Genomic DNA, 144179 nt, shown 5'->3' with positions numbered 1-144179 from the left:
CTCTGATTTATTTTTATGGTGAAAGAAAGAGGAATTATTAAGAAATTCTTGGAAGTAGGTTATGAGTAGGATTTTTTTCTCCAACATTTATAGCCTTTCATTTGAAGCTCCCTTAATGCAACACTGGTCAAAACATGGTCCATGGTATCTTGTGCTGATTTTCCTGAAGAACAGCACATTTTAAAAATTCTGAGGTTTGTCACATGCTGGTCAACAACCAGATGATCAGCAAACCCTACAAAGGAGGAATATGGCAAGAAATAGTCTAAGAAATAAAATGGATATTCTCAAAACCAATTGTATTCAATACTCATTTAACATCTTAGTGTATGAAAAGGACTGGGTTTAGGGGTTGGAATTGGAGATAAAACCAGGAAGGTTGAACCTTAAATGCCGTAATAAAGAACCCTAAGTATATTTTTAAAGAGCACAGGGAGCTTTTGAAATGGTTTAAATACAGCAATGACATAATTAGATCTGAGTTTTAGGAATATCAATCTGGTATATGTGTAGAATGTGTAGGCTGAATAGCATTGGGGAGATAATGGAGGGAAGTAAACCAGTTGGGAAACCATCATGGTACTCCAGGTTGTGAGTTCATATTGCTGTTCTACCACTTAACAAATATGTAACCTTAGAAGTCACCTAACAGTTGCACCTCAGTCTCTCCATCAGTGAAGTTGGGTGAGATTGATCTATATGATCCCTAAGACCCTTTATAGAACCTAGAAAAGCAACACAAAACTCTTTAATTCTGTGGGGTTCTAGGAAGCAAAATTAAAGCAATGTAAGAATTTAGGTCATTGAAAGAGCAAAAACTGCCTTGATAAGTGTTGGTCAAGGATAAACTTCCTTTATTACTTTAACCCTCTCCCAATGCAGAAATATCGCCTACGTACTGGTTGGCAGATGGCCCCCGGGCTCTGCTTCAGTACCTCCAGTGACAGAGAACTCTGAAGGGTACCATTTCACCCATTGCTGGGCAGCCCTAACTGTGTTTTCATTTGCTTTTATGTTGAGGTGAAATTTGCTCATTATTATTAGGTCTGGAATTATACTGAATAAGTCTTTTTTTTTTCTTCTGTGTGACCATTAAACTTGAGCCTAGTCCATCTCAGCTAAACATTCTGAAGTATTTTTAACTGTTTTCTGAGGGTGTGGGGACACTTTACCATCTTGAATATCCAGGGTGACATGGGTGTAGTTTCCATGATCATCAGAATGCTGCAGTGACAGCCCCTGGCTCCTCCTCAATCCCCCATTGCTGTTGGAGCGAGAGTAGAGCTCAGACTCTCCCTCCCCAATCAAAACTTGTGGTTCTCCTGTGTGCAGGCTCCAGGGATGAGGCTTGTGCAATGATCCGGGACCTCTCTGTGGATTGTTAACAAGTGGGCTGGGACTGAAGACCCCTCTTTTCCAGTGGGAGGGGCTGCACCTGAACCCAACTTGCCAAGGACAAGGTGGCCTCTGGACTGGTAACTTCTTTCCCACAGCAGGAGCAGCTGTGAATTCCCATGGGCCCTGGGCGGGTACCATTTCTCAGTTCTCCTGTAGTGAGCAAGCACTTAAGTTCAGTCAGCTCAGCACCTGAGTCCAAAACAGTTTGTCCCCCCACCGACTTATAAGTCCACTTTCAAGACTGTACAATAAGGACAGGGCTCTCCAAATGTCCTTGGGTTTCACGTTTCCCCAGTAAATCTTGTACCTTTATGCCTAGTCTGAAGGTATGGAATTCACCCTCATCCACTTCACCATAGAGTTATAGTACACACACACGATTCCCCTCCTAATTTCTTTTTGCTGAGAGATTAGGTCCCGGTTTTAGCACTGGATATAATTTCTCTTCTCCACACCACGTGTGGATTGAATTTTTCACTTCATGGGTTTTCTGAAAGCAAACGATTTAATCCCAACCACCTGTCTCTTACTCAGAGGCGATCCATGCCCTTAACCCAAAGGACACAGAGTTATCCCACAAATATATGAACCAGCTAGAGATAAGGTCTGGGGGAAGTAGGCTCGGGGCCCCCAGAACATTCCTCTATGGGCGGCTCCTCCATACGTCCAGCCTCTGGAGAGCAGCCACGCAGGCAACAGGAACTGGAGCTTGCCTGGGCAGGTCTCTAATCTCTGAATAGTAGTTTCAGAGGGCTCCGGTAGTTTCTTTGTGAAAGTGAGGATTTTAGTTCCTGAAGATCTGAACTATTATATTATTATTCAAGCTGGTCTCTGGCCACTTAGTCATCATTCTGTCTAGCACGATACCGAGGCGGGAAAAAAGTGGGCTTCAGGCTGGACACTTACAACTAGCCTCCTGTTTGTATTTCCTGAGACAGGAGATAGGTGGGCTCCAGGTTAGGCACTTACAGTCAGCCTCATGTTTGCTCTCTGAAATGGAAGTAACAACAGAAGCGTGGTAAATAGCCAGCCTTTGTCTCCTGTGGACACCTTAAGATAACAGTCATGGCAGGAGCAGAGGGGAGCTAACCCTTGTTTGAGTAAAGGATCAAGAGGTCATATATTTCCCAACCCTCGGGAAAGGGAGACATGGCACATGTGCAGAAAGTCTCCTTGGGGGTCAAAAAGGAGGGGCACCACCCCAAAATATATGATGCTAAGGCTGTCCCATAGGCCTCTGGGCTGGAATCCATCTTGGAAAAAAGTTGCACACGCATGTTGGGGAGGGTCCTAGGGCAGGTCAGGTGTGGAAAAAGAAAGCAGATAATTGGCCAGAGGTAAACAAAGACCCAGAAGAACTGCCCTATATAAGTGACTTAACGGCCTCTTTACTGCACTCCTCCTCATTGGGGAGGACGCCCACACCCTTTCACTCTGGGTGTGCATCTCTGCCTTGTTTCTGTCTTAACTGAAAAAACTGTTTCTCTGTGTGCTCTCCCACTTGTTGTTGTGCTATGTCTCTAATAATAAACTTTGTGCCTGTTTTTATAGTTTTTGCTTCCGTGAGAAATGCATTTTTCTCGCTGGGGGCAAGAGCCAGGGGGTGTGGTGGCTAGGATTCCTGGTTTTCATCCAGGCTACCCACGTTCATTTCCTGGCCAGGGAATTAAGATCTCGCTTCACGCCAATGCTCACTGCTACCTCTCCGAGATCAATACCCTTGGTCCTCTAACCACTAGCAAGAAGGAAGAGGTGACGTCTGCTATTGGCAGGAGGTTCCAGTTGGCAGCTGACAGTCCTCCTTTGGGGGTGGAACTAGGGAGCCTCATGGAGGTGGGGGGGGCCTACAGGTATCATCCAAAGAATAGAAAGTCTGAGGAACAGTTCACACCTGTTCTTTTAAGAAACCTCCATGTTATCTCGACCAGGTAAATGGCAGAGCCGTTTCTCATATCGGAAAGGCCCATTTACTTGGTAAAGGCAGATCAAGTGTCCTCTGAGTAGCATGCATTTGTAGTATGCCTTCTGGCTATGTCACTTCAGGATGAATATTTCAGCCTGCTAATAAGAGCTGGCCAGCTTTTATTGGGCATTTACTATGTGCCAGGCACAGTTCCAATTGCTTTACAAATTTTAACCCTTTTAATCCACAGAAAAGGAATATGGCAAAGGCATTCATAGTAACTCCATTTTATAGGTGAAGGAACTGAGACACAGAGTTAGAAGTCTGCTCTGGGTCACACAGTGAATAGGCAGGGCAGAGCCAGGAGTGGGACCTAAGCAATCTGGCTCCAAAGCCCAGGCCTGACCACTGCACCACCCTGCCTACCCAGATATTGCTGCCCCTTCAGTTTGGCCCCTACTTACCTTTCCAAGTCCATCTCTTTACTTCCAAGTAGCAAAACTGGAGCGTTCGTTCTTTCCTTGACAAAATCCATTCCCCACCTCTGTGTCCTCTCATGATCTTCTTTCTGCCCCAAATGCCTGTCTCCAGGCCCCTTCTCTGCCTGAAAACTTCACACCCATTTTGGGGAGAATCCATCTCAAAGATACCATCAAAGCGAAAGAAACTAACATTTGCTAAGTTCCCACTATCTTTGGGATACTCTACTAAGGAGATTCACATAAAACATTTTGTTTAATTCTCAGTCCAACTCTTTGTGGTAGGAGAGACAAGAAAAGGCTCTGAGATGAGTTTTCTGCTCAGCTAGGAAAGGACAGAGCTGCACGGACCCTTGTGTAGAGTGTGGCCAAGGGCACAAGGGGTGTCCTTTCTTTTCCTTGTTCCTCCCACAGAGCACTCTGTCCATCTCAGGATGCGTTACTATACCTTATAGTACAGGGGGTTGTGTAATGCCCCTATCATAAGACTTCTGATAGCAGAAGTTGTGTCTATGCTCCCTTTGCTCCTTGAGGCACCCCACCTAGTTCTTTGGACCTAAGTCAATTAATAAATATTTGTGTAATTGAGTAAAACTGAATTGAGGATCAGGGAGACAGCCTTGGTGGGGAAGACAGGCTCACACTTGCCAATTCCAATGCTTTTTCCAAGTTCTGAAATAATGAGCTGTCAGTTTCCTTGAGATGATAAGCCTTTGGGGAAGGAAGCAGTGAACTGAAACAAGCAAGTATATGCCTCAGTCCACCAAAAGAGGAAGCTTCTGTTCTCAGACATGACAAGTTCCCAAAATATGTGGTGTTAATTCTAATAGCATGCATTTAGCACAACTTGTGACTGCACGAACATGTGGGAACGAGCTCGGGAACAAAGAGACATCCTCACCCAAAGGTGCCAGAATGCATGAAAGCACCACAAAAGCAATTTCACTTGAATATTACATGGCTCCTGCAAAGGAAAAAATTTGTTTGGTAACTTTCTTTTATCATATGCCATGCTTTTCCTTAAATGTGTCTAATGAGCCTGTGTTTGTTGTGTGCCAGCTGTGTAAGTAATTATATAAAGAGCCCAAGTCACTTGCCTATTCCACCATTGCTGGATCCTAAGTTCCAGAAAATAGAAAACAACAATAAAAATATATGTTCCTCTTCAATTCCTGCTGCCTTTTCCTCTCTCATTCTGAAGCAGAGGGCTGAGAGGCATAAAGATAATCTAGCCATTCAGGGCTGGCAAAAAAATTTCAAGATGCCAAGACTCTTTATCTTGTCCTGATGCTATAGAGCTGAAAAACACAAGTGGCTTTAAAATACATGAACCTGATGAAACCATCACTCATAAAATACTGAAGGACAACCAAAAAGGGAACTTAGCTTACATTTTATCCTACACATCAGAACACAGGGAACTCAAGGGAGCATGGTGTGGTGCAAATTGGATTTGAACTTGATCAAAAAGGCTGTACATGTGAGTGATACATTTCAAGGGGGAAATAAACAGATGCAGGGAAACCAAAAGAAAACAATGGCAATGACTTTCTAAAAGATGATAAAGACATCCTAGGTCAGTGTTAGAAGGAATGATGAGACAATAACAAATCTGGAAAGGATTTGGTAGGTATTGGGAAAGGGCTGGTAATTGATTGAGGATTGGTGAGGGGTGAAGGATGACTCCCTTTCTGCAGGCTTGAGTGACAGGGTAGGAAGTGCTGTTACCACATGAAACATATCAACAGAATATAGGAGCAGTGGAAGGGGTGAGGAGAAGACCATGTGGAAGTTGTAGCAGCTTAAAGCTGCTTGCTCCAGTGAGAAGCAACGCCATCAGATAATAATGAGAAGATTGGCGTGTGTTAGGGACTTGAGGATGGTCAAGGTTTACAGTGGTAACTGAATATAGAGAAGATGGTAAACAAAGGGAGCACAAAGATTGAAGGGCAGAACTGAGGACTCAGCAGAGCATGGAGAACACAGATTGGCAGAGTAGTATGGTTTTCTCCACCTGTGTCAACTGTCCAGCTGTTGGAGGAAGGAGAGCAGAGAGTGGCACCAACTGACCAGAAATTAGCTTCAAAAAGGAGCCATTCTGGAAGGCATGATGATGAATTGGTTGAGCATACTCTGATTACCGAAGTCTTTTTTTTTTTTTTTTTTTTTTTGCGGTACGCGGGCCTCTCACTGTTGTGGCCTCTCCCGTTGTGGAGCACAGGCTCCGGACGCGCAGGCCCAGTGGCCATGGCTCACGGGTCCAGCCGCTCCATGGCATGTGGGATCTCCCGGGACCGGGGCACGAACCCGTGTCCCCTGCATCAGGCAGGCGGACTCTCAACCACTGCGCCACCAGGGAAGCCCCTGATTACCGAAGTCTTGACTGAGATAGTCAGGTAGTTTCTACCCAGGCCAGACACGTAACCCACATGATTTGTGTCTTAAATTAATCGCTGTATAAACTAATGCACTTAGAGAAAGAGTTGAGGGAGCTAGGCCTGGAGGAAGGAAGACTAGCCTGGAAGGCGGTCTGTGTGAAAGAGAAATGGTTCTGGTCTGAGGCAATATTAGCTGAGCTATAACTTTGAGCCTTTGAAGTCAATAGAAAGGTGGATTTTTGTTTGTTTGTTTGTTTCAGTTTTTTTTAATCTGATTGTCTGTGTTAATGCATGACTGAATCCTTAAAAGAGAAACAAATGCAGATGTATTTTTAATTTTTATTTTTAAGAGACGGTATGATTTGGCAGGTGAGAACAGATGCTCTGGTACACCAGCTCCCTGGGTTCAAATCCCAGCTCTACCATGTAAGAGTCGTGTGATCTTTGACAAGTTATCTCAACTTCATATGTAAAGTAGAAATAATGAGTTTACTTAATTATATGGTTGTTGTAAAACTTAAAGATGTTAATACGTTGAAGGAGCTTGGAAAAACTGTACACATGAAGAACTCAATAAATATTGTTATTATTCTTGTATATATTTAATTCAAGAGTCATCATCTCAAAGAGTCATTTTGTTCTTGATATTAAAATTAAAATGGCTAAAGGGCCTATCTATGGTGCCCTCCCCCGGCTCTGTGTGCTCTCCTGCATATTACAGCAGCTCTTGCTCATGAAACCGCCACTTACTTCTCACGTCCTGTGGCTGTTCTTTGTTCTACCAAGAGACACAGTTTCTTGTCCTAGATTTCCCTGAAGTATCTCCATCACAAAGCCAGTTAGAATAATTTCATCCAAGGTTTAGAGGGTAACAGCAGCAGTATACCACAGTGGCTTCAATTTACCATGTACTCTCAGACACCCCTGTTTTGGAAAGTCCATGGGACATTCCCATTTCCAGGAAGGTGTGCCTGGCCACTGCTTTGTCTCACAGGACAAGTTCCTAAGCCTCTTCCTCTCTCATTCAATTTCAATTTCTCATCTCTCTTCCTTTTTTAGCCCAGTCTCCTCAGATCCTCTTTCCTGGGCAACCAGAGGAACTCCATCTTTTTTCCTTTATTATTCACAGCAGTTAACGTTCTCTTTGTTTCACACCCCCATCTTCCAGAAACAAGGCCTATCTGAGTGTTTTGTCAGATAAAAAATGAAGTCACGTTTTAAAAATAATATATTAGCAGAATATGACTCCATTCATCAAAGTGATCCTGGTTAATCATTTCTAAATGATGATTGACAGCCAAATGCAATTAATATTAACTGAAATGGTTAAAAATTAGAATTATTTAAATGTTTTTCACCAGTGAGGACACCACCATTAGCCTTTGTTAATGCCACTGCAAAACTGAGTTAAAATTTGTAGCTGTAAGGGCAAATATAACCACATTGATAGAATATAAACAATATAAGAATTATTAGCCTTGATTTCAAGGCTTTACACAAATACTGTCTTACTTTGCAATTTAATCTAACTATGACACTTTCTCCACATATATAATGGGAATAAATACCATATTATTCCTACTGCTTTCTCTTTGGGATATTGTGATGTCCAAATAATTTTAGTAAAAGGTCTTTATTTTGACATTATATAAGAAAAAGAAGAAATGCATATCCACTTAAGAAAAATATTTTTAAAAACCCATATATTAATACTAATAAAATATGTTAATATTGCATATCCTATACTAACTAAAGAACCTTTTTTTTTTCTTAAACAAGGTGGGAAAAACAATTAAAGGACTAATAAACCAAAAAAAAAAAAAAGATTGTCTCACTAGGAAAATGCTGCTATTGACTTTTCAAATAAATGTTTCCATTAAATGTACTTATATAAACAACAAGTAGGTGCTACATAGTGTTGTTCTAATATAAATGTCTAACTTCTCTGTATATCAGTGAGTCACAAACTCTAGTGAAAAGTCTACTTTTATTCAATTTGTGGAGCATTTTTGCATCTTTGTTCATGAGATTGATTTGCAATTTTCTTTTATTGCAATACTCTTCACAGTTGTTGGGGTCAAGGTTACAATGGCCTCAGAAAATGAGCTGGGAACACTTATACATTTTTCTTCTCTGGAAGAATTTGTATAAAAGTATTGTTATTTCTTCTTGAATGTTTGGAAGAGTTCACAGTTAGAAACACTGGACCTGGATTGTGTGTGCATGAGTGTGTGTGTGTGTGTGTGTGTGTGTGTGTGTGTGTGAAGGTTTATTGATGAGAACTCAAACTGTTTTTAATTTTTCTTATCTATGTAAAAAAAGAAAAATTAGTTATAAACTCAATATGGCTGATCATTCCTATACAGATGCAAGAACAAAACCAAATTATATGCTAAAAATCAACAAAGCTGTAAAACAAAGCTGTAAAACCTGCAGTATTCAAAATTAACAATAGTATTTCAGTGTGATGGGTAATTGTTTTCCTTGGCTAAGTTGCAATTTGAAACCTAAATGCGTGTTGTTTGGAGCTTCCAAGTTTGCCCTCCCTGAGCTTTCTTGAGCCAAGAGATGACTCAAGTATCCCACCCCTTTCTTCATTCAAATATAAGAAATTTCTCTCATAAGGTACACAATGACATCATCTGGTCTTCATTTAGCAGAAATTAAAACCCGGATTAAAACCCTCAGCTGCTCTTTTTTTTACAGTAGCCTGGAATCGTGAGACTAGTTCATTATATTATGTGGTGGCAGGAGATTGTTTCATATTGTCAACTCAATCTCATTTATTAACTAATATTAAAAAATTGAAATAGCACACTATGGAACATTTTTTAATTGAAAACTATCATTCAAAAGAGAACCTGCGTGTTCATAACTGGCAAAATAATTCAATTTGAGTGTAACTGAGAATAAGGGACAGGCATTTCTGTTTTGATATTAGGACACCTAAGGTCTGGCTGCTGATCTATTATCAGGCAAACATGCTTTCAATGCGTTGAAACTTAAGTGAGGTCACTTAAAATGACTCCTTGTGGCTGCTGTAAACACAAATGGAGTGGGAACTAAAACTGCACGATGGTATTTGACGATAAAGTGGTTGTCTAGATGATTCCTAATATGTTTGTAGTAATTTTTAAGGTTACCATCAAACAGAAAATATAGACTTAAAGAATTTCTGTAGGGAACATGTGGATCACTGAAAATGCATTTAAAGTATAAACAGTAGATCACAGTAACAAATGCTAATATGTATAACCCAGTTCTAGTCTGTAATAGCCAATATCAGGAGTTTGTTTCTGTAACCAGAAATTGTGGGAGAAAGCATATATACTATACAGTGACTATATTTTTGACAATAAATGATTAAATGAAAAAAAGAAGAAAGTGCACTTAAAGAACGCCATGAGTCTAAGACCCCCAGTTGAGAAACACTATTCCATATAAAGGAATCAAGTTTTACAAATTCTGGTATTGTCTGGTGACCTGTTCATTCATCATCCAGTTCTGTCGTCCTTTCCCCAGTGTGCTCTGCTGTCTTGTCCCAGAGCCAATGTTTACTTTTAACAGGGCCCTTGCTATTGGGCATAGAGATTTTAGGCTTTGCATCTGCACATGCAAAGTCTACTCCAAGTGTTGAGCTAAGACAAAGTGAGAGAGTGGCATGGACATATATACACTACCAAACGTAAAATAGATAGCTAGTGGGAAGCAGCCACATAGCACAGGGAAATCAGCTCAGTGCTTTGTGACCACCTAGAGGGGTAGGATAGGGAGGGTGGGAGGGAGGGAGATGCAAGAGGGAAGAGATATGGGAACATATGTATATGTATAACTGATTCACTTTGTTATAAAGCAGAAATTAACACCATTGTAAGGCAATTATATTCCAATAAAGATGTTAAAAAAAAAAAAAGACACCTTGGCTGTCCTGTAACAAGTGCTGTAAAGGAATAGCTACCAGCTATAGGGCAAGATCACATTCCTCCATGTGGTTTTTGTTGTTTATGTTATTTGTTTACCCTGTAACCTTCTCCTCTTGGGGATAGAAGATTTTATTGTCCCCCAATGAAATCAGCACAAGAGAACAGAGAATAAATGCATTAAATCCTTGTTTTTTAAGTGTTAAAAAGCCTCTCCTATTGAAACTACTGAGTGGTTCACCAGCCCTTCTGCTCCCGGCAGGGGAAGGGTCTTAGAAAGAGAGTAAATTTAGAGGACAAGCAGAGAGCAAGCTGATGATGATACTCCCTGAACAGGTGTGCTGTGCCCTGCTTCCCTACCTTGTGGTTAACATGGTGGGTGGCTGGCTAATAGAATAATTCTGCCAACAGTGGGAAACCCTGAGCAAAGGGGTCAGGTGCTCTTTTTTCTCTCCAGAAACCTGGGAAGTGCTCACTCAGCAGCAGCATCCTATGAAAATCTGAGATGGCTGACAGACTTGAGGTTGCCAAGAGGGAAGGAGGTGGGGAGGGATGGAGTGGGAGTTTGGGAATAGTTTGTATCTGCAAACTATTATATACAGCATGGATACACAACAAGGTCCTGCTGGGTAACCCAGGGAACTATATTCAATGTCCTGTGATAAACCATAATGGAAAAGGATATGAAAAAGAATGTATATATGCATAACTGAATCAGTTTGCTCTACAGCAGAAAGTAACACAACATTGTAAATCAACTCTACTTCAATAAAATAAATTAAAAATAAAAAGAGATAGCTGTATGGGGAGTAGGGCTGGAGGGTCTGAGGTAGCCCCAGAAGCTTTGCCACAACCCATTTAAAAATAGAAAGGAGTCAGAAGGAGTTGCAAGGAAAGCAGGATTTTTCCATACCCCAAGAAAAGCACAAAAACTAGATACGAGCAAACTGACAGACCTGAAGTTGTTATATCAGTTGTAAGTGGATGTCTTCAAAGGAACTTGAAGGACAGTATGTCTCAAAATCAGGGAGAATGTGACCCCTTAGAAGATGCTGGCATAAAGGGGTGATGCCATAACCGGGTGGGACAATGGCCATGGCAATGAATGTCAATGTGGACAGGTGACTAACATCTAGATGCCTCCCCTGATGCCATGATGGTACCTGAGCCTCAACATAGATGCCACCTCAGTGAGAAGGAAGGTGGGGACAATCCCCAATGACTGACACTAGGACTAAATTTATCTGGAGTTGACTAATCACATTTTTTTTTTTTTACTATTTTTCAGTCTCTAAATATGGCAAAAATTCAAAAGAATCATAAATAGAATTGGTAAGTTTTCTTCTGTAAAAATATTTATCAAAGAAATATATCCTGAATGCAGGCAAAAAGACACTATCTGAGAAAATATCTGGGCTTCAAAAATTTTCACACTTCAATATAAAAATATTGAATCAAGAATAGCTTCAATTCAGCAGCATTTGCTTGGAGCTTACCAGGTACCTCAATGCCTGTAGAGAGAGATTTTCTCAGGTAGACAAATTTACAGAACCAAATCATTTAAATGTATTAATCATTTCAAACCTATAAACCATAAAATGCAAATTTGAGGAAAATTTTAGGCATAAAATTTTGTAAGCACCTTATTCAAAAAGATAAATTCTTCAAATGATAGCAAGACATGATACTAAAGATACTAATGCTAAGAAAGGGATTAAAGTTCGTGAATAAATAGAAAATGAATACTTTTTACATATTTTGGCAAGGAAGAGATTTAATTTAAAATTTTCCTTGTGAATAACATAAATATAGACATGAGCAAAATCATAAGTGTAGAGTTTATTGAATTTTCATAAACTGAAACCAGCAGCCAGCTGGTAAAAACAGGACACACCCAGGACCGTTCCCCTCCACGGAACCCCAGAAGCCCTCCTGCAGTTCCTGCCTACCCCTCTCAAAGTAACCACTCTCCTGGCTTCTATCACCATAGATTAGTTTTGCCTGTTCTTGAATTCTATTTATGCTTTCTTTTGTGTCTGTCTTCTTATGATCAGCATTACATTAATGAGATTCATCCGTGATTTTGTGTGTAGTTGTATTTTGTGTATTCCCATTGCTTCGCTCCTCTATTGTATAAATACACTTCGATTTCTTTTTATTCTACTGTTGATGGACACTGTGATGTTTTCAGTGGGAGGTTTTTATGAGGAGTGCTGTAAATGAGTGTATTCTTGTATATCTTTTGATATACCTTTTCTGTTGGGTCTATTCCTCTGGGTGGAATTACTGGATCATATAGTATACGTATATTCAGCTTTAGAAGATGCTGCTGAACACCTTGCCAAAGCAGTAGTATGAATTTACATGCCCATGTGCTGTATCGGTAAAGCCTCAGGTGCTGAGTGTATCCTTATTAACATTGGCCTTTCTTCTCCCATTTCTTCCTTTTCTCAGTCTTCTCTGTCTTCTCCCCCTCCTCCTCCTTCTATTCCCTCTTCCTTCTTGTTTCTCTTCCTTCTCCCTTTCCCCTTCTCTTCTCTTTCTCTTCCTCCTTCTCCTCTTTCTCCTCTCCCTCTCCTCCTCTCCCTCCTCCTATCACTCCCCATCCTCTTCTTCCTTCTTCTTTAGACCTTATTTCTGGTGGATGTCTACTGGTAACATAGTGTGGATTTAATTTGGATTTTCTTGATGTCTAATGAGCTTGAGCATCTTTTCACTGTATTGGCCATTTGGAGATTCCCTTTTGTGAAATACCATTTAGAAAAATTGGGTTACCAACCTTTTTCTTATAGTTGTGAAGTCCTTTATAGAGTCTGGATGTGAGTTCGTTGTCAGATACATGTATTACAAATATATTCTCCCACTTGAAAATTATTAAACAATTAAAAGTCTGACATATATTGTAAGTTTTAATAAATACTCTATGAGAACACAAATTTCCTTTTTTAGTTCTAATTTGCTTTTCAGTTCTAATTTGCTAACAGTTTATCATAAAAGAGTGTTGCATTTTATTAAGTGCCTTCTTGCATCTTTCAAGTTGACCATATGCTTTTTTCTCCTTTATTCTATTAATGTAGGTGAGATACATTGATTGCATTTGAAATGATAAACCAATTTCAAGCTCTTGAAACAAACTCAACTTAGTCTACATACATTTTCCTTTTCTTTACACTTCAGAATCTTATTTTCTAATATTTTGTTTAAGGTTTTTGCATCTACTGAGAAAGACTGGTCCATAATTTTCTTTTCTTTTTATGTCCATGCCCACGATTAACGTCCTCATACAACAAAACCAGTAAAAAGGGCTTCCCTGGTGGCGCAGTGGTTGAGAATCTGCCTGCTAATGCAGGGGACACGGGTTCGAGCCCTGGTCTGGGAAGATCCCACATGCCGCAGAGCAACTGGGCCCGTGAGCCATGGCCGTTGAGCCTGCGCGTCTGGAGCCTGTGCTCCACAACAAGAGAGGCCGTAATAGTGAGAGGCCCGTGCACCACAATGAAGAGTGGCCCCCGCTTGCTGCAACTGGAGAAATCCCTCGCACAGAAATGAAGACCCAAAACAGCCGAAAATTTAAAAAAAAAAAAAAACAGTAAAAATTCTCTCTTTTTCTCTTCTCCAGAAAAAAATTATGTAAGGTTGATTATTGTTGCTTCCTAAAAAGTCTGGAAGAACTCATGGGTGAATCCAGCTGGATCTGGAATTCTCTTTCTGGGATGTTTTTAAATTACAGATTCAACATCTTCAATAAATATAAAACTTTTTTTCAATGTTATTTTGGGGAAACTATTTTTCAAGGAATCAGTCTAGTTCATCTTGATTTTCAAATGTATTGACATAAAGTTATATATAACTTCTCATTGTGATTTTAATGTCAGTAGGATCCATAATAGTAGTCTCTTTTTCATTCCTGCTGTAATTTGTAATATTTTCTCTTTTTTCTTGATCAGTCTTCTGAGGAGTTTATTCTTTTCATTAGTCTTCAAAGAGCCATCTTTGGATTTATTGACTATTTCTCTAGTATACCAGTTTTCTATTTCAATAATTTTGGTTATTTATTATTTCTTTTTATCTACTTCCTTTAGGCATAATTTGCTGTATTTTTAAACTTCTCTTTACGGGTACTTATGCCTTTTTAAATATGTGCATTTAACACAATAAATTTTCTTATAAGCACAGCATTATTCTCATCCCACGTTTGTTTTTTCCTTTTCTTTTTTTTTTTTTTTTGTGGTACGCGGGCCTCTCACTGCTGTGGCCTCTCCCGTTGCGGAGCACAGGCTCCGGACGCGCAGACTCAGTGGCCATGGCTCACGGGCCCAGCCACTCCGCGGCATGTGGGATCTTCCTGGACTGGGGCACGAACCCGTGTCCCCTGCATCAGCAGGCGGACTCTCAACCACTGCGCCACCAGGGAAGCCCCATCCCACATGTTTTGATCTGTAATATCTTTCCTAACCTTTAGTTAAAAATATTTTCCAATTTCTACTGTGATACCTTCTTGATCCTTATTTAATTTCTAAGCATTGGGAGATTTTAACTTATGTTTTATGATTAATTTTGAGCTTAATTTCATTGTGTTAAGAACATACTTTGTATGATTTTGATATTTGAAAAGTCTTTGAGGCCTATGAGTAATTGGGGTAACTATTCCATAAACAATTTTAAAGAAAGTATATTCTGTAATTGTTGGTTCAGAGCTCTGCGTATGTATTTTAGGAAAAGTTTGTTAACTGTGTTGTTCAAATTGTCTATGTCCTTTCTGATTGTTAATCTGATTATATCAGTTACTAAGAAATAGCAGCTAAAATCTTCCATTATGTTTGTGGATTTATCTATTTCTACTTTCAATTCTGTAAGTTTTTTTTCCACTACCACATGAACAAACCCAGGCTATGCTACTGGAGGATGAGAGATCATATGAATATTCCACCGCCACCCCAGCCATTCCGGCTAAGATCTCAGGCATGTGAGTGAACCCAGGCATAAATAGTTGATCCTAATCCAGACTAGAATGATCACCCAGCTGTTCTTAGCCCAAACTGATAAAGACAGACTCATGAGCTAGGTAAAGCTTTTGTTGCTTTAAGCCTCTAAAGTTTTGGTTGATATGTTATGTAGCAATAGGTAAATTAATTAGCAAAGTTTTGTAATTTGGAGACCATGTAAGCATTTCCTTCCTGTATTTGATTTTCTAATTGATCTCCTGGGTCATGTTGGGATGCAGTTAAACATCTGAAAGAAATGAGAGGTGGTATAGATGGAACGTGAGGAGACTTTAAGCAAGAACTATTTCAGATAGAGAATGAGAGGGTGATTTTCCTGTCAAAGAATGATCAGTAGAGTTGGGGGGATTCAGAACCATCTTATTCTCCCAAATGTCACCATTCTAATTTTCATGGTTCCACTCTTTCTCAGTCAATGCTCTGCTTTCACATAAAATTGTAAGACTCAATTTCCCAAACCACATGATGACACTCTGCATCAGATTTTTCATATATTTTTCTTGAGATAAGAGATTATATTAGGGTAATCTGAGAAATTCCCTGGTTCTCTGATCATGCCTTGATCTAAAAACTTACAACACTGAGCCTTGAATTTCCTTTCTTTAAGCTCCAAAGTGCACTAGAAGCATCTAGCCCTCAGTGCTGTCTTGTATTTCTTGTGCCTCTTATACTGTGCTATGGAAATAGTCCCCATCTGCCAAAAGTGCCAACAGGCACTTGTTCCATATGGCTTTAAAGATGGTTTAGGCAGCTATTTTGTCATTGCATGTTCTATTCTATTCTTTAATGGCAACTGGGTCATCACTACCTTCCAATCTACCAAGTCAGATATCCAGTCCCAGTCAATCGAGTTACCCCAGTGAGAGGTCAGCATAGTTAACTGAATCCATTCAAGCCAGCTTAAACAGAAAGCGATTTAGTGTAGAGAATTAGATGCTTTGAAAACTGGAGGCTGGAGTAACAGGCTGTAGGCTCAGCTTCTAAGAATGACTCCTAAAATGGTCCTGAAGAACTGGCCCACTAAGTGAGCTTGTGCCTCAACCACAACCAGGAATCTGGGAAGATAGGAAACCGCCACCACAGCTACTGGTTCTAGAATGTCTCCTACCCCTGACCTCTGCCATGATGTGGGCAAGTAAATGTATCCCCTTGCTCCCAATACTCATAAAGCTAGGAGTGGGCCTAAAAGACCAGCCTCTTCTATATCTGACACAGAAATACTCCCATGGCACCATTTTCCAGAAGAACTAATAAAGCACAACTTCTCCTTTTCTAGATACCCTAGAATTTTTTTTTAATGGAAATGCATTTCTTTTATTTATTTATTTATTTTATTTTACTTTTGGCTCTGTTGGGTCTTCGTTTCTGTGCGAGGGCTTTCTCTAGTTGTGGTAAGTGGGGGCCACTCTTCATTGCGGTACGCGGGCCCCTCACTGTCACGGCATCTCTTGTTGCGGAGCACAGGCTCCAGGTGTGCAGGCTCAGTAGTTGTGGCTCACGGGCCTAGTTGCTCCGCGGCATGTGGGATCCTCCCAGACGAGGGCTCGAACCTGTGTCCCCTGCATTGGCAGGCAGATTCTCAACCACTGCGCCACCAGGGAAGCCCATACCCTAGAATTTGACTCTTCCAAATCTCATACAGGTATATCTGTTGGCCTAAGCTGTATGACTAACTGAACTCTTAAGGAATCACAGAAATGTGGTCTTTCACTTTTCATCTCCTATTTTCTGACTGCACAAAGTATACCGGTAGCCCAATGGCATCAGCCACATTAGTAAGGGAAGAGAGGTGAGCAAGCCCATTGCAGAACCTGACCCAAGGGCTAGAATAGTTAATACCAGTATCAGTGATATGGGTGATGCTCAATTCATATTATCTGTTTTTATTGTTATTGGTCTGGCATTGCTCATCAATGGGAAAAGGCAGACTCCAGGGTAGGGGAGTCTGAAGCTTCTTCAGGCCAGAGTAGAAACAAACCTTTATGTTTTTTTCTCTTTACTATGAGTGTCATGCTCTTACAAAAGGCTTTCCCAAAACACTAATGCTGGAAGGGGGCTAGTTTTTGATGAGTAACTTTTCATACTGTTTCTCTCTCATTATTAACTTTCTTCATCAATTAACTCCCCTCTTGAAAAAAATTCCACTTTCTATCTCTCCTTACCTGGTCTTTCTGTTTCTGTTTCTTGGTTCCCTGCTCTCCCTCCCCTCTTTCCTGCCCTTCTGCTCCCTCTTTCTCTCCTTTTCCTGACTTAAAAGTAGGGTTTTTACATTATTAGAAACATTTTATATTATTGTTTTTCTAAAGTAAAGCCCTTTTCTAGAGTAAAGCCCTTTTCACTTCACTATAATGAATTAATATTTGTAAAGCATTTAAAATAGTTTCAGGCACATAGTAAGCATTGTTTGTGCCATTGGTTCACTTTTATTTATTTACTGGTTTAAAAAAAAAGACATAATTTAGGAATATTCTGGGGCCTCCCTTGCATCATAGGGATTTTTCTTTTAAATCTTTAAGAACTAAACCACTTTGGATAGGATCCTATTTTTTTACAGTTATAAATAATAACTGTAGATATAATTGAAACATAACATTATATTAGTTTAAGGTATACAACATAATGATTTGATACATGTATATTTTACAAAATGATTACCGTAATAAAGTTAGTTATCCATCACCTCACTTAGTTACAATTTTTTTCTTGTGATGAGAAACTTTTAAGATTCACTCTCTTAGCAACTTTCAAATATACAACACTGTATTGTTAACTGTAATCACCATGCTGTACACTACATCCTCAGGACTTATTTATCTTATAAATGGAAGTTTGTACCCTTTGACCACCTTTACCCATTTTGCCCCCTGCCCCGGCATTCACTGGTCTATTCTCCATAACTTTGACTTCAGCTTTTTTAGATTCCACATATAAGTGAGACTATACAGTATTTGTCTTTCTCTAACTTACTTCACTTAGCATAATGCCCTCAAGCTACATCCATGTTGCTCTAATTATTTTATACTAAGTCCTGCCCTTGAGTGAAAAATATGAGGGTGATTTCAGAAAAGGACCCTGATGAAAGCAAGAAAGTAGAAGTACATTGATAGAGAATAAACACTTTCAAGTCTGAGAGGATGTAGCAGAACCTGCATTCAGGGCCCATGTTCTGGGAAGCTCATGTCAGGGTAAGCCTTGCCTGTAAAGATGTCCTTTAGATTTGCAGGAAGCAGAGACGGGTTGTGAGTGGGAAACCCTGAGTCTGGCTCGCCTGGGGCCCTTACAGCTATTAGCTGCTTTGTTTTCCTGCACTTCAAGCACAGTTGAGTTGAATAAGGCTGTTGGATGGTCTTTTCGTCTATACATCCTTCCTTATGTTTTCCTCAGCTGTGACCAAGCCAAGTGGATACTGGGTGCCGAGCTTTCAGCCTCTGAGATAGCAATTTTATCTTTTAAGTCCCTTCAAAGGAGCATTTTACAACCCCCGTCTCAGCTTTTTAAGGTGAGAAAATGATCATTTTAAACAAGGGCTGCAATAGACCTCACATTTGGCACCTTCTTTGTTAGATTTAACCACTTCAGGAGTAAACAAGATGGCAGAGGAGGAGGTTCTTGACAAGAATAGTCATTAGCAGAGTCTGATTCAAGAACTAACAGATCCTACACCTGAAACTAAAACAACATTGTAAATCAACTATACTCCAATTAAAAAAACAAAAAAAAAACCCAACAAAAAAACAACTAACAGAACCTGATGTTTGCAAACCGTTCTTTACATGGAATTACATACGTTCATCAGAACGTAAGTTCTTCAGTAATGCTGAGGAAAACCCATCAATGATTTGTGGCCAAGCAAAGATCCAGCTGTTTTCTCCAACATGACAGGGTTCTATCCAGTGTAGTCAATGTGACTGACAGGTGGCTACCTTATAGACAAGATGACCATTTACCCTCATTTTCCAGGAAAGTCCTGGTTTATGCGTGTAGTCCTTGCATCCATTCAGTTAGTAGCCCCATTCACTCTCATGCATATACAGATTTGGATGATAACCTTATGGACAACTTCTTTAATAAACAAACAAGTGGTCAGGAACAAGTTGCACCAGGATATGCAACATCTGCTCTTGCCCTACAGGGTTCCTTCATAAATTGTGATTTCTGCTAATTGAATTGAGAGCTTAATGGAATCTTCAGTGACAGATTGGGGGAGGGGTGCTTCCCACTAACCTGTACCCTCCCTCCAGCCTACCCTTAAAACTATACAAGACAGGACCATTGACATCATTTTTCTCATTTCCCACCTCCCCACTCCTCTCCTTCATCCTTTGCTGCTGCTGCTTCCCCCCACTTTCTCCTTCTCCCTCCTCCCTTATCCCCTTCCCCCTCCTCCTCTTCCTCCTTCTTCTTCTTCTACTACTACTACTACTACTACTACTACTACTACTACTACTACTACTACTACTACTACTATCATTACAAATTATTTTAAAATTACATTTTCTATTTTAGGAATCTTTGCTCAACAGTTGGAAAACATATTACAGCTGCACTATAAGAAATTATTTGTCTTAATTATATGCTTTCCAGGTTACTTGTTCTATTTCCCCTATTCTTGTATTTCTTGTATCCCTTGTCATTCCCCTTCTTGGATTACATTTTTATTTTGAGTAATATTTTTCAGAGGGGTCTGTGGGTGGCAAAATTTCTAAATTGCTTGCGTGTTCAAAATTATCTTCATTTTGCCTTCATACTTGAATGGTAATTCAGCTGGGAAAAGTTTCCAAATCCTTTTTCCTCAGAATATTTTGGCTATTTCTCCATGGTTTTCTAACTTCTTCACTTGCCAATCAGAAGTCTGGTGCCAGATTCATTCTAACTCCTTTGCAATGTTCCTTTCCTTCCATCCTCTCTCTCTCTTTTTAAAAGTTTGTAGAATTTTCTTTTTATCCTTGGAGTTCATGAAAATCACCAAAATGTGTTGTTTGTTAATATTTGCATAAAGCCCACAGTGAGCCCTTTTGATTTGAACACACTTGTCTTTCTTTAGCATAGGGAAATTTCTTCTACTATTTCTTTGATTTTATTTTTCCCTCCATGCTTTCTGTTCTCATTTTCTTGGGTAAAATATCTGGATGTATATTTATCTGGATATAGCTCCAAGTTTATTAACTTTTCACGGTTTTCATTTTTCTTTCTTTTTGAGCTGTGTTCTTGGAAAAGTCCTTAGCCTAAGCTTCCAGGATGCTAAGTGTGTCTCTAGTCCTCCCTGTTCCTATATTCAGTCCTTCTACTGAGTTTTCATTTTAGCAACCAGATTTTTAACTTCCAAGAATTATTTAGTGTTCTCATGCTTGAGTTTCATACTAAACACGTCTCATTTAGTGGATATAATTTTCTTGAATTCTCAGAAAACTTTTCTGTAAATATTTTTTTAGGATTCATTTACTACCTTGCATTAATTTTGCTTTAGCTGCTTTGATGATAATTTTTCTGCCTCTTCCATTTATTGGCTTTGTTTCTGTTTGATCACATGCTGGGGTCTGGCTCTATAGTGAGTTGTCCGATGTGATAGGTGGGCTTCTTTTGAAGTCCAGAGAAGCTTATCTTTTGAGTGTGAGGCTGTATGTCCACAGAGAAGCCAGAGTGACCTGGGACATTACACTACCTCCCTCTCCAGCCCTTGGGCTTATGTTGGGCATTCTCTACGAGTAAACCTGTTGTCCAGAGAGGTGTTCTTAGGACTTTAACTGGGGCGAATGTTATAGGCAATGGCCTGGAAAGCAGATTCCCAAACTCTGTTAGGTTTTGCCAACATCAAAGTCCAGTCCATCTGCTTTACATCATACAGAAAATACTTAATATTCTGGTCTGCTAAGGTCAGCTTTTTGGTTTACTAGTGCTTCTAAAGATTTGGTTTTTATCCCTTCTATGATATTTAGGAGCAAACAATAAGTAGTTCATCCATTTTGAACTTTAAGTCACACTAATTCTCCAACTATTCTTATCTCAAGGAAGGTTAACCCAATCTGAACAGTATGGATTTTATGGTTGATAAAGTTGCCCACAAAACACCTCTTACTATGTACTTCTATTTACTGCTTTCTAATTATGTCTCTAATTTTATGGTTTTTTAAATTTCCAACTCATTAATGTTGAAGGAAATCCTATCATATGCTACAATAATATTATGATGACATTATGCTAAGTTAAATAAGCCAGTCACAAAAGGACAAATACTGCATGATTCCACTTATATGAGGTATCTAAAGTAGACAAACTCTTAAAAACAGAGACTAGAATGGTGGTTGCCAGGGGCTGGGTGTGCTCAGGGTGGGGGGGATTGTTCAGTGGGTACTGAGTTTTAATTTTGCAAGATGAAAAATGGTTAAGGTGTGTTTTTAACCACAACAAAAAATATCAGAGCTTTATATCTCAGTTTGAGAGAAGCTTTTTATGTAAATACTCCAGGAAGAGGGAAACAACTGGCTTAAATTTAGCCATAGCTGTAAGTGACCAGTATCAGACCCTATTCTAACAGCAGGTTTGCAGAACAGGAAGAGTGGCTGAGAGTTTGACTCTGTGAGGCTTCTGAAGGGGCAGGGTGAGCACAGCATGATGCCAAAGGGTTAAACAAATGCTGACGGTTACACAGGAAAGTCAATGGTATTCTGATGCTGACTTTTAGGAATTGAGCAATGCAGATTTGATTGGTAGTTCAGTTTCCTACAAAATTCCTTCAAGGAGTCAAAGGATGTTTGGAAAACGAATCCTATGGAATCCTCTATGTAGTTCATGAGGTTATGAGCTTCTTTTGAAGATTATCTTGTGTATGTGAGTGTGCTCTGAAAGCTAAAAATATACAGGGTGGGTATTCATGGTGACAAAATCAGCAACAAGAAATTGTTTTGACCTGCTTTTCCATTTTAAGTCCTTAGTCACCTAACTTGCTAAAAGCTAAATTTAAAAAGCCTCTGTGTTACAGGATAACTCTTCACCCTGCTCTTCTAAGTGCATGCTTCCAATTTCATGGCAGTGACATCACACTGAGCAGTAAGGAGAAGTTACCAAATATCAAAATTCCAAATGAACTAATATATGAAAATTAAGAAATACTAATGTTATCTTTTGATGAAAGATCATGAAAACAAAAACGGAACACTCAAATTTCTAAGCTGTAACCTTATTTGGAGCAGGAGAATTTTCGTTGCATAAAGTTAATGGTTTTAAACACATCAGGACAAACTAATCCAAAAGCAACTTTTTATTTCAGAAGGGTCTTGCTTAAGTGGTTTTCTATTCTCTTATCTTCTCATTATTGTGAATATTTACTTTAAAAATATATTCTCCCATGCAATCAAGATCAAGGTATCTGCAGATTTGGTATCTGGTGAGAGCCCTCTTCCTGGTTTGCAGATGGCGCTGCCTCTTCATGGCAGAGAGAGAGAGAGAGAGAGAGAGAGAGAGGGAGAACATTCTGGTCTCTTTTTCTTCTTATAAAAACACCAGTCCCATCATGGGGGCCCAACCCTCAGGACCTCATCTAAACCTAATTACCTCCCAACAGTTTTACCTACAAATACCATCAAATTGGGAGTTAGAGCTTCAACATATGACACTGGCAGGTGTACAAACATTCAGTCCACTGCAGTGTGTGTGTGTTACTGATGAGTGATACATGGTGCTGGGATGTGAAGAGTTGCATAAACCAGGAAGCTATGTCCTGGCCCTCTACTTTAATGCGAGATTCTGCCCAAACTGTTGGGCAATCTGTCATTCAGGGAGATTTTGAAAGTATCACGGGAATACAGCAATTCTGCAACTTTCACTTGGTAAGTTTTCCTCTAAATTTTCCTCTAGCTGAAGGCGCCTTTGTAGACTTAGCGGGTCCCCAGGGAGGATCTGCTTCAGGTCATTTGTGTTTCTGACAGTAGGGCTTTGATGCAGGGGGGCTTTCTCAGGATCCCCTGGCAGGGAGTGGTAACTACCACTCAAGCCTCCAAAGCCTCACTTCTCAATTTTTCTACTTTCCCATCAGCAGAATTGGAGTTGGAAGTAAAATAATTTAATTTAGTTAACTCTTATTCTAAACAAGTAGTGAAAATAATTACATAAAATTCTACTAAATAGTACTTCATTTCATAACATTATCAAATAGAAAATTATCTACGTGATGAGCATCCTTCATAGGTAAATAATTATTTTATGAAATAGTCCATCTTCTTCTTTTCCTTTTCATGCACAGCAAGATGAAGACTACTGCCATTTCAGCAGCAGCAATACTCATCCAGCAACCCATCAGCAGCTGGCTAAGATTTGTACCTTTAGGAAGAGATAAATGCAAAATGGCAACTGTTTTTGGTTCTTTTTAAGTTGCTGAGTTAGCATAGGCTAAAAGAAATGCTGATTACCCATCTAGGAACAGAAATTTGGGCTTCAGACCAGGTTTAGACAATGTTTTACTCACCAAGTAAAACTTGTTGACTCCAAAATTTTAAGTTAAAAACCTGTCAATGACAGAAAAAATAAGCCCATCACTTTATGGAGAACAGTCAAGTTTTCCTTTGAGATAACAATACCAGGAACCTGACCATAAAATAATCAATATCATGTAGCTTATTCACAAATGACCCTGATAAAATGCTCCATGACCCTGTGCCAGGGAGGCTGAGCTATGAACAGGGGAGAACTGGGGTTCTTGTTTTCTCCCTGCACCCGCAGGGCTGCTGGAAATACTCCAGCTTAGTGACAGTTACACTTAATGTCAAACTAAGAGTAAAGATTCTTGTCGAAGAGGCTTATTGCTGAAGCTACACACTTCATGAGCCAGGCTTGGGACTTACGGAGACCAGGAAGGCCAAGTGCAGTGTGGAGACCATTTCACTATTATTCCTTCATTCCTGGAACTTCAATTTCCCTTTAATAAAATGAATATAATATTTTCTTCCTAGGAGTCTACTAAGTTAACCAGTTAGACCAAAATTAGGCTGATTGGGAAAAAATTCAGATTGCAGTGAGTTCATGTTATATTTGGTCACCTTCTGTAAGCCTCCTTTGGTTGGCCTGGCCCCCTCCATCCCGCCTCCAAAGCACAGGCACACACACACACACACACACACAAACACACACATACAATACCATTCTAGAATTAAAGTAGCCCATGGTGATAGTAACCATACCGTTGTGTACTACCATGCACAGGAACTCTAGAAAAAATAGACCCCATATACTTTTGACCAAAGAATGTTAATAAGGTGAGGTGTTTTTTTTTTTTTTACAAAAGTATATTTTATTAAACTTAAGATGTTTTAAAATTTTAAGATGCACCATTATCTTATGAACCACTAGAAAAGGAAAACTGCTGTCAATTAAACTAAAACACAGTGCTTTCTTTTCTCTTTTTATTTTGTCAGTCTTGTTAGAAGTTTATCAATTTTGAATTTTCCAAAGAATCAGCTTTTGTTTTGTTGATTTTCTCTATTCTTATTTTCAGTTTCATTGATATATGATCTTACCTTTGTTACTTTTCTTCCTTCTGCTTTCTTTTGGTTTATTTTGTTCTTTTTTTCCTAGTTTCTTAACATAGGAACTTAAATTATTGATTTGAGACCTTTCCTCATTTCTAATGTAAGCATTTTAGTGCTATAAATTTTCCTCTCAACACTGCATTAGATGCATCCCACATATTTTGATTTTTTTTAAATTTTTAGTCAGTTCTTTGTATTTAAAATTTCCTTTGATACTTTTTATTTGACCCATGGATTATATAGAAGTGTGTTGTTTAATTTCCATGACTTTGTGTTATTGATTTTTAGTTGATTCCATACTGGTCAGAAAACACACTTTGTATGATTTTAATTCTCTTAAATTCATTGAGGTTTGTTTTATGGTCCATAATATGGTCTATCTTGGTCAATGTTCCATGGGTGCTTGAAAAAATTCTGTATATTCTGCTGCTGGAGATGTAGTGTTCCATGTGTATCATTTAGAACATTTTGGTTGATTGTGTTGTTCAGATCTCTATCTTTGCAGATTTTCTGTCTAGTAGTTCTATCAGTTTCTGAGAGATTAATGTGGAGATCTGAAACTATAATTGTGGATTCATCTTTCTAGTTCAGCTCTGTCAGTTTTTGCTTCACATATTTTGAGGCTCTGCTGTTTGGTGTGTGCACACTTCTACTGGATTGATCCTTATATCTTTATTTACATGATAGGGACAAAGGCTCACCTTTTTGTCCCTAATACTTTTCTTTCCTCTGAAGTCTACTTTATCAGATATTAATATAACCACTCCTGCTTTTCTATTATTATTAATTTTTTGCCTGTATATATTTTCTCACCCTTTTACTTTCAACCTATCTATGTCATTGAATGTGAAGCAAGTTTCTTGTTATCAGCATAGAGTTGGGTCATAATTCTTATTCATTCTTCTAATCTTTTTTTGTGATTGGTATACTTAACCATTTACATTTAAAGTAATTACTGGTATGTAATTGTTTAAGTCTGCCACTTTACTATTTCTTTTCTTTTTGTTTCTTCTTGTTCTCATTATTCTGTTTCTCTTTTCTTGGCTTCCAGTGGGTTAACCATTTTGAGGAATTCATCTTGGTTTATTTATAGTGTTTTTGAATGTATTTCTCTGGATAGTCTTGTAGTGGTTTCTCTGGGTATTGCAGTATACATATGTTACTTATCACAGTCAACTGGTATCAACATTTAATCACCTTGAGCAAATTGTGGAAACCTCACTTCTATTTAGGTCTCTGTTACCTTCACCATTTAAAAAATTATTTCCTTGAGTGTGAGATGGTATTATGATTTTTGTTTCAATCACAAAATGTATTTATAAAACTCATGAAGAGAAGAATAGTCTATTGTATATATCCATATTTCTGGTCTTTCCTTTGTTTCTTCTTTGTTGTTGCTCTAACATCTGTTCTTTTATCATTTATGTTCTTTTTGAAGGATGTTCTTTAGTCAATCATTAAGAGTAGGTCTGCAACAATCCTTTCCATTTTCCTTTTTCTGGGAGTGTAGTTATTTCCCTTCATTCCTGAAGGATAGATTTGCTGGATATAGAATTTGCAGTTGACAGTTCTTTTCCTCTCAGCACTTGAAAAATGCTGTGCTGCTTCTTTCTGATCTCCACGATTTTTTTTTTTTTTTTTTGCGGTACGTGGGCCTTTCACTTCTGTGGCCTCTCCCATTGCGGAGCACAGGCTCCGGACGCACAGGCTCAGCGGCCATGGCTCACAGGCCTAGCCACTCTGCAGCATGTGGGGTCTTCCCGGACCGGGACACGAACCTGTGTCCCCTGCATCGGCAGGCGGACTCTCAACCACTGCGCCACCAGGGAAGCCCTGATCTCCACATGTTTTGATAAGAAATCCTCAAACGTTTGAATTAGTGTTCCTCTATAGATAACATTTTATTTCTCTTGAGATGCTTTCAAGACTTTTTCCTTATCTTAAGTTTTTAGAAGTTTGACTATTATTTGGTGTGGACTTTTTTTGATTTATCCTTTGGGTATCACTGAGATTTTTAAAATATGTAGCTCTGTATCTTTCACCAAATTTGGGAAGTATTTAGTCATTATTTCTTCAAATAGTCTTTTAGCACCAATTTCTTTCTCATTTCCTTCTAGGATTCTGATAATACAAATGTTAACTTTTTTGTTTATTTTTGCCACATATGTTCACAACTCAGTTCTCTTATTTCCTTCTCTCTTTCTCTCTCCCTCCCTCCCTTCTTTCCTTCCTTCCTCCCGCTCCTCCCTCCCTCCTTCTCTCTCTCCTCATTCCTTCCTTCCTTCCTCCCTCCCCCTCCCTCCCTCCCTCCCTCCCTCTCTCTCTCTCTCCCTTTCTTTCTTTCTTTCTTTCTTTCTTTCTTTCTTTCTTTCTTTCTTTCCTTCTTTCTTTCTTTCTTTCTTTCTTTCTTTCTTTCTTTCTTTCTTTCTTTCTTCCTTTCTTCCTTCCTTCCTTCCTCCCTTTCTTTCTTTCTTTCTTTCTTTCCCCAGTCTCTTTCCTTCTTTTCTGTTGTTCAGATTAGGTGAATTCTATTGATATTTACTCAAGTTCACTGATTCTATCCTCCATCATCTCCATTCTATTACTGAGAACAACCAATGTATTTTTCTTTAAATTTCTGTTATTGCATTTTTCAGTTTATAATTTCCATTTGGTTCTTTTTTGAACTTCAGTTTCTTTGTTGAGATGTTCTATTTTTTTCACTCATTTCATGAAAATTTATAATTGAGCATTGAAGCATTTTTATGATTGCTGCTTTAAAAGCTTTGTCAGATAATTCCAATATCTGATTCATCGCAGTGTTAGCATCAGTTGATTTTCTTTTTCAGTCAAATTTTAATTTTCTTCATTCTTGGTATGACAGATGATTTTCAATTGTGTATCAGACATTCTGTCTATTTAAATCTTTTACTGTAGCAGGCAGTCACTCTGTTTAGATTTGACACAAAGGTCCTGGCCTACTTTATAGCTGTAGTACTAAGTACAGTTTAATGTTAAGAATCTTTGTTGTTTTATTTGCTCTGCTTGGTTTATGTGATTTTGCTGGGGCTTCTACTGATCCCTGCTATTTCTGTGGTAAGAAAATAAAATATATTCTTTTAAGTCACTAAATGTGTGGTAATTTTTTTTTTTTTTTTTTTGCAGTACACGGGCCTCTCACTGTTGTGGCCTCTCCCATTGAGGAGCACAGGCTCCGGACACGCAGGCTCAGTGGCCATGTCCCACGGGCCCAGCCACTCTGCGGCATGTGGGATCTTCCCAGACCAGGGCACGAACCCGTGTCCCCTGCATCGGCAGGTGGACTCTCAACCACTGCGTCACCAGGGAAACCTGTGGTAATTTTATATAGCAGCAAAAGAAATCTACTACAGGGTACGTGGAAAGCGTGTGCATATATGTGTGTGTTGGGGGAGTGAGTGGTCAAAGAGAGGAATCATGTTCTTGTGCATAATGCTTGCTCTTGTACTCCAACTCTTTACCTGATAACTCCAATGTGTACTTTAGGATTTAGCTTATGGAGTACCTGTTGCCAGCAACCCCTGACTACTTCTCTTTCCCAAGGCTGATGTGGGCATTCCCCTTAGTAGTTCCAGGGAATCCTGGGTATATACTAAAGAATTTTCCATTTTATATTGTAACTATCTGTATACATGTGCTCCCTCCTCTAGACTATAAGCTCCTTAAAGATGACGACTACTCTGTATTCTTGTACCTAGTGTGGAATCTGGCACATGTTCCTCACTGAGTAGATGTTTACCTGTTAAACTATTTAGCCTGAATGGCAAGGCAGAGTGTTCTTCAGAAGCATTTGACTTATCTACTCATTTCCAGAACCAAGCTGCAGAAATCATTGCTGCATAGTATGCTTTGGAATTCTTCCACTGGAGAGAGTTCTTCCAGCCCTTATTCGTGACTATTGCCAAACATTTAAACTAGAGTTGTGACTATGTTCAAGAAAGAATCTTCTGACATTTCCAACAATTCCAAGCTAAATGATTTTGGGAATTGCATTACACAGAAATTATTCCAGCAAAAATGAAGAAACTAAAGCTCAATAAAATTAAATGACGACCAAAACATGTATATGGGACTCAAATCCTGGTCTACTGACTATGTTATACCGTTTTCTTCATGTCATCCCTATCTCGTCCCAGCCTCACCTCTGGCCATGGTCTGCCCCATCCTTTTAGGTTCTGCTTCAGTCATCAATGACTATTCCCTAATTGTGAATTGCAATTTCATTTAATTCTGCCTTTAGACTCAGTTGAAAATATAGAAATTGGCAGTATGCTTTCATTCTTTTTCCAGAAAATATAAATAGGCAGAAAATTTTTTCTTCTGAAAAGATTTTCCTAATGATAAAAGGAATATATAGTCTTTGTAGAAAATTTAGAAAATAACAGAAACATATGAAGATGAAAACTAACATTGCTAATTATTTTACTACTTACAAATATCTACTTTTAACATTTTAGGTCTCTTTCATTTTTTTCTATGCCTATTTTTTCTATTCCATGTATTTTTAATATGTAAACTTGGGATAAGAAAGCATTTATTCTTGTTTTTTTTCACTTAATATTATACCATAGTTTTTCATTTCATTGGTGATTATTCAAGAACATTTTTAATGACTGTGTCATAGTCTAGCCTATGAAGGTCCTAGAATTTATTAAATCATTCCACAATTTTGGATATTTGGAGTATTTCAAAATTGTAACCCATTATATGTTGAAAGAATACATGAGTACATATTAGTCAATTCACTTCTCTGATTATTTCCTGAGAATAGATTCTTATAAAAGAAATTGGTGGATCAAAAGACAAGAACATTGACTTTCATAGTTTCATATTGTTGCCATAACAAATTATCACAAATTTAGCAGATTAAAATGACACATTTACTATCTCACAGATTTGTAGGGTCACAAGTCTGGCTGGTTCAACAGAGTACTCTGCTTAGGGTCTCTCAAGCCTCAAATCAAGGTGTTGGTGCCCTAGGCTCCTATTTGGAGGCTCAGAGTAGGATCATTTTATTGGCTCATTTAAGTTGTTGGAAGAATTCATTTCTTTTTCACAGTTTCCATGTTGTCTCCTCCATCTTCAAGCCATCAATGGCAAGTTGAGTCCCTCTTACACTTTGAATATTTTTGACTTTAGCTGAAGAAAGTTCTTTGGTTTTAAGGGCTTATGTTACTAGATTATTCAGGATAATCTCCCTGTTTTAAGATCTGTATTTCAGTTATATCTGCCAAGTCCCATTTCCCTACATATTTTCAGGTGCCAGGGATTAGAGTGTGAATACCTTTGGGGGACGATTCTGACTACTACAAACATTTGTGAGGATCTTTATAAGTATGGTCAGAATGCTTTCCAGATAAGATTAGCAAAACAAAGATTTCTGTCACCAGAATGAAAGTGATCCACTCCCCACACTCACCAGGACAGAATATTACTTTTTTCTTTATCTTAGTACTCTGACGGGCAAAACAATTTTATTTAATTATGTTTTTACTCACCTGTCTTTGATTCATAGCGAGGTCATACTATTTGTAAATATTCATTCACCATCCATTTCTTGTCAGTGATTTCATGACCATTGCCCATTCTTCTATTAGATTCTTGGTATTTCCCTTATTAATTTGTATTATCTTCATATATTAAGGATATATTGGTCTGTACTTTGTAGTAGCTATTATTTTTAATTGTTTATTCTTTAATGTAAAGAATTATTTTTTACTGTTGTGTAGTTATGTGTATTCATCATTGCCTTTGTGATTTCTTCCACTGTGTTTTACTTTCACATGCAGCTCTCAAATAGTTTTTCCTAAAATGTCTCCTAGTTATGTTTTGGATTTCACATTGAATTTTTTCATTTTGGTGTGTGGTGTAAAGTTTTTTTAAAACTTTTTTTAAAAAATCAGTTTCTTCAACAGTAATAATTAGTACAAAATTTTTTATTGGGAAAAGACAGTCATGAAGATGCATGCTACAGAAGCAAAGGTTATGCAAACTGCTTCTGCATATGAAGGAAAATGCAGAGAAAATGAAAGAACTTCCAAGCTGGTAAATAAGAACCAAATGAAATAATTTCTCATTTCCTCTATATGTGCCTGTAACAAGGGATGAGAGAACTAATAAAGTTGATTACAAGTAGCCAGAAAGGATTTTTAATGTTCTGGGCTTATCTAGGTAGTTCTGGGCCCCCTAATGAAGATTTAAAGTGACTTAGGAAAAGTTATTTTTAATCAAAGAGTTGTAAAAAACAAGAACTAAATTAGCATACATTAAATAAAGCTAACTACAAGGCAAAAATACACCAACATAAAAAAAAGAGAGAGGGCTTCCCTGGTGGTGCAGTGGTTGAGCGTCCGCCTGCCGATGCAGGGGACACGGGTTTGTGCCCCGGTCCGGGAAGATCCCACATGCCGCAGAGTGGCTGGGCCCGTGAGCCATGGCCGCTGAGCCTGCGCGTCCGGAGCCCGTGCTCCTCAACGGGAGAGGCCACAACAGTGAGAGGCCCGCGTACCGCCAAAAAAAAAAAAAAAAGAGAGAGAAAGAAAAGAAGACTCTTACCCTCCAAATTTGAAAATCTAAAGATTAATTATGACAATAACATTCCAATTTATCTTATCCCAGTAAGAGAGGAATTGCAGAACACCTTTAGGAAAATGAGTAAACATGCCATAGACCGGGAAAATATATTTGCAATCTGACAGAGGACATGTATTCAGGATACATAAAGAACTCTGACAAATACACAATAAAAAGACAAACAACTTAATTTTAAAAATAAGCAAGAGATTTGAATAGACCCTTTACAAAAGGATAGATGAATGGCTATTAAATACATGAAAATTGTCCAACACTAATCATCAGGGAAATGGAAATGAAAATCTCGATGAGATAACATTTCACACCTACTTGAAAGGCTCTGAAGTACAAAAGACAATGTCAAATGTCGGTAGGGATGTGGAGCAACTGAAACTTGTATGTATTACTGGTGAAAATGAAAATGGTGGAATCACCTTGGAGACCTACTGGGAAGTTTCTTAGAAAGTTAAGCATAAACTTAGCACATGACCTGTCAATCCCACTACTAGTCCATTTCTACCCAATCCTCATCACTCCCATGTTGCTTTCCCTTCTCCCAAATCTTCCATGTCTTTATTTTACTATTTTCATCTTCCTTCTAGTGCCTTTTTTTCCATCCCAAATGAATTCTCCCTAATTCACCATAAAGAGTCATTTCTTCCACACTCATTCTAGGATGATATAAAATAAGAATGATTTAGAATTAGCTGTGTATTTTGCCAAAATAAGATGGCAACTATATTTTTGAAATCTATAAATGTTAGATATATGTCAAGAGTAACAATAAGAATGGAACATATACCAAAATAAAAGAGACAATATTTAGATTAAAAATTTTTTTCATGTATAAATAATTCACAGCCTTCAACAATAGAAAGAAAATTACATCATAGTCATTTGAAAAGTTCATTTATTATATACCAATATACACTTTCTGTAATAAAAAAGCCTCCCAATACATTGAACCATCTTATAAATGAAATAAGAAAATAAAGTTTTCATCTGTTTATAAATGGGGCTAAATTAACCAGTACAAGATGCCATATGTCTGTCTGTCCTGCAGTCTATGAGATCTATGATCCTGAAAAAGGCCATGAGAAAAAAATGGTGCTTTATTATTTGGCACTGTAGTATTGCTCTTGAATATTTATATAATTAAACATGTTGATATTTTCAAGTCAGTCATTTCAAATGTAAAGCATTCAAAATATATACAGATTTTACAGTTTTTCAATTTTTTGGATCAATCTTTGTTATTTACATTTAAATACATTCAGACCAAACATTTTTTTTAACACTCAGAAGGTACCTTTTTTCACTTTCTATTTTGATACACTCTTTAGATGAATGAAAATAGAAATATATCTTAAAAATGCTATTTGGCAAATTTTTTCCAATAATAGTAAGTCAGAAGTTATGATAGTTTCTAGTAATGCTCAATTTCCTTAACAAAGTGCACCATTTTACAGTATTATGACTCTAGAAAATAATACAGAAGACAAATATATATTTACTTAAGGCACATTCCAGCAAAAACTATTGAAATATGATTTAATTTTATCATACTTATGTATACCTATATTTCATACTTGGCTGTACTAAAATATACAATAAATGTGCTTGATACTGATTGAGAAACAAAAAAGGAGCAAACTCCAGAAATTCTAGGCAATGAATACTTAATTTTAAATCCATTTCATGAAACTATGTTGTAGAAGTGAGCGAGAATTTGCATCTCTTTGTAATGTTAGCATTTTTATTTTTATAGAAAATGGCTCAACATTGTATTAAATAGCAAATGAATGTCAGCAAATACCTGTGCAAGCTAAAATAAATGAAATCCTATTTTAGACCTGCTAAATTAAAAGAACAACCTTAGTATTGATAATTATTTGCAAATAGGGAACTTATTTTCTTCTAGATGATTACGATAATATTGTAAACATTGAAGAAGAGCATTACTGAACTATATAACTCAGATTTCAAATTTAAAATATCCCCAATAAACAGATACATACACATGGATTTTTGAGCCCATCAAATTAATTCCCTACTCCCACCCCCAATAATATAAATGTTTGACTGTGAAGAGAGAAAACTACACATGTAAAAAATAAAAATCAAGTGTACCATACATTAAAATTCTGATGACTACAGAATAAGATTATATACATAAACATATAGCAATCACAGTTTCCTGCACTGAATGTTTATCAAATAAAAATGTATCAAACAATACTGGGTAGTGTAGCTCCACGTGAATCGTGGTCTTCTAAAAATTCTGAATGAGAATGGAAGACGAGAGGGAGGGCATTGTTCAGTGACAAAACTATGACAAGAGGATTGGGAATAACATTGGTAAATGCTTCCAGAACACGCAGTTTAGCTATAAGCATTGTTTTGCTGTTGTTCTATAATTTAAATAAAGCCCCTCTCTATGTTTTGTAAGATGTTTTAACATTTACAAAAGATCTACTGAATGAAGAAGTCACTAATTCAATGTCACAAACAGGATGGGCAAAATATTCCTTTAGTGTTGACCATAAGATGTTCTAGCCTGGTGTCTCATGTACCATACAGAGACAGTTCATAAAACATGCCTTTTGCCTCTGTTATTAAATATACCCAGAGTATTTGGTGCAGGATTGAGGGAAGGCATTAAATGGTAATAGCTTTGCCACCAGGGCATTTTTGTTTGATGTTCTGAGAATACAGGAATTTGGTACTTTTGTTGGGGGAGAAGGTGGGAGGAGAGGGAAGAGGGTATTATCATGCAGCTACCCTTATTCTGCTTGTGAAGAAGCAAAAATACATCATCTCACACTGCTCTAGTAAAACCTGGGTAGAAATGTGCACCACAGATTTTAAACACATAAACAGCCATTTGTGACGAAAATGATGATTTCCTCTTCTGCAGGTGCCTGGTGATATGGCTGGTAAACATCTTTGGAATCTTCCTGTTATTTCCTGTGAATAACATTCCAATCGAGATAACTCAAAAGTCTTTGGGAGCATAATTTGCAACTATCTCCAACAGGAAAATATAGTATTTTTCCTTGGGTTAGTGATGCTTGGAATTTGGGGGATTGTAAATCCAGTCAATTATAATGAGTGCCATGCTTCCAATCATAAAGATGATTCCAACCACAAGGAAAATCGAAGCCTGTAAGTCAGAGAGAACTTGTCAGGGAACACAGAAACTACACTTCCTTAGTACAGTTTGCTTTTATAAGTTGCTTACTTAAGGCATCCATCTGATTTGCATATTGAATTGTATTATCCTTATAGCTTAGATGTCCATGCCTAGCAGTTCAATCAATTTAGAACCCTAGTTGGGGAAAGAGGGTGAATACAGTAGTAGTGAGATTTAACCCAAATGTTTAAAATAGAAAAATGGTTAATTGATTTGGTACATCAAAATGATGGAATACCCTGTAATCATTACAAATCAAGCAATAGAAAAAGATTTAATGACCTAGGGAGCGCTCACAATCTTTTAGGTGAAAAGGGTCAGGTTATAAAAGAGTAGTATGTATGATATGATTAAATATTTTAAAGCAAACAAAAACAAAAGCCTAATATAATGTATGTTTCCTATTCCTTGAAAAAACTTCAAAGTGTATGTGTGTGTATGTAATTACATATATACACATATATATACATGTGCATATAATTACATACAAATATTTCATAATTTTAACACTAGAAGGAGCTTTATATATTACCACACAGATCAATCTCCTAATTCTACATATGAGGAAAGATCAGCTAAAGTTTTTATTTCACTAGAAAGGATCTAGTAGATAATTTCACTCGCTTTTATATCTGGTCAAACTGAAAATAAAAAGACAAGTAATTTGCCAAGGTCGCACTGCTGTAAAAGTCCAAGCAGAATGGACTACATAGAGTGGAAATTATGGGGCAAGATGATGGGGGGAGCTTTTGATACCAAATTCCCTGAACCATCCAGAGAGGAAAATGATTCCCAGGCAAAATTCAGGGTCAGTCAGTCAGACTCAAGTCTTACTATAAGACTTTATCAAGCAGTCACTGATAATATTTAATATTGGAAAAACAATTATTTCTAGTATATATTTTTGCAGTACTATCATAGGAAAGAAATATATACTCCCCAGCTTAATAAGACTGTAAATTATACTGTAAGAGATTAACTGGAAAATGAATGGTTCTGTTTCTTAGTCCACACCAGGGAACAACAAGATACTGAGGAGTGGAAAACAGAAGCAACATTTTTTTTTTGGGGGGGGGCCTTACAAACCTAACGAATATGACCAAAACGTTTAAATTTTTTCATCACACTGCTAGGGAGCCTAATTCCTTTCTGTGTAATTTCCTGTGGATAGTGCAGCAATAGCTTGGTGGTGGAAACTGGAACATATGGAAACCTGTGGGCAAACTCCATTAGCATTTGACAGGTAGGACGGACTCAGCCCAAGACATTTAATATTTGAAGAGAAGAAATCCTGGAATCATCTGAGTGACAGAAATCCATGTCCCCTTTCTCTCCACCAGAGAGTTCCAGCCCATCTTTGATTTTTGGTTCTTGTGCATCAATTCATTTTTTGGAACCGTGTGCATGCATTTCCTGGTTTACCCTATGTAGTCAAAGAGCAAGTTATAATGGGAGAGATTGCAAACCTTACTTACCCCGACCTTTTGGGGTGACCTAAGAGGTTCTTTCTTGACAAGTTTAAGATAAAAAACTGCTGGAAGAATGAAAATCAGCATAGTGGCAGAAGAAGCCCCTGAGGAGAGACACCAGACAGGTCAAAGTCTTACTCAGCAGGGCAGAGACCCAAGGGCATATACTTGAAAGAAACCAAATCTAAAGCGACCCTAATCAAAGCACGAAGAGTTCTATAAGCTCATGGATGCTTATTCAAAGAAGGTATGTTTATAAATAAAATTTAAATGCACCTAACATCATAGCTGGCTAGTAAGTATACATCACATATAATAAACAACAAAAAGGCTGAATGTTACAAATTTATAGGAAATTAGTAATATAAACACATACTAAGAAGGCTGAACTCATCACACACCCTTCTGATCCACTTCTAACTTTTCAAGTGGCCTACACCTGAGTTTTTAAAGTTTTATATTGTATTTAAAATGTGAGTAAACCCTCAAATCAGCAGAATGGAAAATCAGATATATTACAAGGCCACCCAGTTAAGGGAAATAATATGCTTTACAAAGTCAACCTCCTCTTCCTCCAAAGACATCCTTTAAGGCTCAGCTGATACTCACAGACCTAAGAGGGCATCCTGTAGGTAAAATCTATCTTCCTTCCTCTTTTCGATGCAGAGTTAAGACCTAGGTCCAAATCCTGGGTTCACTCCAAGGTATATGACTTGACTTCTATGGGGCTCAGTTGCCTTGTCTGTCAGAAAAGGCAGCTAGACTAGATGACCTATAAAGTAGGTTTTAGCACTAACATTTTCTGATCCCATGAATAACGTCCAGTGTCGCCTGGGAGGGAGGGATGGTGACCAGCTGGACTACTAGGAATTCTGTGAGCCTGAGATGGACTAGGATGCTTGACCTTCCATCACTGGCTCCCTGTCCTCCATTTATGGACAGCTTGAGTTGATTAGATAAAAACCTCTCTGAAACTTACCTATGAATCCAAAGATGTATTTTATAGTTGGCACCAGGATGACCAAAACATTATTAAGTGCAATAAGTATGGCTGCAATCAGGAAATGTCTTATCCAGCTGAAGGGTCTTTTGGGAAATAACAGTGTGGTCACTGAGGTACGAATCTACAGCAAGAAAGTGCAAAGTCAAGGTCACTGCTTTTTTTTTTTTAATTGAAGTACAGTTAATTTATAATGCGTTAGTTTCAAGAGCATAGCAAAGTGATTCAGTTATACATATATATATATATATATTTTTTTTTCTCTCTTTCAGATTCTTTTCCATTATAGGTTATTATAAGATACTGAGTATGGCTCCATGTGCTATATAATAGGTCCTTGTTGGTTACTTATTTTATATACAGTAATGTGTATATTTTAATCCCAAACTCCTAATTTATTTCTATCCCCTTTCTGTCACTGCTTTGTTTTTAACTTTATCTACTATTTCAAATATTCTCACCCCTCTAAAGCATTTTCTTTGTTTTTCCTTTTTCTCCCAGAAAAGATCTTGATGCTGATTTTTTTTCAAGTTTTAAAAATTTCAGTAAAGTAAAAATAACACAAAATGTACCATCTTAGTCATTTTTAAATGTACAGTCCAGTGGTATTAAGTACATTCATATTGTTGTGCAAGTTTGATGTTGATTTTTGATGTTTCGGAAAGTGTCATTTTCCTTGGTGATCTATCTTGTGCTCACCTTCTCGGCTTTCAGAATTTTTTTCTTGAAAATAATCTCAGTCAGAAAGAGATAAAAGAACAGATAAAATATATAATTCAGAGACACAATAAAACCCTTGTTGATTTCTAATCATGTCTCATCAGCCTGGATTAAGTATGAAGGGCAAGCACTGAATTTACTTGCATGTGATTGTGAACAGAATTTTTACAAACCTGGTGTTTCTTAATTTTACATTTGATTTACCATTTTTGCCGCCTGATATTTTAAAAAATATGATATATTTTGTGTTCACTCCTTTCTCTTTTGTGTTCACTCCTTTCTCTTTTTCTCCTTTTACCTCCCCACAAGTATAGATTATAAATGCACAAAAGGCAAAGAACAAGACCTAATAATCTTAACATTTCTCATTTCTACTTTAGTGTCTGGCATGCAGGAGGCACTCAATAAATGTTGACTTAAATTGAACAGAGCAAAACTTTTTCCTCCCTTTGAGATCCTTGACAGATTTCAGCCTTATTTCAGCAGCTGAAATAAGTAGGGGAAGGGTCAAGAGAGGCTCCAGTTGTAGCACCTGCTCAAGTTACCCTGATGTAAAAGGATAAAAAGATCCTTGTGGGTAGAGGGAGGGAGTGCCATTTATGTTTGAACAGCTTAACAAAGTTGGAAATATTCTTATCTTTGGAATCTTCTAGAGGACACTTTTGGACTTAGTGGAATTCATTTATTGGCTTTTCAATAAGTGAGCACTTAAGCTAGAACTTCCCATTTTTAGAAATGCTAGGATTGATTTTCACTTTAAAATTTTGCTTCTGAAGTCTCTTAATGGTGTGGGGATGGGAATTCACTTAAAAGAGAGAAAATGTAAAATATATTTTGAAACACACATATGAATGACAAAAACTTTGAGCTGAATTGCTTGCAGTGTCTAATGTGACATTCTCTTCATACCAGTACACCAAAAATTAAAGCCATCTGCTTAGGTTTAAAAGGCAATTTCACTTCCAGAATGGCAAGGCCAGATAGTCTCTGGAAACGGTTTGTTTGTAACGGATTTTAAAATTTGGATGAGTGAAAATTATGAAACTCACTCTGAAAAGTAGACTGAGGAAAACAAATGGTTTGATTTTGTTTTCCCCAGCAGCTTGGAAATTCTACATTATGTCCTACAATTAGTGCTTACTCAATATTGTCCAAACTTCATAAGCTTAAAATAAGCTTTCTGTGGTTCATACATAGTGCTTAAGGATTTATTTGTCTGAAAGTGATAAACTTATAGCATAAACAAGTAGAATACAGGTTATTTTCAGGCAGGGGTCACATGTATGTGCTTTTTTAGCCCTTTGTTGAAATAATGCCTTTAATTCTATAAGCTGAGTTAGAGGCAAACCTATCTGTACAGGGCCTCTGAATGTAAATAAATACAGTTTCCTAAGGTCTCATGGCTCCCAGAAAGACTAAGATTTGGCCTAATGATGTAATAGTATAGAAAGTTGACAGGAATAATGGTTGAAGTAAATGGTGAAATCTTGCTCTTCAGAATGAATAAGGAGTAACAAAATCCCAAACAGAACTGAAGGCATATAGAGTTGCCAATGCATTCCTAAAATGGGCAACAGTGCAAATAGGGAGATGGAAGGCTGCTGATGGTGGTAGTTGGTGGAAAAGAATAGAATGAAACTTGCTAGTCATTCCATGTGTAAACGCTGCCTTGAGGAGTGAGCCTGGGATCGCGAGGTCCCCTGCAGCTCTATTTACCCGTGTCAAGGTAGAGGTGACTCTGACTTATTACCCAGAAAGCCTTGCCTTCCGCCCCACTTATCTCAGTGCCCTTTTCTCTCTGACACAAACTGATAAGAACCTGGAAATGTGGGTCAGATGCTGTGCGTGGGGAAGTCCCCAGCCACAGCCCCGTGAATAATTCTAGAAAAGTTCCATGCAGTTCTAGAGAAAACATCTGTTATTTCCAGAGACAGCATTCTGAACAGGAGCCTGTTAGGAGGTGCTGTGTTCTAAAGTGGGGACTCAATGTGAGGTCAGAAACATGGAGGTTGAGTAGAAATTGGGAGCCTTAGTTATGAACTCTAAAAAAAAATCCATTCTGTTGCTGAGAAGTGAACCATACTTCAGAAGGATTGCGTAGGACAAGAGTGTAGGAAATACCTATGCATCACTGTTGTATTCCAGTTCATAGCAACATCTGCCATATTTCTAGGCCTATATCTATATTCACTTCAAAACAGGAAGTCTGAAGGCAACATAAGTGAAAAGATTGGTTTTACTAAAATAAAATGAAGAGGAAGTAGCCAAAGAATCTGAGACACGATCTCCTTTTTTTTTTTTTTTAAGGTGTGGTAGGTAGAATTTTAGTCTGTGTGTTCTTGATAAACCCATTAGGGTTATTGGGGTTTCTGTTTTTCATGGTAATGTGTGCATTTTCTGCATAAAGGGAAGCACAAGCTGAAAATGGCATTATTCGCCCTTGGGAAGGAGGTGCAGTCCCATAATAGACATCCCACTCCATATCACCCCCTCCCACTACTAAGAAAGAAAAAACAGTGTTGAGTGGCTTGTGAAAAAGCTAGTGTCTTAATTCTCTTTATTTATTTATTGTTCAATAAACACTTCAAGCACTTACTTTGTACACTTTCTAAGAAGGGAAAAGCTAACCTGTCTGGAGAAAAGAAAGATAATAAATGGAGAGATAAAAGGAAAAAGCATCCACCACCATCAACAACAACAAAACTCTTGTCATCTCTTCTTGGGCTCTTAAGAAAAAGAACCAACATATTTGTTGAAAATAGGAGAATACAAAATAATACCTAAAACTGATAGATTTTAATCCAGATTAAACCTAATACATATTAGGTTTTATTTGTTTGTTTTATTATTTGTATGGGGGCATATCAAAGCAAAGTAAATAAACTTATTAGTCAAGAGTTTTCTTAATTCAAAGAAACTTGTCAGGAGAACCATGCTGTTTGACTCAGCATTTGACACGTGGAAAATCTTGGTTCTAAACTGTAAGAAACAAACAAATACATCACAACCAACTTCTATCACTTTGGGAGAGAAGTGTCTGAATGTAGCCTTGTGGCACTTGACTGGGACAGGGAGGCTGGACCCACTTTTATGTCATCCATCAAAACCATGGAGGCTTGGTTCAAATAGCTAAGATCCTCACCCAAACTGAAGTTCATGGCAAATGTCGGCGAGGAGACAAATCTATGCTTTTGCTAGAAAAGGCAGCTTACACACCTCAAGAAAGGGCAAGATTCATTTGGAGACGATTTTCCTTAGCAAACCTTGCTGAGCTCATCTTGTGCCAGTCACTGTGCACACCGCTTACCTCCAGGGGAAAATGTGGTCAATCAAACAGACCATCTCAATGTAACGTTGTAAGGGTGAGGCAGAATTTCATGCAAAATGTTTCATAAATGCTAATGTTGAGTTTAAACACATAATGAAGGATAGCAGTTAGTTAGTTTTCTGAAATTTGGTTCTAATGGTCAATTTTGGTTTTAATGAGCATCGGATGGGAAATGTTTCCAGACTACTACGGGAGATGCAACTAATGGGAAATGTGTTGCCATTCCTGATGCTCAGATTTATGCCACTGCCTGATCTGTTATACAGGGGAAGAATTTCTGTGGACGATCTGGATTGTTAATGTCAAAGTGAAATGGTCATCACTAAATCAAAGGCTGACTTTCACTTCCTGTTATCATGACCGCAGCCATCAGTGTCATGCTGTGAGCAATGCATTAGTTCAACTATTACCAACTAGCTGAGTAACGACAGCCAAGTCCATTAATCTCTTGAGACCACGGCTTGAAAGCACTGTATTTAGGGTTTATGGATAAAGCAATACAGAAGCACATAACAGGTTTCTTTTACAAAATGCTTTGATTCAACAATGATATGAGTGCCCACTGTATGCCAGAATTTAATCAGTAATATCTTTACACACAAAAAGAAGGGTTCCAGATATTCTTTTCTTGGCGATGCTGTTTGCTTGGAAATTTTACCCTATGGTACCCTTTCTGTCTACAGCTGTCTTCTGCCTTGTTCCCACAATGGAGCTGATTTTAGGCTAAAGATGAGTGCATAACATTTGAAATACTTTCAGATATATGAGAGGCAAGACATTATTTAAAAGTAAACTCTTGGCCGCCATAGTAATAAGGATCTGATTTCATGCACTCATGAAAAAGGAATGTGCCAAAAAATAATTCAGCACACAAGCTGCATTTAAAGTGACCACAGTGTCATTATATGAGCAGTCCTCATCTGCTTGGCCCTGTATGGAACATTCTGTGCAGGACAGTGCTGGCTACTGATTTTTCCCCCTAAAATGAATGCTAAATTCAGTGCTTATGAAAGTAGAAGAGTTGGCAGGAAAGTGCAGACTTGTGTTTATCCATAGGTGGTGATTTTAACTCATGCAGCCCAAGTCTCCATGACCAGCCCTGCTCTGTGATCCCAGGACTACTGGCGCCAATGGCAAAAGCCATGTAGGGACCGTCCTAGTACGAGTCTGGCAAGAGGGTGTGTGTCAGTCTTGGGAGCAGCAGAAGAAGAGACATGTGATGGATAACACAACTATTTTTCAAGAAATTTGGTTCTAGTGTGTAATTTACTTAACATGAATCTCCTTCTCATTAGCCTTCAAGAAATCAGATTAAATAAGGTGACGTTTGGATGTTTAGGTAGCACAATAAAATCGGGGGAGAGAATGAAATACCTTCAGAACTGTGGTGAAAATGTAATATGATTTGAAAGTGGTTTCGGCTTTCAAATTTCAGAAGTTATATGAATTCCTACTCATTTCTACTAATCCACAAGAGAGAAGCTCAAGATCTGCTTTTTTGAATTTGAGTTTAGAAATTAATTTCAGTTTCATTAGGTCAGTTTCATTGTTTATTTTTGTTTTTATTTCCATTTCTCTAGGAGGTGGGTCAAAAAGGATCTTGCTGTGATTTTGCACAGCAAAGGAAACCATAAACAAGATGAAAAGACAACCCTCAGAATGGGAGAAAATCTTTGCAAATGAAGCAACTGACAAAGGATTAATCTCCAAAACATACAAGCAACTCATGCAGCTCAATATCAAAAAAACATACAACCCAATCCAAAAATGGGCAGAAAACCTAAATAGACATTTCTCCAAAGAAGACATACACATTGCCAACAAACACATGAAAGAATGCTCAACCTCATTAATCATTAGAGAAATGCAAATCAAAACTACAATGAGATATCATCTCACACCAGTCAGAATGGCCATCATCAAAAAATCTACAAACAATAAATGCTGGAGAGGGTGTGGAGAAAAGGGAACCCTCTTGCACTGTTGGTGGGAATGTAAATTGATACAGCCACTATGGATAACAGTATGGAGGTTCCTTAAAAAACTAAAAATAGAATTACCATATAATCCAGCAATCCCACTACTGGGCATATACCCTGAGAAAACCATAATTCAAAAAGAGTCATGTATCACAATGTTCATTGCAGCTCTATTTACAATAGGCAGGACATGGAAGCAACCTAAGTGTCCATCCACAGATGAATGGATAAAGAAGATGTGGCACATATATACAATGGAATATTACTCAGACATAAAAAGGAATGAAACAGAGTTATTTGTAGTGAGGTGGATGGACCTAGAGACTGTTATACAGAGTGAAGTAAGTCAGAAAGAGAAAAACAAATACTGTATGCTAACACATATATATGGAATCTAAAAAAAAAAAGAAAAATGGTCATGAAGAACCTAGGGGCAAGATGGGAATAGAGATGCAGACCTACTAGAGAATGGACTTGAGGATACAGGGAGGGGGAAGGGTAAGCTGGGACAAAGTGAGAGAGTGGCATGGACATATATACACTACCAAATGTAAAATAGATAACTAGTGGGAAGCAGCTGCATAGCACAGGGAGATCAGCTCGGTGCTTTGTGACCACCTAGAGGGGTGGGATAGGGAGGGTGGGAGGGAGGGAGATGCAAGAGGGAAGAGATATGGGGACATATGTATATGTATAACTGATTCACTTTGTCATAAAGCAGAAACTGACACACCATTGTAAAGCAATTTTACTCTAATAAAGATGTTAAAAAATTTAATTTCAACCTCAATAAAGCTGTAAAACAAATACATAGAAATAAATTTTGTGATTTTCCCCCTACATTTAAAAAGTACTTAACATTTAAAAATACTTGCTCTAGCAAGTATTCCCCGGAAGACCAGTGGTTAGGACTCTGTGCTTTCACTGCCAAGGGCATGGATTGGATCCCTGGTTGGGGAACTCTAAGCCCGCAAGCCACGCAGTGCAACCAAAAATAATTTTAAAAATTTTTTTAAATAAAAAATTAAAAAAAATACTTGCTCTGTCTACATATTACATAGTCAATTTTTAAGTGGGTTCAAAATGCTATGTAAAAAATAATGTTCCTGGGCATTGCATTATAATTAAATCAACATCAAGTCAGAACGTATGTACTAATCTGTGGTGTCAAGCAGGATTCTTTCACCAAAGCCATGTACTTACAGGGAACAGCACTATGGGCACAGTTAGTGTTACTGCCACAAGGACGGCCAGGCGTACCATGAGGAGAGGGGTGTCAAATGTGTACACTTTGCTGTAAGCATGAAGCAATTCATCTTCAACTTCTCCTGCAAAGAGGAAGAGAATGAGTCCACTAGGTGTAGTCAAATCGGCACTGCTTACCTAAGACAACGTTTTGCAGAAGGAACACAGTATAGTAGAAAGAACCCAGGTCTGGGAATCCTGACACCTCTGCTTTTATCCTGTCTCTTAGCTTATTAGCTATGTGACCTTTGTTCCAATGAACAAAAGGGCCCTGAAGCTTGTAAAGTTGCAGGAGGTAATATAAAATTGCTAAGGCTCTTCTCTAAGTCATTTGCATCGTGATAAATCTTTCTCTGCTATACAGAAGCATCACAAAACAGAGGACAGGCTGAGGTCCTCTGGTTGAAAGGGATGAAAGAGCCAAGCCTCATCAGCCTGTCCCTCACATCTTGCCACCTCCCTCCACCCTCACCTGCCCAGTGAGCCCCGAAGCAGCTTCTCCAAACCCAGTATGGAAACCCTAGGACAAATGATCTTTAACACTTTTTCAAGCTCAACAGTTATGACTCCATCATGACACTGACAGACATACTTCTGGGCTTTTTCAAGTTTTCTGTTTGTCTCACTGAGTTGAGACTCATTAGATTAAGTAACAAAGATGAATTAGTATGATTGTTATAGGGTCTCCCAATGAACTCTGCTATAAGATTAAGATGCTGCCCTCCTGGAAAACACACTTCTTTCAGAATTCCAGGCATAAATGACAAGGAAATGCTTACAGAATCAGATGTACTCTGATTTTCCCACTACTCCCCTCTAAATCAGACAAAGGGGGTTAAAAATACCTTCAAAGGCATTGACCCAATTTTCATTAATTCCCAACCAGTGAAGAGTTAATGCCCAATCTAAATCAGTGCTTGGTTAAAAGCCAAATATTAGTCAAAAACAAAAAAACAAAAAAACAAACAAAAAAAAACAAGCAAATGGTGCCCCCTCCAGTCTCTTCCTACCCAATTTGTCTTGTAATCAATTTAATTTACCAAGTCAGCAGGGAAAAAATAATGCAAAATGTTAGAGAGGCTTATTTTAAAAACATATTTGTGTTGATAACATTGTTTTGTGTTAATGTTTGATTCCGTGAAATTTGTCTGTAGGGCCATGCTTCATCGAAGAGAAGACCAATCTTGATCCTTTTGTGTCCTGTTATGTTTTTGGCATAATCAAACGTGGATATGTTTTTGGCATAATCAAACGTGGCCGTAGTCACTTTGTTTTTTGATAGTACGTCCCCAGATCGAAAGGAATTCTGTCATGTCCTTTTTTCTTAGGAAACCATTCACTATAACAGAATAGAATGAGATAACCCAGAAAATTTGTCTAATGCTCCAAGCCCCCAGATTTGACTTGACTGGTAAACAAGAAGCAGGTTCCAACTCAAGGACTTGGTACTTTTTCTGCCATTTGCTTGGTAGTTAGTTATTCCACTAAAAGAGCTTTACAACATGCAATCTGATTCACTCTCACAGTATGTATGTAGCTTTAGATGGCTTAGAGAGTCAAGCCAAAGAAATATCCTCTATCCCCTAAGGAAAATTACTAAAGTAGAGGCAAGGTTTTTACAAAATATGTGTGAATTCACAAATTATTATAACCTGTTAGGCAGCCTGGTTCACTTTCCATTTTCTTAGGTCAAAGGATGAGACTAAAATAGCATGTTAATTGAGCATGTGCATCTACAGATCATGCTGTTTACTGAGAGTAATTAAAAGAATTATACCTACCCGGATTAATGATCAGTCCAACTAGGATTTGCACAAAGAAAATGACTTTGATAGAGTGACCTACCATAAAAGGTTAGGTAACCAAAGAGGGCAGCAAGCAGGTACATGACGAGCATCCCCGTGATGGAAACATTTGACACTGTTTGCATCTTCCTCTGGGACCGACTGAAAAGAAAAAGAACACTGAGCTTTGGTTTCCTGAACAGACGAAAATATCACTACTTACAATTAAAATTTTAAAAATAATAAAAGAATGTGTGCCTGTGTTACTCATTATAAAACGGCATTTCTAGTGCAGAAACACAGCTTCTTTAAATTTGCCTTAGGGAATTATGGAGGATTTGTTTCCATTTTTCTTAAAGGCTACTTCTTTAGTCTTAGAAAGGACTATTTTCCTAGATGAGGATCAGTTTATTTTATGTTGATAAATATGCTTGTCTATTGAGTATTTAAGCATGTAATTAGCACAAAGGTCAAACAGGCTCCTAATGTAGAAAGACTTCATATTTCATAGTGAGATAGATTTGAGGACCAGAATCCACTAGAAACAGCAAAAAGCACTACTTCCAGGAGTCCAGACAACCTGAAGCCTGATATCATTACCTGGACAGCTTCTGGGAACCATTCTAGAGGCACCTGGCTGCTGACACTGGGGTAACTGCTATCACTTCTCTGTCCTTCGGCTCAGATCACGTGTAGAGTAACTACTACATGGGATTTTCCAAGTAAATCAAAGACATCAAAATAATTGAAAGTGCTCTATAAATTTGTTAAGAGGTAAATCGGAATATATGGGGCAAGTTATTGCTATTTAGTGAGAACAAGGACTGAGGTTATTGATGTCTGGGTAAAGAAGATGAGAATTATAGGACCACCTCCCCTCAGGGTAAAGGAAGAAGCTGCTGTAGTGGACTCAGACCCATTCATCCCCAAGGGCATGTTAACAACCTCAAAGGGAAAAGAGTATTAAGGAATCATAGAATATCAGCTGGAAGAAAGAAGATTGTCTAGCCAGTGTCTCCATTATACAGATTAGACAATGAAGGCCAGATACGGGCACATCCCAGTGGTGGAATGTCTTCTAGGCAAGGGTTAAAAACGGACCACAGGTGACATCAGTGGCTTACCCAGGCCACCCTAATCATAATTTTTGGTCTTCATGGGTGTGGGTCATTTCCAGTTCAGGTGACCTCACTTCTTCCCACCAATATTCAAATACAAATTCCCCATGCTTGCCAAAATCCTTACAGACATTGGCTCATCCTCCCCCTGTCCTGAACCCCTCCCCTGGATCATTAGGATGAAGGAACAAGAGAAAAGGAAGCAGTGAGGGGGCTGATTCACACCTTTGTGGTCAAAGCACATTACTGATGAGTGGTTATAGCATAAACCTCCTGTGAAGACAAAGCTGTAAACTATGCTTCTGTATAAAGCACCTTTGAAAATATGAGCACATTTTCAAAGCAAATTAGAATGCTAAAATAATGGCTGCCTTACTCTTTAAGTTCACTGTAGATGGGAAGGACCTCAGGGTGGCATACAAAAGCAAATGCTAGGATGGGAATTGCATAGGCCGTCTGAAAAACAAAGACAACAACGCATGTTTAGCATTCCAACACAGAGAGCTACGCCAGACCATCTCATCTTGTCAGATAAAAACTCAGAGGCCACGTTGCTAGGCTCTTAGAGGCCTAGGCCTCTCACTTACCCGGGAGTTGAATACAAAGTATTTGGGCTGACACTTGTCATCACTGTGTGCTTCGTATTCTACTCCACTGCCATGAATAGAGCCCTTGGCCTGGTTCTCATCTAGCTCTGCAGGATTCTGGTGGGTGTAATCCATCATGAAGTTTACACCACTACTCTCAGAGTTGTTGGGTAACATCATCACGTACATTGGAACTGTATTGTTGAATGTCAGATTCCCAACATTGTGATCCAGAACAGGCAGAGGGCAGGGTATTTGGAATTTCTTGTAAATCACCTAGACCCGGGTCATTAACACAACAACAACAAGTCAGCCTTTTGAGGAAAACAATGAAACAAAAATCCCTGTGGGTGGTTTATGGGGTAGAGGTGAGGGAAGTCTGCTGAGGATTCCTTTTAGACTAATGGACAAGGGAGACTCCCTCTAGCCTCAGTTTGATGTAAAGAGTTGGAACCATGGTTGGCAAGAGTCAACAAGACAGTATTTTGCGTGAATCTATCCCAAACTTCATGCATACTCTTCCATGAGAAAGATGATCATTTTCTTGCTATGTTGCATCTCTTTCATTTCTTCAAACTAATGAAAATATGGGTCATTAGGAAATTCCCCCCTCCTCCTTTGCCTCTTTGGGGAAATGCTATATAAATTTTGGCATTCATGTTATTAGCAGAAATTCCCCCTTTTGGAGGGGAGAGGGAGTGGGGTGGGGAGAGGATTTCTTTCTTTAATTCCACTGTGGTCACCTTCTCTTCATGGGTAGAATGAGTAAGAGAAAATGGCTGATTCATGTAAATATGGCTAATTCTACAGCCTACTCACTTAGCTTCTGGGACTCTTCCCTTCTTTTTCCTCCGCCTGTCTAAATACTGGGTTGTTGTCACATTTCTGCTTGAAGTGTTCCTTTCGTCCAAATATACATTCAGTATGCCTAGAACATACTATTAGCAATGGTCTTGACATTCTAACTCAACTATTTTTAAACTCATGACTGTTCTTTTCTCATTCCAAATTAGAGTACAAGGAAATTGCTTGTGATACAAGAACTATTTCATGCTAATGATGTCCTTGAACCAAAATGAGGACACCAATTTAGGCACGGAAAGCATCACACGCCTACCAAGTTACAAGGATCATGTCAAAACTCACTTACCACACTGACAAAAAACACCATGCAGGTAAGAGAAAATCCACTGGTATAACCCAGGTAACCTAGGGGTTAGCAGAGAAATTCCGGAAGGTGAACATGGTGTCCACAATCAGCTTACCTCTTGGAATACAAAATGAAAATAAAAATGGAAAATGACTTTACCTAAATTTTTAAGAAGAGAAAGTGGAAGAATGATTCCAACTGACACAAATATGACGAGGTAGTTGCCATTGACATACCATTCTCTAGAAAAGAGAGACCAGAATATTAGGATCAGAAAAGACCAAGTAGAATGAGTCTCTTGATGTTACAGAGAGAGCAGAAGACATACCCAGTATTTTCTTCAAGTCCCATGAACGCTCTGATTACTTCAGGTAGTTCGTATTTAATAATGAAGAGGTAGCTTGACATGGCTAAAAGGGAAAACATGAGAGCTTAGTGGTGTGCACAACACCAAAGTCACAGGCAAGTTGTGAGAAGTCCAGGCATTGGTATACCCTTCCTTCTCAGTAACCCCCAAACCGAAAGAAAAGCCACCCACTATGTATTCTGTACTGTTTCCAAGTTCTTCTCATAAATAGACATTTGGCCCTTTGGCTCTTGCCTATGGACCTTTGCTAACAGTATCAATGCTGATTCTGTGTTAAATCCAGCTCTGAGGTTTTCAGTGAAGCTGCAGTTTCAAAGGTTTTTCCTCAATTGTTATAAGTCATCATGACCTTACTGAGTGTGCCTGTTTTAGTATCTAGAACTCGGGCGGGGGTCTGGCGGCCACAAAAGAACGGGGGGAATTGCAGGGTGGAGTTGGGTAGAATACATGTCACTCTGCCCTCCCTAGGTGGGCACCAGTTTAGTCCTCTGTAATCTCCCTAGGGGGCATACAAAATCTCAGACCACTGATTCTCCAAACTGGAGTCATACTGGATTGATTTAAAAAAAAAAAGTACAAGAGAGGATAGCTTCTCTAACCTTTGTCAATGAAGTTTTTTCTATATCCTTTGTCCAAATAAGAAATCATACAAAGTGGCAAAATTTCTTGAACGTCTAGATAAGTGATGTATGTGTGACCATGCACTCTTCTGAATACCTGATCTATAAAGTCTATAAACCCTCTCCCTGGAAAAATATTTATGCATACATATGCATAACATAAAATTTTGCCTACAATTGTAGGGATTTATGCAACATCCCTTTCCCAAGTCCATCCACTCAATGAAGAATAAGACTAATTTGCTATTTCACACGTGATCAAAAGACTCAATTGAAAATCAAACTGACAAGTTTCGCATTGCAAGGTTTAAGTGTGTGCTACATCCTTCTGGTGAATTTTTGCTAACAGACATTTAAAGCAGATATCTAAGTTGCAGATTGAACTATTAATAGCTTAAAATATTTCCTTAATCTCAAACAAAAGTAATAACGGTGATAACAATTCCCTACATTGTTTAGTTCTGCATATGATCAGCTGAAAATCCACGTGAAAGAGCAAGGTGCAACTTATCATCTTCATTCCACAGCTGAGGATATAAAAATTTTGAGAGCTTAACTGACATGTCCAAGATCGCACAGCTTGAAAATGACAGACCACATCCAAAATATAAGATCCCTGATTTCAGGCCAGTGTTTCTTCTCTATTGTGAAAATGAAATGATTTTTACAATATCTGATGTGTCTTCTGTAAACATGATTTGGTTAATCTTTACAAAGACCTTGGCTAAAGCTAAATCTTACAGAGGGTAAACAGAGGAGATATTTCTGATTAACTGGTTCAGTGAGGTACCATTCAATTTTAGAGCTATTAGTTGCTGACTCTCAGTGATGTCACCACTGTTAATGTGTTTGGTCTTCGAAAATTCAGAATGATCCAGACTTGTCTGGGTAATGTCAACATTATTCTGCTAATGGTCAGTGTTAATTTTTCAGGGGATTGAGAAAATTAAACGTTCTAAATGTGGAGTTGCTAAATACAGAAATACAGTGATTTCTTTTAGGCCACAATAACCACTAATCACATAGAGTAACCAAAGTGAGAGATTTTCAGGAAAGGTGTATGAAATTTCATCTCACTCCCTTAAAGCCACACTGTGGGGTGAGGGGCTTGACTGAGAGACCATGTTATAGTTTATTCCATTGTTTAGAAGCATAACAGTAGCTATACTTGGAACAATAGACAATGTTGTTGCCACTCAGCCTGTTGGGCTCAGGGCTAAGCATGTGTATGTCCAGTTAGTTCAGTGGTCCAAACAAGTATATTAGATCACCTATGAAGAGATCCTATGAAAAGCTTGATATTTTAAATCTTGATAAGGCTGAGAATTTGAACCAAATGTAAAGCAGTTTATTTGGTGGGGAATGGGGGACTTATATGCTTGGGACCCAATGCCAGTAAAATGAATGAAACAATTCCAGTGTTACTACCAAATTCTACCCAGGACTGTAGTCTTACGATACAAAAAATATGAAAGACATAAATACAAATCATTAAGATATGACTGATTTTATTTATCTGCCTACAAACTATCTGTTATCAGGAGCAGGTATAGTTGGATAAAGGTTACTAAAGAAATTGCTGCATTCTAGAAATACTAGATAATTTCAGTGATTTTATTAATCAAGAAGAATGACCTCCTTGCAAGATCTCTGTGCAAGTTTATTTATTGCAGCATTGTTTGCAATAGTAAAAAACTGGAAACGATCCAAAACTGTTCATCAAGGGATTCAGTAAACCAATTACGGTGTATTTATACAATGGAAAGCTCAAAAGCCATTAAAAAGAGTAATATGCAAAAACATTCAAGGCATATTGTTAAATAAAAAAAGCAAGCTGTAAATCAATATTAGAAGATGATACTGTTTTAACAGTAACAATATATTTGTTAAATTTGTCATAGAGGGGCTTCCCTGGTGGCGCAGTGGTTGAGAGTCCGCCTGCCGATGTAGGGGATACGGGTTCGTGCCCCGGTCCGGGAAGATCCCACATGCCGTGGAGCGGCTGGCCCCGTGAGCCATGGCCGCTGAGCCTGCGCTTCCGGAGCCTGTGCCCCACAACGGGAGAGGCCACAATAGTGAGAGGCCCACGTACCGCAAAAAAAAAAAAAAAAAAAAAAAAATTTGTCATAGAGGAAAACCTGGCATGGGTTTTTCTAAGGATGATTTACATAAACACTTCTTTGTAATTTATATATTTATGTAATGTTTTCCTTTTTTCACAATTAGCATATATTTGTCTTATAATTATAAAAATGCCATTTAAAAACAACCAGGAGGGCTCCAGTGACATGGATATTGAATCCAAGAACTGGAGAGGAAGGGTGCATGTACTGAACTTGTATTATTATGACACTGTGAGGATGAACTATTACTCTCAATTGCATAGGTGGAAAAATTGGACTCAGAGGTGTAAGTGATTTTCCCAAGGTCATAGACAGTGACAGAAACAAACTCAAATTCAGGTGTTATCAGGTGTCAAAAGTCTATTCTCTACTCATGGGTTTTAAAATGTCTTTTAAAAAACAGTGACATACCAGATATATACACACAAGGTTAAGGGAGCCCAGAAGAGCTAGTACCTAATAGCCTAGAGACCGATGGATCATGGAGCAAACAGAGGGAGAGCCAGAGAATGTGTATGTGTTAGGGCTGGAAGATTGTAAAAGTAGGGGAACTAAATATAGTTTGTTATAGTATGACACAGGACACATAGGGAACAGAGGATAGATAGACAGATAGGTAGAGAGACACAGAGAGAGAGATATTAGGGTTTGTAGGAAAGGTATCAGAAAGGTAGGCAAAGGAAAGATGATGAAAACCCTTATATGTCAGACTAAAGAGTTAAAATTTTATCTTGAAAATCACGAGGGCATGCTGAAGAAGTTTATGCATGTGAGAAGCAAGAGTAGATCTGAATTTGAGAAAGTTAATTTGGAAGATGAATTACAGATGGAAGAGGGGAAACTGAATACAGGAATAACAGGTAGATGTCTACTTTGCAGTAGTCTGAGCAGAAATAGTAATCACCTGAAGTGTGGTAGTGAGACCAGAAGGAGAGGAGAGATTCAAAGGCTAAATAGGAGAAAGAATGGATAAAAGCTGGTATTTGATTGGATTGTCAGGGTTAGGGAGAGAGGGAAAGGTTTAGGCTGACACCCAGCTTGGTGGCTTAAGAAACTGGATGCTGCTGGTATTGTTCACTGAGATGAAAGAACAGAAGTATAGAATAACAGGTTTGGGGACGGGGTAGGAGGTGAGGAAATAAGTTCCACTACGTGGTGATATAGTCCAGGTCGTGCAAGGAGACTTAGCCAGTAGGACATCTGAAATATGGGTCAAGATGCCTTTTGAGGGTCAAAGACACGATAGGACCAGTGAAGCTGGTGGGCATACATATCACCTGGAACACTATTAAAAATATGTACTTCTCAGCTCTCCTCTGGAAGTGAACATTCAGTAGGAATTAAAAGAATCTGTAGAACCAAGAAATCTGTGCTTTCTAATGCTTCCAAAGCTTAGCCAGATTTTTGCATTAGCACAATTTCTAGGGATACTCTACAATGGGCTGGCTCTGTGCAGGCTGTGTCTCAAGGACCCCAAAATTTGGCTATGTGCCTCAGATACTAAATTTTCCCTTTTATGAAATAAACTCAATCATACATGTGACACATCAACTGTTTGGGCAATGACAGATATAAGCACCAATGCTTTAACTTTTAAAAGTAATATTTAAAGCCATTTGAAATCAAGAAAGGTTTTATTTTATATTTTAATTCTAGAATTTATTTGGTAGGGTTTTATATAGTATTTCATTTCTTAGATATTGCCATTTTCAATTAAAGAGGGATTAAAGAGCAATTAAAGAGCAAATCTATTTAGGAAACTCTACTTTTGAAATTTAAAAATGATAAAACGGCTATTTTTCTGTATTTAAAGGGCCTATTCATTGCCATTGAGTTTTATTATTTCTTTCTTTCTTTTTCTTTTTTTTTTTTTTGGTACGCGGGCCTCTCACTGTTGTGGCCTCTCCCGTTGCGGAGCACAGGCTCCGGAGGCGCAGGCTTAGCGGCCATGGCTCATGGGCCCAGCCGCTCCGCGGCATGTGGGATCTTCCCGGACCGGGGCACGAACCCGTGTTCCCTGCATCGGCAGGCGGACTCTCAACCACTGCGCCACCAGGGAAGCCCGAGTTTTCTTATTTCTTGAACATCTTTTAGAAAGTTTAAATGGTTTGTTGAAAGCTAGATCCTCTTACCTCCAATGTTCTGCATTGTAATGGAAATAAAGGCTCCGATCTTCCCAGGCCATCCAAATGCCTTTTCACCTAGTTTTTCATAAATTAAAGATCCTGTAATCAAAAATGAAAGAAACTTGTTTTAAAAAAAACTGTTTTAGTGACTAAAATATTTCTATGTAATTCTACACTGGAGCCTCAAACATGTAAATAAACACCATATAGAAATTACAAACCCCAAATACGCAATCTCAAAAGCCATTACAAAATATGGTAAATGTTCCCCAAACAAGAAGCGATGCCTTCATACATCTTGGCTCCATGCAGCAAGTCAGAACTGTTATTTCTATCATCCACCAAAAGTCTTTTTCTCTATTTGGCTTGAACCTGAGCAGGTTGACTTTCACTTGTCCCACTTGCCCAGATAACTAAAAACATGGAGAGACCATGTGATTGGGGTTAGAAGAAAATGAAATGTAAAATTGACTAACACCATCCTATAGGTATAGAGCTAAAGACTTAAATACCCTTTGATGAGAATCAAAATAGCATGTCTTAGGTCTAGGGAGTAGCATACCTCCTTCCTTGGCAGTCTTTAATAAAAGATGAACTGAATAGAGAGATAGGATTGCCACAGCAAGCAGCATGATTCTGTGAAGGGAATAGAGAGGAGACAATAATGTTTCTACAAAAATTAAGATGTAATAATATTAGATGTTACAATACATTATTACACTGGTCTTTTCAATCATTAACTTTCCGAGAGTATGTGGATTTGGCAGAAGCTGAAAAATTCTTTTCAGAACTCCACCAATGCCCTTAAATGTCCCAGAACTGGAATTGGCTTTATTTTATGGGCCAAAACGTACTATTGGAAGTTCCTAACACACCTTTTTTAGTCTTTGATTCTACCCAGTAGTAGAATCTGGTTTATAACTTAGATGCTAAATGTATAGCAAAATTAGCAAATACTTACTCAGCATATGGGTATATGTACACCATATTTGCGTGATATTCCCATGAACATTTATAATTGAAGGGATATTCAATGACCTGACTAAACATTAATCTAAAATCTAGAAATACAGAAGTCAAAGCAAATTCTGAGCTCCGTTACTACTGAGTCTACATATTAGATGACAGTGATGAACCAGAGGGTCTGGCAATTGCCTGTATAATAGAGACAACAGAGAAAGGTAAGTCTAGGGTGCAGGAAAACCTTTGCTGTATTCAGAAAAATCATTTCTGGCTCAGGACCCTCCACATGTCCACAGGCATATATGATTTCTTTATGTATACAGTGATCGATGCTTCTCCAAAAAACAAGAATTGGACAGCAAAAATAAAGAGTGTAGGTAGAAGCAACTATATAATAAATTAAGGCACAATACTAAACTTTACCTGAAATTAAAAAAAAAAAAATCTTATCCTTTGTTTAATATGATGAGAGCGTACCAAACGGTCTCCCCTCAACTGATCTAATTCTTTGGTAATTTCTTGGGAAGTCAATGTTACAAACGTAGATTTAGACCACGAGTTACAAATGTTATAACTATTCTAGCTCTATTGTACTTTTTTTTTTCTTTCACAAAACATGTTCACCAGAACTGCCTAATCAATGTCTTATTTATACATTTTTCCATATACGTTATGAATTGACCTGTTTTAAAAGAATTATGTAAGTCAGATTATATAATTTTGTTCCCTGGAAAAATAATGAGCATACCCTGTATTCTAAATACATTTTCTACTTTGGCAGAAAATACTAAAAGTAACACCGATGAAATCCTATGTCACTTGTTGGGAATTAAGGGAGATTGCTGAATACAGTTCGGGCTACTTGGATACACAAAACACACCTCATGATATCTAGCTATGTAATTGTTCTGGCCAAATTAATCTGCTAAATGTTTACAGGCCTGAAATGAGGCTTTCAGTTTTAAAAGTGGAATACTCTCCTGCCATGAAAATGAACTCTAGGACTGGGGGGAGTGTTTCTTACTTCTATTCATCAGTGATCTATGAAAATTTCCTAATTAATTATTTTATTTTATTTATTTATTTGTGGTACACGGGCCTCTCACTGTTGTGGCCTCTCCCCTTGTGGAGCACAGGCTCCGGACGCGCAGGCTCCGTGGCCATGGTTCACGGGCCCAGCCGCTCTGCGGCATGTGGGGTCTTCCCGGACCGGGGCACGAACCCATGTCCCCTGTATCGGCAGGCGGACTCTCAACCACTGCGCCACCAGGGAAGCCCCCTAATTAATTTTAATGGTATGTGTAATTAGTAAGAAGAAGGCAGTCTTTTGTCTTAGAGATAGTGTACATTATAAAAGTGTACAACTATGCATATGAATATACCTCTAGCCATTAGGAGACAGAAAATTTTTAAACACTACTTTATTTCAAATGTGGCTTAGAAAAGTAAAGCTGATATCAAAACCCATTCAGCTAAAAAATACGACATCTAACAGTTCAATCAAAGCACTGACACAATATAAATATTTATAGTTCAGCCCGATCCGTAGCCCTCAAATAGCTGTGTGATTACCTAATCATAAGTGATATTCAGAACACAAATAGCATATATTTATAATATAAATGTTGCATTCTTAGACAGTTATTTAAGACTCCAGCACTGCATTAGGGGTTGTGATCTGCATTCATACTGATGCCTGACTAACATTAGACTTTATTCTTGTGAAGCATTTCACTGCCACCAACTGTGTCTTTGAAAATACCAGGCTGTACGTAATGCACAGATGTCTGTGGCTGTCTGTCACAGAAAATGTGGTGTCCATCCTCCAGGTTGGCTATGTGATGCTGCTACCACTAGGCAGCATTTGACCAAGTTTGGATAAAGTGCATTGGTTTAGGTATAAACTTTGGCCACTCTGCAAAATCCCCGTGCCAAGCACTGTTTCTAGGTCTTGGGGATACCGACATGCAGTGAGTAAAAACAGACATAGGCTCAACCCTTTGGAGATGATAGTCTAGAAAGGGAGAGAGACATTAACCAAATGAATCAGATGACTGCACTAAAATATTAACACTGTGATGAGTGTCTAATAAGGTGGTTTGTCCCCGTCACGGAGATTGGGGGAAGGCATAACTGAGGTGAGGCTGAGCTGAGTTGTGAGGAGTTAACTAGCTGAATAGGAAAGGAAAGAAGGTTCCAAGATCACGTGCAAAGGACCTGTGGTGAGAGGGAATGGCACCTTCATGGGGTGGAGAGAAGTTCACTGTGCCCAGTATATCTTGTATATAGGGGCACAGGGGATGGGACCAGGGCATGCAGGAATCTGTAGGTCTGGTTTGGGAAGGGATGTTTTTTCTAAGAGTGTGTATAAAGTCAGATTTCCTGCCAGGGAAGATCTTTTTAACTGTTAAACACCAAATTATTTTATAATGAATTACTTTGTAAAATGGTTTCTATGGACTGGTAGGGCTGTTCCAGCAGTTTGGGGGATTGGGCACATAAACTTTCTGCCATTTGGTATGATGATTAGACTGCTCTGATTACTTTTCATTGTTGTTTTATTTAAAAGGAAGAGAATATGTTAATATTTTCTCAGATTATTCCTATTCACTAAGATCAAACTTCAGATTAATTGAAAGAGCACCAGGTATGCATGGGCTTTGAACCAAGTGTAGATATGTCCATTCACTTACATAAAAAGGATGATCCCTGTGTTGGCCATGGCATAGGACAAGCCCAGGATTCCACTGCCCATGATGGCATTACTCAGATTGAATGAAGACATTCCAAAGGAGGTGGTTCCAGGATGCTTGAAGAAAAAGGGATGCGTGATAAGCAAACATTTGCCAAAGGACGAACCTTTTTTTGGATTATTCTTATCCTGTATTATCTTTACTGGAGGAGGCTACCATCCAATAGTGAAGATTAAGAGAAAATCACAGTGAATAAAAGTCATGACTCAACTTCAATAAAAGTGTGTAATTTTCAGTGGAATGTATTACTTGATTTAAGCAGGGGTCTCAGTAAAAATAAAAAATACAGGTTGAGTAATATAAAGAAGGGAAAGCATGTAGGATTGCAGATTACATTTGGGTTAGAATGATTTCTCCAAAAAAACAAATAAATTTCATAAATGATTTATGCAGCCATATGGCGAACAGGAAAAACAAGCCCTTATTCCAGTAAGGGCCTGAATAAACAGAGAATGTGCTGATCAAGGCTTGGAAAATTTCAGTCACTTTGTTTTTGCACAGAGACCCAGGTAGATCAGACATCCTCAAGTCCTGTTTACTGCCAGAAAGCAGAAAGTCACTTACATGTTCATCGTCATAATCTGCCAGCTTCTTTTTCCCCAAAAATCCATTTGTCAGAAATTTCTGACTTTCAGCATCTTCATTAGTAAATTGACTGAACACACACACACAAAGGAAAAGAAGACAATAAAAACATCTAGTAAATGCTCTGAGTTATACTTATGTTTCAGGTGATCTGTCACTGAATTAGGAGAGGAAAAACAAGACACTTAAGACTTTTTTTTCCTCTTCTCCTCCACAAACTACTGTTCCTTCCAGACCAATGACTGAGCCCCATTTATGAATATACTTTGGGAGGGAGGGAGAAAGTTATGAAGAAAGAAAATATTTTTTTAGTTGGGATCTTTTTTAAGCCACATTTCTTCTTCACACATTGACTATGTAAAAAAAAAAAAGAGAGAGAGAGAGAGAGAGAGAGTATAATTAGAGCTAATTTTGTTGCCATTTCGAGCCCTCCCAAAGAAAGGGAACAGAGTAGTGACTGAGTTTTCTCAACTGCTAATACACCATGATCAGAGGATCTTATTAATTCAGTAAATATTTATTAAGTGCCTTGGCACTGTGATCCCATCTCACTTGATGCTCAAATATCTCTGTGAGAGAAACTTCCATGTCTCTGCTCTAAATATGCGGCGACTATGGCTCAGAAGAGTGAGTTAGTGTGTCCAGCCGCACCAGATCCCAGGTCTATGGTCTCCCACAGTGCCATGCAGCCCTGGGCAGGGCACTGTAGCTGGTATGTTCCTCATTTTTGGCTCCATCTTTTTATAGACATATGCCTTGCTGGAAAGGAGTTGGATGGTAGCTCTGTGTTGTGTTTGGTTGTGTGTGAGGGTGTGTAGTTTAATTACTCTGAAAATGTACTTGAATTGTTAGACAATGAACGAAACTAAGAAAAACATTAAAGAAATCCAATGAATTAGTAGAAGAGTTGGGAGGACTTTAAGATGTCACTATCCATGGAACATTATGACTGCGGTCTACTTGGTACAGTCTGGAAGCTGCACATCCCCTGACAGTACTGGTCGGCTCCTGGAGCTCTATGCCAGAGGTTTTGAGGATATGGATCTAGTACTAGTCACATTTCCGAAAGGCTTGACTAATGAGTTCAGCTGCCACCATTGCATTTTGATACTGCAAAATATCACACAGGCTTTCTTTTTGTTACAGGAAATGCTCAAATATGTATGCTTCTTTAAAGTGCTTTATAATTAGATAGATCATAATTTTAGGGCATTTCTTGCATGAGAAAGTAAAATAAAATGATTGGAGAGTATTTTATTAAAATAACCCTTAGAAATATAAAAGGGGAAAATAATTATTATAGATCTGTACAAATGATCTCTTATAATAGAAGCTAATTCTGAATATATCTTTATGAGAAAGAGGGATAACAAGGTTACTTTCTGAGAATAGAGAACAATATAAAGTGTAGATAGAACGAGCAGACAAAATCATAAAGTTTTGTGTGCTTTTCTAAAACTCAAGAAGTGGATTTTCTTGAACCTCATGGTGTACAAGTTAGGAACATATCCTGTCATTTTTCTCCTATTTCTGGAAGGAAGTATAATGCCCTCAGATGCTGCCTTCTTCCATCTCTGCACTTCTGCACTCCCCCTCCCTTTTGTGCTTTATTTTAATGTCCGTAGTTAATATACTTGCTATGTGGAGACTGGTACATAATGTTCATAGTTGGAAACAGAGACCATAAGATGAACTGGAGCCCAAAATGAACCTAATGATTATAAAAACAAAAGTGTCATCTAGATTTAAACTCTGGAACGTCCAATGTTCTATTTTAACCTTAATCAATAAGTTAGAATCCTTTAGTCCATGAGTAATTTAAAAATTTTTAAATGTGAAAGTAAATAGACTTTCTCCTTTGAGGCATTTGCATGTTCATATTTTGGCATGAGATGAGTTGTAGTCAAAAAACATGCCAAGATTGAATAAAATATATGAGAAATGTCCCCAGTGTCTTCAATGATTTAATACCAAACCCAGCATATATTGAAAACATAAGTATAATGATTCCAAATAAATGTATTATGTTGAACTTCCCTCTAAATTTACATTTAAGAGATCTATCCAAACATAAACAAAACCCATCTTTTTAAAGTGATCATACAATTGCAAAATGATGACCCACTTGAGTCAGGAGTTACAAGCTAGGTCACTGTAAGTGTTCCAGAACACATTAACTGAAGCTAACAAAAGCATTCTTGCTCTTTCCATGATGGCTTTCAGAGGACCAAATGGAATGACTCTGTAGGGCTGTTCTTAGGACCATGTCCCCTTCAGCTCTGCCACCTCCATAGAGCTCATATCTGTGTGCATCCTTCTCAGAAACAAAAAAGCCCTCAGATTTGATCAATTTCCTGAGGGTGATCAAGTGGAGGGGGAAAAACAAAAGTTTACTGAGTATCATCTATCTCAAAGGCACTCACTTAATCCTCAGCAAAGTAGGTGTTGGTTTGCCATTCTGCATTTTCCACTGAAGCTCAAAGAAGATGAATATCTTCTCCAAGATCAGGTAACTCCTCTGCAGATTCCAAAGCCCTGGTTCTACCACATTGTGCTTCCTCAAGAGTCACCTAACTAGAAAGCATCACTTTTACATCTCCACAGCCTCTCTCGTCTGACAGCACTAACATTTACTGTGCTGGCTTCTTGGAGGAAGAGCAGTGCTTCCTCCCGACACCCTTCCTGGATGTTGTGAATGCAATAAGACGTCTTGGTTTGAGGATAATATTCTCTACTTCAGACCGAGATTTGGTCAAATATTCACTTCTGAATGTCTTAAGTCATGCATAATTTGTGTTATATAATATTTTGTGAGAAATTAATAAACTTATCAAATAACAGTTGTGCAGCTACTATGTACCAGGCAGTACCATTAACATGTTGTAGTGGCATCGTGACCATCTTGGACAGGGAGAGGTTACACAAAGCAGGGGGTGGTCACTTCTAACTGGGGGAAGGCTTCACAGGAGAACTAACATTGAGCTGAGTCTTGAAGGATGAGTGCAGTCAATAGAGAAAAAGGGTAAGGTGAGTGAGTAATACTAAAAAAAGGGCATTCCAGGCACACAGAGTTAATGAAGGAAAAGGAGCTCTGAGTGGCTCGACAAGGCTAGGAAAGAGGGTACAAACAGGGAGCAGGGCAAGAGATGGACAGGAAAGCTAGATGAGGGCCAGATCATGAAAGGCCTTATATGCCAAGCAATGTATGTATAGTCTAATCTTTCTCCTATAGCTAATGGGGAACCACTGAAAGTGTTTACCCAGGGATGGAACATAAGTCAATTTGCAATTGTAAAAGATTACTTTTGCAAGGGATGTGAAGGGCTAGTTGGAAGAGAGCAAAATATAAGACAGGAAGACAAACCAGGGCTGTTCTAGTAGACAGGTGACAGATGATGAGGGCCTATAGTAAGATGGCAATAGAATAGGTACAGACAAGTGGGGAGATTTGAAATATTAATGAGGTAGAACCAACCAGATATAGTTGAACATTGGATGTGCGGTTTTGGGGAAAGGATGGGCCAAAGTTGACACCAAACATCCTTTGATTGAGTTCCTGAATGATAGTGATGACTTTCACCAAGATGGGTTTGCTCGAGGAGGGGCAGAGTTTGAAGGGAATGGCAGTAGTTCAATATTAGACATTACAAGTTTGACTTTATCAATGAGGCAATTCAGACACATGAGTCATCCAGTAGAGATGTGTAGTAAACACATCTGTGAGTTGAAATAGAAGTGGAACAGGCAGAAGATATGGCATATGTTCAGTGGGTGAAGCCTGATGGCTGTGAATAAGCTTGATCATAGGACACTTTTAGCCAGAGAAGAATCCCTGCAGAACTCTGGAGATGTAGCAACACTTACAGGGCAGTCAGAGGAAGAGGAGTCTGAGAGAATAGTCCAAAAGGTAACAGAAGTGATAGGCTAATATCATTTAAATTATTCTATATTATTAATAGGGACAAGAACACTATAACTGCAATTCTAAATCACACAAAGGACTGATATACAATAATAATATAATAAAGTGTACTTCAGGATCAGAGAGTTGATGTGTTAACATCAAAGTCATTGTTATCTCTCAAATAGGTAATAAATCCAATTTTTCCCAACAAAAACCTTGTTTTCCATGTCCATAAATGTCTCTTATTTTTCCATGGAACCTGGTTATTTTAACCCCATACCTGCTCATTGCTGCCTTTTCTAAATTTCCCATCTCGGTGTAGCTATCTTGAATACTTTCTCCACTGATGCTCTCATCATCAGGTTCGATGTTGACATTGCTCAGTTCCATGGGATCCATTTGAGCTGTCAGCGCTTTCTTGTCCACACACAAGCTCCTTCAGTGTAAACAAGATACTGTACCTTCAGCTTGAGGCTCTTCTACTTGGAGTTATGTTCAGAACACTCTGTTCTGCACACAGAACACAAAATAAATCATTATAATTTACTTTAAATTAGATAAATAAACACTAGTCACTTATTTGTGTATGTTCTCTGTAAAAACATGGAAAGGAAGTAAACTCCTGAAAACTTCACATAAACATGTCCCCAAAGGTTCCATTACCCAATACAAAAAAAGAAAGAAAGAAAGAAAGAAAGATAAAGAAAATGGAAGAGAAAAAGGAAAATTCTTAATAAATTGCCAAATCATCAGGTATTTATAGAATGCCTATGTGTGGCAGGTGCTTTGCTAGTCACTGTAGGAAGAAAAAAAAATCTTAAGACATGGCAGCAGTCTTTAAGAAGCTTTAGCTATTTGTAAGCAGATTGCATGACTTAAAAGGTTGACAATAGTAAACTGTTGATAAAGGAAGATCTGCCAAGGCAGAATCTACCAGTGTCTCTACCAGCAGTAACACAGAAAATTACTGCTTTAATTTGTTAATTGGGCATGAAAGAATTAACACCACCAAAATGCTTGATAACATGCAACACAGGGTAGGATCAGCCTCAGGGAGCCACTTTCCAGGCACTTGGATCATGAAGCCAAAGTTAAGAATAGTAACAAAAGCAAGTACAGGTTTATCTTTGAATCAGCCTCAGTCACCATCTATATAAAGTTGAAATGCACTTTAACAAGAAAAGGGTCCAGCTTTTAGGTTCTGCTCTGCCTTTAATTCATTGGATTTCAGCACAAGTTATTTAACTTTGCTCTGCCTTTAATTCATTGGATTTCAGCACAAGTTATTTAACTTTTTGACCTCATTTTCCTCAACTGTAAAGTGAAAAGGGGTGGACTGGCACTGTGTTAAAAGATGCTATGAATCCATTAATGTTAATGTTCTGAAATTTTTACTATTGAAATTCTTGTTGAATCATTATATTGGGAGAAACACTATTACTCTTGGAATGTGTGGTTCTGGAACATGCACTACCCATTTGGTAAGGAAATCCTGAGTAGAGAAACTAACATAAAAATTGCTCCAGAATTCATGGAATCCACAAATCCCCTGACAAATATGAAACAGCCACATGAGAAGGTCTCCACCATCCAGTGCTGCAGCAGCACATCTGTGAAAGACAACTCACACTCAAAATGAGTTCATACCCCAAATCACAAAAGTTACCAATCACACATGGAAACTCATTAGGAGTGTCAGCAGGCACAAGAAATAATAAGATTCATACCCGAGTGACTACAAACTGCAAAGTAACTTAAAATGGACTTTAAAATTAATATAATAAAAAGTAATAAAAGATTCAAAATAAGAAATAACATCCACAGATTAAGAGCACGGTAAAAAAAAATCAGGCTAGTTTGAGAAACAGCCAATAAAAGAATTCTAAAAATAAAATATATAGTCATATAAAAAACTCAGCTGAAGGGAGAGTAATGAAACTGGAAAATAGATCAGTGGAAATCACTCAAATTACATCACAAAGAAAGAAAGAAAAATATAAAGAAGTTAAGAGACATGGGGAAGAAAAATGAGAAAAAGAAGGTTAAACATACCCTAATAGTTATTCTAATATGAGAAAATTATGAGACTAGGGAGAGACAAAAAGGACATAATGGCAAAGAATTGTTGGGAACTAAAGAAAGATAGTAGCTCTCCTGATTTAAAAAAACACACAGTACTTCAAGCAAGAGGAAGAAAAATGAATACATTAATATGAGGTAGTGTAAGTATATAACATCAAAGATGAAGAGAGAAATGTTAAAAGTACTAGAGAGAATAGAAGTAAAACACACATACAGTTAAAAAAGATAGGGCTTCCCTGGTGGCGCAGTGGTTGAGAGTCTGCTTGCTGATGCAGGGGACATGGGTTCGTGCCCCAGTCCGGGAAGATCGCACATGCCACGGAGCAGCTGGGCCCGTGAGCCATGGCCGCTGAGCCTGTGTGTCCGGAGCCTGTGCTCCGCAACGGGAGAGGCCACAACAGTGAGAGGCCCGCGTATCGCAAAATCAGTTTCACTTCCCAGTAGCAATCACTAACGACAGTTACTGTTTTTAGTTCTTCATTTAAAGTTAGTCATTCTAAATTTAAACTATTCACTAAAACCTCTCTGACTTGGTTTATCAACTCTAGACTGACACTTAGGAAGGATAAGGAAATTAGCATACTTCTTTCTATACTCCTAATTCCTTCCCCCACCCTTCTAATTGTTTCAGTTCATGAAATACTTCTACAATGTTGAGATGCATAATAATTTCATCCTATTCTGTAAAACAAATCACAATTTATCTAAAGGATGTTTCTGAACACTAAAAATGAATAATCAGTATTTACAACATTATGATTGTGTAAATAGTATGCCCAAAGAACCTATGGTATATTTGACTACATAATAAAGGAAATATAATCCTATATTACTAAAACTTTGAATGCAAACTATCCATGCCCTTTTACTTTCTGAATGGCTTCCTCCTCCATCCTCTGGGTCTTGTTCAGCTGCTAATGTTCCTTGAATGCCATGACATCTCCTTTCTTCAATTCATTTTGCATTGTGCTGAAATACTGCCTTGAATAACTTTTTTTCACACAATAGGTCCATGTTTGTAAACAGAATTTCTGAGTTGTGTCATATTGGAAAATGTCTTTACTTTGCCCTCAAACTTTTTTGATTGTTTGAATTCTAGATTCAAAATCATTTTCCTTCATAATGTTGAACATATTTGCCTCTTGATTTCTAGCTTCCACTGATGAGTCAGATTCTCATTTCTTTGATTTTTTTTTTCTTTTGGAGGGTTTTAGGATCCTTATCACAATCTGAAATTTCTCCAGTATGTAACTAGATGTGAGTAGTTTTAAAAATTCATCTTACACCACACGTGGAGAGCCCATTCATTGAAAAGACTTGTGTCTTTCTTCTGACCATGAAAATGTTCTACTATTTTAAATCTGTTTCCTCCCTCTAAAACTTGTATTAGTCATATATTGGACCACTTGATCTCTATTGCCAAGATTTTCTCTTTATTTCCCATCTCTTTATTACTCAATGTTCAGGGATAGTTCCTCAATGTCCAAAATAACAAATTTGATCTTCAGTTGTGTGACATTGTGATATAATAATAAATATATGGGCTTCCCTGGTGGCGCAGTGGTTGAGAGTCCGCCTGCCGATGCAGGGGACACAGGTTCGTGCCCCGGTCCGGGAAGATCCCACATGCCACGGAGCAGCTAGGCCCGTGAGCCATGGCCGCTGAGCCTGCGTGTCCGGAGCCTGTGCTCCGCAACGGGAGAGGCCACAACAGTGAGAGGCCCGCGTACCACAAAAAAAAAAGAAAAAAAAAAATAATAATAATAATAAATATATATTTGATCTTCATCCTCATTCCTGGCACAGAGCTCCAAATGTAATACAATAAATTAATATTTGGGTTTTGTCCCCAGTTCCTGAAATAGCTCTGGAGTGATAAAGGGGTTTTTGTCATTGTTGTTATTCATAGCAAGACCCTTTCAAACACACCTGAGTTTACGTTAATGAAGTGACTTTTGTAAAGTCCCTAAGGATGGGGGGGATGGTTGCCAGGGGAACCAACCAAGTGATTAGAGAGTTGGAGCTTTCAGCCCCACTTCCAACCTCCTGGGAGAGGAGAGTGGGTGGGGACTCACTAATGGCCAGTGAGTTAATCAGTCATGCCTAGTTAATGAAGCCTCCATAAAAAATCCTAACTAAAGGGGTTTAGAGAGCTTCTGGATTGGTTACCATATGGAGGTGCTAGGAGGGTGGCACACCAGGCAAGGGCATGAAAGCTCTGAGATCCTCCCCCTCATACTTTGTCCTATGCATCTCTGCCATCTGGCAGTTCCTGAATTATATCCTTCTATAATAAACCAGTAATCTAGTAAGTAACTGTTTTCCTGAGTTCTGTGAGCAATTCTAGAAAATTATTAAATCTGATTTATAGCCGGCTGGCCAGAAGTACAGGAGGTCTGGACTTGCCATTGCATCTTAAGTGGAGGCAGTCTTGTGGGACTGAGCCCTTAACCTGTGGGAACTGATGTTGATTCCAGGAAACAGTGTCAGAACTGACTGAATTGTAGGACTCCCAGCTGGTGTGGGAGAATTTGTCAGTGTGAGAAAAACCCATACTTCTGGTATCAGAAGAAAGTATTAAGAGTAGAGTAGAAAAACATTGTTTACTTTTAAGCTGTACCCATTTTATTTTTCAACCTGCCCACTAATTATTTTTCACACTCATGTTTTTAATTTCTGAGAATCTGTTCAGTCTCTTCCTCTCTTTTCATGACATCTTTTTTTGTTTGTTTTACAGATGCAGTATTTACTCAACCCTTTCTAAGGCTATTGATTAGAAGTTTCCAAAAGCTCTCTTTATCCCCTAAATTATGTCTTTTTTTTCTGGAGTTATTCAGTTTGCTAATCTTGGCCCTTCTCTTCCATAAGCCTGGTTTTCCTTAAACTCTTAGCGATCCTAGGTTGTCTGTTCATATTTGTGAATGAAGAATATATTGGTTAGCTTAGAAAGCTAGTCCTTGGGGTTTCTCTGAAATCTTGCAGGCTCATTACACTGATGGGTTGCTCCCTCGTGGGTCCTGGGTAAGTGGCATCTATGCACCCGGTCTGTGTGCAGAACACCTGCAGGACCCCACTCACAGACACAGCTGGCACTGTAGGCAAGGTGCCTCTGGAAGAAAAACACAGTGATATATTTTCCCCTTTTGATGGAGCTTCCATTCCTGCTTGTTATCCCTTTTTGCCTGCTGTGGAGGCCCTGATATTTATTATAGAGTCCATTCTCAGGCTCTCTTTCAGACTAGATTACAGCCTTATCCTTTGGGCTAAAGAGGAAGCCCAAACAGACCAAGAGTCCAAACCAAGGCTCCTTGGTGAAGACCTGGTCATTGGTTGTTGGTGATTCATGCCTCCTCTTTGTATATATTGACTTAACTTGGAACCGCTACTGGGTCCTTCTGGAAAAAAGCTCATTTACCTGGTTTACCCCGGTTCCTTTTCTCTTTCACAGGTTTTCTAGCCCTATCTGCTTCCTGGCTTCTAGGAATTCTTAAAACTTCCATTTGTTATTGACACTGCTATTATTTTACAGAACTTTTGTGGTTTTGTTCTTTTAAGAAGTACCATTTTGTTTGAAGTTTCATTCTTTGAATCCCTCAAAGGTAGGTCATAAGCCCCCCTATTTTAGTCTACCCTCAAAGCTTCATAAACCAAGGAATCCTCAAGTCACAGCTTTGACCCAGGCCTGTACTGTGATCTCCAGTTCCAAGTGTCCAGATATACACTTGCATAACTCAAAGGTAGTTTAAATTCAATGTGTCTAAAAATCTAATTTGTGACAGTTCCCCTTCTTCCAATATTTCCTCTCCAAAGAATGTTGTCACCATTTATCCACCTCCTCAAATAAGAAATATCAGTCTCCTATTATAATTTTTTTATCCCTTACATCCAGCCTTTTCCAAAGTCTAGTTGATTTTACAAACAAATTATTTTTCAAATTAGGCTACTTCTTTCCCTTTCTTACACCATCAGTCTTGTCCAAGCGACCATCATTTCTTACAGTGTCAATTGCAACAATTGTAATTGATGCCTTGAGTCCTTTCTTGCCTACTTTCTCCCTCCTCATTCATTTTCCACACAACATCCAGAGTGATCTTTTAAAAACAAAACTTAGATCATGTCATTTATTTGCATAAAACCTTCTATTGTCTTCACTTTACTCTTAGGATAAAGTCTAAGATTCTCAGCATGCCCACAAGGTTCCACATGGTGCCTCCACTTCTGGCTTCATTCCTTTCACACTCTCCCCACCTCGCTGTACTAGCTACTCTGGCCTCCTTTCCATTTCAGGGACTTCCCAAGTTCTCTATCACCTCAGGCCATTTGCACATTCAGGTCACTGTGCCTGGAATGATCTCCCCCTCCTGCATGCCACGATTTGCTTAGTCAATCCCTCTGGGGGATTACAAGAGTATACATGTCAGCAGTCCTGGGGACTTCAGCTAAAGTCTATTTCACACTGTACTTATTCATAGGAGCCTCATTAATTTCATTCACATTAAGCAATGCTAATCCTAGGGTTAAAAACAAAAGAGAAAATGTCAAACACTCTTATGGTACTTACTACTTGCCAGACATTATTACAAGGGCTTCACATCTATCAACTCATTTAATTCTCACAGCATCCTACTGAGGTAGGTACTATTTTTGTTCTTATTCCCATTTTACAGATGAGGTAATGAAAATCCAGAGGGGTTGAGCATCCTCTATGCTACACCACCTCTGTGCTGCTGTCTCTACTACAGAGAACTAAAGCCCAGACGGAACAGAAAATCTGGTTTTGGTGATAAATAGAACTGGTTGTAAGTCCTGACCAAATTAACTTAACTTCTGACTTTCTGTCATCCCATATGCAAAATGAGAATAAAGCAGTGTGAGTGTTTAAATGATATTATGCATGGCAAAGTTTGGTTTATAGTAAGCCCTCAATAAATTTAAATCCCTCTTCCCTCTCCCAATCATCAGAATTTAATTACTGCCTACATCTGCATGCAAATGTGTATAGTATTTCATATGAATATCCACACATGCATATAATTTACCATAGGCAGTTAGAGGACCTTACAGTTCTCAAACTCTCACAAACATTGTAAGCAAGGTAGGTACTCCTTCACAAATAAGAAAATTGAGACCTAATCTTATACTATTTTTACCATATATAAAACACTTATTTCATTCTGTTTTGAAGATGGTAAGATAGATCCCATGAAGTATGAAATAGTAGTTTAAGACCTTGACCCCTAATCCTAATATTGGTTCCAGTCAGAGACATCGCACAAAAGTTGGAACACATTTTCATAGCTCATGTTTTTAGCTCTGAAAATTCTATTACCTATTTTAAGGGAGCAATAGCTAAAAGCACAGTTTTAAAAGAATTAGAACATTATGAGAAACTAGATACTCTGAATCATTTGCCTGCAACACAAAGTACATCCTTTGAAGCATTTAGACTACAGCATAATTGCTAAAACTTAATCACATGTTTAATCAATATGGAAGTATTTTAAAGGTGGTATTTATTTATTCAACAAATACTGAGAATTAAATATGAGCCAGAAACTATGAAAGACAGAGCATGGATAAGACAGAATCCCGGCACCTTATGAATTCTGTTTAGTATAGAAAACAGATTTTCGAACAACTATTATATTATAACTTTTACTTTTCTCTCTGAATAAATACTTTTTGAACAAATCAATGAATCACTGCCTTGCCTGGGGAGGCTAGAAAAGAATGATGCTGGCAAACGCTCTGATTGAAAAATATAATAATATAACATAGTACAATATAATAATAAATATAATATAATATAGTTTTCATAGCCATAGATTCTTCTTCTGCTCTCCATCTCAGTACATGGCACCTCATGAGAGGTGCTCATAAGTGGAATCTGGCTGTCATTATTGACACCTCCAGTTCTCTGTCCTGAACTCCCCCTCCCCTGTTCAATTATCACCAAGTCTTATCAATCCTTCTTGCAACATTTATTTAAAATTCATTTACTTCTCTCTCCATGACCATTATGGTATTCCAAATGACTACCTACTAAAGGCCCCAAAATGATTTTTCTCAACACTTCTCAGAATAAAGTCAAATTTCCTAATAAACTGTAAGGCTCTACATAGTTTAATCCAGAGTTCTTTAATCCTGTATTGAATCACATCCCCCCTTACTCACTAGATACACTGGACTTCTTTCATTTCTTCATTGCCACCTCAGGAATTTTAACATGCTGTTCCCTCTGCCTGGAATGCCCTTCCATGCATTCTTACCCCAAGTGTCTTCCAAAGTTAACTAAAGAACCTGAAAATCTTTAAATGCCACATGGTCAGAGGCCTGACATCTAGAGTATGGATGTCTCCATGGAGTATGGTCTCCTCTCCCTCACAATAATTATTACACTTTGCACTTACATTTTTAGTTGTATGATTATTTGATAAATAACTGTCTCCTCCAATAGGTAAAAAATTTCATGAAGGTGGGAACAGGGCCAGGTTTGTAGACTATATATACATATTCCCATCATCTAGCACAGTGCCTGGTGATACATTCTCCTAAGACCAAGGCAACTTTGTATGATCTCCTTTATAGATACAAGTACACATTCTTGTTATAGCTTTATAGGTTAATATTTCAAAGTGAAATAGAAATGTTCCCTTCTGGTTCCCAAGAGAAAGAACAGCTTTGTTAGACAAAGAATGTTCAAAATTCTTCTAAAAGAGAAATCAGATTTGGTTTGACATAACTTTTGGTAGTCTAGCCTTTCTAGCTAATTAAGTTAAGTTTCTCTGCAAAGGAGATTTTGCAGAAACAGACTGGATATTCTGGTGCAGTGGTCTTCTGCATTGCCATTTTACTTCACTCATTCATGAAGGTGCAAAATCAAAACTTAAAACAAAGGTATTTGGCACACTATCACCATTTGGAAGACTTTGTTTCATCATATTTATTAAGCCAGCCAGATGTCCTAAATAGCTGATTCCTTGTGTCCAATTTCTAGTTATTAAACATTATGTATAACATTTCTTTGTATCATTATTTATAAGCATTTATTTTACCCGATAGGTGAAAGTGAAAAGGGAGCTAGCATTTCCCACCATCGCTATTTGTTTTGTCTTTCATGCCAGCCCAGTTCTGATGAATCTACTCTGAAATCTAGGTTTAGGTGGCAGATTTTACACTTTGGTTGAGTGTGCAGGAAGTAGCTTGTCCTGCAGCTTCTAAAAGCCAAATTATCTTGCATCTCAGGAACTGATTTAAATCCACATCCAAAATATATCTTAGATAAATGAGCATAGGTTTGACAATGAAATAAACCTAATTACCTTTATGTGAAATTCTCTTAAACAATTTCCCCAACAATGCCATTCTAGTCACACATTGATATTCAGATGGCTTATTAGCCTATGGCATGATTTCTCACAGAAATTAGATCCATAAAAGCATTCACTGTCATTCAGTCTGATGTACATCTTAGAAAAGAAACTGCCAATAATAGCAGAACCATATTCACTTGACTACTTCCTATTGCTGGTGATAATATTTTAGCATTTTTCATTCCCTTCCTCTACTTAGACATAGCTTAGAAATAATATCAAGGAAGAACTAGAAAAGTTAAAAGAAATAACCTTATGCTGAGGTCTTGTCCCTTTGCTAAGAATATTACATGTTTGCTAATATAAGAATTAAAGCAGCCCTTTGATGAGGTATAAAGGACTATTCATAAAATCTGAATACATTATTTTGCTTACAAATTTTCTAGCTCTGCTCTGAGAAAAAGACATAGATTCTCTAGTCATCTTAAATGTTAAGAAATATCTGAAATTCCTGCATAAATTTTAGTTCCTATTTTCCCAAACAATAGTTTGTTTCCAGAAATGAACAGCAATATGTAGCAGATATGAAATTAACATAGTGAACTCTTTGTTCTATCCATGCTAATACATGATATTTAATAATCTGTCATAAATTATGCATACACTAAGTTCCAAAATGTCTACATTCTATATAATAGATACTGGACCACTCCCAGAGTTACTATTTTTCTTCTGAAAATAATTTCTTTTACTTTCTTTAAAGTAACTCATGTATTAAAAATAATAGTTTCAGTAACCCATAAAGCACACTGTATAACATGGTTAAAGAAAACTCAACAGTTTAGCTCTCAAAACTACATTTCTCAGTACTTAAAAGTTACTGATATACTTCCTAGGAGTATAAATATAAAGACTTTCCAGATAATCGCAAAACATTATCTAAATATAAATCGCAACAAGTAGAAGATCTTGGCCTGTAAAATAAATGGTGATCTTTTACAGGAAACATACCTAAATTTCTTTAGTTCATCAAAAATAAAAATTCTTTCATCCAACAAGTTGCCCATGAATATGATATATATCATTTCAAATATTTTTCACTGAGTTATAAAACACTCAGTTTTGTTATCACCTGTGCATTTAATTAAAATAATCACCATACATTCTGTAAGAAGCTCAAAATACAAGGATACTTAAATCCATTGAGAATTCTCCCCATCTGATTAATAATTTTGAGGAATAGAGCTCAAATTTTTAATGATTCCAGTCCTTCCAAATCCAAAGCTTTGCTTATATTCTACTCAATCTCTCAGTTTCTTCTAGTAAATTTGCTGCAAAAATACTCCTTCACTAAAATGGTTACATAAGAAGACAAGGTAAGACACAACTTCTGTTTTTCATTTGACAGTGATGCAGCCCAAACATTTAGCCTTTCACATCTGCTGCAGTGATGTGATGTTCCTTCTTTGATTAGACTACATTTTTGTGGGTGTTTTTGTTTTCAAGATAAAGAAAACCTTTAATGTTATAACACTGAGAATGCACTTCTCAAACATTAGACTTCCTCCTAAGACAAATTAAGTTGGTTCCTCAGAGTGATTAACCAGGAAATGTAAATAACTAAACCCTTGTTACCTGCTGGTTTTGCAATATTTCCCTTTTCTATTATCCACCTAAAATTATCTACAAAAGAAAACTGTAATCAGGATCTGGGTAAGTAATTTCAATGTCTGATATTATATTGAATTGATCTTTTTTTAATGAGAAAAAAAAAGTTACCCAAGCAGTATTTTCAAACATTTTAATTTGTAATAAATAATCAATACCATAAAAAGAAGAAAGGAAGCATTATTTTAACACTGCAAACATTCATGTAAAAACAGCTTTACCTTAATTATTTATCCAGTCCTGTGCAATCTTTCCGGAATTGTTTGGAATGGCAGACCCCTGTTGCAGAGGTGACTTATGTGAACCTTTGGGGATCTAGACAATGATTTAAAGACCAGTGGGAGTGAACTAGACAAGCCAATCACCACCACCACTTCTCACCCCAACACCTCCCTCCGTCCAACTTGCGTCAGCTCTTAAAAAAAAGTGAAGCTAAATCAGTTTACTGTTGTACATTTGGATTAAACATCAGTTACACCAATTTCTATTTGCTTTTAGAATTTTGGCTTTTATGCAACAAAATACTCACTTACTGAAAGTTTTTTCTTGATTCGTGTCATTCTGTATCAAGATTCTATAGGTTGCTTGACTGATAAATCTCAAAATGTTAATTTTTCAACAGGTTTATGAACTTAAGTAAAAGTAAAATAATGCCAGAATAACGGAGTCAGACTGCTTAATGAGTATTGTTATCAGAATGCATAGAAAATGTTAATTGAATAGCAAAAGAGTTATTTTCTTTTGAATTGTCGATTTTATTCAGAGGAAGTGTTATAGAATAACAGACACTCCCAACAGCACCAAGTTACTCAAGGTGCCGTGAGGTTGGAAATCATAAGCCCTGTCAGCCTCTGCTACCATTTCAAAGGCAGTGTGCTGAGTAACCAAAACACTATTTGGAGTTTTTAAAGAATTTCTAAACAGACATTTTCTCCCTTTCAAAAAAATCTACTTGGCTTTCCACATATTAGAGGAAGAGTTCAAATATGTTGGCAAATAATTCATTCTGTTATGAAAATGTATAACGCAGACATTCTGAAAGTGAGGTGAGAAAAACAAATTAAAAAATCAATCCGGAATTAAGGGTTCTTTGCCTTTTTAATATTTATAACGTGGATAAACTATCCAATAACCAATCAGAAGGAATGCTAGATTGCAACAGTTGTGTCAATTCCCTATTTCTAAAAAAAAACGACTAAACATTGTTCTTTGAGTAGGAAATTCTTAAGTTGATGCAAGACATTAAACATTAAACAAAATGTCCAGTTATCTATTTCTCTTTTCCATTTTAAATGTGCCCATTTCGTCTATTAACTTTATCATGGTATGTTTACATTCATTTGTCTTTTAGTTAGCTGCTTCTTTATTTTTCAGAGTTACCTTGTAGTTTTGTGCCTTATCAGATAAAAATTATTATGGTCTAGGGGAAAAATGATAATAAATACACTAATTTTAATTTCAGATAAATTTAAAGACTAGTCCTTTTCAAATTACTTCCATCATTTAATTATAATCTTTCCAACTTAAGATTTCCTTCTGTTTGCAAAGTTACCAGATGAGTATAAAATTAAGAAAGGAAAAACCTGCACTAATTGTTAGAAAATGAAATACTATTCTAGTAAAAGTCCATTTAATAGTGGAAATCCATTTCATACTATATCTTCATATAAAATAGGGTGGAGATAAATGTATAAACACCTACAGCTTTACTTCTCTTAAAATTTTAAGCTTTGGCTTCCATATAATTCTGATCTTCAAGTTCACTAAATAATTATAGCAAATTAGCATGTTGGATTAAAATTAAAAGTACACATAAGAGACTTCTATGAAGGGTCTTTTCATATTTCTTTAGAACCTACTCTAATTGCAAAATTCTTATCACAGAACTTTCCTAACACTGACTCAAAAATCAAATACACACATACAAAAATTAATTTGACAGAAGTTGGCTGAATTAAAATGACTTAGGAATTTTTTGTTATTTAACTATTTTTCCCCTAGATATTTGGCATGTTTAGACATGCAAAAATTAATGAAGAAATGTATGGTCTGGTCTTGACAAAACTCACAGTAACTTTCCTTTCATAAGGAAAATACAGACTTAAACATTATAGTTTCATGTCCTGAACATTTCTTAAAATCATATCATAATGTGATTTCACATATATATTTGGTAATAGATTATTCTCTTTTGATTTTTTAAAAATGCAAATGCTACATATTCTGTTAGGTTCTGATTTGGTTCAAGCATCACTGTACAAAGAGGTAATGGACCAGAATATGTACATAATTTTTAAAAAATGAATAAAATGAAAATGAAATGAATAAAATGAAAAATATGTGGGTAGTGAATAATGAAGCAAGTCCTTCACATAAGGAATTCATATAAGTGCCACCAAGAACAGGTATATGAAACTTGGTCAGGGTAGGGGTGTAGTTTGCAGGTGGTAAAATATGTCCACTTAAAGGGATACCGGGCTTCCCAAATTATAACATGATTAATATTAGCAGAATTGCACCATATGCCATAGGATTCCAGAAGATGAAAAGTCCCCAGGGGCTGAGCCCATCCAAGACGACTTCAGGGAGCCTAAGGACCTAGAAGAGGTCCTTAAAGTCCAGGTGAGATTGCAACAGGTAGAGAGGAAAGGAAGAGGCATCCTGGATGCAAATTGTAGACATGATAAAAGCATATTCTGGCAACAGTGAAAAGTAGTCTGGCTGCAGCAGAGAATTTTCAGAGCAAAACAGAATAGAACGGAATGGTCCAGGCTGTAAAAGGCGCTAAATCTGGGGACTCAGATTTTTGTGATCAGGATCTCTTGAAAGCTTCTGAAGAAAATCATAGAATCAGCAGGGAAGGGAATAAGATGGGATGATAGGGTGGAGCTAGAGATAGGGACAAGGAGGATGCTGAGGATGTTGACTGATGGCTGGGCTTTGGTGATATTTGCCTGTCTGAGAACAATGGCAGAAGAGAAGGCAGATGGAAAGGATTTAAAGTGGGGTCAGTGGTAGTTTGACTCTTTCTTGTACTACTGCTACCATTTATCACTTTCACTAGCTCACAACACATGCTGTGAATTTTATGTGATCATTCTATGAGAAATAAGAAACTTGCAATAAAATCTTCATATTCCTTTACATAGAGAAAGAGAATATATGGTGGTAACTCATCCATTTCAGGGCCCCTCCCGTTAATCTGTGGCTATTATTTTCAAATAGTACAGAGAAGGTCCTAGAATGTATATCCCAATATGTTATCTATTAAAAGTACAAAATTGCTGACTCAAAATAAACTGATTCAGATCACATCCATGCATTGAATCAGGTTTTTTTCTTGCCCGTACTTAAAGCATTGCTCATCTTGTTTCAAATTTCTACCTTCATTGATTTCTTCGAAGGGAAAGTTCCAGCTGGATAAAGTTAAAATTGGTCAACAATTTTTAAAAAATCCCTTAGCCAGATCATCATGGCATTTTTCAATGACACTGGGATAGGTAACCTCTTGTTCTCATCATGACTGTACCCAAATTTCTAATTTTAGTCATGGGACAAAATGATACTTGGAAATACAATGTGGTTATAGTCAAATTGGAAGAAGATGGGTAGCAACAGTAACAACTAAGAAACAAAATGACCTAAATTTTAATAATTTTGTATCACCTTTCTATCTGTATTCACTTACTTTTCTTTGCTCTTACTTCAACTTCCCTTTAGGTCACCTACCCTTTTCCTTGCTTCTGTTTCTTTTTAAGTTTTCTGTGTCTTTATGATATCTTAATTTCCAAGAAGAGAATTTTATCATTTCCAGGCTTTAGATTTGTAAACTCAAAATCTGATAAAGTAGATCAGTTTCCAAGATTATAGGTCTGTTCTTATCCAACAGCCAACATTAGTGCTTCCAAATACGGACAAAATGTGCATTAATCCAACTTTTCTTTTTTTTTTTTTATAGTATTATAGGTGAACGTCTGTCTGACCAGATCACTCCTATAAACGGAAAACACTAGCACAGCTGCAGTTAGAAACAAGATTTTGGTTACTTCTTTTTAACATAGGATTTACTCTCTGGCTTTTGGGTTTCAGGCTTAGAGTGATGAAGGGCATTTGTGATCTTTTTTGATGTCACTCTTTGGCCCTCCAAATTCTTCACCTTATCTCTCTTAGTATGAATACACGCAAAAAAGAAAAAGAAGAAAAACCATACAGAAATGTTGCAGAAATCTTCCTAAATCATTCAAATAGCAGAATTCATGTTATCCTAGAGGTGACCTGAGCATGTAGGTCCTTCCTGCAGAGTGAGGGAAGCATAGGCGTGCTATAGGTCTCTCTCTTCATGGTTATGAAATTATTAATCTCAATTTACAGAAAAAGAAATAAGGACTACAAGAAAATATGAATATGACCCCCAAAAGCCATATACCAAATTAATTGTAAACATAGAAATAAAGATGAATAATTTTCTAACTCCCCTTCAGCAGAGTCTCTCAGATATCTATGGAAGCTTAGGCCACTTCTATTTTTTGAGGCTCCAAATATACTTTTTAAATTTAAAAAAAATCTTGAATGGGGTTTCTAAATTGTCATACATTCTTCAGTGATCCTATTCCACAAAATAACACCTCAACACAAATATAATACAAGTGACTTAATGAATAGCCTTATTTGATGATAACTTCAAAAAGTCTAAATTTGGGACCCTCTCAAATATGAGGCCTTAAAAGGCTGCCCAGCCCTGGCCCCTGGGAGAGGCCCTGCTTTTCTGTTCAAAAAAACCTCCCTGACCAAGAGAAGGGCAACAACCCACGAGTGCTGAGGAAATTGCTCAGTTGACGGCATACCCCTCTCTTGAGCCCAGCCTAAACCACCTTTACAGTTATACAATGGAGCATTTTGGAAATGTTTGAATAGTCACTGTGTTGCAAAATTAGCAAACAAGTTTGGTGCAGGTTGACTTGGCCACAGACCTAAATAGCAAATTCCTTTTAGCCTTAGCTGATGAAAAAAAACTAGTTAGAAGACAGCTCATGTTGTTCATGATATTTTGTTCTCTCCATTTTGCCTTTCAAGCAACTCAAATCTTTCTGGTCCATTTCATTTCTTGATCCCACATGGAAATGATGCAGAGAAAAGGGTATCACAAGTTCATTCCAGGCTTCTGCTTAAGCAAATACCCCAAGGTGAAGAAGGATAACAAGGTCTGTGTGGCTTATGGGTGGTTATAACTTAAATAATGTACTGAAATTCTAAATGTTAAATTAGAGCTCTTAAAAGCTTGCCTTAAAGAATGATTCTTATCCTTTAAAATGCCTGCTTGAGAAAATAGCCCTGCTAGGAGATGTATGATTATAATGATTAAATTACAACAACACTTCCTAAATAACTAAATCACGTTGTTAATTTAAGTTCTTCATACAGAATATAGTATTAATATGGTGCTAAATTGAGTCGACTGCCTTTCTGACTAATAGCAATTGATGGTTTAAAAATTACATCCTGGGCTTCCCTGGTGGCGCAGTAGTTGAGAGTCCGCCTGCCGATGCAAGAGACACAGGTTCGTGCCCCGGTCCGGGAAGATCCCACATGCCTCGGAGCAGCTGGGCCCATGAGCCATGGCCGCTGAGCCTGCGCGTCCGGAGCCTGTGCTCCGCAACGGCAGAGGCCACAACAGTGAGAGGCCCGCGTACCGCAAAAAAAAATAAATAAATAAAAAAATTACATCCTATTTGGGCAGCAGCACATTAATTTCCATTGCTCTCTTTCGTAGTCCCTCCCATCCCTTTCCTTTAGAAGCAAATTCTCTTCCAGAACAATTTCTGTGCCTTTGGTTTTTGTAATTTCATCAGTGATTGGACTTTGTAAATCTGGTGTCATCTTGCTTGAATTCAGACAACCAACAGTTTCTAGAGCTGGGACCCAATAGGCTGCCTGGCTGTACTGGGAGGAGATAGAGGGCAAAGGAGACAGAAGAGTGCCCAGAAGAATTTTTAAAGGGAAGGGGCTTTCCGGAAAGGTGATGACATGAAACCATCCTGTAAAAGAACCAGTGCCCCTAATAACAAAAGATATGCTCAGGTGGGCTCACCAGTATATTGAAATAGGTAATGCAAGTCCACCATAAAGTGTTCTTCAAAGGAATTTTTGAGCAGAATAAGACATATAATAGTGATATTGACCTTTCTTTCTTTTTTTTTTTTTTTTCAGTACGCGGGCCTCTCACTGTTGTGGCCTCTCCCGTTGCGGAGCACAGGCTCTGGATGCACAGGCTCAGCAGCCATGGCTCACGGGCCCAGCCGCTCCGCAGCATGTGGGATCCTTGCGGACCGGGGCACGAACCCGAGTTCCCTGCATCGGCAGGCAGACTCTCAACCACTGTGCCACCAGGGAAACCCATGTTGGCTTTTCTTAATGGACTTTTCAGGGAATGCAGAGGATTTCCTGAGTCAGGTCTCCTCAGTGAGAGGGCAGGTTTCTGCCCAGGGAGCTCTCTCTCGCTGAGCTGTAAGCAACCCCAGGGCCCAGCCATGTTGCGGTCAGAGCTCTTTGCAGCATGCTTGTTGACAGATGTACTGTCCTTTGCTACAGGCGTTAGCAGTGTCCAGCATGACAAGATTCACTGAACTTTTTGTTCTTTATGTGTTGCATGAGTTAGGAATTATACTTCCTGGAGGGCTGGGTATAAAGTTGGTAGCACAAATCTTTCTTTAAATATAGGAAAGCTGACTCGGAAAAAGTAAATGTCTTGAACTCATTCTTCAGGACAGCAGTAGAGGGGCAGATGGTATATTTACGAGGTTTGGGGATGGATTCAAGTATGTCTAGACAGCCGATTTGGATTAGTTGTAAGCAATCTGTTTTGTTTGTTTACCTTATTAATATTAGGCTATGCCTGGTTCATAGTAGGTACTGTATAAATTTTGAATGAAAGTCTTTATTAAATGTACTGATTCAATCTGTGCATCCAAAACAATGCTTTAGAATTTATTTAAGGGTTGCAACAAGAAATATTCTAATGATTATTCTAACTGAGGATCCTGCTATATATTAAAATGCAGTAGTTGCTTCTTATGCTCAGAGCCAATTGTGAGATGGTAAATTGAAAGCCCATGCTATATGTAAGGAGCCATTAGTCCTTTTATAGAGCGCTGCATTCCCAGAATATTAAGCAGTAATTACCAATGATGTGTTCAAAGAATATTCAAAGAATAATAGGATATCAGAAAATTATAATTATAATAAGTTTTCAAAAGCAAGATACAAAATCTAACAGTAATATGCTCCCTGTGTTGTTTTTTAAATTATACATATAATATATAAAAAACATATATTTTTTATATATTATATGTATAATATAATATTTCCCTTTTCAGGCAAAGGGGAAAATGCCTGAAAGAACACATATCAAAATATAAAGAGTGGTTATTTCCAGATTGTGAAAATGTTGATAATGGTTTTTTTCTCATCTATATTTTCCAAATAACCTTTAAAAAGTATGGATTACTTTCACTATGAGAAAACCAATAAACATTACTAAAAACAAAAACAACAAAAACAAAGAGTTCCTCTCTTAGGTTTTGTAACAATTGCTAATCAATGCCAGACATGAGTCACTAGCTAAACCTCTATTCTTATTGAGAATATTTTGGGTGCTTGACTAGGAACAATCAACTCTCTTTAAAAAAATCTTCAATTCTGAATGGGCACTTGTGAGTTATTTAGGGTGTAGATGAAATTATACATGTCCAGTTTGTTCTGGAGGGATGGATTGTTTTTTTCCCCATCAGCAAGAGGTACTCTAAGAGATCTCAAAATATTGTTGAGAAAAATGGGATTTTAAATATATTTGGAGCCTCAGTGTTTTCTCATAATGCTGTGAGACAGTCAATTTCTATTACAGCTTAGTAAGCAGTCATCTTCATTTGTGCATTCAATAAATATTATTGAACACCTATGTGTCAGGCTTCATGGTAGGGGCTCAGGCAAGACCGACAAAAACATATAAGACCCAGTCTCTGCTCTCAAGAAGCCCTGGTATCTCCAGGGAATCCATTGCTTAAGTAGTCATGATGCTATAATGTGGCAGGTGAAATGCCCGTGGGAACTGAGGGGTCGGAGAAGTGTGGCACCCAACTCAGCTTGAAAAGGACAGAGAAGACTTACTGGAGAAGGTGACAGCTAGGCTCAGACTGAAAGAATAAACAGGAGCTGGCCAGGAGCAATGGCATGGGGAGCGGACTGCAGGCAGAGGGACAGCATGACAAGAAGAGGCAAGGAGGTAAGAAACTGCTCCTGGCTGCTTGTTGTTCCTGGAATGCTGAGAAACACGACTGGAGAGGTCACTAGTGGGATCACTGCGGGTCAGGGGGCCATGTCTTTTCTTTGTTCTGTTCAGTTCAAATGAGTTCATAAAAAAAGACCAGCCCAGCAATGCCACATAGAGCTCACAGTTTTGGCTATGTGAAGAAAATGTGCTTTGTTAGGAATGGTGATAATTAAGGTTACTGCAAACAGTAATAACCACCAGGGTAGCACAAGGCAATTCTTGAGTGCATTGCGCCCTTGGTGTGTTTAAGTGGGCTGGGGCCTCTGCTCTGTGTTTGGACTACCAGGTTTGTTGTATTATAATTTGGCTAAGAACAGAAAAATTCAGGTTCATGAGGTATTTTGCTTCAAATGATGTAAAATATATAAGGAGTTAAGGAGTTAATTACAAGACTTACAGGAGTTGAATTTTTAACTATAGAAATCCTGACTCTTTAGTTATTCTTAGATTTTTTTTTTTTTTTTTTTTTTGGCCACACTGCGTGGCATGTGGGGTCTTAGTTCTCCAACCAGTGATGGAACCTGTGCCCCCTGCAGTGGAAGTGCAGAGTCCTAAACACTGGACCGCCAGGGAAGTCCCACATTCCTAGATATTTGAAGATTATTTTTTAAATTAGAATCTAAGTTTCAACCTATTTAAATTTTTCTTAATTATTTTAACAATGCGTCTAAGTAAAGATTGATAACTAAGTAAATTATATAAGAGTAATTTATTCAGTAATATTAATGTCCTGATTTGCAAGCTGAGAGACTTTACAAAGTAGAATTAATCCCTCCCTCCTCTGTGCTATCTCTGCTTCCTACAAGCATTGCTATTAGACCTACATGCTGTACTAGCATATTTGTCTATGTGTCTGCCCTTCTAGATTTTGAAGTCCTCAGGAGCAGACATTGGGTCTTATTCAGTGGAGCTGAATCTACTATAGCTTCTAGACCTTGACTACCTAGACTTAAATCTGATTCCTGCCACTTAAGGACCATCTGACTTTGGGCAAGTTGTTTGCTATCTCCATGCCTCAGTTTCCTCCTCCGTAAAAAAGAGATAATAATAGTGCCTACCTCACCCTGCTGTTATGAGGATTAACTAAGTCCCTATTTCTAGAACATTTAGAAGAGTATCTGACACATCTTAAACATGTAAGTATTTGTTAGATGTGTATACTTAAGGAATTGTCACTAACTTCAAAATCTAGTATGGTACTTACTGAATAAGTCTTTGTTGAAAAGTGGATAAAGTCATGTAAATATTCTAGAACTCAGTTTTCTCATTAAAACTGGGTCTAATAAAAACCATTATGACTGTGAGGATAAAATGAGATAATGGATATTTAAGCATTCTAAACATAAAAAGTATTTTTATGGCTGTTTGATTATAAGGGTAATGCAACATTAGCAAAATTGCTCGTAGAATTAAATTGGTTTCAACACCTTTTGCTTTGGAAGTGTATAGTCACTGTTTATTAGACTATTATTTCATCTGTTAAACTATTGATTAGTGCTGTTGAAAAGCTAGAAAATGGCAGGTTTTGACCCTGACCCATGGAATCTCAGAAAACAACCTCGTAATAAGACATGGTTTGCAAGCCGTGTTTGTTTAACATTAACCAACCAACCTGTGAAGCTGAACAGCACCATGGTACATATTTACCCCTGAACCTGCTCTCAGAGCCAGTGTTTAAACATGCAAACGTGCTGGTAGATTTTGGAAGGTTTGATTTGGCTTTGCTTTGGATTTTTTTTTTTCCTGTGAGATTGACAAAACACTAAGACCCCCAAACGTACCAAGACACATGTTCCAGATGCCACAGTAAATTGTCTACCTTTTGCTTACATTCTGGGATTTGAGATGGCTGGCATTTTCATACTAATTCTCAAATTGTCCAGCCACATAGTTTTGGTCTAATCAGAATCAGTTGATTCAACGGTAAGACCTTTTTAGTCATTATGAATCAGTGTCTGGATAAGCTGGCAATGTGACTGGATGACTGGCTCTCTTTGAGGCACCTTCTTGATCAAACAGGACCCACAGCTTCCATCTTTGCACCTCTTAAATACAGGGAAGTCTTACAAGCATATGCATATGCTACTTCTCATTCATTTGAGGTTAACATAGATAAGTCTCGTTAGATTTTGAGTTGAAGTCTAGAAGACTAGAAGTCTTGAAGTCTAGAAGTCTAGAAGACTTGTATCAAAATTTTTAGTACATTCAGGCCAATTTCCTTAGAAATTTAGAAATGAGGAAACATATATGCAGGTGTTTTCAAACAGAAAGCTTTATAGAAATGAAAAACAACATTATGTAAAAATCTTTAGTGTTCTTATCAAATATTCTTATGCTCTTTGGGAAACAGGCCATTTTTTTCCTAGGTGCTGTGGGTAGAAACAGGAATAAACATAATACTGGTAGAAGCTGGTGATGTCCACTCTGATATTTTACTTTCTTTCCATCTCTTCCTCTTTCAAACAGTTCATCTTCCAGTTGCTGACATATGGAGCTGTTGCCACATGAGTGTAAATATACTGACATCAGTCTCTGTTTTTATCCTAAACAGAATAATGTTTAAGTATATTTATTACTTCAATATGGATGTCTTGAGGCTTAATACTTACCCAGACTACTAAGACTCATGGTCTCAACAACACGGTTTAATTTTTATAACATAAATTTAGCTGTTGTTTTTAAATTGGTCCCACTATAATCTGTTGCATTATTCATTGTCCAATGTGCAGTCATGTAGACTGGTTTTCCTGGGGCAATCATTAAGTAAACAAGATTTTTGTCTGTCCCATGCCCAATTATGAAAAGCATCAACAGGAACAAGAACTATGATATGAAATAGAAAAAATGAGACTGCAGTGAGTTGTTGAAAAATCCCGTAAGGATTTTACTCAGTGTTTTCTGGTCATGTTTTAGTCACAAGAAATATTATTTAAATATTTCTTTAATATCCAGTATAGTTAGTTTTTTATTGCACTAATATAAGGATTTAGAAATATGTGGCAAAGAGATGAAACACATTTTTAGATGTCTTCTCCAGCTAGAGTGAAAACTGCGAGATTCTGTTTATTCTTTTTTTCCTAGGATTTCAGCAAATAAAAGTATTCAGTTTCTATTTGCATTATCACCAAGTTTAGATCTACCCATGAGGAATGTTTAGGTGTATGTACAGGTTCATTTTCAATGTGTAGAAACAGATGAGGTCACATGGCCTCCTAGCGCATGAGTTTCCACCAAAAATGTTTAAGAAACAATTTTCTTTCAAAATTTTGCATTATCTCATCTAATCATACTTAGTTATTCTGTGCTGTGACCACTGAAATTATTTGAGAATAATTGACACAAGATGTACATGAGACAGTATGCCTATACTGAGTAGATTTGGTGAGGGAGGGGAGGAAATAACTTTTCAAAGATTCTAAAGGGTTAGAAAGCACCTATCTTTCTCTCTATATATAGCTCTATGAATCAAATGGAGATGACCATTGTTTTATATCTTGAGTAGACTGATAAATTAAGACTTTTTATCTTTTATTCTATTACTTTTTCCTTCCTTCCCTCCTTCCTTCTTTCCTTTCTTTCTTATTTTTGCACAGAACACAGTAACTTACTAAAGAAGGCATGTGTATTCTTTATTTACTTTTCTGCAAGTGGGATCATACATGTACAGAGCTTAGAACAGGGCTTGGGATATAGTAATAGAGATACAGATATAGAAATATTAATAGTTGTTGTTGGTTGTATATTTTTAAATCGGTGAACCACATAAAATAGCCCAGGAACTTAATATTTTTATGAGAACCTTCTTAAACAGTAGATTATTTTTGATTCAGAAGAACAGTTATCATAAATTAATTAAACTCCAATTTACACATTTCATTCTGTATTCTTGGCTGAAAACCAGGTGGCAAATTTAGTTCCTAAGCCTACTGGCAAACATTCCAGGAATGGTCCCCAAACTTTCATTATTTGCAATATTCACAGATCCTCAGGAGAAATAGCTTCTTTTCGTGGGCTTCTTAAAATAGTCAGCCTCTTAAGCATTAGCATTCATTGCCTCGTGTTAACTTGCTTTGGAGTTAACATTTCACATGTAGGAAATCCTGAAGACACATATATTTATAACAGAAATGCTGACATGATCTTGATGTTTCCAGCTACCTTGGCCTGCTGTGGTGTCTGTTTACTCTGGTCTGGTATTTATTAAAATATACAAACTTGCCATAGCAACCATTGCAACACACAGCCTATATGTGTTTCTAAGATAAGGAGAACTATTTTTAAAGAAACATACAAAACTATGTCAGTTGTCCAGGTCCAGATTAGATATTCTGCGAAATGAAAATGTGTATAGTAATAACATTTTCATATGGAACCATAAGTATATTTCCAAAGATTATACTTAGACTGTTTCTAAATATTATTGCTACTATTATTATTATTATTTACAAAAGAAATCTGAAAGGTGTGGGGTATTTGGATGTATGACAGTGACTCTGGCAAAGAAGACACAGCCACAGCAATGTAAGAATTTGGGTTAATGACTACCATTTTATAAAAAACATGATTTGTAAATATAACGCCTTATTTTTATTTTGCACGATACTTTACATACATGTTTGAAGTGTATTTGTTAAAAGCGAATCTTGTAGAACCTGAAAAAAACCACTCTATATCTTTCTAAAGAACACGTATAAAACATTTCTTCTATTTTTATGGTGAGAAAACGATTTGTGCTTTATTGTCAGGTGGGCAGGTAACTGGGCCTTCTTTCAGCTTCAATATTTGGTATATTTGGTTGCTCAAATTCCGTGAAATTTGAAGCCCAACGCACTTGACTATTTCCATACTTTCCGTAATTCAAAAGTGGGCTGTCTGTCTTCATCTATTTTTCTCACTTAATTTTGATGCAGAATAAAGGAGTAAAAAAAAATGTATTCTCATGGGCTATTGTTTTGTTTTTCTAAATTTTTTGCAAAAGAGAATATTTACAAGTCTAGAAACTCTGGACTTTATACACATAATTACAAAGGGTACACATTGGCTTTTTTTTCAATTCTGATCAAATTTTTAAAAAGTGACAATGTAGGAAGTAATAGTCCAGAGGGATTGGGGGATCTGGGTATAGAATAACCTCTCACCAGTTGAAAGGATCAAGTTCCTGAAAAGTCCACGATGGGAGAATTCCAGGTTGAGTAATTAAATAGCTTAGGAGAAGATATGGTTTCTGGGGTTGGGGCCAATCCTGAGTGAATCTGTAAAATATTTTTACGCTCATAAAAGTAAAAATATCACCATTGATATTATTACATATTGTAAATTGACAATGATAAATACAATTAAATTTCAACTTCTCACCTTTTGCTCACTAAAATGTTTCTAGAATCTTAAATTTTGCTGTTGCATAGCAGATTATGATTAAAGATTAACTATTATTAAATAAATTAATTAAATTTAGTACTAATGAAGTAATAGAAATTTATTATTAATGGAAGCTAAATGTCCTTTGAAAAGTATTTTCTAGTATATATAGCTAATGTAAGCATAAGGTGTTAATTCTCTTATCTTGTCAATAGTTAAACAGAATAAAGAGAAATCAAACTAAAGTTAAAAGCTAATAGGTTTTTGTAAAGTTTTGCTTTTGACTTTCACCTTGGAAAATAAAACCTGGGTGTTCATCTGGCATAATAGCAAAGAAAGCTTGTAAGTATGACTGTGAAAATCCATCCCAGCATATTTTCTTATGGGATAGTCAAATGGTTTGGGCCATTCCTCTCCAGGTAGTCTTTTGTCAGCTATTGGTAGACCACAGGGGTGTGTCAATGGCTTCTGCATCCTAGAGTCTTAAAAAAGGCAGCTTAGACAAATGACAAAACCTATGAAGCACGTCTGCAGGAGTCATATTTTCAATCACTCCAACCCATTTCCCCGTTCTATTTATATATTATTTAATGCTGATTTTTTTAACCTTAAAACTGACTTGTTTTTAGGCAAACCAGACTTGCAAAATGAGAAAAGCAAATATATTGTTCCTTAGACATGATTTTTTGATTGTCCTGGGCAAAAATATTACAATAAATGTTCCCAAAGTGAAATGTTTCATTATGTAACTTCGCTTATGTAGTATATTTCATTTTTATTTCTTATTAGGGAAAATTTCAAGTTTATACAAATGTAGATGGAATAATATAGTCAAACCTCACATGTGCATTATCAAGCTTCAACAGTTATCAACCACGGCCAATCTCATTACCTCTAAACCACCACTCCCCTCCTCTATTATTTTAAAGCAAATCCCAAATGTGTAATTTCCTAGTAAATATATCTTTGCATATCAGTAATAGAAAAGTACTTTTTTAAAAAGTAGTCATGTGGCACAGTTAAAAAATCTAAACAACCCCTACTGTTTACTGGTGATGTCTTGCAATCTTAGAGAAAGTTGAGTAAGCACCGGGGTTAGTAGACCGGTCCACATTTTGAAACCAAACTGAAAGGGCACTCTATGTTGGCCAGATTCTATCATGAAGAAATGTTAGGTAAATTACGGATACTAAGAGGAAGGATATTTGTGCAAAACTGGGCAAAATGTAGGCTGGAGGATCCTCAAGGAAACAGGCAAAGAAATGACAACAAGGTGCAATTTTTCTTTAAAACAGAAGCAATTTCATGAGGGTTAGATTGAAGAGGACAGAAAATTATAGAGTTTGAGGATGACATTTTTAAGGTTGTATAAATCAACAAAATTGAGAATATCGGAAATTCTATAGGACAGAAGATTGGGTTTCATCATCAAATAAATTGCAAGAGGAAAGAAAAAAAGAGCTGAAGGGTGGCTGAACCTATGTATTCAAACAGATTTAGGGGACTTCCCTGGTGGCACAGTGGTTAAGAATCCATGTGCCAATGCAGGGGATACGGGTTCAAGCCCTGGTCTGGGAAGATCCCACATGCCGCAGAGCAACTAAGCCTGTGCACAGCAACTACCGAGCCCTCGTGCCACAACTACTGAAGCCCGTGTGCCTAGCTAGAGCCCGTGCTCCGCAACAAGAGAAGCCACCTCAAAGAGAAGCCCGCGCACCACAATGAAGAGTAGCCCTCGCTCGCAACAACTAGAGAAAGCCCGCGCGCAGCAACAAAGACCCAACACAGCCAAAAATAAATAAATAAGTAAATTTATGAAAAAATATAAATGAAGACAATATAAGAAAAAAAAAAGATTTAGGAGACACATCGACCAATGAGCGTGTGAACCTGTTTCAATTCTGATTCAGACAAACTAAGGGTAAAAAAGAGGAGAGAATCAGATATTTGAACACTGCCTGGATATTTGATAATATTAAGGAAATGTTAGTTTACTTAAGGTGTGATGGTATTTTAGTTATTTTTAAAGACATCTTTTTGAGATACATCCTGAATCATGTATGGATCAAACTGTATGATGACTGGGATTGCTTAGAAATAATCTAGTAATGATTATGGTAGGGGTATTAATAATTGTCGAAGTTGGATGAAGATGGAGTTACATTATACCATTCTCTACTTTGAAATATGTTAGAAATTTTCCATTTTAAAAATGGTTAAATTTCCTAGTTCAGAACTACTACATGTATTTTCCTTGATATTTCTCCCCAAAATTTGAAAGCAGAGGAAGATACTATAAATTTCTTCAACCAACCAGAAATTTCTATTAACTGGCACTTTTGGGTTTTGCCATTACAGATGAAGTTCACAATGGTGAACCTAAGGTACTCTGAAACGTAGAAAGATTAAATTATATTTGATAAAATTGTGATTTGATAATGGAACTTGCTGTGTTCTAATTCTTTGAAAATTGCCAATCCATGGCAGGTATAATTTCCTCTTAACCAGAACACTCCATTCCCCAATCATTTAACAGAGTTTTTCTATATCCTTAGTTAGACAAATGAGACTTTTAAGCAAATTTCCCCCCCCTGTGCCTGTGAAATTTATATATATCCATGTGCATATATGCACCTCACCTAATTTTGAGGACACCTTTGGAGGAGGTTGTTATTCTGAAACACTTGCACACAAATCACTTAACAAAGAGTAATTATTTAAGGCGTGGCCCCAGGAACAGGAAGAAGTCAGAATCTGTATGGGACTGCCCCCCTTATCCCAAACCCAATCTACCTTGCTATTTATTTAAAGTATGGCTGTTCTGTTTGTAATTGCATGCTATGGTCTAAACACATCCTTTTTAGATTTGTAATTCAAAACAAAAAAGGGGTTTGTTTAGACATCATTGTAATCAATAAAAGTGCTAATGGTTATGCCCTTGATTTGACTGAAGCCATGCTTCAGTAAAACATCAAACTATTTGTAGGGAAGTATTAGAAATCTAATAATTTGGTATTATGTAGCTCAAACAACGAGTTAATTCATCAAAATTTTCACTTTTCTAAGGCTACAGGTTGTATTTGTAAATAGTTTCAAGGATAGATGATTCATCATGAGACTATTTTAATTACTCTTTGAATCTAGCATTTGTTCCCTTCTTTATAGAAATTCATCCATCACCTGATTATCTCTTACCAAAAATAAAATCTGTGCCAAGCCACACATATTTCTATTAGGTCTAAGAAGGGAAGAATCATTCTGTTTCCATCTGTTTGCGTCCAGTCTCAGTGGGTGGGCAGTTGGAGACTCTCTCTTTCTGGTTGACAGGCATAGAGGGACTCTGTTCCTTCTTATGATAACAATTAGGGTTGAAACATACTGAGAGGCCTAAACAATCAAGTTTTGTGGTCGTCACCCTCCACTCACACCATTATCCTGTTAATTCTGTAAAGTCTGAAATCTCTTTTTATTTATTTATTTATTTTTTTAATTTAAAAAAAAAATTTTTTTTTTGCGGTATGCGGGCCTCTCACTGTTTTGGCCTCTCCCGTTGCGGAGCACAGGCTCCGGATGTGCAGGCTCAGCGGCCATGGCTCACGGGCCCAGCCACTCCACGGCATGTGGGATCCCCAGACTGGGGCATGAACCCGTGTCCCCTGCATCGGCAGGCGGACCCTCAACCACTGCGCCACCAGGGAAGCCCTGAAATCTCCTTTTTTTTTTTTTAATCTCTTTTTTTTTAAGTTCTCATTAGTAATAATCAGATTCATTATAGCCCTGCATTGTGCCAGGCACTTCACATGTATCAAATCTGTAATATCCCAACCTTTGGGGTATGTATTATTATCTCCCCATTTTCCAAGTGAGGCAACAAAAAGATGCCCAAAAAGACTGAGTAATTTATCCAGAGACCAAAGCTGGTGAAGGATTGGCTGAGTAAGACTCACAACCCCAAGTCTAGAGCACAGTTCCATGGCCATCGAGTACCTACTCTGTGTTGGACACTATTCCTAATAGGATCCCCATCTTTAAGTCATGGAACTGAACTGGAGGGTTCAGCATGAGAATTGGGGTGAATAGAGCAGGTGTCATGGAGGAAAAATGGTGAGGCTTCTGAGAGAGGAGGGGGGTTCCAGGCAGGAGAAATGGGATCAGAAGTTTGGGCCCAGAAATATCAAAACAACTAGAGTCGGGCTTCCCTGGTGGTGAGAGTCCACCTGCCGATGCAGGGGACACGGGTTCATGCCCCGGTCCGGGAGGATCCCACATGCCGCAGAGCGGCTGGGCCCATGAGCCATGGCCACTGAGCCTGCGCGTCCGGAGCCTGTGCTCTGCAACGGGAGAGGCCACAACAGTGAGAGGCCCGCGTACCGCAAAAAAACAAAAAACAAAAACAAAAAACAACTAGAGTCTACTTTAGCTCAAACGGAATGTTTGTGTACAGTCTGGCTGAGGTTGACCTTGACTGCCAGGTTAAGGAGTTTGAACTTTATGGAATTCTGGTATAAAATGTAATATAAAGCATGGATTTGGTTTCATTCTTCAAAGTATTGATACTGCTATAGTGTTACAAAATTGTTCGAAAGTGATTGTACAGCTAATGCTTGATTTCTGTCTACATTGATACAATACATGAGGTATTTCTATTTTATTTATCTTTCAGAAAAGCTGTATTTCTTCTCTTTATAGATAAAATTCAAAAAGCAAACACACCTTCCCATCACACCTTAAAAAACAACTCCTGCAATGTTGAGACCCATAGTCTATGTATGTGCTTATATTTTATGTCACTGCTCCCCTACGCCAATGACTGTCATCATTAGTCATATAAGTAAATAGCATAAGAGAGGTAAACAAGACTCAATGGGCCTTTTGTTTAGTCTCCCCATTTACAGCGAAGTGTTGGCTCCTTCAAGATTACAGGGCTGAGTTATCTGCCCCACCACATGCTGTGGGACCATGTGGTCCAAGCACAGGAGATAGGACCCAGAAGAACAGCCTGTAAATCAACACAGGGCATCTAACATTTACACAAAATAAAATAAATCATAAAGACAGCATGATTATATTCCATTTTGAAAGATTCAGAAAAGTAGATTTGCCTGTCAAAGGAGTTGTAAGTTATTTTAGCTATGACAATCCTCTCTGTGTTTTAGGCTTTGGAACCAGCATCCTGTATCTACTCTCCATCCGTGGGCAGTGTTTCAGATAAGGAAAATTTTTCTGGTAACAGAAATCATTAACATGGAGACTTAAGGCAATGACTTCAGTTAAACTTGGGTCTAGTCAGTGTTCCAGACTGATAGTTTGTGTTATTTTGTGAATTGTTATGTCTCAGAAATTCCAAAATGTGAAATTCTAAAAGCTTAAAGGAGTATGTGCACTTTCAGATAGTAGTGGATATTTTGTTTTCTCCTCTGCTCGGGGGCACGGTGGTGTTGCAGGGTAGAGAGCTCTCTAATAGGAGCTGGCTGACAGAGGGGCCAAGCCTATCTCTTCTACATACTATTCAGAAGTGATTCATTTCCCTTAGCCAGTTACAGCCACCAGCATCCAGTTTCCCCATGCTTGTGGACATTCAGGTGAAGGATAACATCCTCTTTTAAAATCTGACTTAAGTGATCTCTAGGAGATGCTCCTCCCATCGGCAGGTGGGACAAAAGGCCAGAGTAGGGTAACACTGATTGTCTCTGGACCCTTGATAGTTGCCCTGGGGCTAAAGATGCTGTTTTGACTCTTGGCGACCCCTGTCAAACTGAAGGGCCATTTGTTGGCATTTCCAGCCATGCGTCTCTCCCTGAGTTATCAGCTATGTGGCAGGGAATTTCCTACTGCAGAGGTTTTGTTTTTGTTAGTTTCAAGAAATCTGAGTTGTCTAAACTAAAGGTAAAATCACAGAATACATCATTATATGGGTGTGGAAATTGTAACAGGTGCTAGATTTTATACCTTATTGTCTGAATACATACTGTCTCTGCCCTATTCCTTTCCTCCTTTGCACCCCTCCAGTGGCCTCTGTTTTAAATGGACATGTAGTTCATACATCCTTTTGCCCTATCATACAAATGTCATTTTTAAGAGAAAAACTGTCAAATTTTGTCCTCATACTTTTCACTTTACCAAGTGCCTTCACCACCTCTTTAATCCAACTGAAGTTCTAAATAAGTATAGCAATTGAGAGGAAAAAATATACCAGTAAATATAGTCAAGCAACTGGAATACTACTTGGCAGTTAAAAAGGACCCAACTATGGATACAACAACTTGAATGGATCTCAAGAGCATCACACTGAATGAATGAAAAAAATCAATCCCCAAAAGATCACATACACTATGATTCCATTTATGTAATATTCTCAAAATGACAAAAATATAAAGAAGGAAAATATCTAGTTTCCATTGGTAGAGAGAAAGAGGTGTGACTATAAAGGTTCTGTATATCTGTGACATGGAAGCTCTGTATCTTGGTTGTGGTGGTAGTTACATGAGTCTCTGCATGTGATAAAATGACACAGAAATTATATACACATATTGCACTAATGTCAATTTCCTGCTCTTGCTACTGTAAGAAAATTATGTCTCATGTAACCATTGGAGGAAACTGCGTGAAAGCTATATAGGGCCTCTCTGTGTTACCTTCGCAACTTCCTATGAACCTATAATTACTTTAAAATAAAAGTTTAAATATATACAAGTCAACCAAAAGTGTGGCCTCCTCTGTACAGCACGTATAAATACAGTATAGCAAAACAATGCCCCAAAAGTGTCAGATCTTTTTTAAAAGATGTGCTGTCACTAAAGAATTGCTGCAAAGGCAAGAAGGAATAAAATCGCGATGAAATGTTTTCTCGGGGCTATCACAGAGGCCTCCGGTTCTGCAGTGCCCTCAACAATCTGACTGCTTTCCAGGCATCCACAAAGCAAGGCTGGAAACAAGAACCCCTTTAGTTCGATTTCACTAACAATCAAGGGCAGTTTGGTCTTTTAGTTTACAGGAACATTCTGCATCCAGGTACCACATTCCTCTCTCCCATTTGGAAAAATTCCAGAACATAAGACCATAGCGTGTAGCCCCATGTAGCACGCAGGAAACGTTTCTCAAAACAGAAAGTCACCTTAGTCTCTCTCTTTAACGAATGCCTCCCTCTCCCCGCCTTTTTCAGTTCTTTGCTACTTCCCCTCCAAGTTCGTCTCACTCACTAGCCTGGTCTTTCGAGTGAAGCCGTCCGTAGCAGCGGCAGGCAAACCTGTGAGCGGTGCAGCGTCCCCAGGCGGCGGCCCCCCGCGGTCCTCCCTGCGCGCCGCGACCCAGCTCAGGGTCCCCACGCCCTCGCAGGACGCGCGCGTCACCCCCGAGCCACCAGCCAGCCCCCGGAGATGCTGCTGAGCAGCCTGCACGGAGTGCCAACACTGCAAACAGCCTGATCAGCTGGCGGCCAAAGTTGCCTCCTGGTGAACTGCATCTTTTTTCCTTTTCTTCTTTAACATTTTTATAGTGCCGTGAGTGTGTGAGTGTACCCAGTGTTATTAAATTATGCCAAAACAAAGAGCAAAGTACTTGTCCTGAGGAGTACGTGGTGGTGTAAAAGGCGCGAATGACGCAAGGCAAAAATGACAAGACAAACACTGGGTGGGGAGGAAAATGTAAGGTAGAATCAATAAGACTTCCAATGGACCAAGAATGGAAAGGCTGAGGCAGGGCTCCAAGTCCTTTGGAGCACAAAACAGAAATAAAGATTTGCAATAATAGCAATAGTAACAGTAACATTTTTTTTTGGGGGGGGGTTATTAGGTGCCAGGCAGTATCATCAAATTAATTCTATAAAGTAAGTACTTGTGATTATATCTAACTGGAAAACCAGGGTTTCTTTAAACTGTTTAATTTAACAAACACCTGTAATGCTTACAAAGTGCCAAATATGCTTCTGAATGCTTTATACATATTAACTCATTTAATTCTCATAAAATCCTTCTGAAATAAGAATGGTTTCACTCAATTTACAGATGAAGAGAATGAAGCAGTCAGGTTAAGTGACTTGCTCAAGGTGGTTCAGATAGAAAGTGAGCGAGCCGGAATTTGAACCCAGGAAAAAGTCGGAAGGATGGAGCCAAGATCTGAATCCAGGAAGCCCAACTCCATGATGGCACTGGGATTCATGTCCACACTCCCTGACTCCCAAGCCTGCGTGCTTAATTATGTGCAACAACGCACACTGAATAAATAATTTAATTGTAAAATATTGATATTGACTATTAACAATGCAGATTTACTTTGTAAAGTCCTTTAACATGGCGATGAAATAGTGTTTAGTTGAACAATAAATATTGCTTCTTAAAAAAAAGGTGGTGGGGAGGACAGGTTTTCCTCCTTCCTTCATTCAACAAACATGCATGAGTGTCTGTTTACTCCACGCACTTATGTGAGGTACCAGGGCGACAGCCGTGACCGAAAGAGACAGATATGAGAGAAAACAAGGGAACCGGAAATGATGTTCATTTTAATGATGGATACACGCTAGATTTATCAGGAGCAATAGGTGCAAATAGCCAACAGGAAACAAGGGAACATTTCAATCTTATTATACAGGGAATGATATTATCTGGGCTGGACTGTCCTGCATTTAGCCCGTTTTTCATTTCCTCCCTTCTGTTTCCTTCATTTTAGTTAAGGCAGTTAGAGGAAAACACATTATCAAAGAACACAGTATAGACATCTGATAACATTTCTAATAGTGCTTTGGGTGGCAGGGGGAGTAACATTAAAAATAAGAGCTTTCACATGTTGAAGGTTTATTATATACTAGGCATTAGTCTAAGAATTTTACATGTGTTAACACATTTAATCCTCATAACAATCTCATGAGGCCGATACTATTATGATCCTGATTTTATAGATGAAGAGACTGAAGCTCAAAGATTAAGGAACTTGCCCAAGGACATAATGCTAAAAAGTGGAGGTTTTAATCTCTTAACTGAAGTTAGGTTTTGGATTATTTATAGGTTTCACTTACTCTTTGAATTCCCTTACTAATGACAGTATGAGTGAGACTACTTTACTAATGTGGAAATGGTGAAATGGCATGCAGACCTCTGAGCCTGCAACGAAAAATTGGCATAAAAGATCCCTAAAGAAAGAAGAGACATTGGGAGTTAAGTTTTTCAAAGTCTGTTATCAAAAGCCAGAACCTTAACTAGCATAAACGTCTACTTTGCAGATAAAAGGGTGAAATTCATTACTATCGTCTCACCTCATTTTTTAAAAATACATTTTTACTTCCTGATTCTTCTCTAGCACACTAAAATAAAAAATAAAACCATTAAAAACTAAAATAAGGGGAGAAATCCCCCCCACCCAAGCTACCTCCTAAGAAAAACATAGAAAAGCATTTGTTTGCAAGTCATTTTCATGATTGCGTAGGTTGTACCTATGCTAAAATAAAACATCCCCTTGAATATAAGAAAAATAATTTGGTTTTCCCATACAGAGGACAACAAAGTCTAGTCTTTGCATTTGAGCTTAGGTTTTAAAACACTGACATTATAAAAAGTTAAACTATAGTTCTCTATAATAGGGCCATAATAAAATGTATTGCTGACTCCTATATTCAGTTATTTTGTTCCCTGTTAGCCCAGTTCACTTCTGACATTCAAGGGCGGTGGGCAGAGCTATGGGACATTTGCAGAGAAACCATGCAAGGACCTCCGGACCACACCTCCCCCCCACCCCCCTTGCCTCCCCCCAGCAATCTCCACTGAACTCTTAAATTCCCCAATGGCTCCTTCTTTCTTTCTCTGTTTTAGGCGAGTCTTTCTGTTGAGAATCCTCCCCTATTTCCTTCACTTCTTTGCCTGGCTGACTTTCATTTCTGCTTCAAAACCCAGCTCAGGGGCTTCCCTGGTGGCACAGTGGTTGAGAGTCTGCCTGCCGATGCAGGGGACACGGGTTCGTGCCCCGGTCCGGGAGGATCCCACATGCCACGGAGAGGCAGGGACCGTGAGCCATGGCCGCGGAGCCTGCGCATCCGGAGCCTGTGCTCCGCAACGGGAGAGGCCACAACGGTGAGAGGCCCGCGTACCGCAAAAAAAAAAAAAAAAAAAAAACCTAGCTCAGGCATCATCCGGTCCAGAAATGTTCTCTGACCCCTTTCCTAAGCCAGGTTCCGTGGCAGAGTGCTCAAATCTGACTTTTTCCCCTGGCCCTTCACATGCTGTTAACACAACTCTTTGTTTATTTATTCTTTCCCCCACTGGACTAATTCCTTTATTCAACAAACATTTCTTGAGCACCTAGTATTTGCCCAGGACTGTGCTAGGTGTTAGGGAGACAAGGATAAAAGAAACTCCCTAATATACTTCCTGGGGGATAATGATACTCAATGGTTGTTTGTGGAATGAATGAATAGAATTGTCATTACAAACAGAGTGGAAGGAAGACCAGAAAATTAGCAGGCACGTGAAAGTGACTTGGTTTTTGCATTCCCCCACCTCTCACAGGCTGCTCTGTTGTGTACCACCTCTCTGAGCTTCTTGTTGCTTTAAGATTTTGCTCTCCAAGTAGTCTTTATCTTACTGCTGTCTTTATTGGAAGCAGGAACTCTGGCACAGGAGGGACCTTAGTTCTGAGGCCAGCCCTGTCACTTACTAGCTCTGTGACCCTTGGCTCTTCCCTTAATTTCTCTGAGCTTCAATTTCCCCCTCTGTAAAATGGAGATACCATACACCTAGACCATGGAGTATCAGGTGAAGACTAAATGTGATTTACACATGGAAGGGGCTTGGCTCAAAGTCTGGCTTGGAAAAGTCTTCCTTTCCTGTCTTTTGTCTCTCCCCTTCTTCCATTCCTCACCTTCCTGCAAGATGTCATCAGGGTAGCAGTAGCATGTGAGATGGTTTCATGTGATACATGGAAGCACATTTTTCAGAATTGTAATATTATTTATATACATATTAAAATATGTAAATAGTCATTAAACTCCATTAAACCTTTGATTTTTATAGAAATGATTGCTTTGGATTTGTAAAAATTTAAAAAAAATGAGGGGTTTAAGTTTTTTAAAAACAGAGGAAAAGAATCTGAAAAAGAATGGATATATTGAATATGTATACATACATATATATATATATATATATCTGAATCACTTTGCTGAATACCTGAAACAAACACAACGTTGGAAATCAACTATACTCCAATATAAAATAAAAATTAAATTAAATTTAAAAATAATAAAAAAGAAAACAAAAAATGGAAAATATTATTAAGTCAGTACAAAGGATAAGGGGGAAAAAAGGAATATATGCCTAAAAAACACTGCAGAAATGAACAAAGACAATGACATAAAAGAAGAAAGACATTTAGCTCAAAAGTTCACAAGGTAACCATAGTTATATTATGCATTTCTCAAATGTCACTTGTAAAACAATCCAATCCTGGGGCTGGCAAAGATTAATTCTTAAGGTACATGGTCATGCTTTTGGCTTTCTTAGGATAGGATTAGTCTCTAATAGACTAAGAAGTCTGTTTTGGGTCCCTAGATGTCACTTGTCCAGTTCTGACCATTATAAAGTGCAAAGTGAAAGAAAATCGTTCTTTACACTTAAGAATAATGTCCACATAGAACTTCCAAAGATGTTCTACGTTCCCCACACTGTGTATCTCCATTTCTTGATCTATAAAATGGGTAGAATAATAGAATCTATCTCATAAGGCTCTTATGAGGGTCAAATGTTAACATAAAAGAAGCACTTAGTAACATATAAGGAATATAATAATTGATATCTATGTGTGAGCCATTATTATCATGAATCTAGTAGAGACTAGCCTCCTTGGAGCACCTAGTACTGCATACTCTGGCAGAAGAGCTTGCCTCCTATCCCTGCATCAGGCTTGAAAGTTTTTTATCCCTTTACTCCAGTCTTCCTGCTTTTTGAAGTTTTGTGATAAAATCAGACCAATAGAAGCTTTCTGTCTCTGAACACATATGGTAATCTGTAATTTGGGGAGATCAGATATTCTCTTCAGTGTCTCTGTTCTTACAACTTTTTACCTAGAACACAGATTTTCTGTAGATTCATTTGTTAGAACCTTAGAGACTATACCACACACACACACACACACACAGATTTCTTGTGTTCCATATGAGAGAGTCCACCAATCTCACCCAATCCTTAGAGACTTGTCTGCGTGGGGACAAAAAAAAATACCCATGGGCTAATCTACACCTCCTCCCCCCAAAAGTTAAGGTCTACAAAAAGTTATAACCAAAGTTAAAACAAACCCAAGCTACCAGACCTTGGAAATTGTGATCTGGATGAAGGATGCTCTCTTTACAACATAAAACAATTTAGTCATAATGATTATGTCTGCACTGCTGGGAAGCAGATAAAGATGAATATAGGAAGCCAGGAAATTGGGAAACAGACCATTCCTGGTGAAAGGCTGGCCACTCCCTCCTTTCCTTAAGGGTGACAAGGTGCACCACTACTCAGCGGATAACAAAGCAAGCAGATCCAGCAGCTTGGGGGATGGGGCACCTAATCAGGAGGCCGCTGAGGTAAGTGCCTGGCCAGGTCTGCTTACACCTCCAGGGCAGAGGCTCCCCCTTCTCTTCTCTTCTCTTCTCAGGGTCTCAGATCCCTCTTAGACAGGTAGAGATACACCTTTTGCATATCAAGATCCAACCCGTCCTCCACCGGTGAAACCAGACCCAGGTATTTAAAGGCTCTGCGGAGGACTGCAGGTGGGGATCTCCAGGTCATCGCCAAGTGTCTCAAGGCCCCCAGATCTTGCCCCCTCACTCCCCCGTACATGCCCCGGCACACCAGGGACCCAGTCTCCCTGGCTCTGGTTCCCCGACTTAGTTCCCCCCGTTCCTCTAACCAAGTCTACCGCCCGGTGCGCACCTCCTGGGCTGGTCCCGGGGCACATGAAAGGGGACACTCTCCACCTCTCCCTGCTGGATCACTCAGGGGAGCTGGGGGGCGCGCGAGTTCCCCACTCCGCGCCTCCACCCCCAGCCCGCGCCCACCAGGGCGCACGCCCACCTGTGCGAAGAGCCCCTACCTGCACCGCACCCACCTCTCTCCTCTCCCGGACTCGGAGATGCTCCCAGTTCACCCTCCCAGGGGGCTCCCTGCGTCTCCGCTCCCGTCTCCATCCTCTCTTCCTTTCATTCATTCTCTCCTCTTTTCTCCATTTTCCCTCCTCCTCCTACCCCTCTCAGGGTCTGGACCCTTATCGTTCTCTCCTTCTCCTCTCCTCCCCGACGTCCTCTCTGCGTTCCCTCCGCTCCACTCGTCTTTCCTGACCGCACTTTCTGCGGCGCCCCTTCCTTCTTTCCAGCGCCCACCCACCCACCCAGGCTTCTCAGTCCGACGGCGCGCGATGCCTCCCTCGGAACCTCAGGCTCAGTCTTGGAACCCGTTCACTGCCCGCAGCCAAGGGCCCCAGACCCAGCGCTGCTCTCGCCTTCCTCCTCCCCGAAGGAGCCTCCCGGGCCGGATCCCCGGGCCGGAACCCCCGACCCAGAGAACCGTGCTGGCCTCCTGGGCGGCCCAGCTGTCAGCAACGATGGGTCTATTTTAGGTTCTGCACCCAGTGTCCCCGCCCTGAGGACGCGGGCACGGGTCCCGCGGCGACTCGGGTAACACCTTGCCAGCGCGATCCCGAGCTGACGCAGAGCCAGCTCCTGCAGCGGGGTCTCGGGGCCCCTGGCCAAGCAGTCCGGGCCACGGTGGTGGATGGCGATCTCAGTACAAGCATCTCGAGATTCAAGCGCCCAGGGAATCCCCGGCCCGGGGGCGTGGGCGCCCCAGCGCAAGGCACCCCTTGCCCGCTCCCCAGGACCAGGCAGCCTTGGCAGTCACCTGTCCTGGAAAAGGGAGTCACCGGAGCTCTCCCAGCCTCTGTCCTTTACCTCTGCTTGCCCCGGCTTACTTAATTTCTAGTCAATCCGGTCATTCGCCTTCAGTAATGCACCCAAAGGGGATCCTTTGTTAAATGATAAGGATTTGGGGCCATCAACAAGATATGAGGAGCCACAGCGCCGCACCAAAGCCCCAGACGGGTGAGAGACCGAGCTGCACACGTGTGCGTGTCCCTATGCGCACAGGCGCGCGCGCGCACACACACACACACACACACACACGCATTCCGGCTGGGATCCAGCCACAAGTTTGCACACTGACGAGTCTTTTAAGTCTAGCGGAAAATATAAACAGCTTCACTTACCCCACTTTTTCTTCCCTCTCCCGATTGGTATCCAGGGGAAAAGGGTGGATTGAGAGACCCTTCTTTCTTTTCTTTTCGCCTTTCTAAAGAGTGGAAATTTCCATCATGTGATAGGGGGCAGCATCCCCAGTGTCGCGTTTCCTGTGGACCCTCCCTTCCAGCCCAGCCACCAATCGTCAGGCGGCAACCTGAGATGTCAACAAAAGCATCCTCCCAGGTGGGGCTGAGTTGTCCAGCTGTCCCTCAAGAGTGAAGCCTGGGACCTGCCAGCCCCTGCTCCAGCTTTCTTGGGTTCATGATAACAGAGAAGATCTTGGTGTGAGTTGAGCTTTTCTGTGGGCTTTTTTTTTTTTAACGATTAAGTTTCTTCATTAGTCAAGGTTGCATTTATTGGATCTGTCCTATACACAGAAATACCTGTCAGTGCTCATTTTGAAGTCTGTGAAAGAGTCTTTCTTTCAATAGGTGGCTCTAAACTTCCTCCAGGTTTGGGGATGTCAAACCTGAACTTGACATAAAGGAAAAAAACATTTGGGGAAGGGGTACAATCGAAAAACCTGTCATTCACAGTAAAAATCACTTAATGCAAGAGCAGAGCAGAGGATAGCTTGCTAGCACTTAACCATGGCTAGGGGTCTTTTCTGGTCATTTTTTTCCTGGGATTCCACTGTAAGCATAATCCTCAGTATATATGAAGAAAGAATTAGGATATAATAAATAGCACTATAATTTCAGTTCTGCTTATTAAGGCACCACTCACCATTTTAAGGAAAACTTTATATGAAAAAAAATTTACAAGCAGCTCAATATCAAAAAAACAAACAACCTAATGCAAAAATGGGCAGAAAACCTAAATAGACATTTCTCCAAAGAAGATATACAGACAGCCAACAAACACATGAAAGAATGCTCAACATCACTAATCATTAGAGAAATGCAAATCAAAACTACAATGAAGTATCACCTCACACTGGTCAGAATGGCCATCATCAAAATATCTACAAACAATAAATGCTGGAGAGGGTGTGGAGAAAAGGTAACTCTCTTGCACTATTGGTGGGAATGTAAATTGATACAGCCACTATGGAGAACAGTATGAAGGGTCCTTAAAAAACTAAAAATAGAAGTACCCTATGACCCAGCAATCCCACTACTGGGCATATACCCTGAGAAAAACATAATTCAAAAAGAGTCATGTACCACAATGTTCATTGCACCAGTATTTACAATAGCCAGGACATGGAAGAAACCTGAGTGTCCATCGACAGATGAATAGATAAAGAAGATGTGGCACATATATACAATGGAATATTACTCAGCCATAAAAAGAAATGAAATTGAGTTATTTGTAGTGAGGTGGATGGACCTAGAGTCTGTCATACAGAGTGAAGAAGTCAGAAAGAGAAAAACAAATACTGTATGCTAACACATATATATGGAATCTAGAAAAAAAAATGGTTATGAAGAACCTAGGGGCAGGACAGGAATAATGACGCTGATGTAGAGAATGGACTTGAGGACACAGGGAGGGGGAAGGGTAAGCTGGGACAAAGTGAGAGAGTGGCATGGACTAATATATACTACCAAACATAAAATAGATAGCTAGTGGAAAACAGCCGCATAGCACAGGGAGATCAGCTCGGTGCTTTGTGACCGCCTAGAGGGGTGGGATAGGGAAGGTGGGAGGGAGATGCAAGAGGGAGGAGATATGGGGATATATGTATATGTATAACTGATTCACTTTGTTATAAAGCAGAAACTAACATACCATTGTAAAGCAATTATACTCTAATAAAGATGTTAAAAAAACCCCACCATTTTCTGACATTAACCAAAATTTTTGTTTCCAAAAAGCCCATGTAACATATATGTTCACCATCCCGTTTATTTACTACTCATTTGTCATTCTTTAAGGGAAAAAACCTTCTCCTATGGAGACCCGATCCCCACAGTTTAACAAACTCATTAGGCAGCACAAATTACTTTCTAAATTCTCACATATGCAATTTAACTTTATTCAGAATGGTAAGGCTCACCGTTCAGACCACAAATATCTAGAACCATCTCATTTTACAGTTCCCATTAACTAATACATCAGCAGCACCTTAGCACTTAAGAAACAGGACAAGAACAACAAGAATAAAATTCCATCTGGATAATGCAGTTGTATATTAGTCAGGAATGTTAAAAACTCCATTAACACACATGCACACATATCAAATTGTACTAAAATCATCCAACAATGCAAATCCAGTAGAAGGATGATATGATGAATAGCTTCACTGGAGTTATCATTTTGAAACCTAAAAACAAATGCACTAATTATTTAACCAGAGTATAGAAGAAATATTTTTTTATGAAAGCTGATTATCCCCTGCCTAACCAAATATGGTAAACCTCTTTCGTTTGTCATAAGAGGTTTCCATTTTATGAAATTAGAATACATCAGAATAATTTAGAGGTCCCTTCAAACTTGTTGAAGCTAGATTATCTTTATTACACTTTTTCATTGATTCTTATTTAATAAATATAAGCATCTTTTATAAAACTACTAAATTGTCAAAATTGGTAAGATTGGGAGGGGATTAATGGAAGATCACAATAGATATATATTTCTCTCTACTTGAACTGAGATTTAGTAAAAGCAAAATCCAAGATTCTAAAACAAAAAGCCATTCCAGAGAAAATACAAATAAAGATAGGATCAATGTAATCCTAAAATAGATACTAGTTCACTGTGCAGCTACTTAACTTTTTAATGAATTTCTTATAAATTTAGTCAGTTCTTCGTGTCCATATCTTAGCTAGCACAGAAAAGCTCAGAAGCAGTGGTTCATTGCCTAATTTACTAGAGAACTATAGGTTGTTCATCTACATATGTGCTACTTATTTTAATCATGTGTGGATTGAAATAAAATGAGTTGCATTCATCTATAAAGCAACAAAGTGCTGAGAAAAATTCAAATTGGTCATCTTTTGTAGCTATTGTATATCCTTAGAGTTTTAAGAGAGCTCCAAGCAATGTCCAGGTGGTATGAGATAACTGGCAAGCTATTGTCTTCCGTGATACAATCAAAAACTTGAGCCTTTGATGACTACGCTGGATCTACCCAACAATCCTCAAGGGTTTCTTTAAAACTTGTGTTTGAAAGAATGTGAAGCAACCCTAACCAGCAACATGAATATCCCTGCAAAACCGCACTGTGAAACACATTTTGATTTACTATCCGAACATTTGCTGGCTCCGGAACAGGCAACTTGAGTCCTGATTTCAGAGGTACCACCTACCAACTGTGTGGCCTTCGCCAATGTGCTTAAGTTCTAAGTGACTCTGTTTCTCCATGAGAAAAATGTAGAACATTCCTTAATACATTGTTTTCCTTACTTATTTTCAGACAGTACTACAAACTCAAATAGTGCTGGAGGAAAATAAAATGTTTGCAACTGAGAAAAAAGGGTGACAGAAGAGTTAGAATTTCTACCATTTTGACAAAGCTGAATTGATTGAAGCTTTCCACTCTAAAATTATATAAACACACTTGTCCTAGGAATGATTATTGGTTTTGTTCTGGATGCTTCTGCTTTAAGTCTCTATTAAAAATATTCCCCAAATATATTCTTTTGAACTAAAGCTAATACTTGAAAACAGAGTTCCATGCTGCTGTAAGTTTGGAAAACATTGTGCTAAAAATTATTGTGGGATTCCTCTGGGGTTTGAATCAGTCTCTTGAAGGTGGATGGAGCACGTAGTATCTCTCTATCACCATGAACCCTTTTTGGAGAAATATTTCTAAGGTTTAATCATCCAGAGAACAGTCATTACTAAATTTTAGTATAAATAAATGTCTTAGGAAGGAAATAAAACACAATTATTATCCTGCCATCATACATATGAAGTTCCTTGATTTACTGATTTATTGTGAAGTTTGTTGCAGTGACTTTAAGACAGTTTTGCTTACATTCTTTCTTTGATAGTAGATTTTAAACATGGATTATTTTTTCAATGAATAATTATTGAAATTAGTAAGCTGACTTGAGGTTACAAAACACCTTAACATATATTATGCCACCTTGTACTAAAATAAACCCACCGTGTAGATATTATTTTCTCCATTTCATGGGAGAGGAAAATGAGATTCAGAGATGTTAAGTGACTTCTCCAAAGACACAGAGCCGATAAATGACAGACTGGAGCACGAACCAGGTTTTCTGGCTTCAAATTCAATGTTAGACCTTCCACAGCTCACCTCCCTTTTTTCTAGTCATTTTCTTTACTGAAACTTATTACTGTTTTTCTTCCTACAAGGTCACCAGCCGTGAATGGCATGCTTAGCCATAAAATAATGATTTTTAAAATAGTTATAATACTATAAAAGTAATTTTCTTTTTATTATAATTACAAGAGCCTCTACAAACTTCTAATGTCAGTATCACGGTTTTCTTTTCTATGAATGTGAATTTGATTTATGTGAGAAACCAAGTCATACCATGAATTATGCTTATGGTTGAGTTTCTTTAGTATTATATTCTCTAAATGGACTACTATCTCATACTGGCACTAGGAAAAAGACACTTGATCACTCACTGTCTCAGTTTCACACATGATGAAATAACTAGATACTAGATCTCAAAACAAAAAATAATATCAAACTAGATCTGGGATCTTAGAAGATCCAACTCTAGAGTCCAAGATTGGGATGTCAGGTTCCAGACTCTGAAGTCCCATCCAGGAGGTGAAAAGGGGAGTAGAACCCACGTCCCATCGGGAAATAGCTCAGAGAGGAGAGTGGGCATCCTGTGGTCAATATTCAATACCAGCCCCAGGGAGGTCAGCTTTTGTCTCTCTGTTATGGAAACAGCACTGCTTATAGAGAGCTGGCCAGTCAGATCCACCTTCCTTTTCCAGCTTGATGCTCACGGCATCTCACTGACAGTCAATTACTCCTGAGCAGCCAGTCTCTGTGTCTTTCTCATCAGTGTTCCTGGTATTTACCATAGTATAACTCCATAGTTATTTATTGAATGAGTGAATGAGCAAATGAAGAATACCCCTATGATTTACATATTGTAACAAACACTATCTGTGCCTGAGCTAGTTGTTAAATGAAGTTATTTGTGAGTTATCCCTAACGACATTTTCCATCTTCTCTCTATTTTTTCTCTGAAATTAAGAGGTACCATAATTAGGAGGCCAATTATAATTTTGGTGCCAGAGAGACAATCACTGATTGAGTCTGCCAGGCTACCAGCTACGCTGACATGGTTTGCACAACTGGTGTTTGAACAAAGACTGACGTTGATTTGACATTGGCAGGTAACGCAAGAGCCTGGCAGCTTTCAAAAAATATCAAATTACTCTAAAAGCAAATTTTCCCCTTTGTGACATTCCTCTGAGAGCTAGAACCTCATTCATGTCAAACTTAACTTCATATTTACTTTATTTGGAAAAATAAAATGAAACACCTTATCACCAAAAACTAGACATGTTTAATGAGAATGACCACATTTAAAATAAACATTATATATATATATATGTTTTCCAAATAAATAAGAGATAGAACATGTAAAGTTAAACACTTGGTTTCTGATTTCTGGAACCAGACTCCCTGGGTTTGAATTCCAACTCTGATATTTACTAGCTGAAAACTAATTATTAGTTATATAATAATTAGGTAAATTGTTAACCTGTCTATGCTGCAGTTTCCTTATCTGTAATTTGGGGATAACAGTTATACCTATTCTAGAGTTGTTTTAAAATTTAAGTAAATTTCTTAATACAGTTAAACCATCATTTTTCAAATGGAAAATACTGATTACAGTTGTATCATCTGTTACTGAAAAATTCTTATAGTAACCATAAAACTTTATTCTATTCTTCTAGGCCTGTATCCTCATTCTTAGTATAAGAGGGCAGATTATTTGATCCTTGTGACCTGCGTGATCTTAACATTCTACAATTGCGCAGCTTCCGGGGATTTACTTTCATTCCCTTGTTTCCTGAAGAGATGGAGAACAGGAAATTATTAACCTATTACTTAATTTTCACAAGACTAAATATAAAATTAAACAAAACTTGCACTTTAACTTTGAAACCGTGAAGACATTTAACTTCTAGTCTTCAAATATAAGAGCTAGATGGTGTGAAAGATGTCAGAATTGTGTGCTTATGTCTCCATTGCCCTGTTCCAATGCTGCAGTAGGTTTCATTCTTTCTCATTGTATAATAGTTTGCTTGCATGTTTCCTCTTGAGACTGTAAGTTCTGTAGATGCGATATAAAATATATTTGCTGAATAAATAAATAAATGGGTGGATGGGTCAATCAATTGATGCTTCTCTGTTTTTCAGGAGTTCAAAAACTGAGTAATAATTTTCTTAAAGATAAGGATGGAATGTTATCAGAAAATATTTCAGATTAAAATACCACTGTGAAGATGATTTTGGAACTCAATGGTTTTACATTTTTATTTATTTATTTATTTTTAACATCTTTATTGGAGTATAATTGCTCTACATTGTTGGATTAGTTGCTGCCATATAACAAAGTGAATCAGCTATACATATACACATATCCCCATATCCCCTCCTTCTTGCATCTCCCTCCCACCCTCCATATCCCACCCGTCTAGGTGGTCATAAAGCACTGAGCTGATCTCCCTGTGCTATGTGGCTGCTTCCCACTAGATATCTATTTGACATTTGGTAGTATATATTAGTCCATGCCACTCTCTCACTTCGTCCCAGCTTACCCTTCCCCCTCCCCATGCCCTCAAGTCCATTCTCTACGTCTGTGTCTTTATTCCTATCCTGTCCCTAGATTCTTCATAACCATTTTTTTCTAGATTCCATATATATATGTTAGCATACAGTATTTGTTTTTCTCATTCTCACTTACTTCACTCTGTAACACAGACCCTAAGTCCATCCACCTCACTACAAATAACTCAATTTCATTTCTTTTCACGACTGAGTAATATTCCATTGTATATATGTGCCACATCTTCTTTATCTATTCATCTGTCGATGGACACTCAGGTTTCTTCCATGTCCTGGCTATTGTAAATACTGGTGCAATGAACATTGTGGTACATGACTCTTTTTGAATTATGTTTTTCTCAGGGTATATGCCCAGTAGTGGGATTGATGGGTCATATGGTACTTCTATTTTTAGTTTTTTAAGGAACCTCCATACAGTTCTCCATAGTGGCTATATCAATTTACATTCCCACCAACAGTGCAAGAGAGTTCCCTTTTCTCCACACCCTCTCCAGCATTTATTGTTTGTAGATTTTTTGATGATGACCATTCTGACTGGTATGAGGTGATACCTCATTGTAGTTTTGATTTGCATTTCTCTAATGATTAGTGATGTTGAGCATCCTTACATGTGTTTGTTGGCAATCTGTATATCTTCTTTGGAGAAATTTCTATTTAGGTTTTCTGCCCATTTTTGGATTGGGTTTTTGTTTTTTTGATTTTGAGCTGCCTGAGCTGCTTGTACATTTTGGAGATTAATCCTTTGTCAGTTACTTCATTTGCAAATATTTTCTCCCATTCTGAGAGTTGTCTTTTCATCTTGTTTATGGTTTCCTTTGCTGTGCAAAAGCTTTTAAGTTTCATTAGGTCCCATTTTTTTATTTTTGTTTTTATTTCCATTTCTCTAGGAGGTGGGTCAAAAAGGATCTTGCTGTGATTTATGTCATAGAGTGTTCTGCCTATGTCTTCCTCTAAGACTTTGATAGTGTCTGGCCTTACATTTAGGTCTTTAATTCATTTTAAGTTTACTTTTGTAGATAGTGTTAGGGAGTGTTCTAATTTCATTCTTTTACATGTAGCTGTCCAGTTTTCCCAGCACTGCTTATTGAAGACACTGTCTTTTCACCATTGTATACTCTTGCCTCCTTTATCAAAGATAAGGTGACCATATGTGCGTGGGTTTATCTCTAGGCTGTCTATCCTCTGCCATTGATCTATCTTTCTGTTTTTGTGCCATTACCATACTGTCTTGATTAATGTAACATTGTAGTATAGTCTGAAGTCCAGGAGTCCATACAAATTGTGAAATTTTTTGCTCTAGTTCTGTGAAAAATGCTATTGGTAGTCTGATAGGGATTGCATTGAATCTGTACATTGCTTTGGGCAGTATAGTCATTTTCACAATGTTGATTCTTCCAATCCAATATCTCTCTATTGTTTGTATCATCTTTAATTTCTTCCATCATTGTCTTATAGTTTTCTTCATACAGGTCTTTTGTCTCCTTAGGTAGGTTTATTCCCAGGTATTTTATTCTTTTTGTTGCAATGGTCAATGGGAGTATTTCCATAATTTCTTTTCCAGATTTTTCATCATTAGTGTATAGGAATGCAAGAGATTTCTGTGCATTAATTTTGTATCCTGCTCCTTTACCAAATTCATTGATTTATTCTAGTAGTTTTCTGGTAGCATTTTTAGGATTCTCTATGTATAGTATCATGTCATCTGCAAACAATGACAGCTTTACTTCTTCTTTTCCAATTTGGAGTACTTTTATTTCTTTTTCATCTCTGATTACTGTGGCTAAAACTTCCAAAACTATGTTAAATAATAGTGGTGAGAGTGGGGAACCTTGTCTTCTTTGTGACCTTAGTGGAAATGGTTTCAGTTTTTCACCATTGAGAACGATGTTGGCTGTGGGCTTGTCATATATGGTCTTTATAATGTTAAGGTAAGTTCCCTTTATACCTACTTTCTGGAGAGTTTTTTCATAAATGGGTGTTGAATTTTGTTGAAAGATTTTTATGCATCTATTGAAATTACGATATGGTTTTTATCCTTCAATTTGTTAATATGGTGTAGCACATTGATTGATTTGCATATATTGAAGAATCCTCACATTCCTGGGATAAACTTCACTTGATCATGGTGTATGATCCTTTTAATGTGCTGCTGGATTCTGTTTGCTAGTGTTTGGTTGTGGATTTTTGCATCTAGGTTCATCAGTGATATTGGCCTGTGGTTTTCTTTTTTTGTAACATCTTTGTCTGCTTTTGGTATCAGGGTGATGGTGGTCTCATAGAATGAGTTTTGGAGTGTTCCTCCCTCTGCTATATTTTGGAAGAGTTTGAGAAGGATAGCTGTTCACTCTTCTCTAAATGTTTGATAGAATTTGCCTGTGAAGCCATCTGGTTATGGGCTTTTGTTTGTTGGAAGATTTTTATTCACAATTTCAATTTTAGTGCTTGTGATTGTTCAGTTTATATTTTTTATTTCTTCCTGGTTCAGTCTCAGAAGGTTGTGCTTTTCCAAGAATTTGTCCATTTCATCCAGGTTGGCAATGTTTTTGGCATATAGTTTGTTGTAGTAATCTCTCATGATCATTTGTGTCTCTTCAGTGTCAGTTTTTACTTCTTTTTCATTTCTAATTCTGTTGATTGAGTCTTCTCTCTTTTTTTCTTGATGAGTCTGGCTAATGGTTTATCAATTTTCTTTATCTTGTCACCACCTTTTAGTTTTATTGATCTTTTCTATCGTTTCCTTCACTTTTTATTTATTTCTGATCTGATCTTTATGATTTCTTTCCTTCTGCTAAACTTGGGGATTTTTGTTTTTCTTTCTCTAATTGCTTTAGGCGTGAGTTTAGGTTATTTATTGAGACGTTTCTTGTTTTTTGAGGTAGGATAGTATTGCTATAAACTTCCCTCTTAGAACTTCTTTGGCTGCATCCCATAGGTTTTGGGTCTTCGTGCTTTCATTGTCATTTGTTTCTAGGCATTTTTTGATTTCCTCTTTGATTACTTCAGTGATTGCTCTGTCATGTAGTAGTGTATTGTTTAGCCTCCATGTGTTTGTATTTCGTACAGATTTTTTCCTGTAATTGATATCCAGTCTCATAGCATGTGGTCAGAAAAGATACTTGATATGATTTCAATTTTCTTAAATTTATCAGTGCTTGATTTGTGACCCAAGATATGATCTATCCTGGAGAATGTTCCATGGGCACTTGAGAAGGAAGTGTTTTCTATTGTTTTTGGATGGAATGTCCTATAAATATCAATTAAGTCCATCTTCTTTAATGTATCATTTAAAGCTTGTGTTTCCTTATTTATGTTCATTTTGGATGTTCTGTCCATTAGAGAAAATGGGGTGTTAAAGTCCCCTATTATTATTGTGTTACTGTTGATTTCCCCTTTTATGGCTGTTAGCATTTGCCTTATGTGCTGAGGTGCTCCTATGTCAGGTGCATAATTATTTACAATTGTTATATATTCTTCTTGGATTGATCCCTTGATCATTATGTAGTGTCCTTCTTTGTCTCTTGTAATAGTCTTTATTTTAAAGTCCATTTTTTCTGATATGAGCTTTGCTACTCCAGCTTTCTTTTGATATCATTTGCATGGAATATCTTTTTCCATCCCTTCACTTTCAATCTGTATGTGTCCCTAGGTCTGAAGTGGGTCTCTTGTAGACAGCATATATATGGGTCTTGTTTCTGTGTCCATTCAGCCAGTCTAGGTCCTTTGGTTGGTGCATTTAATCCATTTACATTTAAGGTAATTATGGATATGTTTGTTCCTATTACCGTTTTCTTAATTGTTTTGGGTTTGGTTTTGTATGTCTTTTCTTCCTCTTGTGTTTCCTGCCTAGAGAAGTTCCTTTAGCATTTGTTGTAAAGCTGATTTGGTGGGCTGAATTCTCTTAGCTTTTGCTAGTCTGTAAACGTTTTAATTTCTCCGTCAAATCTGAATGAGATCCTTGCTGGGTAGAGTAATCTTGGTTGTAGGTTTTTCCGTTTCATCACTTTAAATATGTCCTGCCACTCCCTTCTGGGTTGCAAAGTTTCTGCTGATAGATCAGCTGTTAAACTTATAGGCATTCCCTTGTATGTTATTTGTTGCTTTTCCCTTGCTGCTTTTAATATTTTTTCTTTGTATTTAATTTTTGATAGTTTGATTAATATGTGTCTTGGCGTGTTTCTCCTTGGATTTATCCTATATGGACTCTCTGCACTTCCTGGACTTGACTGACTATTTCCTTTCCCATATTAGGGAAGTTTTCAACTTTAATCCCTTCAAATATTTTCTCAATCTCTTTATTTTTCTCTTCTTCTTCTGGTACCCCTATAATTCAAATGTTGGTGCGTTTGATGTTGTCCAAGAAGTCTCTGAGATTGTCCTCAATTCTTTTCATTCTTTTTTCTTTATTCTGCTCTGTGGTAGTCATTTCCACTATTTTATATTTCAGGTCACTTATCTGTTCTTCTGCCTCAGTTATTCTGCTATTGATTCCTTCTAGAGAATTTTTAATTTCATTTCTCTTATTATTCATCATTGTATGTTTGTTTTTTTGTTCTTCTAGGTCCTTGTTAAACATTTCTTGTATTTTCTCTATTCTATTTCCATGATTTTGGATCATCTTTACTATCATTACTCTGAATTCTTTTTCAGGTAGACTGTCTATTTCCTCTTTGTTTGTTTGGTCTGATGGGGTTTTACCTTGCTCCTTCATCTGGTGTCTATTTCTGTGTCTTCTCATTTTGCTTAACTTACTGTGTTTGGGGTCTCCTTTTCACAGGCTGCAGGTTTGTAGTTCCCGTTGTTTTTGGTGTCTGCTCCGAGTGGGTAAGGTCGGTTCTGTGGCTTGTGTAGGCTTCCTGGTGGAGGGGACTGGTGCCTGTGTTCTGGTGGGTGAGGGTGGATCTTGCCTTTCTGGTGGGCAGGACCGCATCCGGTGGTAGGTTTTGGGGTGCCTGTGACCTTATTATGATTTTAGGCAGCCTCTCTGCTAATGAGTGGGGTTGTGTTCCTGTCTTGCCAGCTGTTTGGCATGGGATATCCAGCACTGGAGCTTGCTGGCCATTGAGTGGAGCTGGGTCTTAGTGTTGAGAACAGAGATCACTGGGAGAGCTCTTGCCGATTAATATTATGTGGGGCCAAGTCTCTGGTGGACCAATGGTCTGAACTCGGCTCTCTCACTTCAGAGGCTCAGGCCTAATACCCGGCCAGAGCACCAAGACCCTGTCAGCCACACGGCTGAAGTAATAGAAAATGGATTTATGCTTCCTGATGTTATCACTTCCTTTTATTAGGATTTTCTTGTCAACAACTCCCTTGATGTTATTGCTTCAGACATTTGTTCACTCTCACACGCTGGCCCATTCCTGCATGTAACCACTGACATCACAGCTTGCTGTTACCCAATGCAGCCTTCGTCATCTCTATTCTGCCCCCAGGGCTCGAACTCATTGGTTTTAAAATTATAACCTGGCTTTATTGGAGGTCTTATCTTACTTCAGTCTGGAAGGGGGATCTTCCTAACCTATGTGGGACATTGGAGGTGTTGAGTCTTCCTGGGGTTTTCTGTGCCAATCCATGCAGCTGGCACGGACCAAGAGATATTCTGCCTCTATTCCACCTAGGCAGCCAATGCTTTTCCTGCCTTCTATTCCACCTAAGGGGACAGTGCTTTTCCAGCCCCTACTCTGATGAGGCTCTCAGCAAAGTGGAAGGTCCAGGCCCTTCTCTTTCATGTCATACTGCTTGGGCAGCCTTCAATAGCCCACTAATGCAGGACTATGTAAACATGCCACGTTCTGAAGAGTAAGGTCCATCTCCAAAGGATATTCCAAGGTAAATGATTCAAGGTTGAAATTCTGACTAATTTGACTGAAAAAAGGAAGGCTCTGACATGAAACCTCACAAATGTTGCCTTCACTTGAGACATCTCTCCGCTCTGAACTTTGCCTGCCCACAGGTAACCCCTTATTTAAAGCTGGTGACCCCATATCCTCCCTCAGAAAATCCAGTCCTATCCGCATTTGTTCATTCTCTGATTTAACAGACATTTATTGGGCACCTCCTAAGTTCTAGGTGCAAGGAACTGAATGGTGAGTCAAAACAGACACAGTCCCTGTCCTTGTGGAGTTTCTAATTTGGTAGGAGAAAATATTTTAATCAAAGTGTGACACTAATAAACATAAAATGACAAAGACTGCAGTGAAGGATAGATACACTGATCATAGGGACAGATTTCCCTGAGGAAATGAGTCATGAAGATGAAAGTGAATGACTTTAGCATATTCCAGGGCTTGTGAGAAGCCCATGCCTGTGGTGGAGGGAGGACAGATCTTGTGCTCCTGAGATGGTGGGATGGGTGGATCCATCTCATGTGAAGTGATAGCCTTCGGTAGCAAGAGGGACACCTTCCCTGCTCAGTTTTCTTCACTCAGTCTCTCCAGGGGTGGAAAAACTCCTCTCTGGAAAATGGGATAAATGCAAGAACCTGATTCTAGTTCTGCCTCCCCACCAGTGAGAGGCACAGGCTGGCCAGTCTGTGTTACTAGGTCCCCTGCAAATTCACACACTTCTCAGAGACATGATTTACTCAACTAGAGATAACCAGAGTTACTCCTCTTTTTGCTTGATCCTTCAAGAATCGTACCCACCCCTAACACAGTGCTTTTGGCTCTTTTTATGTCCTGCTTTAAGCCAAGCACATCACATTAAATGTCATAGTAGTTATCAGAGGCTGCTTCCTTCACTTTCTGGAAGAAATGATCCAGCTTGATGGAATCTTTTTCATACCACATCCTCTGCTGACCCTCTAGTAGGGGAGGGAGGAATCTAGCTCAATCTACCATATAGAGTTCAAGGTAAAAAAAGGGTTCTGGCTCTTATATATAATAAGCCAGACTGTAAACTGGAGAGAGCATCTGAGTGAGACAGTATTGAATGAGCCTCAAACTTGGGGACACTGAGTATGATCATTTTGAGGAGGGTGTGGTAAGTGAAACAGAGACAGTTTCCTTTAAACCTTAAACAAACAAACAAACAACCAAGTGGGGAAATCAATTTGAAACTGAGATTTACAGTCAGTGCCTGCATTTTTTCTTAAACTTATGTTGACACATTGCAGCATGTAGTATGTTAGGAAAGACCTGTTGCAATATTTAATGTGTAAAGGACAAAGTCACACCTCAAGCCCAGGCTCTGGGTTCTGTGTTTTTTAATGTAGCCAATTTTCATGTTAGCAGCTTCACTTATAACTTAAAGGGAAAATCCCACCAGAAAACTTGGCTGTCCTTTTTCAAAGGTATGAGCTAGTACACAAGTGTGTCAAGGCGATCATTACAGTTAGTTTCCAAATGTAAATTTCAAGTATCCTCATCAAATTGAGTCTTCTGCTCATGAAACTAGTATTTTGTTACCTTTTCTCTCACTTTCTCTACCTTTCAGCTCACCACACAGGGTCCCCATTCTTTAGGTTGGCCTTAGGCAGAGGAGTAAATGGGATGGAATGTAACTGGAACATTGTCTTACTTTCCCCCATTGAGTGTCTTCTGGTCCCTGCTTGTCCACTGTCCTATTTCTTATTTTTTGCAGAACAAGAAAGAGCATTCTATCTATTTAGGAAGGCAAACTCCCTATTTTGCTCCCTGAGATAGTATCCCAATCTCTGGACACCCTATCAAAACTTAATGCCCTTTCTCTCATTTTATCAGAAGCTTGTTCTTCTTTAGGGCAAGCAGATCTTTAGGCATCAAATAAACCAAAATCCTCAGAATCACCCACTCTGTGAGCAAGCCCTGAAAAGAGCTATTTTATGGCAGCTTAAGAGGCATCCTGATGTGGAGGAGATATCATCCTTTTAGAACTGACCTCAGCACAAAAGATGACTGTTTGACATCTGTCTGATGTGTCTTCAGCTTTATCTTGCCCCGTGGGATGGGGGGGGTCCCCTTGTCCTCACATTCTCATCCTTCTCCATGTCAAAACCTGCTCAGAAGAAAAGGCCTGTAACCCACTGGCATTAAGGTGTGAGTATTTAAGGTACTATCTTCTGTTTATTAACATGCTGGATAATGTCTAAGATACAGAGACTAATTAGACATTCTCTGTTCTTAAGAATTTGCAGTCTAATGGAGGGGGGTATACAGGTAAAAATAATTATTCTAAATGAGAATAATTGTTGGGGTGGGTGGAGGACAGTGTTGAGATGCAAGTACGAAGGAATGTAGAACTAACCAGCCTCATGGTTACATCTGAGACATCGCTGAAAAATATCTCAAAACCCTCCCCAAAGCAACGTGGTAGTGCTTAACATTAATTATTCCTATTCTCCTGCACTTGAAGGGACCTTCTTTCCCAGGAATATTTGCTATTAACAGAATAACAGAACAACCTTTAGGCCAAAGGAATGAATCTCTAATTGTGGGATTTCAGGTACCAGGAAGAAATGTGCTATATGCTTATACTTTCTAATCACTAACAGGTCCACACACAGATTTATACCAGATTCATCTGGAGCATGGGGTATATAGAAACTCCCAAACTCCATTCTGGAGAAGTTGATTTGGTAACATTGAACTGTGGCCCTTGAATCTATATTTTATTGACATACCCTAGGTCATCCTAATGTGTGACCAGGTTTAAAAACCACAGTGCTACCTCTTGAAAACCTGAAATTATATCAGCTCAGAGAATGTCTATCTGGAAGGCCAGCTCTCACCCTTTCCCAGGAACCTAACTTAATGTCAGGGAATGACTTAGGCCCCGAATAGATTGGGTTCTTTCTATTTCAGTGTCCATACCTGTTACATGGATCCTGCTGGCTTTGGAATCCAGGTCCATGAACTTTAGCTGGATGGGATCAACTGGCCTGGGACCTGGGATCAGATCAAAACTTTGCAAAGCAGAGTCCCTGGATGGCCTGAATGGGAATTCCCCAGAGTACTTGTGAAAAATTCCCCAATCCCAGCCCAGGCCTGCTGAACCAAAATCTCTAGACTGAGGGGAAATCCACATTTTTAATGCATTCCTCAAGTCGTTCTCACTCCCACTAAGATTGAGAACATCTAGACCAGACTTACCCGCTGAGGAGACAGATCTGAGGGATGTGTTGGGAAGGTGACAGGTTGGGCAGTCCAAATACATTACTTAAAGGGTCTGGTGACAACTCACTATATTTTCTTTGATGCAGCTTCTTCCATGGAGGAGAGAGAGGGCCAAGAAAAGGGGGATGCTGAGGAGGAAATGATAGGGGGTGGTGTGGGGAGGGTGGAGAGAGGCCCTGTTGTAGGAGATTCAGGAAGCACTTTGATCATGAGCAGAAGGAACCTGGTCATGACAGTGAGAACTGGGGACAGGTGGCACATTTGCACATGAATTTGCTTAGCAAGAATGACTCATCTCTGCTCTACAGAGCATCAGCTGTGAGAATTCACTTCCAAGACAGCTCAGTGGCATAGCTGGCAAGTTGGTGTTGACTGTCAACTGGTTGTTCAACTGGAGCTGTGGTCTGAGAGCTTCAGTTCTTTTCCATATGGGCCTCTCACGTGGAACTGCTTGAGTGTCCTCATTGCCATGGTGACTGGTTTCCAAGAGTGAATGGTTCAAGGGTTAGGAATTGGAAATGCTAATCTCTTTAAGTCAGGGCCTAAGAAAAGGAGTAGTGGCACCTCCAGCATATTCTATTGGTCAAGCAGTCACAAAACCTGACCTTCATCCTCTTAACGAAAAAGGTGTCAAAACTTTGAGACCATGTTTAATCTATCACAATGAGAATGAATTGAGTCAACAGGAATAAGAAATATGATCAATTACAATATTGTGTTAGTTTCAGGTGTACAATATAGTGATTTAGGTTTTTTTAAACTTTTTATTTTATATTATAGTTGATTAACAGTGTTGTGATAGTTTCAGGTGTACAGCAAAGTGATTCAGTTATACATATACATGTATCTATTCTTTCTCAAATTCTTTTCCCATTTAGGTTGTTACATAATATTGAGCAGAGTTCTCTGTGCTGTACAGTAGGTACTTGTTGGTGATCCATTTTAAATATAATAGTGTGTACATGTCAATCTCAAACTCCCTAACTCTCCCATCCTCCTATTATTCCCCAGCTGGTAACCATAAGTTTGTTCTCTAAGTCTGTGAGTCTGTTTCTGTTTTGTAAATGAGTTCATTTGTATCATTTCTTTTAGTCTGAAAGTATACATGCACACCAATGTTCATTGCAGCACTGTTTACGATAGCCAAGACATAGAAGCAACCTAAATGTTCATCGACAGAGGGATGGATAAAGAAGATGTGGTACATATATACAAAGGAATGTTACTCAGCCATTTAAAAGAATGAAATAATGCTATTTGCAGCAACATGGATGGACCTAGAAATTGTCATACTGAGTGAAGTAAGTCAGACAGAAAGAGAGATATATTGTATGATATCACTTATATACGGAATCTAAAAAGAAGTGATTTAGTTTTTTTTCAGATTGTATTCCATTATAGGTTATTACAAGATATTGGGTATAACTCCCTGTGCTGTATAGTAAATCCTTATTGCTTATTTTATGTATAGTAGTTTGTATATGTTAATGCCATACTCCTAACTTATCCCTCCCCTAATTTCTCTCCTTTTGGTAAACATAAGTTTGTTTTCTATGTCTGTGAGTCTGTTTCTGTTTTGTATGTAGATTCATTTGTATTATTTTTTAGATTTCACATATAAGTGACATCATATAGTATTCATCTTTCTTATTTCACTAAGCATAATATTGTCTAGGTCCATCCACGTTACTGCAAATGGCAATATTTCATTCTTTAATTTATGGCTAATATTCCATTGCATATATATACCACATCTTCTTTATCCATTCATCTGTTGATAAGCACTCAGCTTTCATGTTTTGGCTCTTGTAAATAGTGCTGCTATGAACATTGGGGTGCATGTATCTTTTCAAATTAGTGTTTTTGTTTTTTCTGGATATATATCCAAGAATGGAATTGCTGAATCATATGGAAGTACTATTTTTAGTTTTTAAAGGAATCTCTATACTGTTTTCCATAGAGGCTGAACCAATTTTCATCCCCACCAACAGTGTATAAATGTCCCCTTTCCTCCACATCCTCTCTAACATTTATTTGTAGACTTTTTGATGATAGCCATTCTGACAGGTGTGAAGTGATATCTCTTTGTTCTTTTGATTTGCATTTCCCTAATAATTAGTTATGAACATATTTTCATGTGTCTATTAGCCATCTGTATGTCTTCTCTGGAAAAACATCTATTCAAGTCTTCTACCCATTTTTTTTGATTGGATTGTTTGGGTTTTTTGATATTGAGTTGTATGAGCTGTTTGTATATTTTGGGCATTTAACCCCTCATCAGTCACATCATTTGCAAATATTTCTCCCCATTCTGTAGGTTGTCTTCTGTTTTGTTGATGGTTTCCTTTTCTGTGCAAAAGGTTTTTAGTTTAATTAGGTCTCATTTGTTTATTTTTGCTTTTACTTCTTTTGCCTTGGGAGACTGACCTAAGAAAGTATTGTTACTATTTATGTCAAAGAATGTTTCAACACATCATAAGTCAACTATGCTTCAATAAAATTTTTTAAAAAAGAATGTTTCACGTATGTTCTCTTCTAGGAGTTTTATGATGTCATGTCTTCATTTAGGTCTTTAAACCATCTTGAGTTTATTTTTGTATAGATGTGAGGAACTGTTCTAATTTCATTCTTTTACATGTAGCTGTCCAGTTTTCCCAACATCACTTCTTTTTTTTTTTTTTTTTTTTTTTTTTGTGATACACGGGCCTCTCACTGTTGTGGCCTCTTCCGCTGTGGAGCACAGGCTCCGGACGCACAGGCTCCACAGCCATGGCTCACAGGCCCAGCCGCTCCGCGGCATGTGGGATCCTCCCGGACCAGGTCACGAACCCGTGTCCCCTGCATCGGCAGGCGGACTCTCAACCACTGCGCCACCAGGGAAGCCCCCCAACATCACTTCTTGAAGAGACTGCATTTTCTCCATTGTATTTTCTTGACTCCTTTGTTGTAGATTAATTGATCATAGGTGTGTGGGTCTATTTATTTCTGGGCTATATATTTTCTGCCATTGATCTATGTGTCTGTTTTTATGTCAATTACATGCTGAAAAAAGCAATTTAAAGTCTCTGGAAAATGTCCTAAAAGCATATAGCAAGTAATTTGAGTAAGAATAGCAAGAGTCTGTGGTTCTTGATCCATGATCTTCTCCTCCACTCCCCAGCTCAGTGTAATGGAAGCTCCACTCTGGGGGATGTGGCTAAGAAAACGGAGCTCTCTTCAGATCTCAGTTAAGAGATATAATTTCTCACCAGTAGGGCAGGTTGCCAGCATTTCTCATCGCTCTTAGCTCCTTGCTGCAGAGGCTAAATTCCTGGTGAGTGCAATCAAGAGATCAGGGATTCCTTCCTTCATCTAGCTTGAATTTATAAGAGAGATAGCTACACCAAGAATACTGGGAACTGAGAGCAGAAGTTCCACACTGAAAGAGGCAAGCTGACACAAGAGGTTATCACCTTCACCCAGCACCCTGATCATAAAGAAAGGGTGCCAATCAGAGAGAAGTAGACAGCTATCCTCATCTGCAGCTCTAGAGCAGGAACTCAGAGATTTTGCCTAGAGAGAGAGGCAGTCAGTAAAAACAGCTCAAAGCTCTTCCTAGAGGAACTGATTTTATTTGAAACAGACTTTGGAGAAGTTCAAGCCTAAACACTCTTAAAAATAATGGAGGTTTTGGTGGTAAGCAATTAAGTAGAGGCTAATAGCTTTATGAAGTAACAAGCTAAACTGTAGGTCAGCTAGTTTAATGATAGAACCAGGAAAAGAGACAACTGAGAAGATCTCTTCTGGAGTCAGAAAACCTCAGAGACTGGCTTCAAAGACTACCCTTGCAAAGAAGCCTGAATTTAATTGGATCATACTGTGGGACAATGTATACTCCAGGGCATCATCAAAACAATAGAGTGACCAGACAGCAATTAGTGGAGCCTAACATCTGGATATGATACCAGCAGAGGCAGACAACTTAATAGTGAAATCAGGGAAAGACAGTCAAAGAGAACCCTGTTGAAAGCACAATACTCACAGGGTGAATATGTACTTGCCCAAGACTGAACCCTTTGAGAAATAACATCAGAGACTTTACATTGCCTGGGAAATAGACTTCATTTAAAATATTCCAGTGAAGTCACTAAATAAATGCACAAGCAAACAACAGGAAAAATAAACCCTAGGGAAAGGGGAGAACAGTATCCAAAATTACTACAAATTTTACCTAAAATGCCCAGCTTTTAACATACAAAAAAAATATGAGACATAAAAAATGAAGGAAAGTATGGCCCATACACAGGAAAAGAAACAGGCAACAGAAGCTATTTGTGACTTCTGTTCAGATGTTGGATTTAACAGACAAAGACTCCACTGCAACTATTATTAATGTATTCACAAAACTAAAGAAAATGGGGCTTCCGTGGTGGCGCAGTGGTTGAGAGTCCGCCTGCCGATGCAGGGGATATGGGTTCGTGCCCCGGTCTGGGAAGATCCCACATGCCGCGGAGCGGCTGGGCCCGTGAGCCATGGGCCATGGCCACTGAGCCTGCGCGTCCGGAGCCTGTGCTCCGCAATGGGAGAGGCCACTACAGTGAGAGGCCCGCGTACCGCAAAAAAAAAAAAAAAAAAAAAACTAAAGAAAATGATGTTTAAAGAAAAAACATTGAAGCTGTTATAAATGTATTCACAAAACTAAAGAAAATCATGTTTAAAGAAAAAAAAGTTACGATGATAATGTCTCATAAGATAGAGAATATTAATAAAGAGATATAAATTATTCAAAAGAACCAAATAGAAATTCTGGCAACAAAAGGTAAAAGACCTGAAAGGAAGAATTCAATAGATAGAAGTGTTCATCAGTTTATTTCCACTGGCAGAAGGAATTAGTGAACTTGAAGACAGATCAATAGAGATTATGAAATGTGAATAACAAAGAGAAAAAAAGAATGAAGAAAATGAAGAGAGCTGCAGAGAAATGTGGGATATTACTAAAGTGCACCAACTTATATGTAGTGGAAGAAACAGAGGGAGAGGAGAGGAGAGAGAGAAAGGAGCAGAGAAAGAAAAGAAAAGAAAAAACTCAAAGAAACAATGGCTGGGGACTTCCCTGGTGGTTCAGTGGTTAAGAATCTGCCTGGCAATGCAAGGGACATGGGTTCAAGCCCTGGTCTGGGAAGATCCCACATGCCACAGAGCAACTAAGCCCATGCACCACAACTACTGAACCTGCACCCTAGAACCCTCAAGCCACAACTACTGGGCCTGCATACTGCAAATACTGAAGCCTGTGTGCCTAGAGCCCATGCTCTGCAATAAAAGAAGCCACCACAATGAAAAGCCTGTGCACCGCAATGAAGAGTAGCCCTCGCTTGCCGCAACTAGAGAAAGCCCGAGCACAGCAACAAAGACCCAACAGACCCAAAAATAATAAATAAATAAATAAATAAATTTAAAAAACAGAATTAATGGCTGAACACTTACCAATTTGATTTAAAAATATTTATCTGCACATCTAAGAAGTTCAAGAAACTCCAATAAGATAAACACAAAGAGATCTACACCCAGACATATCAGTAAAATTCCTGAAAGCAAAAGACAAAGAGAAACTTTTGAAAGAGCAAGAAAAAAACTATCCATTATATATGAGAAAACTAATAAGATTAACAGCTAACTTCATTGTTCAGAAACAATGGGGCCCAGAAGGCAGTGAGATGACATACTCAAAGTGCTCAAAAAATAAAAAAGTCAAATAAGAATTTTATATTCAGCAAAACCATTTTTCAAAACTTAAGGTGAACTAAAGACTTTTCAAGAGAAATAAAACCTTTTTCATTTCAGAAAACAGTCTAGCAGTTCCTCAAAAAGCTAAACAAAGTATTACCATATGACCTAGCAATTCCACTCCTATGAAAATATACATCCACCCGAAACTTGTACACTGATGTTCATAGCAACATTATTCGTAGTAGCCCAAAGGTGGAAACCACTCAAACGTTCATTGATTGGCAAATGGATAAATAAACTGTGGTCTGTCCATACAATGGAATATTATTTGTCAAAAAAAGGAAGTATTGATATATGCTACAACATGGATGAACATTGAAAACATTATACTAAGTAAAAGAAACTAGCTACAAAAACACATATACTGCATTTCTATTTATATGAAATGTCAAAAAATAGACAAATTGGTGGAGAGAAAATAGATTGGTGGTTGCCCAAGGCTATGGATGGGGATGGAGGCTTAAGATTGAGAGGAAATGATGAATGACTGTTAATGGGTATGGAATTTCTTTTGGGGGGTAATGAAAATGTTCTAAATTTGATTGGGTGTAAATAAAAACCTCAATGAGATATAACCTCACACCTGTTAGAATGGCCATCAAGAAAAAGAAGAGATAACAAATCCTGGAGCAGATGTGGTCCAAAGGCCACCAAGGAAGCCCTGTGGTTTTGATTTACATTTCCATAATAATTAGTGATGAACATCTTTTCATATGCCTGTTGGCCATGCGTATATCTTCTTTGAAAAAGTGTCTATTCAGGTCCTCTGCACATTATTTAATCAGGTTGTTTATTTTTTTGTTGTTGAGGTATATGAGTTCTTTATATATTTTTGATATTAAACCCTTATTGGATATATGATTTGAAAATGTCTTCTCCCATTCAATAGGTTCCCTTTTCATTTTTATGATAGTTGCCATTGCTATACAGAAGCTTTTTAGTTTGATGTAGTCCCATTTGTTTATTTTTGCTTTTGTTTCCCTTGCCTTCAGCATCAGAGCCATAAGAACATCACTAAGGGGCTTCCCTGATGGCGCAGTTGTTGAGAGTCTGCCTGCCTATGCAGGGGACACGGGTTCGTGCCCCAGTCCAGGGAGATCCCACATGCTGCGGAGCAGCTAGGCCCGTAAGTCATGGCTGCTGAGCCTGCGCGTCCGGAGCCTGTGCTCTGCAATGGGAGAGGCCACAACAGTGAGAGGCCCGTGTGCTGCAAAAAAAAAAAAAAAACATCGCTAAGACTAATGTCCATGAAGTTACTGCCTGTCTTCTTCTAGGAATTTAATGGTTTTCGGTCTTACATTCAAGTCTTTAAGCCATTTTGAGTTAAATTTTATGAGAATTGATTTTTGCAAGATAGTGGTTTAGTTTCATTCTTTTGCATGTGACTGTCCAGTTTTCCCAACACCATTTATTGAAGAGACTGTTCTTTATCCATTGTATGTTCTCTGCTCCTGTGTCATAGTGTGGATTTATTTCTGAGCTATTTTGTTCTGTTAATCTATGTGCCTATTTTTGTGCCACTACCATGCTGTTTTGATTACTATAGCTTTGTATATAGTTTGAAATCATGGAGTGTGATACCTCAGCTTTGTTCTCCTTTCTCAAGGTTGTTTTAGCAGGTCCATTACTGAGCCATATATCCCTTAATATAGGGACAGAGTAATTTCTTAGAGAAAGCACCTTTCTAAAATCATCTCTTACTCTCTCTTGGGGGTGGATAGGAAGGGATGCTGGTGGTTATAGTAGTAAATGGTACTGAGGAGGGAGTCAGGGGTTTCATTATTCCATTTTACTAACAAAGCCACTTCTGATTACAGATCACTTGTGGATCACTACTCTTATTTCAGACACACTTTGCTTCCAAATTTTAAATAATATTCCTGCTTATATAGTCTCACAGGAGTAACATCCATTCATTAAGTCAGACTAGTGACTTTTATGTGCAGCAAAAGCAAATAATGTTGGCCAATTTCCTGTTTCCCATTATTCAGAAATATAAATAGAGCCAAGATTTTATTTGTTATGGTTTCTATAATATAGGAAATTCCTACAGAAATACCAGCAGAATCTTTAACGGTATATCTTATTAGGTTGGGACTAAAACCATTCCATTTAGGGCCAAGAGGCTCCTTGGCAATACCTATGATCCTTTATTTTTCCCTTAACTGCTTCTGGTGTTTAATTTTCTGGCCTGAGTTTTTATTGCCTTAGACTTCATTTCCTGGAACTTTTTGCTGTTACTTTTTGTTGTTTACTTATGAAATATGTCATTCATTCAAAAAGTACAGAGACATATAACAAACACTCATGTATACACCTCTAGACTTAAACAAGTGCCAATATCTTACATACTTTGGAATTTTTTTAATAAGTAAAAATTTACAGATTCATTTGGGGCCACAGAGGTGCAGGGTTTTTCCAAACTTCTTATTGATGTTAGTATTTTTAAATATGGTTAAGAGAAATTTATTTTAAGAAACTCATACATTTCTTCAGAGAATGTGTTTCTCTTAAATGACTGGAAAGTGAATCCTTTACATGAAAGCATTCTGGCTTCTTCAGTCCTAGGCCTCTTCTCTTCTCACTCTATAGTTCTTCCCTCCTTGATCTCATTCATGTCTGTGGCTTGATTACTACTCTGCTGATGACTCCTAAGTTTATATCTTCAACACAGATCTCTCCTTGGAGTTCCAGACCCATACATCTTATTATGCCATGAACCCTTCAATCTTCACATAACCCACCAAACCCAAGGTTTCCTCCAAACCTGGACTTCTTCCTTTCCCTGTCTCAGCAAATGGCACCATCATTCATGCAATTAGGCATCTCAGATGCCTAGGATGTAACACTGACACCCTATTCTCCACTTCTTACTTAATCTGTCAGCAAGTCCTACTGATTCTACCTCTTCAAATATGTATCAAATTGCCTCACTTCTCTCTTCCTTCATGACCACCACACTAGTCCAAGCTATCATCATCTATGCTGACACGATAGCAGTAGCTTTCTAACTATTGTCCATGCATCCTCCCTGGACCCTTCCAGCAAGGTTCTCTACACTGTAGCCAGAGTGAACTTCTAGAACACAAATTTGATGATAAGATCCCATCAGGTTAGACCCTGATTCTTAAGATTAAAAAGAATGGCCTGGTCAGCATAGTCTGACCCAGGCTACCCCTCTTGGCCTCTTTCTGTTACTCTCACTCTACACCCCAGCCTTCTAGGTTTTGAAAGCATTGTACCTCCTCCTCTCCCCAGAGCCTTTGCATATGCTGTTCCCTCATCCTGAAGTGCTCTTCTTCACCCATTTATGGGCTTAACTTCTATTCATCTCTCAGGTCTCAACTCACATATCACTTCTTTAGGAAAGCTTTTCTGATCCCCCAACCCACCCCAATCTGGGTCAAGTTTCTTTGTTATTAGCTTATATTTAACTGTACCCTTTTCCTTCCTGGGACTTTTCTCAGATATAATATATTCTCTTATTCATTTAATTGATTGAGCTCTGTCTCCCCATCTCCCTGTCCTCTACTAATATATTGTAAGCCCTGAGAGAACATGAATAAATAAGTGACTCTCAAGCTACCTGATTATAGGTAGCCTTGTCTGGATCATGTGGAAACAAGTGAGATGGTGCTGATAACAAAGTTATGGAATTCTGGATTTTCATTGGTATGAATCTCTCCCTCCTATGTTTCAAAAACAACATCAGGCCATAGGTTAATGATACCACTGGTATAGTAAGACAAAGGAGGGAAAAGCTCCTGGCATAAGATATGCAATGAAAGATAGAATATTTTTTAGATATTTTAGTGACATGGAAAGAGCTGTGAATTCAAATGCCTGGTCTGCCTCAAGAGCTTTAGCCAAGGACAATTCCCAGCCTCAGTTTCGTCATCTGTAAAATTACAACATGCTATCTTCTAAGTTAATTTTAATAAGTAGAAATTATATATCCATAGTGCCTGCACCATAGTAAGAATCAGTAAATACTTACTGACTAAAGAAATAACTTAATGAATAAATAAATAAAAGTAAGCACGCAGTGAAGTTTCTGGCAAATAGCAAGTCCTCAGTGAGTCATAACCACAAGAATATGATAAATGACAGGCAAGAATACTTTCCTGTAAGAGAAAGGAAGACTGAGCTGATGTAGGAAGAGAAGACTGAAAGTAAATGGGGAACGGAGCTGGGCAACCACCCAGAGCAGGTTTTGTTTCAAGGCGTAGTGCCCAAGCGCTCTGATTCTGTTAGCTGCCCCAGAATGGGAAGACATATAGCCAGGTGCCTACCACACAATGTTACCTGATGTCCATAGGCAGTTAGAGATAGAAGTGAGTGGAGAAATAGGGTCTCACATAGAAATTTTAAAAATGAGCCACAGATAGAAGAGCAGAATCAGCGGAGGGGAGTGTCAGAGATGCCAAATGAAGAGACAGCAGTCAACAGAGTCAGACCTCAAGGAGTCAATTCAGCTAGACTTGAAAGCATGTCATTTATATCTAATGAGAGCAATTGATGATTTGACAAGACGGTTTTCAGCAAAGCGGTGCGGAGGAAGGCAAACTCCATTGAGTAAGGCAGTTGGGGCGGTGGGGTGATGAATATAGACAGTGACCTTATATTTCTTTCAAGAAATTTGTCTAGAATTAGCAGAAGAGAGATTGGGCAGAGTAGTCTGAGGGGGAGACAGGGTTGAGAGAAAGGTCTTTTGGTTTGGTTTTGTTTCATTTCTAGGTGAAAGAAGCTTAGCATATTTATAATCTGAGAAAGAAAATTAGAGGAAAGGGAGATGTCCAATGTCCAGGAGAGAGAGGATAATCAATAGAGTTGAAGTTCTGAAGAGGTGTCAGGGTGCCAGCTTAACCCTCATTAACCTACTTGTTTACTGCTTAGCAAACTTCCCCAAATTAATTTAAAAATGCATTCTCAGCATCCCTTCTCCATTCATCTATGTGGCCCTGGACCTCTCACTTCATCTTGCTTGGCATTTACATTCTTGACTTCCTGCTGCATCCACCTGACCTTTTACTTTGCCTCTTATTTTCTGTCGCCTGGATTCAACCTTAAGATTTGATGACTGATTTAGCTTCTCTGGCACCTGGCCACTGCTCTCCTTGGCCACACTATTGCCATCACCCTCAGCTGTTGCAACTCTTGGCTACTATGAGTAAGTGCCCTGACAAGCCCCCCTCCCTGACTTGTCCATGTGGAGGAGAAGTGCCTCCTAGAGGAGATCACGACAAGAGGATGGAATCTGGGGCAGAGGGGGAAGGTTAGCTCCTAAGGCTGGAGAGGAGGTGAGAAGAGAGCTAGTGGAATTTACTGGAGAGGGTAACTTTGACATTTCCTCTAATATGATTCTGTACTATTCTGTTTTTTTTTTTTAACCGTGGTAATATATGTTAAAAACTAAACTTTTGTTTTTAAAACAAAAAGTTATAAATGAGAGGAAGGAACTGTGTTCATTCATTTAGGCAATAGCGTTCTATTGAGCCCCCACCAGACCATGTACTGGGTGCTGGGGACACTGGTGAACAGGCTCCATCCCTAATCTAACAGAGTTTTCTATCTAGCAGGACAGATGCCCATAATCAGACACCTATTTATATCAGAACAATAGTTGGGACTCTGGGAGAATTCAACTCTGAAAGCTTCTGTTTTTGCTGAAAGGTAAGAAGCAAGGTCATTTGCCCACAAAGGAGATGGAATTGAGCAGAGGGCTTGAAAGAAATGATAAAAATTAGGAAGAGGAGTTGTAGGGAAAGCATGAGCAGACAGACCAGGAATATATAAACAAATGCAGAGCTATGCATACTTTTTACTTGAATGTCTCCAAATTCCAGTCCCAGAACTTGATTTTCAACTGCCCATGTGTGCCACATATTTGCTTCAAAAAAAGCAAATCCCTTTTCTTTCAGAATCTGTTAGTGATTGCTCTCTTTTTAACAACACTGCCAACAACAATCTCTTTTTGAAGAATATCTTCAATTCACAGTAATTGTACTGGTAATAAATAGCTCATCCATGTCTTCAGGACTGTTAAGTGACAAGATAGATTGTAAGATTAAAAGCAACACAACCGTGTCCTTATTCAGTTCTTAACTAGAGTTTAACACAATACCCAGAAGAGTCACCTGTAATTCCAAACCTCTTGAGTCTTGGTTGGTGGGCCAACTCTCTTCCCCTGGGCTTTAGCAAGCTTGGAACACCACTTTCCTAGGGCATAGGCATCATAGTCCTGGTTAAGCTTCAAAGTGTATCACTAATAATTCCAGTTGTATCTAGCATACTGAAATAATAACATCTTAAATTCTTGTAAATTATAAGTGCATTAGAACTTTTTTTAAATATTAAATGCACATTCCTTAATATCATTCACTATTTTATGATAATATATTTGCTGAATATTGGACAAGAGAATTAAAAATAAAACAGACATCTCTAACATTTTTCTCTTGTATGAAGGGTGCTTTATTTAATTTATCCACAGGTTTTATCTTCTATGTAGTGAATTTCTAAATGTATTTAAATTTTGCTATTGAGTGGTATACTAAAATCAGGGTGTTGTCAGATATTAAAGAATAACAACAAAAAAAGAATATTTCTCAACAAAGAGAAGTATTTTACTGATCTTTTATGGGTAATAGATTCATTTGTTCTGTGTGTATCTTGCCTATATCCTTCCATTCATCTCATTTGTTTTTACAGGATATCTATCTGGGGCAGCTTGATCTGCTGTGAGCTGTGGAGAGGGAGACAAAGAGAAAAAAGATGTGTTGCTAAATTTTTAATAACATCTGTATAAGTTGCCAATAATAAGCAAATAATAAATATTTATTGACTTGAATTAAACTGAGCCAGGATCAAGGACATGCAGCTGATGGTTGAAATATATGTTGCTGTGGGATCAAGTTGGATCAATAGTACTGGAGGAAAAAGGGAAAAGGAAGGAGGCAAAATACAAAGCAAAGTGAGAAAACAGAAGCAAAGTGAAGAGAAAATGATTACAATGATGATTATTGCTATATATATACATTATATATACTGTTACATACACACGCACACACACACAGGCTTATACAGATAACAGTCTCCATCTTTGTGTGTGTGTGTGTGTGTGTGTGTAGCGATAATATTACAGGGTCAAACTTTAATCACTAAGAAATGGAGTTAAACTTAATCATATCTAGTGCTTTCATTTTAAACCAACAGCTCAGTTTCCACATCTCCTCACACCACGCAGTGATCCATTGTGTTGGAATGCATATCAGTAGCCCAAAGGACCCTACAGTTAGCGGAAAACTCTTTTCTCCTTTAAGTCCTCACTATCCATGGGCTGATCCCCATTTCAACTTTGTGCTGACTTCCTGTAACCTTCTATTGCATGCAGGCACCATCTCATTTGTCTGTGCTTTAAATGCCAGGTAAAGTCAAAATAGAGGGTAAAAGAAACAAACAAGGACAGGAAACAGCTAGAAGTTACTGTTGGCATTCTCAGCTGCCCAACGGAGTCTCTTCCTATGTTTAGGAAATTTCTCACCTCCTGGGTCTTGGTGGGTGGCTCATACCCTGCTGTTATCACAGCAGAATATGTCAGGGACTTGCTTTCCCCACCTTCTTTGAAGCAAGGGCCAAAATCAACTCAGGTGTCGCCCCACCCTGGCACCACTTTCTCTGCCAGTAGCCAAAGGAGTGCCCGTAGTGTGGGCTGAGCCCCTGCTTGCTCTGTCATCCTACAGGCTGCAGTGCTCAGGGAGGTGCCAGTGATGGCATCCCTAGACCAGCCCTCTGGAGTGCTAGCATTGTCTGGATCTGTCACCCTGTATCAGATTCTTCACCCAAGGCCTCTGGGAGCCAACTGAGTCCTTTGTGTGAAGAAGAAAAAGGCGCCCCTCCTGGCAGGTGCAAGGCTCTGCTAGCGTATGGTGGTTTTGCTTCTCCATTCCGTGGGCCCCTGAGGTATCCATGCTCCTTTTCATTTCTTTTCTATCTAAATCAGTTTGCCTTGTTGCTTACAACTAAAAACGCTTGCTAATATAGTAAGACTACCACACCGTCCAGTTATATCCATAACCTCTTCATAGTGTTATGACCCTTTTACCATAGGTCATATTCCTGAATAGACATTTCTCCAAAGAAGACATACAGATGGCCAATAGACACATGAAAAGATGCTCAACATCGCTAATTATTAGAGAAATGCAAATCAAAACCACAATGAAGTATCACCTCACACTGGACAGAATGTCTATCATCAAAAGTCTACAAATAATAAACGCTGAAGAGGCTGTGGAGAAAAGGGAACCCTCTTATTCTGTTGGTGGGAATGTAAATTAGTGCAGCCACTATGGAAAACAGTATGGAGGTTCCTTAAAAAACTAAAAATAGAGCTACCATATGATCCAGCAATCCCACTCCTGGACATATATCCAGAAAAGACAAAACTGTAGTTTCAAAAAGATAACATGCACCCCTGTGTTCACAGCAACACTATTTACAATAGCCAACACATGGAAACAACCTAAGTGTCCATCAACAGATAAATGGATAAAGAAGGTGTGGTATGTATATATAATGGAATATCACTCAGCCATAAAAAGAATGAAATAATGCCATTTGCAGCAATGTAGTTGGACCTAGAGATTATCATACTAAGTGAAGTAAGTAAGTCTGACAGAGAAAGGCAAATATATGATATCACTTATATGTGGAATCTAAGAAATAGTACAAATGAACTTATTTACAAAACAGAAACAGACTCACAGACACAGAAAACAAACTTATGGTTACCAAAGGGGAAGGCAGGTAAGGGATAAACTGGGAGTATGGGATTAACAGATGCACACTACCATATATAAAGTAGGTAAGCAATAAGTTTTTACTGTATAGCACAGGGAACTATATTCAATATCTTGTGATAACTTATAATGGAAAAGAATTTTTGTTTGTTTGTTTGTTTGTTTTGCGGTACATGGGCCTCTCACTGTCGTGGCCTCTCCCATTGCGGAGCACAGGCTCCGGACGCGCAGGCCCAGCCGCTCCACGGCATGTGGGATCTTCCTGGACCGGGGCATGAACCCGTGTCCCCTGCATCGGCAGGCGGACTCTCAACCACTGCGCCACCAGGGAAGCCCTTGGAAAAGAATTTTTAAAAATACGGTCATATTATCTGGCATTTCCACAAGACTGTTATACCCCCCCCCCCACCAAATAACACAACTAGCAAATATTTAGCCTTGATCTACTAACTTGGAGTAAATAATTAGCTTACGTATACTTTTAAGTGTTCATACTCAGGCTTAAATGTTTCAACTTTCAATGTATTTAAATGTGATACATTAAAAGCTGAGCTTATCCTGCCTTGGGAAAGGAGGAAAGGACAATCATTATCAGCTTGTACATGGAGAACCCCTTAAAGTACGCAAAACACGAACCCATTCCTGGGAGGAGTAAAGTGGGCCACTTGGAGACCCCACTCCCTCCTCACTGGGAGACTACAGGCTCACACTTACTGCACATTTTCTCCAGCTATACAAACCAATCCTGAAAGCCACACCAGGTCCCCACTATAGTCACTGGACTTACTTCAAGGACACAGACAAATTCCACTAAATCCAGGTGCTCACCTCCTCCATTGCACCTTCTAATTGAGTTTATGTGGGTCACATAAAATGCATGCAGGCATCTCTGGTCATCTACCATCTGTGGAGTCCTCATTCCCAGGCTGCCTTCTGTGTCCTATCTGTTCGCAGAACTCCAGATCCTCTCCTCACTCTCACACCCATACCTCTGACCTCTACACTTCTGGCACTGGAATCACCAATCTTCCCTAGATCTGCAACTTCTTCCTGGACATGTGTTCCACCTCCTTGACTTCACTGAAATAACCCCCAGATGGCACTATTTCCCCTGCAGCCTTCTCACATGGGGGTTATTTCCTTTTGTGCTCTCCAGAGTCAGGTGGGTTGCTCTCCATAATTTCCAGGCCTGCATCGAGATTAATGTTTCCCTTCCTTCTTGTAAAACTCTTGTCATTGAGGCTCATGCTCTCCTGGCACAACACCTTTTTCCTTCTAATCACCTGCATCTCACAACTTCCTAAGCACTCTTGTTCATTGACTGAGACAGCTCCCTGTTGACAGTTTTCTCCTCCCCAGTCCAGAGGGTTATTGGGCCTCCATGCCCACAAAGATGTCCTACCCAACATCCCAGTCTCTTGTTCCTTGACCTCCAGTGGCCTCCTCTTCTTCAACTCAGACACCCACTTGCTTTTTCCCTGTGCCTTGTCATCACCAGAAACACTCCTTCCCTGAAATCACTGATTCTAACATTCTTCTTCTATCACAACTGGTATCTTTCTGGTTCTTTGCTCAAGAACTCTCACTGAAATATTTTAACCTCATTCAGACTTCTAACTCATTGACCATGCCCATTTCTCTCATAACCCCCCTTCTACCTTCATTAACTCCTTATCTAGCCTTGATGTCCTGGTACATCACTACAACTTCTCTCCCTTGGTAATCTTCATTCCCTTGGTCAGAATTCAAATCCTGTTGCTTCGTCTTTAAATTGAGAATAATATTAGTAGTATTATTACAACGTATAGGGTTGCTGGGAGAATTAAATCTTAGTGTATGTGAAACACTTGGAAGTTCACCTGAAACTTAAATAGTACTAAATAAGTATTATTCTGTCATGCCTTCCTGGAAAAACCCAACTCTGGATAAATCTGATCACTGGCATTCTCAGAATATGTGTTCAAAGACTGAACATTACCAGAAATTTTTTAATGTAATTGTGAAAAATAACAGCTGTAGATACTCTTGATCATCAAACTCAAATTGGCCCTCAATAATGCTAGAAGTAAATTAATTCTTCCTTCTACAAGTGTTTCATATGCTTTTCCCTCATCTTCAACATTGCATCTGACTTCCCTAAATTTACATGACTATCTTATGACTACCTCATAAATTATAAAGAATCACTCATGAGCCCCCCCCTTTTGCTCCAGCAAGTCTAAAACGATTCCTGTATCTGTTCTTTTCTTCTTTCATCCTTTCTGCTAAGAGATAAGTGTTCCCACAGTTATCAAAAGCAAGTGTCTCCTTGAGTGTTCTGATCTTTTCCTGCCTTCCCAAAACCCTCCATCTTTTAATTATCCCATCCCTGTCCTTAACCTTCCCTTTTATGTAGGTCCTTCTTATCTTAAGAAGAAACTCTAGATTTACAAATTTTATACATGTGTTTCAATACCCACTTCCAGTTTGTGGATTGTCATTTCAGTCTCTTTGTGGTGTCTTTTGATGAACATGTGTTCTCAAATGTAATTAAACTCATCAACTTTTCATGCTTTATGCTTTTATATCATATTTACAACATTCTCCCATTTGCTGAAGTCATAAAGTATTCTATTTTCTATTTTTAATGTTTAATAATTTTGGCTTTCTCATTTAGTTTTTAATCTATCTGTGATTGCTTTTATTTACAGTGTGAGAAATGCATCCAACTTTATTTTTTTCTGAAAGTATAGCTAAATAATGCACAGAATGGTTTAGTGAAAAACAATTGTTTCCTTATCGACCTGCAGTTCTACCCCTGTCTTATTGCAACAGCCCACATATTAATGGGTTTATGTGGGGAGTCTCTAAGTTTTTTCTATTTGTCTATTTCCCTATGCCTGCATCAATACCTTATAGTATTAATTACTTTAGCTTGATAATGCCTTATGGAAAGGATGCCTACTTGGGTGTGACCCCCACCTGTTTTTTTCTTCAAACATGTCTTAATTATTCTTGGCCCTTTCCATATATAAAATTTTCAATTAGCTTATCAATTTTCAAAAGAGGCATTTTAGGTATATATTATATTTTATTAAATTTATTTAGCGAGACAAACTTTTTTTTTTTTTGCGGTAAGTGGGCCTCTCACTGTTGTGGCCTCTCCCGTTGCGGAGCACAGGCTCCAGACGCGCAGGCTCAGCAGCCATGGCTCACGGGCCCAGCTGCTCCGCGGCATGTGGGATCTTCCCGGACCGGGGCACAAACTTGCGTCCCCTGCATAAGCAGGCGGACTCTCAACCACTGCGCCACCAGGGAAGCCCCGAGACAAACATTTTTAAATATTGCATTTTCTAATCAATGAACATGGTCTATCTTTCCACTTATTTAGGCCTCCTTAAACATCATTCAGAAAAGTTTTATACATTTATCCAGAAAAGTTTTGCCTATCTCCTGTTATATTCATTATTAGGTACCTCTTTAATGTTATTTTAAATCATATCTCTTTAATTTTATTTTTAAACTGCTGCTGGTATGTAAAGTGCAAATCAACATTTATTTGATTTTATTTCCAGCAACTTTGCTAAACTCTCTTGTTATTTCTACTAATTTTCTGAGATGTCTTTTGTAGTCTTTATGTACAAGATCATATCATTTGCAAGTGATTTTGGTTTTGTTTCTTTCTTTATAATCCTTGTAATTTTACTTTCCTCTCCTTGAGGAGAGGAATAACTTTATAATGAAATAACTTTATAATTAAAATTTTCTTCCTTCTTTTCATATAGGTATGCTAAATTCAAAAGGAACTGTGCTGTGTTGTAAGTATGTACTACACAAATTCCACCTTTATTTGTATCCATTTGCTATAGCTCTTTGGTGTAGAGGTAAATATATAATGAAGAATGTTCAATAAACCTATTAATGTCAGGTTAATAATGATTTCTAAGATATTGCAATGCTATATCATCTTGATGCCAGTAAGTACAATTTACAGAGTTATCAAATTGTGCCTCATTAAAAATGCCATTTGAAGATCGGCAAATTGCTAAAATTTTGACTAATATGATATCTGATTATTTTGAACTAGCAAGCAGAGCTTTGATGTTAATAACATCACTTTTTACAACACATTTGAGAGCAGACACTGGCATTTATATTGCTGATGTTAAAAAAAAAAAGAAACAGACTGCATCTTTCAACTACTAAGTCAAGCTTTGGCAATTTAGCTTCTGCAAAACAGCATCTTCTGTAATAGTATATTAATGTTCTAAATTTGAGTTATATTTTTCCTAGTGTTTAATTTGTAAATGTATTGAGTTTAAAGCCATAAGAACTATAATTACACATTGTTTATGCCTAGTTTTATTACATGTTTAAATAACTTTATAATTAAAATAGCTTTAATAAATCCTGGTAGCCCATGTGCACTTTTTTCCTTTGAAATAGTCTCTCATTCTATTACTTACATTTGAGAAATTCTGTTCTAATGAGTAGGAGACTCTCCTTGGTCTCACTTTGGGGATCCTGGCTTTGCTGGTCTTCCTAAATGTGTAAGTTACCTATTTATATTGGGTGATTGTACCTCACTACATCTGTTTAACAACAAGGGCTCCTGATTGCTCTTTCTAAGAGGCAAATTGATTCTAAACTTTGTCTACTTAAAAGTATTCAATAATCTTCGTTTATTTTTAAGGTAATATTCAAACATTCTTAACGTAATTCAGAAAGCTCTGTATAATTTTTTTCCTAAAGTCCTTGCTAAATGCATCTTTGCAAACTGCTTCTCCCACAGTTGACTCTATTTCAATGGAAGCACGATCTTTGCAAATGCTCAGACCAAAAACCTTGGAGGGACACTTGGCTCCTTTCAGTTGTACACCAGATCAGCAAATCATCCAGGCTCTACCTTAAAAACATACACAGACTCACCACTTCTCATCACTTCCATACTGCTGCCTGGACCATGCCACCAACATCTCTTACTAGAATTTTGCAGTAATTTCTTCATTAGTGTTTATGCCCTTACTCCTGTATTAGTTTTCTGTTGCTGCTGTAACAAATTATCAAATAAAATGTTCAAATAATTTGCTGTAACAAATTATCAAAACTCAGCATCTTAAGGGACTTCCCTGGTGGCACAGTGGTTAAGAATCTGCCTGCCAATGCAGGGGACATGGGTTCAAGCCCTGGTCCAGTAAGATCCCACATGCCGGAGCAACTAAGCCCATGCGCCACAATTACTGAGCCTGTGCTACAGAGCCCGCGAGCCACAACTACTGAGCCCTGCATGCTGCAACTACTGAAGCCCACGTGCCTAGAGGCTGTGCTCAGCAACAAGGGAAGCCACTGCGGTGAGAAGCCCGCACACCACAACAAAGAGTAGCCCCCACTCGCCGCAACTAGCAAAAGACCATGCTCAGCAGTGAAGACCAAACACAGCCAAAAATAAATAAATAATTTTATGAGAAACAAAAAAAACAAACAAAAACTCAGCATCTTAAAACAACATTAATTATCATTTCACAGCTCCATAGCAATCCAATCGGCTTGGCTGGCTTTCTTATGTGGAACCTACAAAGTCGAAAGTATTGGCAGGGCTGTTCTCCTTTCTGGAGGCTCTGAGGATTACTCCATTTCAAGCTCATTCAAGTGGTTGGCAGAATGTAGCTCCATGTGGATACAGGCAATGCAACGTTTCTGTGCTGTCAATCACATGCAGGCTGAAGATCTTTGTAGTGCAGAGACTCATGCTCCAATGATTGAGTGGGCTCTCACTGAGCATGGGGGGAACATGCATCCACAGTGCACTGCAATAGAGTGTTTTATATATAATGTGCTATGTGTGTGTCTTGTGTGTGTGTATTTTTAAGGAAACTGTTTCAAAATAAATGGTGTTGTAACAAACCAATGCTGCATACATAGGCTGGCTTTAAAGGAGGTATGTGTGCACTTGCAGGACTGTTTATTATTAGGCTCTTCCCCTGCTAGACTGTAAGATTTGAGGGCAGAGGCCCTGCTTATGTTGTTTATCACTCAATCCTCAGGGCCAAACACAGTGCCTGGTACAGAGGAAGTACATGTTGAAGAAATAAATGAACAACGGTTTTATATTGGTCACCAAAACGAGACTACAAAAATGTTTTAAATCTTAGTTAAGTGTTATATTCATAAGCAAAATAAAACCATTGAGCATGGCTGTAATACATACCTGAATGAGTTTAGGAGAAAATAAGTCTATGAGAAGTAAATTTCTGTTCCTGATTCAGTAGCCCTGGGGTGGATGAACCAGAGATGAACAGGTCCTGCCCTAATGGACAGATATGGGAGTGAGACCTGAGCCCCGGGCAGGCCAGGGCTGCTGTTGTATCTAGCTCACTGGTTTAGGTGGTGCTTTGAGACTGACCTGTTCCCTATGTCTTCTCCCTCTGGACAAGATTACAAGGATGGAAATGAAGCAGCAATCAAGCCTTGGTCCAAGAAGAAGCCCTAAATCTTCATTTGTCCCAACCACAGCTGCCCCAAAGGAGACCATGTAGACCCTCAGAATACATGACCTTAGAACTAAAATAGCAGGCTATATGGGGGATGGGCTAGTCAGTCTTCATGAATTTTCGTTATTGTATATGATTCCCTTCGAGTAGGCCCTTCTTCCTTGTGTAAGGGCCTGTACTGAAGGCTCAAATTTATCTGACAATGTGGGTGGCTTACAATGGGTCGTCTTTAACTCCACTCAACTACTAGAGAAGAGATCCAGATGAAACTGTGCAAAATAAAGAGAATGAACTGGTACCATTTGTGAATATTTTTCTCTACTTCTAATATTATAGAAGCTGGAGGAATGATTATACTAATGTGTGGAGTCTATTCCATACACCAGAAACTATTCAGTAAGCTAATGATGAGCAGGATTCATAATGAGAGTACCTCTTTAAACAGGAATATCAGTTCCATATCTAAAAGTTAAAAACATACTTGTTCAGTTCATACCTTCAAACAGACAATTAAAATAATCATCATTCAATTTCTGTTAAGCGTCCAAAAAAGAAAGTTGTATTGGATAACCCCCTCTGAACGTTTCCAGGGTTTTGTGGATTTCCCTAGTATAGTGAGCAGTTACACGTCAGGGTCAAAGCCAAGGAGACAAAGCCACTTTGTGGTGAGAGCTAATGATTTGCCGCATGACTTTAGATGTGGTTTTCTGATCTATCTGGGCTCAGTCCCTAATCTCTTAGAGAGGCTGAACATTTCTCCTTAAGGGTTTTGAGAAGCAATCAACGAGCTAATTATAAAACACTTTGCCAAAATACCATGCCACACAAGTGCTCGAAAATAAAGGCTGCTTTGTAATTGCAGAATGTTCTTGAAAGCTGATCAGAGATGATGAGGGTGATGCTTATTTCGAAGCTAAAGTTTTGGTTAGATTTGTTTTCTTTTCTTGCGGGGTGGTCCTGTGGGGAGGGCTGCAGTCCCAGGGTTTAGTGACTTAGGTCTGGTGTCCTGTGTGGTGGGCATTTTGACAGGCAATGGGAAGACAGCAATGAATAAATAGTTCTTGTCTTCGAGGAGATTAGAGAATGGGGGAGGCAGGAAAATGGGCACTTACAAAAGCACTTTGTGTTGTGTTTGTGCTGTGAAATAGAAGAGGGTAATGCCACCATAAAGCAGCTAAAATCTGGGGGAAAAATTGTTGAGGGGAAAAGAGGAGAAGAAGGTCCCAGGGGGAGTGAAGAGAGAGAAAGCCAATCTTAGAGGAACTAAAAGTAGTTCCTATTTGGCTAAATAGCAGAGAAGAGTAGCCTCATGGCAGGATAGTGGAGAGCTTTCATCCACATTAGGGATTTTAAACTTTACCCTAAGGGAAATAGGCAATCAAAAGATTTTAAACAGGGAAGAAACATAACCAAATTTGTGTTTTAAAAAGTCACTATGTCATGTATATTTTGCCACTATATATGTATATATATATATGTATTTTTTTTAAGTGGTCACTATGAACACAACTTTCCAAAATCCATGGGACACGGCAAAAGCAGTTCTAAGAAGGAAGTTTATACTGATACAAGTCTACTTCAAGAAACAAGAAAAACCTCAAATAAAAAAAAAAGGTCACTATGGATAATTTTTTCATAAAAGGAAAAAATTGGACCTCATCAAATTAAAAAATTTGCTCTATGAGAGTGTATGTGATGGGGATGAAAATACAAGCTACAGACTGGGAGAAAATGTTTTCAAACCAAATATCCAACAAAGGTTTAATATCTAGAATATATAAAGAATTCTCAAAACTTAATAGTAAGACAGCAACAGCAACAAAATAATGCAATTAGAAAATGGAAAAAAAAACATTAGCTGTCACTTCACTGAGGAGGATATACAGATAGCAAATAAGCACATGAAAAGATGTTCAGTATCATTAGCCTTTAGAGAAATATAAATTAAAACCCCAATGAGATATTACTACACACCTATCAAAATGGCTAAAAGGAAAAACTATGCCAATACCAAATGCTGGTGAGGATGCAGAGAACTAGATCACTCATACTTTGCTGTAGGAATATAAATGGTAGGAACAGCCACTCTGAAAAATAGTTTGGGAGTTTCTTATAAAACTAAACATGCAACTACATACCACCTGGTAATTGCATTCCTGGGTATTTATCCCTAGAGAAATGAAAACATACACTCACACAAAAACCAGTACATGAATGGTTCAAGAGCCACTTTTTTTCTAATCACCAAAAACTGAAGTCAGTCTAGATGACCTTCACCAGGAATGATTAAACAAACTGTGGTACATAAGTACCATAGAAATTACTCAGCAATAAAAAGGAACAAACTGTAGACACACACAATTTGGATGAATCTCCAGGGAATTATGCTGAGTGAAAAAAGCCAATCCCAAAAAGTTACACACAGTATGTTTCCACTGGTATAACATTTTCACAATGACAGTTTTAGAAAAGGAAAACAGATTAGAGATGGCCAGAGGTTAGGGATGAGGGAGGTGGGTATAGTCATCAAAGGACAAACTGAAGGATCTTTGTGGTGTTGGAACGTGCCTGTGGTGGGGGATGCATGAAAGCACACAGGTGATAAAACTGTATAGAGCTTAATACACACAAATGACTACTAGTAAAACTGGAGACATCTGAACAAAATAGGTATATTTTATCAGTGTTAAAATCCTGGTTATGTGGGGCACTTTCAATACGGCAGAGGAGTAAGACGTGGAGATCACCTTCCTCACCACAAATACATCAAAACTACAACTACATGTGGAGCAACTCCTACAGAGCACCTACTGAACGCTGGCAGAAGACCTCAGACTTCCCAAAAGGCAAGAAACTCCCCATGTACCTGGGTAGTGCAAAAAAAAAAAAAGGAAGAACAGAGACAAAAGAATAGGGACAGGACCTGCACGTCTGGGAGGGAGCTGTGAAGGAGGGAAAGTTTCCACACACTAGGAAGACCCTTCACTGGTGGAGACTGTGGGTGGCGTGGGGGAAGCTTTGGAGCCATGGAGGAGAGCACAGCAACAGGGGTGCAGAGGGCAAAGTGAAGAGATTCCTGCGTGGAGGATCAGTGCCGACCAGCACTCACCAGCTCGAGAGGCTTGTCTGCTCACCCGCCGGGGTGGGTGAGGGCTGGGAGCTGAGGCTCGGGTTTTGGAGGTCAGACCCCAGAGAGAGGACTGGGGTTGGCTGTGTGAACACAGCCTGAAGGGGACTAGTGTGCCACAGCTAGCCGGGAGGGAGTCAGGGAGAAAGTCTAGACCTGCCTAAGAGGCAAGAGACGATTGTTTCGGGGTGTGCGAGGAGAAGGGATTCAGAGCACCACCTAAATGAGCTCCAGAGATGGGCGAGAGCCACGGCTATCAGTGCAGACACCAGAGACGGGCATGAAATGCTAAGACTGCTGCAGCAGCCACCAGGAAGCCTGTGTGCAAGCACAGGTCACTATCCATACCTCCCCTCCCAGGAGCCTGTGCAGCCTGCCACTGCCAGGGTCCCATGATCCAGGGACAACTTCCTGGGGAGAACAAATGGCACACCTCAGGCTGTCGCAATGTGATGCCAGCCTCTGCAGCCACAGACAGGCCCCGCATTCCATACCCCTCCCCCCACCCTCTGAGTGAGCCAGAGCCCCCTAATCAGCTGCTCCTTTAACCCCGTCCTGTCTGGTGAAAAACAGACACCCTCAGGTGACCTAAACGTAGAGGCAGGGCCAAATCCAAAGGTGAACCCCAAGAGCTGTGCTAACAAAGAAGAGAAAGGGAAATCTCTCCCAGCAGCCTCAGGAGAAGTGGATTAAATCCCCACAATCAACTTGATGTATGCTGCATCCGTGAAATACCTGAATAGACAACAAATCATCCCAAAACTGAGGTGGTGGACGTAGGGAGCAACTGTAGACTTGGGGTTTGCTTTCTGCATCTAATTTGTCTCTGGTTTTATGTTTATCTTACTTTAGAATTTAGAGCTTATTATCATTGGTAGATTTGTTTGTTGATTTGGTTGCTCTCTTCCTTTTTTATTTTTTATATATATATACGTTTTTTCCCTTTTTCTCTTTTTGTGAGTGTGTATGTGTATGCTTCTTTGTGTGATTTTGTCTGTATAGCATTGCTTTTGCCATTTGTCCCAGGGTTCTGACTGTCTGTTTTGGGGGTTTTTTTAGTATAGTTTTTAGCACTTGCTATAAATGGTGGGTTAGTTTTTTGTTTGGTTGCTTTCTTCTTTATTTCTCTTTCTTTTTTTAAATTACTTTCTAATTTTTAAAAATTTTTTTCCTATTGTAATAACTTTCTTTCCTTTCTTTCTTTCTTTCTTCCTTTGTTTGTTTGTTTATTTATTTATTTATTTTTCTCCGTTTTCTTCTGAGCTGTGTGGCTGACAGGGTCTTGGTGCTCTGGCCAGTTGTCAGGCCTGAGCCTCTGAGGTGAGAGAACCGAGTTCAGGGCATTGATCCACCAGAGACCTCCTGGCCCCATGTAATATCAAATGGCAAAAGTTCTCCCAGAGATCTCCATCTCAAAACTAAGACCCAGCTCCACTCAATGGCCAGCAAGCTCCAGTGCTGGACACCCTATGGCAAACAACTGGCAACACAGGAACACAAACTCACCCATTAGCAGAGAGGCTGCCTAAAATCATAATGAGTTCACAGACACCCAAAAAACACTACTGGATATGGTACTGCCCACCAAAAAAAACAAGCTCCAGCCTTATCCACCCAGAACACAGGCAGCAGTCCCCTCCACCAAGAAGCCTACACAAACCACTGAACCAACCTTAGGTACTGGGGACAGACACCAAAAACAACGGGAACTACGAACCTTCAGCCTGCGAAAAAGACCCCAAACACGGTAAGATAAGCAAAATGAGAATACAGAAAAACACACAACAGATGAAGGAGCAAGGTAAAAACCAATCAGACCTAACAAATGAAGAGGAAATAGGTGGTCTACCTGAAAAAGAATTCAGAGTAATGATGGTAAAGATGATCCAAAATCTTGGAAATAGAATGGAGAAAATACAAGAAACATTTAACAAGGACCTAGAAGAACTAAAGAGCAAACAAACACTGATGAAAAACACAATAAGTGAAATTAAAAATTCTCTAGAAGGGATCAATGGCAAAATAACTGATGCAGAAGAACGGATAAGTGACCTGGAAGATAAAAGAGTGGAAATAACTACTGCAGAGCAGAATAAAGAAAAAAGAATGAAAAGAATGGAGGACAGTCTCAGAGACCTCTGGGAAAACATTAAATGTGCCAACATTTGAATTATAGGGGTCCAGGAGAAGAAGAGAAAAAGAAAGGCTCTGAGAAAATATTTGAAGAGATTATAGTCGAAAACTTCCCTAATGTGGGAAATAAAATAGTTAATCTAGTCCAGGAAGCACAGAGAGTCCCATACAGGATAAATCCAAGGAGAAACATGCCAAGACACATATTATTCAAACTATCAAAAATTGAATACAAAGAAAATATATTAAAAGCAGCAAGTGAAAAAAAACAAATAGCATACAAGGGAATCCCCATAAGGTTAACAGCTGATCTTTCAGTAGAAACTCTGCAAGCCAGAAGGGAGTGGCAGGACATATTTAAAGTGATGAAAGGGAAAAACCTACAACCAAGATTACTCTACCCAGCAAGAATCTCATTCAGATTCAACAGACAAGTTAAAATCTTTACAGACAAGCAAAAGCTAAGAGAATTCAGCACCACCAAACCAGCTTTACAACAAATGCTAAAAGAACTTCTCTAGGCAGGAAAGACAAAAGAAGGAGAAGACCTACAAAAACAAACCCAAAACAATTAAGAAAATGGTCACAGGGTCATACATATCGATAACTACTGTAAATGTAAATGGATTAAATGCTCCAAGAAAAAGACATAGACTGGCTGAATGGACTCAAAAACAAGACCCATACATATGCTGTCTACAAGAGACCCACTTCAGACCTATGGACACATACAGACTGAAACTGATGGGATGGAAAAAGATATTCCATGTAAATGGAAATCAAAAGAAAGCTGGAGTAGTAATTCTCATATTATACCAAATAGACTTTAAA

At 38.5% G+C, this 144179-nt stretch overlaps 1 protein-coding gene across 4 annotated transcripts; it reads right to left on the bottom strand.

Moving 5' to 3' along the window:
- Positions 1–32803: 32803 nt before the first annotated feature.
- Positions 32804–101252, bottom strand: SLC38A4 (solute carrier family 38 member 4). Of its 4 annotated transcripts, none has more exons than XM_081248362.1 (16): positions 101181–101252; positions 62488–62717; positions 58283–58373; positions 57659–57774; positions 54565–54638; positions 54009–54101; positions 49095–49176; positions 48926–49008; positions 48767–48825; positions 47617–47892; positions 47406–47485; positions 45973–46073; positions 44086–44210; positions 36835–36979; positions 35862–35959; positions 32804–34356 (listed from the first exon to the last, which is right to left on the bottom strand). In XM_081248362.1, exons 2-16 carry the CDS (start codon positions 62604–62606, stop codon positions 34255–34257), a joined length of 1644 nt encoding a protein of 547 aa, XP_081104488.1. In that variant the 5' UTR covers positions 62607–62717; positions 101181–101252; the 3' UTR covers positions 32804–34254. The 4 variants fall into 4 exon arrangements, with proteins under 4 accessions (XP_081104488.1, XP_081104486.1, XP_081104489.1 ...); XM_081248360.1 differs by lacking the exon at positions 101181–101252 and adding an exon at positions 94154–94748; XM_081248363.1 differs by lacking the exon at positions 101181–101252 and adding an exon at positions 94201–94748.
- Positions 101253–144179: the final 42927 nt, after the last annotated feature.

Source organism: Mesoplodon bidens (genome assembly GCF_964165515.1).
Source record: "Mesoplodon bidens genome assembly, chromosome: 11".
Classification (NCBI taxonomy): domain Eukaryota; kingdom Metazoa; phylum Chordata; class Mammalia; order Artiodactyla; family Ziphiidae; genus Mesoplodon; species Mesoplodon bidens.
This window is presented reverse-complemented; position numbering and strand designations above follow the sequence as displayed.

Bases quoted from the DNA above. Each gene is read 5' to 3' on its own strand.
- SLC38A4 (XM_081248362.1), bottom strand. From the start codon at position 62,606: ATGGATCCCATGGAACTGAGCAATGTCAACATCGAACCTGATGATGAG. The intron at 46,074-47,405 runs GTAAGGCAGCCA...TTTTCTTTTCAG, and splicing joins ATCTACAGTGAACTTAAAGA to TCGGTCCCAGAGGAAGATGC. The intron at 36,980-44,085 runs GTAAGTACATGG...TTCTTGCTGTAG, and splicing joins TGCCCATAGTGCTGTTCCCT to ATTCGTACCTCAGTGACCAC.